Raw genomic sequence first — 144,179 nt, 5'->3', positions numbered from 1 at the left:
TCCAATCGCCACATTTCAAGAACTCAGCTTGGAATTCTCTCCAAAGGTCACTCCCACTCTGACAGTTTGAACAAGAATCCACCTCCAGGATTTCAATCTTGTCTTTAGATATTCCTTTCCCCTCGATCTCTGAGGACACACGGGCTTCACCTTCCAAGCACACTTTCAGATGTTAGGCCATGTCAAGCAGAACACCACTTCTCCAAACGAATACCTTGACCCTTATGGCCTGCAGCATGGAGTCACCAACCTTCAGCTGACCTCTTGGGTCAACTGGACTTTCCTTTGCCTGCAGATCATTTTAGGAATCCATGGAAAACCTGTGCGGCACCTCATAGTCCGCTAGCCATTGATGCATCAAGGAGGTCACAGATGGCCTGTACGGCAAGGTTCATCAATATTTGAGGTTTACTCCATATGAAGGTAACTGGGCTGCTAGGTTCAATGAGTTTGTTGCTATCTCAGGCTTCCCTTAAGTACAGGGTGTGGTTGACTGCACCAAGTTGCTTTGAGGACTTCATGGCAGTCATCCGAAATCTTAATCAATCGGAAGGAGTTTTATTCCAGCAATGTTCAACATGCTGTACATTCATCAGAGGTACAGTGGTGTGTTAAGTGAGTTTGTTCAACGTTGACTGCAACTGGATGCAGAGAAACTAGAAACAGGCTTGCAACACAGGAGATGGACCAACATTGTTTTATTGAACTTGCTGATTGCTGTACATAATCTGCTGTGGGTTGACACTCTATTAACCTAACTGATAGCTGATAATCCCCTACTAGCTCTCGATCATATGGAGATGATGCTCACTGGCTTGTGCACTCTGTCTCAGTAGCTGTGTCCTGTGAGAAAGAGAGAGTCTTAATGCCCTGTGGGCTTCATAGTGGTTGTGTCCTGTCTGGTGATTGGTTGTTCTGTGTCGTGTGTGTTCATTGGTTATCCTGTGTGTCAATCACTGCCTGTCTGCATCTCATTATATCCATGAGTGGATATTATGACACCTCCCCTTTTTAAAATACGTTTTGGAACGTGGCTGTATATGCATGCATAACTATGTACAAGTCGTGAATGAATGAACATATGTATATGGGAAGGTGTCTTATCATGCATATACAGAGCAAACTGAACAAAATTTACAAGATTTAAGTCTATAGATTCAGTCTTTATGGCGGGCGACAAATTCTTGTCGATCGCCTCAGAGGTGGAGGGGGGACGCCGGCACCTGGACAGGCGGGATGGCTGCCATTTCGGTGGCTTCATGGACAGGCTGGATCACTACCAGATCGGTGGCCTCGTGGTGCAAGATGTCCGGAGGAGCCATGATGACATGCGGAGAAGTGCGGTCAGGTGGTGAGCAGGGAACTTTGCGCAGCACCCTCCTGTTGCGCCATTGAATGGAGCCATCAGCCATTTGAACAACGAAAGGTCTGGGGGCAGCCTGTCTGACGACAACAGCTGGGGCTGACCAACCTCCCTCAGGCAGCTGGACGCGAACAACATTGTCTGGAGCCAGCGCAGGCAGATCCTTGGCATGAGCATCATACGTGATCTTCTGCTGGTCCCTGGATCGCTGCACTTTCTGCAGCACCGTGAGGTGGTCAAGGTTTGGAACATGGATGGCTGGAACAGTCATCCTCAGGTTGCGGTTCATGAGCAGCTACACCAGAGGCAAACCAGTCGACAGAGGGGTTGCCCTGTATGCCAATAGCGCCAGTTTGAAATCCGAGGCTGAGTCTGCAGCCTTGCACAACAACCGCTTGACAATGTGGACCCCTTTCTCGGCCTTCCCATTTGATTACGGGTAATGGGGACTGGATGTGATATGACTGAAGTTGTAGGACCGTGCAAAGTTGGACCACTCTTGGCTGTTAAACATGGACCGTTGTCACTCATTACTGTGCCTGGCAACCGTGCCTGGCAAACGTCTCTTTGCAGGCTTTGATGACAGACTTGGACGTGAAGTCCGACAGTTTCACCACTTCCGGGTAGCTGAAGAAATAGTCGACCAAGAGCACGTAATCACGCCCATTTGCATGAAAGAGGTCTATCCCCACCTTGGACCACGGAGAGGTCACGATCTCGTGCTGTTGCAGCGTTTCCTTGGGCTGAGCTGGTTGGAACCTCTAGCATGTTGTGCAGTTGAGGACTGTGTTGGCAATGTCCTGGCTGATGCCAGGCCAGTAAACTGCCTGCCGAGCTCTGCGTCGACATTTCTCGACCCCTAGGTGACCCTCATGGATTTGTCTGAGCACCATGGTTTGCATGCTTTGGGGAATGACGATTCTATCTAGTTTAAGAAGAATCCGCTCAACAACCGTTAGCTCATCCTTAACGTTGAAGAACTGGGGGCACTGCCAGCCTTTTGCCAGCCATGGTCGAGGTGTTTCATCACGCGCTGCAGTAGAGGATCTTTGGTAGTTTCTTCGCGTATTTGGGCAACTCGTTCATCAGTGGCTGGCAGGTTGCTGGCACACAGCTGCACCTGTGCTTCAATGTGGCAAATGAAGTCACCCTGTTCACATGGCGTGGTGACAGATCGGGATAGGGCATCCGCGACGATCAGCTCCTTACCCGGTGTGTAGACAAGTTTGAAGTCATGTCGGCGGAGACGAAGAAGAATTCGCTGCAGCCGAGGTGTCATGTCATTTAAATCCTTCTGGATTATGTGGACTAAAGGCCTGTGGCCTGTTTCCCACCATGAACTTTTGCAGACAGTATACGTAGTCATGAAACTTGACTATTCCTGTCAGGAGACCCAAGCACTCCTTCTCGATCTGGGCATAACGTTGTTCGGTCGGAGTCATGGCCCTGGAGGCATATGCCACTGGAGCCCAGGACGAGGAGTTGTCTCGCTGGAGGAGCAATGCCCCAATGCCGTCCTGGTTTGCATTTTTGGATATCTTGATATCCTTGGTTAGGTCAAAGAATGCCAGTACTGGGGCTGTGGTGAGCTTCGCCTTCAGCTCACGCCACTCCGCTTGATGTGTGGAAAGCCACTGGAACACTGTCGACTTTTTAATGAGATGCCGGAGGGCCGTGGTGTGGGATGCCATATTGGGAACAAATTTTCCGAGAAAATTTACCATACCGAGGAAACGGAGGACCGCCTTTTTGTCCTCTGGGGTCTTCATGGCATTGTTTGCCAGCACCTTGTCAGCGTCAGGTTGCACACCCTGCTGTGAAATGTGGTCACCCAGAAACTTGATAGCGGACCGACCAAATGAGCATTTGGAGGCCATCTTCATGAATCCTCTGGAAAACCTGTTTGAGGCGAGCGATGTGATCCACGGGCCGTCCACATAGACTCACACCCCCTCGATGCCTTCCATCATTTGCTCCATTATGCGGAAGCTGATATGATACCGAAGGGCATGCGGTTGTAGCAATACCTGCCGAATGGAGTATGAAACGTGCACAGCTTCCGACTGGACTCGTCCAGCTGTATCTGCCAGAACCCACGGGAGGCGTCCAGCTTGGTAAAGAATTTGGCATGAGCTATTTCACAGGTTAACTCTTCTCGCTTCGGGATCGGGCAGTCCTCTCGCATTATGTTGTGATTCAGGTCTTTGGGATCAATGCAAATGCGGAGTTCACCAGAGGGTTTCTTGACGCAGACTTGGAGCTGACCCAGTCTGTTGGTTCCGTGACCTTTGAGATGATGCTCTGGTCTTGGAGCTCTCGTAACTGCGTTTTCAGACGATCCTTGAGAGGAGCCGGCACCCGGCGTGGTGCATGGATGACTGGGATGGCATTTGGTTTGAGCAATATCTTGTAGCGATATGGGAGCATCCCATCAAACACATTGTGGTATTGCGTGAGAATGTCATCTATCTCAGCCTGGAGATTTACATTGGGCGAGGCAGTCGCCGGTGTCGAGGACATGGCATGGACGCACTGGACCAGATTTAGGAGTTTGCATGCGCGAGCACCGAGCAGGGATGCCTTGACAGGCCGCATGATCTTGAATCTTAACGTCGCCTTGTTTGCCTTGTGAGATACACCTAGCTGACATGGTCCACTGGCAGCTATGGCATTGCCATTGTAGTCAAGGAGCTGGCAGACTGGTGGAAGAATGCTAGATTGGTCTCGGATGCTGTCGAGGTCCGACTGTGATATGAGGTTTGCAGACGCGCCAGTGTCCAATTTAAATCGGATGCGAGACTGGTTAACCTTGATGACAGCACACCACTCGTCATCAGGATCCACACTCAGGATTGAAAGGCGTTTGCAGGCGTGATGGAGACCAGCTCGCGTGTGGTGATGATGTCCACCCGATATGGAGACTCGAGGCAGTCAGCATTGGGGTCCGTTGGGCTGTCGGGATCCGAACCCTGCATGCCTTGTTGTACTGAGCGGACACATCTGTGCCACAGCTGGGATCATTGGCTGTTGATCGGTGGAGCGGACCTGCAGAAGGCTGCGTAATGGCCAGGCTTTCCACACTGTAGACATCGCCTGCCTTTGGCTGGACATTGCCGCTTTAAATGGGCGGAGCCACAATTTGGACACGTCATGACGTTGATGTCAGCGCGTTCTGTGAGCCATTGCGCATGCGCAGTGCGGTCGGCTGACATTCGCACATGGGCATTAGGGTCTTCGGCCTCATCGTCCACCCGGTCATGGCGCGCATGCATAGGGACCCGGGAAGAGCGCACGAAATGGCCACTCTCCTCGATGCTCAGGCCTTGCATTTATGCGATGGCCTACACCCTCTCTGCCTCGTGGGAGGCCAGTTTTGCAGTTTCTGCCGCCCTAATGCGGGAGTGACGATTTCTGGCATGCTCATGGACAACACATGGTTCAATGGCGATGGAGAGGGTCACCTGTTTGATTTTGAGGAGCTGCTCCCACAGGCAGCCGGACTGGACCCCGAAAACGATCTGATCCCGGATCATGGAATCAGCCATCGAGTCATAATTGCATGACTGTGCTAGGATGCAGAGATGGGTCAAGAAGGACTGAAAAGGTTCATCCTTATCCTGAAGCCTCTGTTGGAAGATATACCGTTCAAAGCTCTCATTCACCTCAATGTCGCAGTGGCTGTCGAATTTCAGCAGAACTGTCTTGAACTTCGTCTTGTCTTTGCCATCGGCAAACGTGAGCGAGTTATAGATGTGGATGGCGTGATCCCCCGCAGTCGACAGGAACAGTGCGATCTTTCTGGCATCCGATGCTACATCGAGGTCGGGGGCCTCGATATACAGGAAGAACTTCTGTTTGAAGACTTTCCAGTTGGCGCCAAAGTTGCCGGAGATCCGGAGTTGCGGAGGAGGCTGGATCTTTTCCATGCCGCTGGATGGCTGCTTGCTGGTCGTTGCAGATTCACTCGAGGTAGGTTCATTTGAATTAATATCTCCCTGGTACCATGATGTGTTCAGTGAGTTAGTTCAACGTTGACTGCAACTGGATGCAGTGAAACTAGAAACAGGCTTCCGACACAGGAGATGGTCCAACACTGTTTTATTCAACTTGCTGATTGCTGTACATAATCTGCTGTGGGTTGACACTCTATTAACCTAACTGATAACCTCCGACTGGCTTGACCAGACTAGCTCTCTACCATATGCACTCTAGCTGTCTCAGTAGCTGTGTCCTGTGAGAGAGGGAGAGTCTTAATGCCCTGTGGGCTTTATAGTGGTGGTGTCCTGCCTGGTGATTGGTTGTTCTGTGTCGTGTGTGTTCATTGGTTATCCTGTGTGTCAATCACTGCCTGTCTGCATCTCATTATATACATGAGTGGATATTATGACATTCAGTACATGTGTGCCAGATATCCCGGGAGTTCCCATGACTCATACATCCTGGATCACTCCCAAGTGCCTCATCAAATTAAAGGACTTAAGCGTCTACAGGGATGGCTGCTTGGGGGCGAGGAGTACCCACTCAAATGGTGGCTCATGACACCCATCATCGGCCTCAGAGTACCTGGGAGGAGAGGTACAACACAGCTCATGGTTCCATATGGTCCATAATCGAGCAGGACACTGGTTTCATCAAGATGCTCTTCTGATGTTTCGACCCCTTAGGTGAGGCTCTGAAGTAAATTGCAGGTAGGTCCTCCTGTATCATTGATGTGCAATGCATCCTTCACAAACTGGCACTGCAAAGGGGTGATCCCTTGCCAGATGGAGAAATGAAAGAGGATAAAGAGCAAGATAGCATGCAAACTGAAGAGCCAGATGAGAGTCAGCTTCCAGTGGATGATGCCATCAAGGAAGCATGACGGGGAAGATAGCCAGTGTCACTTTAATTGCCACCAGATACCAGGAGGAGTAAAGTGAGGAAACTGGAGATGGTCACATAACTCCTTTTCCCTAAAGCCATTCCTTTGCATTGAAAGGGATGTCCAGTCAGTCATATTGAAAGCAAGTTCAGCATTCAGACTTACAACTTCATGCCTCATGATTCACAAAGCCATGATGTCTAAGTAAGTCCGCACTGCCTCATCTATCTGCCTCCTGTATGCACTCGTTCTGGGAAGTGAAAGTTGACTCGACAACGAGAACATTGTGTCAACAAACTTAATGCAATTGTCGTCACCTAATTGAGAAACTACAGCTACCAGTGAGATGAGATTGGGTAAATTATACTTCCATCCAGATCTTGTCCTTTGGCACCCCTGAGGAGACACATTCGCCTCTAATCCTTCGAGGTTATTGTTCTGCCCTCACACAATGGTGTGTCACGAGCAAGAAAGGTTATAAATGCTGTTAGCACACACTTTCAATAAAGATTTTAACACATCTCCCGGAATCATGAAAGGGTCTAAAAGCCATCTTCACGAATGTTTACATCATATGAATGTGAATCTCACAAAGGGAAACTATCACTGAGTGGTAAGCTGGCTAAACTTCTCAATAAGAGGATACATATATACAAGAGTTACAATGACTTCAGTTGATCAAGCTTTTCACATTGAAATCAAATGAAGTGCAAACAGAAGTCAATATTTATATTGTGATGACCCAAAGATGTGTTCAATATTTCTTATTTTTCCTAACCCTACAACAATACCTGGGTGCAGCCCCGTCATCAGCAGTAGAGGTGGAGGCAGCCTGCTGACTGCTATGTCCTGATGTCTGAGATGTCTGAGAGGCAGACGTCCTCTGGTGGCCCGACGCCTGGATGGCCCAGCCTGATATAGGTTTCCTACTCAAGGGCAGATGCGCCCGTCTCAGCCTAAGAAGCTGGACAGAATGGGGTTATAGGCAGAGGGGCTCCGAATGGCTTGACACCCTTGGCATGTCTTGTATGGAGGCCCCGGGGTGTCTAGCCGATGCTTATCCTCCAGTGGGTGCCCGAGGACGAGTGCCAGACTCCCTGAGGCAAAGTGGTACCTGGAGAGAGGTCAAGGTGTCCAGCCCCCTTCGCCTAGCCATTGATGGTTCCCACCAGTGTGTGTGGCCGTAGAGTCCGGGACGAGAGTAAATGCAACAAAACCTGCTGAACTGAGGTCTCCATGGCGATTGCCAGCCATCCCATGGTGACCTCAAAACACTGGCATGCCGGAGGCCAGACATCAGGCGGACCATGTGTCATGTGAAAGTACGTTTAAGAATTGGGTGTTTGAGAAATGTACTTTTAAGAAATGGGTGTTTAAGAAAGGCACCTTTAAGAAACGGGTGTTTACTCCTGCAGTGATGTCAGAGAGTGGGTGGAGCTGGGCTGTCTACCAGCTTTTTACTTTCGTTTTAGGCTGTTTGCTGCAGGGTGTGTTTTAGTTTCATTTTGAGTGTGGGAGCTGAAGCCAGACAGAGCAGCTGTACTGTTGATCTCTCTGCCATGAAAAGACTATCTCTTGATCATTTGCTGAATTCAGAATTATAAATGTTTTCAGTAGTGACTTTTACCTGATGTGCTTCTGATAAAAGGTGTTTCTTTTGTAAGTCTTCTGGATGTTGAAAGGACAGCGTAAGCATGACTTAGTGTTGTATTCTTTGGGGGTTGTATTTGAATTAATAGTTGTTAAGATGTTCACTGTATGTTTCAGAAAGGTTAACTTGAGTTCATAGAATAAACATTGTTTTGCTATGAAAACACTTTTCCATTTCTGCTGTACCACACCTGTAGAGTGGGCCGTCTGCTCCCCATACCACAATCTATTAAAAGTTGTGGGTCAGGTGAACTCCATGATATACTTTGGGGTTCTCTAAACCCTGGCCCATAACACATGGACAGACTTATCCATCCTCTTAGTGACTCGTGCATGTCTGCCTGATATTCCACTGCATGACATTGCATCTCCAGCATTTAGTCAGCAGTCGCTCACAGAGACTCATCATCTGACTCAGTCTCAATGGATGTCTTGTCTCCAGCACTACTCTGAGTTCCACGGACCTGGGTTGTCCCTGTCTCTGACTGCGGTGGAGACATGTCAGTGGGATGTGCTCCACAGAGTGACCCGGAACTTAATCTAGTTTTAGTGCACGCACGAGCAGGCATTACGTAAGATTGCATGTCACTCACTGTGAATGCCAGGATGGGATTAATTTACCTGTACTGGGTTGCTGGGATAAGCCTTCCCTTCCCCTGAACAATCTAAGCATTGGATATTGCTTGGGAAAAGGGGGTCTTAGTGAGTTCAGGGAATCTGGGTATATTTTGGGAACAAGGGGTAATTTCAGATAACACGGTGTGTTTAATTATTGATATACTTAAATGTCATCATGTGTATTAGTCTTTTGTTTTTTCTTTCCTTCTAATTTAATAAATATTCTTTATTCATTGTTTACGCAATGACTGGATTGGTTCCTCCCTGGGTTGTACATGGTTCCTCACATTATTCCAAACAAAAATACACCACTGAGAACCAGTGTTTCAAGATTTCCTTTGAGGTTTTGAAACACTTTTGCATGTAACAACAGTGGGGTTCCTGAAACTGTCCTTCCTCCGCTCTGGGATGTTTCCCTTCTGTTGTGGGCCAGCTTGGACTGAATGATGACAAAAGAAAGGAATGTAATGAGAAGAGAGGATGGCTTGGAAGTGCAGAGGTTTGGAAACATGCATGTCCCTGTGTGTGAAAAGCCCTCCCCAGAAGGGACTGAGGATGGAGTGTCCACCGCCTAATAAACAAGATGGTGGTGATGTGAATGAATCCATGAGACAATCGGAGGTCATATGTATCCCCTGTTAATGTTGTTTGAGATCTCTGAGCGAATAGCTCTTTGAGCACATAATATCAGTTTGATACTGAATGAAGTTGAAGATTGACTTATCCTGGGGGTGGAGCCAGGAGGTGAGAGCATTCTTCCTCTTCCGGCACGGGATGGTGTTCAGAATGCAGGTGCCAGCCACCCTGACCCCCTTTGCAGTAGCCTACCAGGCCAGAAAGGTGAGACTGGTGTGCCTGAAAAAAGGACATCCCTATGCTACTATACTCCTCTCATCAAAGTTTGGAGGTCATTGTTGCAGAAGTGATACGGCCTTTATCTTCTGCGTGGCAGCCATTTCTGTGGGTCTCCTGGAGACAGCAGGACTGGAAAGACTAAAATGTGTGTGGTCAGGTAGCATTTAAATTTGGCACCTGGACCTTCAACCTGTTAAGTCATAGTGAGGCAAATTAATCAGTTCCCGACCTGCCATGTAATTTGGGGTCACCCAGGTCCCTTTGCACAACATGTTTTAGTATTTTATCATTTAAATAATAATCCCTTTTTCTGTTATTCCTACCAAAATGGATAACTTCACATTTGTCAACATTGTATTCCATCTGCCAGACCCTAGCCCATTCACTTAACCTATCCAAATCTCTCTGCAGACTTCCAGTAACCTCTGCACTTTTTGCTTTACCACTCACCTCAGTGTCGTCCGCAAACTTTTTTTAAAAATGTTTTTTATTGAGTTTTCATATTTTATATTGAACAAATAACAAATTATTAGAGAGAGAAAAAAAAACACGCAAAAATTTACATGTATATTTACAGGTAAGCATCTTCGTAATAGCAACTGTGATAACAACGCCCCCTTTAGCCAGCATACATATTTTACATTCCCCAATATGGCCGAGGCACATGTTTATAGGCATTTATTTACAGTTTGGTTTTGGGCCTTAGCTAGCCATCAAACCCCCATAACGAACCCGTACGGCGGCGGGCGATCAGGGAGGCAAAGGCAAGGGCGTCCGCCCTCCTCCCCAGGAATAGATCTGGCTGGTCTGAAACCCCGAAGACCGCCACTATCGGGCATGGCTCCACCCTCACCCCCACCACTTTGGACATAGTCTCGAAGAAGGCTGTCCAGTACTCCACAAGTCTGGGGCAAGACCAGAACATGTGGGCGTGGTTAGCCGGGCCTCTTTGGCACCGTTCACATCTGTCCTCCACCTCCTGGAAGAACCTACTCATACGGTTTCTTGTTAAGTGGGCTCTATGTACCACTTTTAGTTGCGTCAGGCTGAGCCTTGCGCACGTGGAGGTGGAGTTGACCCTATGCAGTGCTTCACTCCAGAGTCCCCACCCTATCTCAATCCCCAGGTCGTCCTCCCATTTCATTCTTGTTGCGTCCAGTACGGTGTCGTCCCTATCTACCAGTCGGTCATACATGTCGCTACAGTTCCCTTTCTCTAGGATACTTGCGTCCAGTAGGTCTTCCAGTAGTGTCTGTCGTGGCGGTTGTGGGTCCGTCCTTGTCTCCTTTCGTAGGAAGGTTTTGAGTTGCAGGTACCGTAGCTCCAGCCAGCTAGCTGAAATTTCTCTGTCAGTTCGTCCAGTGTTGCGATCCTGTCGTCCGTCTATAGGTCCCTGACTGTCAGTGTCCCCCCGTCCTGCCTCCACCTTTTGAAGGTGGCGTCAGTCAGTGCTGGTGTGAACCTATGGTTGTTGCAGATGGGAGCCTTGTCCGACATTTTGGTCAGGCCAAATTGCTGCCGCAGTTGGTTCCAGGATTGGAGGGTGGCTGTCACCACTGGGCTGCTGGAGTGTTTTTTGGGTGGGGATGGGAGTGCTGCCATGGCGAGGGCCCGGAGGGAGGTCCCCATGCAGGAGGCCTCCTCCACACGCACCCACTCGGCTTCTGGCTCCTGGATCCATCCCGTTACTCGCTCGGCTGTTGCTGCCCAGTGGTAGAATTGTAGATTCGGGAGGGCTAGACCCCCCTGGATTTTGTTTTTTGTAGGACCTTCTTTGGGATCCTAGCATTTTTACCCCCCCCATACGAACGCCATGATAAGTTTGTCCAGCACTTTGAAAAAGGCCTTGGGGATGTAGATCGGAATGGATCTAAACAGGAAGAGGAACCTGGGCAGTACGTTCATTTTGATCGTCTGGACTCTCCCCGCGAGGGAGAGTGGCAGTGTATTCCATCTTTGCAGGTCCTTTTTTACTTCCTCCGTCAGGCTGGTGGGTTTCCATTTGTGGATCCCTTTCCAGTCATGGGCTATTTGGATCCCCAGGTAGCGGAATTTGTGTCGGGCTTGTTTGAACGGCAGCCCCTTTAGTGCTGCCCCCCCCCCCCCCCCCCCCCTTGCGGGTGTACTGGGAAGATCTCACTTTTGCTCATGTTGAGTTTGTAACCCGAGAAGGCTCCAAACTCTTTCAGGAGCGCGATGATTCCGTCCATGCTGCTTTGTGGGTCCGAGATGTAGAGGAGCAGATCATCTGCATAGAGTGAGACTCTGTGCTCTCTGCCTCCCCTTCGGATCCCCCTCCAATTTTTTGCTGCCCTGAGCGCAATTGCTAGCGGTTCGATTGCTAGTGCGAATAGCAGCGGGGACAGTGGGCATCCTTGTCTGGTGCCCCTGTGCAGCTGGAAGTATTGGGAGTTGGTATTGTTGGTCCGTACACTCGCCATGGGAGCGTTGTATAGGAGCTTTACCCAAGCGGTGAACCCTGTTCCAAGCCCGAACCGCTCCAGTACCTCTATGAGGTATTTCCATTCGACTCTGTAGAAGGCCTTTTCTGCGTCCAGGGAGAGGGTCATTACCCCCGGAGGGGGTCATTATCACGTTCAGCAGGCGCCTGATGTTCGAGGTAAGCTGTCTACCTTTGACGAAGCCCGTCTGGTCCTCTGTGACCACCTCAGGTACACAGTCTTCTAGCATTTTGGCTGGGATTTTGGCCAGTATTTTGGCGTCTGCGTTCAGCAGAGATATGGGTCTGTATAACCCACATTCCGTTGGGTATTTGTCTTTCTTAGGTATAAGCGAGATTGAGGCCTGTGCTAACGTGGGTGGCAGTGTGCCCCTAGCTAGCGAGTCTGTGACCGTCTTCCGCAGGTGCGGGGCCAGCGCTGTCGCGAATTTTTTGTAGAAGTCGCCGGGAATCCATCTGGTCCCGGCGCCTTCCCCGACGCCCGCAAACTTAGACACATTGCACTTGGTCCCCAATCCAAATCATCTATGTAAATTGTGAACAATTGTGGGCCCAACACTGATCCCTGAGGGACACCACAAGCTACTGATTGCCAACCGAGAAACACCCATTAATCCCCACTCTTTGCCTTCTATTAATTAACCAATCCTCTATCCATGCTACTACTTTACTCTTAATGCATTGCATCGTTATCTTATGCAGCAACCTTTTATGTGGCACCTTGTCAAAAGCTGATTGGAGGGCCCCTCCAGAGCAGTCCAGGCATCTGAACCGCATCTTCAGGAGGCCGAAGCACTGCTCGATCACAACCTTGGTCGCTGTCTGGACGTTGTTGTAGCGGGTGTCCACTTCGGTGTGTTGTCATCACCCAGGAGCCAACCCCTCAGTCGGGGGAGGGGGGGGGGTTGCCCCTCGAACATGTCAGGATGAAGGAATCATGCACAGCGCCCGGGTATTGGGTGCAGAGGTGTACGATGCACAGCAGATGGTCAGACCACCTGGATGTTCATTGAATGGCGTATTGTATTGTTCATTGTATTCAGCGGCCTGTTATCTGCCGATGCCCGAAGGATGACATGCACACAAATGATTTAACTCTCAATTTCCAGACTGTTTTAAAATGGCATCAGACATTTCATCTACCTCTGATGTCTGCTGCCCCACTTTAAATTTGGCAATTGCAATGATCTCTTTCACCCAGTACACTTTATTTACTTTTCCTTGTATTCTTCTGAACAATACCTTTGTCTCTGTTCTCTTAACCTCAGGTGTCTTAAACATTATTTTTGTCTCAATTCCCTGGTTATCTGAATTGTATCTTATTCCTTAGGAAGCTTGCATCTTTGCAACTCCCTTGTCCTGTCCAGCTTTTCCTGGCAAAGTTGAGAGCTGTTCACACCCCGGTGTTCTGACTCTAACTGCCCACAAATTAGCTAAACTAAAACTCAAAAACTTCTCCACCTTAAAAGGATCCAGTAGCTAAGCAATGACTTATTCTTCTCCAGACTTTTATTTACTGCAATACTCTACAATAGAATCACAGTTGGAACTTCACCAACCCCCACACGTACAAACACCTTTTTTCAGCATGAATCTAACAAGAGGTTTTTACCCTTCCAGGCACAGAAACATTAAATTAAACCCACTTAAAACTATACCTTATTTCTAATGTTTACCAATACAAATATTAATCCCTTAATGCTATAGTTGTTTTTTTAACAAACAAAATAAATTATTAGATTAAAATTTTGAAAGATACAGAGGCAAATCAATCAATGATGGTGGTCAATGATACTATTTGTATTCCAGGAAGGGTATGAAGGAAAACGTATTAGTAAGAGGTATTAATGGAAGGAATGAAACAAGAGAAATGAAGAGAGGTTTCCAAGAAGTCTGAGGTTAAAGATACTGGAACAGAACCCTGTATAGTACAGATAATAGAGCTAAGAAGAAGGCTGCGATGCCAAAATGAAATCTGAATAGATTTTAAGGTTTGTGAGATTTTACTACAGCTTGTGGAACGTGAATTTAAATAACTATGACAATCAGTGGCTGGATCTTGGAGTTTGTGTAGAACAGTGCCAGGTACCTGGGTTCGATTCCCAGCTTGGGTCACTGTCTGTTCAGAGTCTGCACATTCTTCTGTGTCTGCGTGGGTTTCCTCCGGGTGCTCCGGTTTCCTCCCACAGTCCAAGATGTGCAGGTTAGGTGGATTGGCCATGCTAATTTGCCCTTAGTGTCCAAAAAGGGTAGGTGCAGTTATTGGGTTATGGGGATAGGGTGGAGGTGTGGGCTTAAGTAGGGCGCTCTTTCCAAGGGCTGGCGTCGACTCAATGGGCTGAATGGCCTCCTTCTACACCGTACATCCTATGATTCTATGAATTCTGAGGAAACATCAACAAATATTCACTTGGGGTTCAGAGTGGAGAGTATATTTGACCACAGTCATCTTGTGTGCTAAAAGGAGCTTTGGGTTAATGAGATTAAGATGTACTTTGTAATCTGCATTAATCCAAAAACCTATGCCCAATGGTTAAGCTAAGGGGGGAGTAAAAGTGTATTGTGTCATTATTAAATATTTAATAAATGCTTTTTGTTTGTTATTGAAATTCATGAGCAGTTATGTCACTCTGTTCCTCCACATTTATATAACAAATAATGTTAGTCCTTTGAGCCTGGTTCCATTCTGGGATCTGTTATGGGAGAGGTGTATTCAGAACCCCAAAATGTATCATGGAGTTCAACCAACCCCCACCTTTAATGGATTGTTGCTTTTGAAGCACACGGCTTGTTCACCAGGTGTAGTATTACAATTATGGACACGTGGTTTTTAAAACAAAACAATTTTTATTCCATGAACTCAAATTAACCTTTTAAATAATACAACACCACCCAATCCTGCAAACTGTTCCTTTAGACATCCAAAAGACTTCACCTTCACAAAAACAGTAACACACCAGGCTAAAATTAATATATATATTTTCTGTTGGATGGCAAAGATATATCAGCTTGGTTGATTTCAGCTCCAGCACCTTGCTTTCTCTTCATGCAGCTCACAGCCACAAAAACACAGTCACACCCAAGCTGCTGTCTCAAACTGAAACGAAAACCCAGAACTAACCTCAAAATGGCTGAACTGAGCTCGGGTCCACCCACTCTCTGACATCACTATTTTCTTAAATGTACATTGCTTAAACATCCATTTCTTAAAGGTACTCTCACATGACAGATCTTTCCATCCAGTTATAACATCAACTGGGATTGGAACAGTTTTAAATTTTCTTGTTTTTAAAAATATTTTTATTAAGGTATTTGAAAGGTTTTATAATAACAATAACAATGACATAAACATGGTATAATAAACATTTCCACCCCCATCCCAATCTTCACACACCCAAACCATAAAACAACAATCCGGCCTTCTCCCCCCGCCACCCCTCTTGGAATTCGGCTCTGCTGACACTTTAACTTTCTCCGAGAAAGTCGACGAATGGCTGCCACCTCCGGGTGAACCCAACCATCGACCCTCGTAAGATTAACTTTATCTTCGAGACTGAGAAACCCAGCCATGTCATTAACCCAAGTCTCTACACTCGGGGGCTTCGAGCCCCTCCACGTCAGCAAGATCTGTATCCGGGCAACCAGGGAGGCTAAGGCCAAGACATTGGCCTCTTTCGCCCCCTGAACACCCGGCTCTTCCAATACTCCAAAGATCGCCACCTCCGGACTCGGCACCACCCGTATTTATAGTACCGTCGACATTGCCTTAGCAAAACACTGCCAAAACCCTCATAGATTCGGGCATGCCCAAAACTTGTGGACATGATTTGCTGGGCTTCCCACGCACCTCGCACACCTGTCCTCTACCTCAAAAAACTTAAACAGTTTAAAATTTTCAACAGCGACTCCCTGAATCAAACTTTTCTTTGTGTCTTCCCCGCAGTTTCTAAGAACTTTCGGGCCATGAAACTGCGATTCCCGGCTTTCGCTGTTGATTCAACTGTCGAATATTTTTTCCTAGCGTAGAGTGCTCATCCTGAATTGGCATGTTCAGGCACTGACTCAGGACTCAGGTTGTTCACAGTGCATTTTAAAAAGCCAATTTTGAAACTTGTTTAAATTCGTTCTGAACAAGAGTTTAAGTTTTGAGCTCACTTCTGCTTGGTCTTCTGCGTTCTTTGGGTATTGAAGCTGACCTTCTACAGCGTTCTATGGAGTCTTCTGCTGCAGTGTGGAGTTTTATTTCTGCTTCCAATCCTGCTTTAGAGATTTTCTCTTCTGCTCTTGCATTTCTGGTGCTTTCTTTCAGGTCAGAATCCTGCTCCTTTATTCTTCCTCGTTTGTAAATTTCTTCTCCAGCTCCTGTGAGGTTCTGGGTTTTCTGATAGTTACCATCATGCTTTGCAATATAGTAGTTCAGTAGATCTCACAAAAAGACTCTGAATCTCGTATAGTTCAACACTAAGTGTTCAGGAACTATTTGTAACTATATACATATATACATTATAAGGTCCAAGCTGGAAGCTGTCTTCTTGCTTGCCTCTACGCAGGTCCAGTACAAGACTACAGCCCCCACCCCACCCACCACCATAGCACCTCCCCACCCACCCACCACATGCCCGCAGCCCACTCAGGGCAATGCCCACAGGCAGGGGGAACATGAGGTGGCTGAGTCCGCAGTGCCAACCAGGACCATCGTGTAGCCTGGTGGACCTGTTTGGGAACGGGGGTACGCACCATTCTAACATGTCGGCCTTTCACTCCCTGCAGACAATGGATATTGGAATTCAACCAGCAATGGTGGCCTTCCTGCTAGTCGTCGCAGCCCTGGGGGATGCCCTGCAGCTGTATGAGCTGGAGCAGCAGAGGGGCAATGTGCTGGAGGAGGCGGAGGAGCACCAGGCCTCGCCCGACGAGGCGAATGCAGGGGAGGATGGGCAAGACATGAGGCCCAGGCAGGCAAGGGAGGCCGCATGACGTGTGCGCCAGTGCCAACGCGCATGGGACGCAGTGATCGACTCCAGGTGGGAGAAGGGGGAACTGGCCAGGGACATGGACACCACATCACACCTCCACAGCCCCTCTCTCTCTCCAGCCAAATCCCCCTCCAACACTTGTGGTGATATGCATCACTGTAAATACACAAGGGGTTAATGTAAATACACGTAGACTAGATAGACACTAGAGGGAGCACCTGAGACATGACACATAGACATTCAACCAATAGGTCAGTAAGATAGGACATGACCAATGGGCATTCACGACACACACAGAGGTGACACGACCACAGGAGGGCATTACACCAACCCATATAAAAGGACACAGCACACATGATCTTCCTCTTTCCAGTGGAGACTCTCAGTGACTACACAGGGTTGATTTGAAACACATCACACCCACAACCTGGATTGTAGCAGACCGGCTCATCAGTCTGAGTAGCTATAGCAGGATTAACAGGAGAGTCGAATCCAAGTAGAATTATTAACAGTTTGATAAACGTGTTAAAGCTATCTCCAAGTCGGAACCTTCCTTTGTCAGAGTGCACATCAAGGAAGCAGCTTTTGCTACGTCAAGAGCATAACAAAACAACGCCTGCAACATCCTTTGTGACACATATCTGTCGCACTTGGAGGTGGGGTACCTGGGTTGATAGTGACAGCAGGTTTGGTCCATGGGGTAGAAGAAGATGATAACCCGCTCTGCGATGAGCTCTGGTGCTTCGCATCATGTTATGACATCTGACTCTTGCCCATGGTTGCACTTTCTACCGTCCACCTGGGTATCCCTTCATGCGAACTGGCCATTCCATCATGCCATCCCATCAGATATCTGGGGTGATGGTGGTAGGAACAGATGGGGGGGGGGGGGGGGGGGGTGGGGGGGGGGGGAGCATGAGCCACTCACAATGTTCACCATTCCCTCCCCTCACACCCACTCTGGCAGCCCATATCAGCCCACCCCTCTCACCTATCCGACACAGCACCGAGGCAGGTTGTAACAGTTGTAACAGGTGTTTAATGTGCTCAAATATATACATATACACCAGCCCCTATAACTAAACTGTGCCCTGTATCCGTGCCAATGTAACTGGGGTGGGATCCTCCGACCCCCCCGCCGGGTCGGAGAATCGCACGGGGCCGGCGTCAAGACCGCCCCCGCCGTGTCCTGAATTCTCCGCACCCCGAGAATCGGCGGGGGCGGGAATCGTGCCGTGCCGGTCCACGTGCTCCACGCGGCGATTCTCTGGCCCGCGATGGGCCGAAGTCCCGCCGCTGACTAGTCTCTCCCACCGGCGTGGATTAAACCACCTCTCTTACCGGTGGGATTGGTGGCGCGGGCGGGCGCCGGGGTCCTGGGGGGGGGGATCTGACCCCGGGGGGTGCCCGCACGGTGGCCTGGCCCACGATCGGGGCCCACTGATCGGCGGGCTGGCCTGTGCCGTGGGGGCACTCTCTTTCTTCTGCCTTCGCCATGGTCTTCATCATGGCGGAGGCGGAAGAGACCCCCTCCCATACGGATGCGCCGGTATGACGTCAGCAGCCGCTGACGCTCCGGCGCATGCGCAGACTTACGCCGGCCGGCGAAGTCCTTTCGGCCCCGGCTGGCGTGGCGCCAAAGGCCGTTCACGCCAGCCGGCGGAGTGGGAACCACTCGGGCGCGGGCTTCGCCCCTCAATGTGAGGGCTTGGCCCCTAAAAGTGCGGAGACTTCCGTACCTTCGGGGCGGCCCGAGGCCGGAGTGATTCACACCACTCCAACACGCCGGGACCCCCCGCCCCGCCGGGTAAGGGAGAATCCCGGTTCTGGTGTCCTACTTTCTGGCCTTATGAGCCGTTACGCTACATCTAGATGGCTCCCCAGACGGTACAGCAGGAGTGGTAGTGGCCTGCCGTGATTGCTGCCCGGCGACCTGGGTCCTCGTTGGCAGGCGTCTTCTGGGGTGACCGGGTCTGGATGGGCCCAGCTGATGCTCGGGTATCGCAGATGGCGTGGTGCCGCCCTGTTCTGGACTCTGTCCACCGGATGGATCAGGGACAGGATAGATGGGGGTGCGTCTGAGGCGTTGCCGTGTTCTGGCACCTTCCCTGCAGAAGTCACCGGCATGGGCTCCGTCACCTCCTCCTCCCTCAGAGCACCCGATGGTCCCTGGGCTACTCCATGAGATGGGGGTGCGAGCAGAGTTATACCCTGGAGCACCCCCGCTACCTGACGCTTCCAGCCTTGGAGGCCCACCCTGGTCTCCGCACAGGGAGTAGACCATCTCCATCGAGGACTGTGCCACATCACGCTGTGACTGCGCTACCACCTTCTACGTTTGTGTCACATCAGCCAGTGACTGAGCCATCGCCCTCTGGGACTGGCCACCTCCCTCTGTGTCTGCGATACGTTGGCCAGCACCCGGGCAACGCTGCCAACATTCCCAGCCATGGCCTGCTGTGGCTGGGTCATGCTCAGGAGCACTACTGCAATGTCCAGGTGGCCCTGGCACATGCTTGCCTGTGAGGCAGCAACCCGGTCCTGGGCCTCGGCCAGTGCCTGCACAGAATGCCACAGGCTCTCATGCTGATCCAGAGCTAAAACTGTCGCTCCCAATGCCTCAACTGCGGATGCCACCCATGCGGGTGTTGGCCTGGATGGCACACATGGTCAGCACCACCTCCTGCTCCTGCACATGGGTGGACTCTTCCAACAGCACCTGCAGGTGCTGGATGCTCGCCAACAACATCTCATTTGGTGCCTGGCTCTGTGACTGCATCTCCACGAGAGACGGGAGTGTCCGTTCCAGAAGCCTGAAACCCGTCTGGATGGCAGCTAGCCTCTGGGGTCGGTCTGCCCTCCGACTGTCCACCTCCTTGGGTGCTCCTACCTCCACCTGCTGTATCGGTGCCCCTACCTCCACCTGCTGTATCGGTGCCCCTACCTCCACCTGCTGTATCAGGTCAACTGAGCTGCACATTAACACAGTGGTTAGCACTGTTGCTTCACAGCACCAAGGTCCCAGGTTCGATTCCTGTTTGGGTCACCGTCTGTGTGGAGTCTGCACGTTCTCCCTGTGTCTGCGTGGGTTTTCTCCGGGTGCTCTGGTTTCCTCCCACAAGTCCTGAAAGACGTGCTGTTAGGTGAATTGGACATTCTGAATATTCCCTCAGTGTACCCGAACAGGTACCGGAATGTGGCGACTGCAGGCTTTTCACAGTAACTTCATTGCAAGCCTATTTGTGATAATAGAGATTATTATTACTGTGTGGTGCGCACCAGATAGTGTCCTAGGAGATTCTTCACAAAAGTGCCCAATCGGGGTGTGTGTCTCTGGGATGGGGGAGGGTATTGGGGACAGCTGTGATGGGAAATCTGGTTCATCCTCCGACTCTAGCTCCGGGATCTCCTGAGTCTCGGCGGAGGGGTGCCATCCCAGCTTCTCTCATTGCTGCTCAGCTCACTGGGAGTGCAGGATGCCAGATGAACCCGCCCCATCTCCAACAGACCCTGAAGGACAGAAACAAGACAAGACGCATGATTAGACTGCAAGCCGGGGGAGTGGTGGGGTCAGCGCGTGGGTGGAGGCGGGATGGTGTGGGGGTGAGGGTAGTGCTGGGGGGGTGGATTGACACACGTGTCACGGGGAACCGCAACTAAGCGGGGTCTCACTTCCTCACCCGCGGCCATATCCAGGGCTCTCCGCTCTGGCATGGTGAGTTATGCAGATCCAAGACGTCCTGTGGTGGCCATGGAGTTGGAGGTCGTGTATTTGGTGGCTCCCACTCGTGACGGACCTTTTGGACCTTTTCTCCCTACGTTTTTGGAACTTTCTTGGAAAAATTGGTGGCGGGTGAGACAGTGAGGAGGAATCCCCCACCAGTATATGGAGACGTGGGCCAGAGGTGGTCTCATGAGAAGAAATAACCGAGCAAGGAAAGTGGTGGAGGTGCAGGATCCTGGCTTGGCAGCCCAGTGTTCAACGGTACAGTTGGTGAAATTCATTCAGGAGAGCTTCGCCAAGCAAAAGAAGGAAGGTTTAGATCCGATCAAGGCATCGATCGATCGGGTAGAACAGGGTCTAGATGCCCACGGACTGGCGATCCAGAAGGTGGAGGAGAAGGTGGCCGAGGACCAGCTAACCCCGCTGGAGGTGGAGGTGGAGCTGATGAGGGACCACCAGAAAAGGCTGCAGGAGAAGGTGGAGGATCTGGAGAATAGGTCCCGGAGACAGAACTTGAGGATCGTTGGCCTCCCGGAGGGCAGCGAGAGATCGGACACTGAGGCATATGTGGCAAGTATGCTTGAAATGTTTGCTCGACCCTTGGAAGTGGACAGAGCGCATAGAGCGCTTGCGAGGAAGCCGAGTGTGAAAGAGCCGCCGAGGGCGATGATGGTGCGAATGCAGACACGGAGCTGCAAGTGGGAAAACAGCGTACTGCTGTGCGGAAGTAGCCAAAAGGAGAGCGGGTTTAATCGAGTAAAATTGGTCCCCTTAAAGAAGGGGGTGAAGTTTGGAATGCTGCATCCAGCTCGTTTGTGGGTCACCTATGAGAGTCAGGAACGTTATTTTGGATCGCCGGGTGAGGCGATGGACTTTGTTAAAGATAAAAGGCTGGCAGGCAACTGAAACACTGAACTCTGGGGGTGTGTAATGCTGTATCGATTCTGTAAAAGTTATTTTTGTTTTGAACTGTACATGGAGTGCTTTCTGTATCAACTGTTAGGCCGTTGCTCAGTTCTGTAAGTCAACTTTTGTTCTTGTGGGGGGATGGGGGTGGGTAGTTTCTTCTGTGAGATTGTTGGGGTTGGTTTGTTTTGAATATGTATGTTCGAGCGGGGGGGGGGAGAACAATAGTGCGTTGGATGTTTGCCGCCATGGGCGGGGGCTAGCAGGCCAGCTGGGCAGGCTAGCTCAGAGAAGCGCAGCGGGGGGCGAGCAGGCGATACATTTGTTGAGGGGCGTTAGGATTGTTGTGCTGTTAATAGGGGGGGGGGGGTGGGCAGGGGGGAAATTGCTCTGCTGACAGGGGAGGGCTTGTTGTTGGGAGACAAACGGGAGGTTGAGGACGGTGGGGTCTCGAGGGCGGGCCGCGGAGGCGTGGGACGTGAGCTGAAATATGGCCCAAGAAGGGTGATGGTTGATTGGTGCGGGTGGGGGCCTCCCGACCAGGCTGATCACATGGAACATTAGAGGGATGTATGGGCCGGTTAAAAGGGCTCCTCTGTTTGCGCGTTTGAGGGGATGGAAGGCGGACGTGGCAATGCTACAGGAGACATACCTGAGGGTAATAGATCAGACCAGATTGAGGAAGGGGTGGGTCGGGCAAGTATTTCACTTGGGGTTGGATTCTAAGCCTAGGGGGGGGGTCGCGATCCTGATCAAAAAGCGTGTGTCATTTGAGACAGGGAATATAGTTGCAGATGTGGGGGGTAGGTATATTATGGTGAGCGGGAAGTTGGAGGGGACGCCAGTGGTGTTTGTGAATATTTATGCACCAGACTGGGATGTTGCGGAGTTTATGAAACCGGTGTTAGGGAAGATCCCAGACCTGGACTCACATAAGCTGATCATGGGGAGGCACTTTAATACAGTCATTGATCCAAGGTTGGACCGGTCGAGGTCAAAGGCAGGGAGAGTGCCAGCAGTGGCGAAGGAACTAAAGGGGTTCATGGAGCAGATGGGTGGGGGGTAGACCCGTTGAGGTTCAGACGGCCAAGAGCGAAGGGGTTTTCTTTCTGTTCCCATGTTCACAAGGTATACTCCCGGATCGATTTTTTAATCTTGAACATGTCTTTGCTGGCGGGTTGGTTGATACCGAGTATTCGCCGATTGCTCTGTCAGACCATGCCCCACATTGGGTGGATTTATGGGTGAGCGAGGAGGGCGGTCAGCGCCCTCAATGAAGACTGGACGTAAGACTGTTAGCGGACGAGGGGGTGTGCGGACATGTGAGGGAGTCCATCCAGAACTATCTGGAAATAAATGGCACGGGGGAAGTCTCAGCAGCAACGGTTTGGGAAGCGCTGAAAGCAGTGGTTAGGGGGGTAGCTAATATCGATATGGGCCCAGAGGGAGAAGGTGGAGCGAGCAGAGATAGATAGGTTGGTTGGGGAAATACTCCAGGTAGACAGGAGATATTCGGAGGTCCCGGAGGCAGGGTTATTGAAGGAGCGGCAGAAGCTACAGATGGAGTTTGGTCTGTTGTCTACAGGGAAGGCTGTGCAGCAGTTGGGGAAGGCGAGGGATGATATACCAGTATGGAGAGAAGGTCAGTAGGATGCTTGCACACTCGCTAAGGAAGAGGGAGGCAGCCAGGGAGATAGGAAGAGTGAAGGACAGAGGAGGGAATACGGTCTTGGACCCAGCGGGGGTGAATGGGGTGTTTAAGGAGTTTTATAGTCGGCTATATGAGTCGGAAACCCCAGCTGGGGTGATGGGGATGAGGTAGTTTTGGGGAGAGTTGAAGTTTTCGAGGGTGGAGGATGGGTTGGTGGAGGGGTTGGGAGCCCCGAAAGGGATTGAAGAAATAGTAGAGGAGCTGGAGGCCATGCAGTCAGGTGAGGCCCCTGGACTGGACAAATACCCAGTGGAATTTTACAAAACGTTCTCTGAGATGCTGGGCCCGCTGCTGGTGAGAGCATTTATTGAGGCAAGGGAGCGGGAGGGGGTTGTTCTTCCCCCAACAATGTCACAGGCCTCAATCTCACTGATCCTGAAGCGGGAGGAGGACCAGAGCTATGCAGATTAATACCGGCCAATCTCCCTATTGAATGTTGATGCCAAACTGTTGGCTAAAATCTTGGTCTCAAGGATAGAAGATTGTGTCCCAGAGGTGATCGGGGAAGACCAGGCGGGGTTTGCTAAGAGCAGGCAGCTTACGGCCAACGTTAAAAGGCTCTTAAATGTGATCATGATGCCCTCAGATGGAAGGGAGGTGGAGGTAGTGGTCGCGATGGATGCAGAAAAGGCCTTTGACCGGGTGTAGTGGAACTTGCTGTGGGAGGTGTTAGGGCAGTTCGGGTTTGGGCGGGGCTTCATTGATTGGGTTTGGTTGTTGTACCAGGCACCGGTGGCAAGTATACGAACAAATCGGCTGAAGGCGGGCTATTTCAAACTGCACCGAGGGACAAGGCAAGGCTGTCCCCTCTCCCCGCTGCTGTTTGCTTTAACCATACAGCTACTGCCGATGGCGCTGAGAGCATCAAGGGACTTGAAAGGGTTGGTCCAGGAGGGGGTCGAACACAGGGTCTCGCTACACGCTGATGACCTTCTCCTGTATATCTCCAACCCGTTAGGGGGGATGGGGGAGGTTATGCGGATCGGGGTACAAATTGAATATGGGGAAAAGTGAGATGTTTGCGATACAGGCAAGGGGGCAGGAGAGGAGACTGGGAGAGCTGCCGTTCAGAGTGGTGGGAGGGAGCTTCCGTTATTTGGGAATCCAGGTGGCACGGGAATGGGAGCTGTTATGCAAACTAAATTTGACCCAGCTGGTGAAACAAATGAAGGAGGACTTTCGAAGGTGGGACATGCTCCCGCTGTCACTGGCAGGGAGGGGTACAGACCGTGAAAATTACGGTCCTCCCGAGATTTCTGTTTGTTTTGCAGTGCCTTCCATCTTTATCCTAAAGGCCTTTTTTAAACGGGTAAATAAGGTGATTTCTGGTTTTGTGTGGGCAGGTAAAATCCCGCGAGTGGCAAAATTGCTGCTGGAGCCCAGTCAGGGGGAGGGTGTGTTGGCGCTGCCGAACTTCAGCAACTATTACTGGGCGGCAAACATAGCCATGATCAGGAAGTGGGTAGTGGGGGGTCGGTGTGGGAGTGAGTATAGAGGGCATTGTGTAACGACACAAGTCTGGGGGCATTGATAACAGCACCTCTGCCGTTCTAGCTGGCCCGATACTCCACAAGCCCGGTAGTAACGGCAGCCTTGAAAGTCTGGGTGGAGGAAGCACATGAGAGTGGAGGGAGCATCGGTCTAGGCTCCAATTTGTAACAATCGTCGGTATACACTATATAGAACATATAGTGCAGAAGGAGGCCATTCGGCCCATCAAGTCTACGCCGACCCACTTAAGCCCTCACTTCCACTCTATCCCTTCCAATAACCCCTCCTAGCCTTTTTGGACACTGAGGGCAATTTAGCATGGCCAATCTACCTAACCTGCCCGCCTTTGGATTATGGGAGGAAACTGGAGCACCCGGAAGAAACCCACGCAGACACGGGGAGAACGTACAGACTCCGCACAGACAGTGACCCAGCGCTCTGAAGCCACTGTGTGTGGTGAACCACTGTGTGCACCTGTATTAGGGGATGTAAGGTAAGACCTGCACTACAGGTTCGCCGGTAGCCCCTGCCGGCTAGCTCTGCCCATAAGGAGCCGTATAAATATGTGTGTCCTCCTTCTGACCAGCCATTTTGCCAGCTGCAGTAGGAGGCCATGCATCTGACTGTAATAAAGCCACAGTTGTACAAATCTGAGTCTTTCGTGCAATTGATCGTACATCACAGTGCGAATCACTTGTGCTACTGTGCTGCCCAGGTTTGTTCCCGGGAGGCTAGATGGGGGCTTTCGGAGATGGCAGGGAGCAGGGATCAAGGGGATGGGAGATTTATTCACAGATGGGCGCTTTCCCTGTTTGGAGGATTTAGAGGAAAAATTTGAATTGCCGAGAGGGAATGGGTTTAGATATCTGCAGACACAGGGGGCGCGATTCTCCCAGACAGGGAGAAATCGTAAGGCTGGCGTCAAATCCGGGCGGGTTTGACGCCAGCCTCCCCCTCCCCGACCGGGAACCGATTCTGGTCCCCGGTCGGGGCTAGCAGCCCGTGGCCGTGAACTCCGGCATCGCGGGCTTAACGAGATGACGTCATCGCGCATTTGCGCGAAATCCGCGCATGCGCGGGCCGGGATGCCCCTCAGCCGCCCCGCGAAGTGATACAGCGGGGCGGCGGAAGGACAAAGAGTGCGCGGGTATCGGACCCGCTGCCCGCGATCGGTGCCCACCGATCGCGGGCCCATGGCACCCTTGGCACGGCCGTGGTACTGCCGTGCCAATCGGTGCCATGGTTTTAAAAATCGGGACTTTACGGCCGTTTTTACGAACGGCCAGACCAGGTGTGTTTGCCGTTCGTAAAAACAGCCGTAAAGGAACTCGGCCCATCGGCCAGCTGAGAATCGCTGCTGGCCGTAAAAAAACGGCGGCAGCGATTCGTGTCGGGAGTTGGGCGTGGGGGGGGGGGAGAATAGCGGGAGGGCGTCAGACTAGCGTGGCCGTAAAATTTTACGAACCCCGCTATTCTCCACACCGTCGTGAGTGCGGAGAATTGAGCCCAGGATTTTTTGTGAAGGCAGGTTTCAACAGGAAACAGGACAGGGTAGTTTCTAGAACAGGGGTGGGAGAGGGGAAGGTTTTGGATGTCTATAAAGAACTGATGGAGTCGGAGGTAACTCAGATAGAGGAGCTAAAGTGCAAATGGGAAGATGAGCTCGGGGGGAGATAGAGGCGGGTCTGTGGGCGGATGCTCTGTGCAGAGTCAACACGTCCTCATCATGTGCCAGGCTCAGCCTGATATAATTTAAGGTCGTCCACCGGGCACACATAATGGTGGCCCCGGATATACAAGTTTTTAGGATAGAGGACAGGTATGTGAGGTGTGCGGGAGGGCCAGCAAACCATTTCCATATGTTTTGGGATGTCCGATGTTTAGGGGATTCTGGTAGGGATTTACAGAGGTCATGTCCACTGTGCTAAAAACAAGGGTGGCGCCGAGACCAGAGGTGTTGATATTTGGAGTGTCGGAAGGTCAGGGAATCCAGGGGGCGAGAGAGACTGATGTCTTGGCCGTTGCCTCCTTGGTAGCCCGGAGATGAATATTGCTAGCGTGGAGGGACTCGAAGCCCCCGAATTCAGAGATCTGGGTTAGCGAAATGGCCGGGTTTCTCAGACTTGAGAAAATTAAGTTCGCCTTAAGAGGGTCAATCATAGATTCGTCCAGAGGTGGCAGCCGTTTGTTGAGTTCTTCGGGGAAAACTGTCAGCAGAGGCAATAAGAAAAAGGGGGACGTCAGCTATTTTCTGTTTACTATTCTTTTTATAAAATTATAAATACATTAATAAAATGTTTTACAAAAAAAAGATATGCAGGTCCAGCGGCCCCCTTCCTGTCTTCTCCCACTCCCAGCAGTTGTGGGCGGCCTTGTCCTGGGTGGGGGGGGGGGTTGAGTAGATGGTAGCCTCAGTGGCCAGGGCACCCGGCCATGGCAGCTGGTATGGGTGATGGCATGTGGTGCAGGTTGAGGGTTCTGCCGCCCTCCAAGTGTCGGGCTACAGGTGTGTGGGACGGGGTTAGTGCCAGGATCACAGTGCTGCCTACTCACCCTGGCCACCCCCAGGACGGGCAGTTTTTTTTGGCACTGCTGACCGGTTCGGACAGTATTGCCCACGGTGCTGACTGTGTTCCACGTGACGCTGGTGCTGGCCCCTTAAGAGTAGCAGAATCGGTCCAGGTGTGGCGGCAGTTTTGCTGTCGTGGAACGCCACGAATTCTGCGTCGGCGTCAACACTTTGGGCTGGCTTCTCCTGCCCCGTCCACCGCAAGAACGCCATGGGGCGGGCTGCATAGAACTCCAATGACCCCAGGCGGGTTCTCCGGTCGCCGGGCAGATGCGGCCGGAGAATCCCGCCCTTGGACTCAGAAACGGAGAATCCCGCCCTTTGTGCTTCATTTCACTGCCAAATAAGTCGAGGCTGCTGGGCAGGTTTCAAAACAGTTCTTGCTGTTTGGGTGTTGAACAAACCCATGGGTTTTACCTGCAAGGTGAGGCAGGGCTGTCTCCTTAGCAACACGTCACATGGAATAAGCAAGGTGATAATTAGTGACTGGATATTAGTGCCTTATTCAAAGACGGGCAGTTTGTAAATTAAACCTGTTTCCAGTTACCAAGCGTTAAAATTGAGAGATCATCATGAGGTAAGTTTTATCTTTTGAAGTTATTGATAAAATGCCTACAGGTAAAATTTGAGATTTTGATCAAAGCAATTCCTCCTCCTGACACTGTGGGGATTCATCAACTCTCAGCAGTAAGGGCGTCGTTGTTAATTTTTCCAAGCAAGGCGCAGTGAGCAGGTTATAAAACTGAACTAAAGCGCAGAAGCTGGAAACTCAGCGGGCCAGACAGCGTCTGGGGTGAGAAACATCTGTTTCTCTCCCTGCAGCTTGTTGCCTGGCCTGCTGAGTATTTCCAGCATTTTCTGTTTGATATTTTTCGAAGCTTGAGCTGCTCCACAACAGCCATTGGCTCCAGATCTTCAGGCAGGCTCGCAATGTTTTCGGGAGAGAGCAGTGGGTTGGGATTTTCAAAGAGCCAGCAAGGAAACAGTGAGCCAAATGACCACCTTCTGTGCTGTGAGACTTTTTGATCGTCGTGTCATATTCTGAAGACTTTGCAAAAGTAACAGCAAAGAACTTATAATAATTTTGAATTTCAGGTGCAGCCAACATTACAACAAAATTTGGAACTTTGAATTTTTAATTGATCTGCAAAACATGAGCTTGTTTTCAGACTGTAATTCCTCCCTCTTGGCTGGACCACGTGAAGTTCTGAGTCAGAATTTATTCCTTTTTAAAAAATAAATTTAGAGTCCCCAACTATTTTTTTTCCAATTAAAGGGCAATTTAGCATGGCCAATCCACCTTACCTGCACACCTTTGGGTTGTGGGGGTGAAACCCATGCAGACACGGGGAGAATGTGCAAACTCCACACGGGTCAGAATTTATTCCTACTGGTAGTTTGTTTCCTGTTGATTCCTCTAAAATGCGGTAAGTTACATATAACACATCTAAATCAGTAATCTACGGATAAAACTAAGAAATCCCACAACTAAATCTCGATAGTTCCATCACATCACATTATGGGAACACGGTAGCACAAGTGGATATCACTGTGGCTTCACAGCGCCAGGGTCCCAGGTTCGATTCCCTGCTGGGTCACTGTCTGTGCAGAGTCTGCACGTTCTCCCTGTGTCTGCGTGGGTTTCCTCTGAGTGCTCCGGTTTCCTCCCACAGTCCAAAGACGTGCAGGTGAGGTGGATTGGCATAAATTGCCCTTAGTAACCAAAAAGGGTTAGGAGGGGTTATTGGGTTATGGGGATAGGGTGGAGTGAGGGCTTAAGTGGGTCAGTGCAGACTCGATGGGCCGGATGGCCTCCTTCTGCACTGTGTGTTCTATGTGTGTATCCAGCTGAGAACAATGGTGCAAAGCCAGGCAAACGAGAGGAGGAATCTACTTACAGCCATATTGAAGCTCATTCACAGCCATTTTGAAGCTCACTATGAGAATGCAAAAGTAATGTTTATGCCTGCAGGTTGACTAAACCCAATGGGCTTTCTCCCAAGGTCCCACTTGTAACAGATTTCCACCCAACCCTGTTGACTTCACTTGACAGTAAAAAGTATCTGAGTGTTACGGTAAAGGCTTTGGAAGTTAACAACATTCTGGCTGTCGCATTGAAGTTCTGTGCTCCAGAGCTAGCCCTGCATGTAGCCAAGCTGTTCCAGTATAGTTTTTGTCTGAAACAGGCATTTTTGTACATTATTAAATGAATGGAATAAGGCGTTTCTAAATCTGTTTGTGACATGTCAGCGTCGCTTACAAGGCATATTTTGGCACTGATCCCAAATTACCCCGAGAAAGAAAATATATCAATTTCGACAGTGTCTTTCACAACCGTGGGACCTCCCAAATCCCTTTGCAGCCACTGAATTATTTGGAAGTGTAGTCACTGCTTGTAATGTGGGAAAATGTGGCAGCTACTCTTCACATAGTAATCAGATATTCACCAGAGCATCTGTTTTTACTGATGTAGGTTGAGGAATAAATATCAGCCAGAACAAAACAACAACTTATGAAAATGAAATGAAATGAAAATCGCTTATTGTCACGAGTAGGCTTCAATGAAGTTACTGTGAAAAGCCCCTAGTCGCCACATTCCGGCGCCTGTCCGGGGAGGCTGGTACGGGAATCGAACCGTGCTGCTGGCCTGCTTGGTCTGCTTTAAAAGCCAGCGATTTAGCCCAGTGACATTTCATGGAATAAAACATCCCATGGGCACTTTATAAATGTTATAAAACAAAGTACGACACTGTTTCAAGTAGAAAGGCAGCAGAGCTTAGTCAGCATTTTGTCTTAGTGAGAATCTTTATCGAACTCATCAGAAACGGTAACCTGCAATGCATTTAGCCTCATGTCAGAGTCCCATGACTATGGCAAGCCAGGTAGTCATGTTCTACACCCAGTAAGATTGCATTTCCAAAACTAAACTCATCAGTCAGGGTGCAGTCAGTGAGGGAGGTGACTTTAGCCTGAGTGAGACAGGGACCAAGTGAGTATAATTGGAAATGTGCTGCAAAGTGGAAATGTTGTGCGTGGGGAATAAAAGAGGTGCTCTTTCGCTTTTTCTTTCTAACTTTCTCAGCCTTCAGGATAACACGGTAGCACAGTGGTTCGCACTACTGCCTCACAGCTCCCGGCCGGGATTCTCCGAGCCCGCGCTGGGTCGGAGAATCGCCGGTCACACCAGAAATTCTAAGCACGCCGCTCCGATCCTGGGATGCGATTCGCGGTCGACTTGGGGCCGGTCGGGGGCTGTCGGCCCCCCACGGTGATTCTCCGCGGACGACCGGCCAAGCTCCCGCCGAGTTCCACTGGCGTGGTTCCAACCTGGAGCCACCCAGTGGGAGCTTGGACTCGCTGCCATGGTGGCCATCCTGTTGGGGGTTGGGGGGATCAGACTCCGGGGGTCCTGCACGACAGCCAGGTCCGTGATCGGGGGCTACTGATCGGCGGGCGTGCGCTATCTGGGGGGGCCTATCTCCTTCCCTGTGGGCCTGCTGTGTGACTCCGGTGTGGAAACTGCCACCACGCGAATGTGCTGCTGCGGAAACAACCATCATGCGCGTGCGTTGACCAGTGCCAGCAGTGCAGTGCTGCGTATAGGCGCCTGAGCAGTGCGCAGCACTCTGGCGCCATGCTGAACGCCTGTGGCAACTGAGTGCTAGGCCAGGAGGCCTGTTGACACCGGTGTGCAACACTCCGGTGTTTACGCCGACGTCAACACTTGGCCAAGATTTTGGAGAATCCCGGCCCCAGAGTCCCGAGGTCAATTCCAGCCTCGGTGACTGTGTGGAGTTTGCAATTTCTCCCCGTGTCTCCGTGGGTTTCCTCCGGGTGCTCCGGTTTCCTCCCACAGTCCAAAGATGTGCAGGTTAGGTGGATTGGCCATGTTAAATTGCCCCTTAATGTCCAAAAGATGAGGTGGGGGTTGATATGTTATGTACTCTGGGATAACACAGGCTGCAACTGGATGTACCTTTAACCAAAAGATACTCCAGACCTTGAAGTTAGTTCATTCTGATTTATTGAACCAGTAGCACAGTTAGCACAGTTCTCTATGAGTTAGACTCTCTGCTAACCTAAGTGTGGTTACTCTGTCTGACTGAACCAGACTAGCTCTTAGCCACGTGCTGGAGGTGTGATACTGTAAATACACCCTGACTCACTCTGTAGATGTTCATCAGTGGAAAGAGGAGGAGTGTGTGCCTTTTATCGTGAGATACCACCCCCTGCATGTCCTGCCTGCCGATTGGTCATGTCCTGTTCTCTGTGTTCATTAGCTGCCTGTCCGTGCCTGTCTGTATATCATTATCTGTATGTCTGCATATCATGGGTTACGGGATGGAGTAAAGTTGTGGGCTTATTTAGGGTGCTCTTTCCAAGGACTGATGCAGACTTGATGGACTGAATGGACGCCTCCTGCACTGTAAATTCTATGAAGTGGCCTTACCCTGCTACTGCAGAAGAAGCTAATCATTTGGTGAATATCTGATATGCGGCGAAGGTTTATACTATTCCTAAGGTTTAAAATAGTCCAGCAACTGATGATAAATTTAATGAAATATATAAAAATTAAAGTAAAATATATAATTGAATAAAATAATTAAATAGATATTAGAACATATTAAAGATGGCAGGAGAGGTGACATGTTCAAGTTGCAGCTTGTGGGAGCCCTCAATGCCAGATTGATCAAGGCAAACACGTCTGCAGTATGTTTGAAATATGAGTAGATTCAGCTCAGGTGTTTATCAGCTGAAGGCTGAACTTCAGTCACTGTGATGTATCAGGTGGGGAGAAAGTTGCCTGGATTCTTTGTACCGGGGGCAATCACATATCTTAGGACAGGGTCTTCTAATTTGGTCAGCGTCAGAGTGTGACTATGAGTGAGGCAAATGAGGAGACTCAGAGGGCAGGAGTACAGGAGCCTCAGCCTTTATAATTGTGCAACAGCTTTCAGATTTTTTTTCAGATTGTTTGGTTGCAAGTGGGGGCAGCAAGGTGAATCTTCTAACAGGCCATGGCATCATGTTATGGGAAGCCATTTAAGTGAGGGCATTGGGGTGCAATAAAGAATGTAGTGGTATTAGGGGATAGTATAGTCAGAGGGATGGACACAATTCTCTGCAGCAAAGAGCATGAGTCCAGACTGCTGTGTTGCCTTCTCTGTGCCGTGTTCAGGTGTTGCTCTGTTTACTTGCTATAAATATAGCAGTCAATATGGTCGCCTTCCTTAATCCTAATTATGTTTACTTTCAGAGTCGCCAGGTATCTCTCGATACCGCCACAAGGTTCAAACCCAAATACCGATCAAAGGGCCAATACACCAGTTAGTTAGTTCAAAGTCAATACTATTTATTTACACACACAGTAAGATCTACTCATGCACAACAGTACTACAAACTAAACTATCTTTAACACTAACGCCTATACTTAACTTCGGGTGCCCACTTAGTCAGAGGAACAGTGGCCGTTCTTCGGATCTGAGGCTGTTGGGTTCGAAGAGGTAACAGGAGAACAGCTAAGGTCGTCCATCTGGTAGCGAGCGTTGACCTTGAACTTACTGCATCTGGTGATGCTGGTGGATGGGTCTTTCCACCTGAGAGGCAAATCCAAGAGAGTGAATCTCTCGTGGGGGGGTTCCTTCTTGTACTTGGAGGGGCTTCGCGCGCTTTTAGGCAGGCCTTAAACTTGGCCCCAATTAATTGGGCAGCTTCTCGATCATTGTCATCGATCTAAACCAATAAAGGGGTGGGTGCCCTGATGGCTGGGTGTGTCTTAGGTGGCCATTAGCCTTGCTTTGTTTGTGTCTTTCTGGCACCAGGATGTCTGTAACAGTATCACCTATCTGAGTTTTAGTCCTTTGTTCCTTGGAGATGGGCCATCAAGATGCTAATCGACCCAGAGTTTCAATTTCATCTGGTAACTGCTTTCCAAACATACATTCAGGCACTGTGCCTGCTTGCTGTCTAGCATTGCCCACATTTCCCTACATTCTCTGTGAGCGTCCATTTTGTATTCTGGAAGTGGCCATCCCAGATAGCTACACTCCCTCCTTCTGATCCTCAACGCGAAGCGTGAAGGATCATATTACTGCATCTTCTTTGTTCTCTGCCTAAATCGAGCACCCGCAATCAAGGACAGGCTCTACTCTACTCTGTCCTATGGATGGGAACTTTACCGAAATTGTTTAAATACACACATTATAATAAAATTCTAAGGGGCGCTATGACATTCAGGCATGCATTACACTTAAAACATGGGAACCTCTAACTATTTTCATCTAGACTATCCCTAGTAAATTACAAGAATTTACAACAGTATAAACCATACAACAGCAGCAATACATGTCTCTGTAGCTTGGCAGTCAAGCACAGAGTTTTACATCTTTTTATTAGAACACACAAACAAAAAAAGTAGATGCACTTTAATTCACTTAAAGAGAGTGGGGGGTTTGTTGAAGTCCGAAAATAGGGGGTCTGAAGGTATATATCGGAGTGCGGGAAGCTTTCCTCCGCCATTTCCTAAGTCTCAGTGTCTGAATGACACTGCAGAGTATTGCAATGACTAACAGTGCTTCTACAATGTAGGACAGAGAATACCTGGTGTAAACCTTGTCACACCAGGTTGGTGTATCAGTTTCTGTCTCTGGGTGTGGTGTGTGACAGGGATGAAAACATTCACGGCCTGTGGGGTAGGAGTCAGGGGGGTCACGTCCATGCGCAACTGTAGGGATCCCGCGAAGATCCAAATGTAGACCATGATGTCTGTCTTCATGTTCTCTTCTTCTTCCGTGGTCTTCCTGTGCTTTCTGTTGTTTTGAATTTCCTGTGGACACAAGCATAATATCTGTCATTATCTTGTTTAAGATCTCGTATGTCTGTCTGTCTGTCCTTTTATTACCAATTACCCATCATAATTGGTCACCATCTGTGACTCCCTCATTTAAAAAAAAAAATAAAAATATTTTGGGGACAAGACATCTGAGAAGAAAATACTGTCACAGCGTGAGCAGTCTCGCAGCCTGTGTGATCGATGCAGTGAGTGTACCATCCCAGTGTTCGAGGATGTAAATAGCATATGGAGAGAAACCTAAGGGTCACCGTAATAACAAACCAAAGAGTTTTGAACCAAATGTTCCGAATGGGGTGCGTATGGGCCGCGGCGGGTAAGAATGGGTGGAATCCCCGGGTAGGACGGTGACCAGTGCCGTATGTGCACTACCCGAGCGTAGCTGACCAGATGGGGGTCCTCAGGCAGGGCGGGGACCAGTGCCATGACTCCACTGCCTGAGCAACCGGACAAGAACGGGAAGAATTTGTGTTGATCGTGGATACTGCTCTTATGATTACCTTCGAATCAGAAGAGTAGTTATGATCGGTTGTCTGCCGACAAAACTTGTTCCTTTAGCTGCCAGTGGGTGTCAAAAGAGTGGTGGCGTGGGGCCATGAAAACTTTAATTGAACAAACAACATTCAACATTGACAGTAACAAACATATAAAGCAACAAACTAAATTAACAAAATCGTGCAGGTTCCATCAGAAAGGACACCGTAAATCTCCGTCAGTTCCTTTTTACCATCATCTGGACACCTCATTACTCTATAGTGAACAGAGTCGCAAAGGGGCTCGTCTGGTGGGAGTCAGAGTCTAAGTCATCATCTTCTCCAGGTTGCCATACTTGTGACTGGAGTAGCCGTGCCAAAGCTGCTTGGGGCGAATTGGGGTCCATCTCATCATACCGGAGGAATCTGTATGAATTGTCTCGGTGCCAATGTTTCATGTCGAAGTTGGAGGTGGTAGGGGGCAATCCATAATCGTCGGGCGGTGGGTCTGGGTCAGGGGCTTTCTTGTATGTGGTCTCAAAGGGGTCGCTGGAATCTTGTTCGGAGTCGCTGGGGGTGGGGCCTGATGCAGGGGTGTAATCGTGTCGCGGTGCTCTGGGGCTGTCGCTGTCGCTGTCGCAGCTGGTCGGAGGAAGGGAGAGGAGGCGTCGTGCCTCTGGGGGTGGAGTAGCAGTAGTGTCTGAGGATGGGCTGGACTGCGGGTCCTGGACTGTTAATAGTTGTTTGTGGCAGTCTAGTGGTCTATCAAAGTTCCTCTTTGTCTATTGAGAGTGAAATTAGACTCTGTGGGATAATAACAGTTATTAAAATTAGTTTTGGATGAAGCATTTGGAGTAGGAGGCAGTTAGAGCATATTGAATGAGTTGGACAAGCTGCAACAAGTGAGTGAAATTAAACTAACTGTCGAAAGATTTGTGATTCATTCTTTTTCTGAAATACTTAATGCATTAGAAATATAGAAGCAGGATTAACTCATTCAGCCTGAAGCTTGTTCCAATTTTCAGTTGCATAACTCATTGCTTTTATTCCATTTCCGAGAATACCCTCTCAACACGATCCAACACTTTCAATTTAAAATATTTAAAAATAAATCCCAGACTCAGCAACCTTTGAGGGGGGGAGGGAACGTTCCAGGTTTCCACTACCCTTTGCGTGAAGAATTGCATCCTGAGGACTAGCTGTAATTTTATGATACCCCCTTATCTGCTCCCTAGAAAGGAAATAGACTTTTCTGATCTACCCTATTAAATCATTTTAAAATGATAAATGATTTGATTAGAATCATAGAATCACAGAATTCACAGGGCAGAAGGAGGCCATTCAGCCCATTGAGTCTGCACTGGCCCTTGGAAAGAGCACTCTTCTTTTAGAAAATATTTTATTGAAGCATTTGTAATTTTCACATTTTAACACTCCAAACAACCGAGCGGTCCGACACACGCAGGAAGCTCACAGTAACATACCAAAAAGAGCACTCTACTTAAGCCACAAAAGCAAAATTTAACATGGCCAATCCAGCTAACCTTCACATCTTTGGACTGTGGGAGGGAACCAGAGCAACCAGAGGAAACCCACAGAGACACAGGGAGGAAGTGCAAACTCCACACAGACAGTCACCCAAGGCCATAATCGAACCCTGGTCCCTTGAGCTGTGAGGCAGCAGTGCTAACCACTGTGCCACCGTGCTGCCCAAATTAGATTAGATCACCCCTCAATCATCTCAGTTCAAGGGAGTACATGTCTAGTCAGGATGGCATGGTGAAAAGTCAATGGCCAAAATTTTCCAACCCACCCCGCCTGTGGGATCTTCTGGCCCCACTGATGGTAACCCACCGCGGCGGTGGAGAGTCCGGGAGACACAAACGCTGTTGACATCAGCGGGACCAAAATATCCTGCTGCCAGCCATTGGTGGGCCGCCTCCAATGCTGGAAAATATGCCGTGATGAGGGGAGCAGCAAATCCCGCCCAATATATCCTTCCTGAGGTGAAAAGCCCAAAACTGAAGACAGTACTCCAAATGGGATCTGACAGCTTCATATATCCAAAGTGTAACTCCCGACATTTGTATTAATAGAACATAGAACAGTACAGCACAGAACAGGCCCTTCGGCCCTCGATGTTGTGCCGAGCAATGATCACCCTACCCAAACCCACGTATCCACCCTATACCCGTAACCCAACAACTCCCCCCCCCTTAACCTTACTTTTTAAGACACTACGGGCAATTTAGCATGGCCAATCCACCTAACCCGCACATCTTTGGACTGTGGGAGGAAACCGGAGCACCCGGAGGAAACCCACGCACACACAGGGAGGACGTGCAGACTCCGCACAGACAGTGACCGAGCCGGGCCTCCCGAACACCTCCCACACCTGTCCTCTACCCCAAGGAACCGGCTCATCCTGGCCCCAGTCATGTGTGTCCTATGCAGCACCTTCAGCTGAATTAAGCTGAGCCGTGCGTAAGAAGAAGACGAGTTCACCCTCCCCAGGGCGTCCGCCCACGTCCAATTGTCGATCTCTTCCCCTAGCTCCTCCTCCCATTTCGCTTTCAGCTCGTCCACCAAGGCCTCCTCTTCCTCCTGCATCGCCTGATAAATTGCCGTGATCCTACCCTCACCGGCCCACGTCCCCGAGAGCACCCTACCCTGCACCCCCCTAGGCAGTAGTAGTGGGAACTCCGCCACCTGCCGCTTAACAAACGCCCTAATCTGCATAAATCTAAAATTGTTCCCGGGGGAGACCCCACGTCCCCTCCAACTCCTCTAAAGTCGCAAACTTCCCATCGAGGAAGAGGTCCCCCATCCGCCTGATGCCTGCCCTATGCCAACTCAAAAACCCACCATCTATTCTCCCTGCTGCAAACCAGTGATTGCCCCGTATCGGGGCCCGCACTGAGGCCTTCACTTCCCCCCTATGCCGCCTCCACTGCCCCCAAATTTTGAGGGACGCCACCACTACCGGACACCTTAAACTTTCTTAATAATCTGCTGTGTGCCTGTCATCTGGGAGTGTATAGACAACAGCAATAAGAACTTGGCTATCTACCGTGTTAGTGACCTTGGCAAAATATTCAGCTAGATTACTGTAGAATATTAAACCCCCATTCATGCCCATTTTGTATCCAAGTCTCAGAATTGACTACAACATCATATAATCATAGAATAACACAGCACAGAAAGGAGAACATTCGGCCCATTGCACCTGTGTGAGTTCTTTGAAAGAAACATCCCATTAGTTCCAATCACCTGCTCTTTTCCCGTAGGCCGACAACATTTTCCCTTGAAGCATTTATTTCCTTTGAAATTCCCTATTTATATCTGATTTTGCATTCTAATCGTGCCTCTCTTCTCCTCATCTTTAACTGGTCAGTTCAACTATTGCGAATAGTGGTATAATTGGGTTACAATACAGCACAGTAACAGGCCATTCAGCACAACAGGTCCCTGCTTTTGTTTATGCTTTGCTTCATCTCATGAGGACAGCACGGTAGCATGGTGGTTAGCATAAATGCTTCACAGCTCCAGGGTCCCAGGTTCGATTCCCGGCTGGGTCACTGTCTGTGTGGAGTCTGCACGTCCTCCCCGTGTGTGCGTGGGTTTCCTCCGGGTGCTCCGGTTTCCTCCCACAGTCTAAAGATGTGCGGGTTAGGTAGATTGGCCATGCTAAATTGCCCGTAGTGTCCTTCAAAGTAAGGTTAAGGGGGGGGGGGGTTGTTGGGTTACGGGTATAGGGTGGATACGTGGGTTTGAGTAGGGTGATCATTGCTCGGCACAACATCGAGGGCCGAAGGGTCTGTTCTGTGCTGTACTGTTCTATGTTCTATGTGTTCATCTAGTTTCCCCTTAAATAATCCACTTATTTAAGTGTAACGTACACCTGGTAATTTCTCAGCAGTGGTTAAGACACTGACCAGAACCGCAACATTTTTTAAGTTTTAATGCAGCGTGGAAAGATTGGTTATTCCACTTACACAGGTAGGATTCTTCCTCTCTCACTCTGAGTTCTGCCCAGCCCCTCAAATAAAAGTTCTTCTCCTGGGGTGTCCAAACTTGAACCCATTATCGTTATCTTGGCTGTCTGATTTTCCACTCCCATTTATGAAAAAGAACAGAGCCATGCTAATGATATGCAACTAACCTCCCATTTCCAGACAAAAAAAGGCCATATAACTCTGTAACGAGCTAATGGCTGGTCAAGCAAGAGTGCCCCGAAGGATAATGGATCTCGAGTAGACCACCTTTGCTGAACAGGGGCAGTCTGTGTATTCCCACTATCCGGGTTGAAATCTGAATGGAACAATGTAAGGCCAGCTGGGGGCGTATCCCTCTGACTCCGGGCTGGCAGCTTTTCCCTCAGTCTGTTAACCCGAAAATTGCCCACTCCATCTTCTTTTTTTTTTTTTTTAAATAATTTTTATTGAAAGAGTTTTTCCATACAAACATTTACCCCTACTAATTTTTAAATTATTTACAACACAATCCCTCTAGGCAAATGTCCCTCCCTCGCCCGCCCTCTCGCGCGCACCAGTCCTCCCCCCCCCCCCCCCCCCCCCCCCAGGCAACCTTAACCAACAAGGCAGCCTACAGTTTCAGACATGAGCAGCGAGCAGACTTGCCCGCGTTACAGTCGTGCATGTCCCCCCACGACCCTTGCTGCCCCCCCCTCCCCTCCCCCCCCTCCCCTCCCCCCCCTCCCTCCCCCCCCTCCCTCCCCCCCCCCTCCCCCCCCCCCCCCCGGGTTGCTGCTGCCACGACCCCAAACGTCTATCTCTGATCTAAAAAGTCAAGGAAAGGTTGCCACCGCCTGGCGAATCCCTGTACCGACCCTCTCAGGGCAAATTTGATCCTTTCTAGCTGAATATAGCTAGCCATATCGTTAATCCAAGTTTCAACGCTTGGAGGCCTCGCGTCCTTCCATTGAATTAATATCCTTCGTCGAGCCACTAGGGACGCAAAGGCCAGTATTCCGGCCTCCCTAGCCTCCTGTACCCCCGGTTCTACCCCGACCCCAAAGATCGCAAGCCCCCATCCTGGTTTGACCCTGGACCCCACCACCTTCGACACCGTCCTTGCCACCCCCTTCCAGACCCCTTCCAGCACCGGACATGCCCAGAACATATGCACATGGTTCGCTGGGCTTCCCAGACATCTGACACACCTGTCCTCACCCCCAAAGAACCGGCTCATCCTTGTCCCCGTCATGTGAGCTCTATGCAGCACCTTAAATTGAATGAGGCTCAGTCTCGCACACGAGGAGGAAGAGTTGACCTTCTCCAGTGCATCCGCCCACGTCCCGTCTTCTATCTGCTCTCCCAGCTCCCCTTCCCACTTGGCTTTCAGCTCCTCCCCTGATGCTGCTTCCGCCTCCTGCATTATCTTGTAGATGTCTGATATCTTCCCCCCTCCGACCCAGACCCCCGAGAGCACCCTATCACTCGCCCCCTTACTGGGGAGCAGGGGAAACCCCTCCACCTGCCGCCTAGCAAATGCCTTCACTTGTAAATATCTGAACATGTTTCCCGGGGGGAGCTCAAACTTCTCCTCCAGCCCTCCCAGGCTCGCAAACCTCCCCTCTATAAACAGGTCCTTCAGCTGCCGTATGCCCACCCTGTACCAGCTCTGAAATCCCCCGTCGATGTTCCCCGGGATGAATCTATGGTTCCCTCTTATTGGCGCCGCCAACAGACCTCCCATTTCCCCCCTATGTCGCCTCCACTGCCCCCATATCTTGAGGGTGGCCGCCACCACCGGGCTCGTGGTGTACCTCGTGGGGGGGAGCGGCCATGGTGCCGTTACTAGGGCCCCCAGGCTTGTGTTGCCACAGGACGCCCTCTCCATTCGTTTCCAAGCTGCCCCCTCCCCTTCCATCATCCACTTGCGCACCATTGACACATTTGCCGCCCAGTAGTACCCCGAGAGATTGGGCAGTGCCAGCCCTCCACTGTCCCTACTCCGCTCCAAAAAGACCCTCCTCACCCTTGGGGTGCCATGCGCCCACACGTAGCTCATGATGCTACTCGTCACCTTTTTGAAGAAGGCCCTAGGGAGGAAGATGGGCAAGCACTGAAATAAAAACAAGAACCTTGGGAGGACCGTCATTTTGATTGACTGCACCCTCCCCGCCAGCGACAACGGTACCATGTCCCACCTCTTAAATTCCTCCTCCATCTGTTCCACCAGCCTGGAAAAGTTCAACTTGTGGAGGGTCCCCCAGTTCCTTGCCACCTGCACCCCTAAGTACCTAAAGCTCTTTCCTGCTCGCTTGAAGGGGAGTCTCCCAATACACTCTCCCTGGTCCCCCGGGTGTATCACAAAAACCTCGCTTTTGCCCAAATTTAGTTTGTACCCCGAAAAGTCCCCAAACTCTGCTAATAGTTCCATTATCTCCGGCATTCCCCCTTCTGGGTCTGCCACGTACAGCAGTAGATCATCCGCATACAGCGATACTCGATGTTCCTCCCCTCCCCTAGTCAGTCCTCTCCACCCCCCTGAACCCCTCAGTGCCATCGCCAACGGTTCAATCGCCAGTGCGAAAAGTAGGGGGGATAGGGGACATCCCTGCCTGGTCCCTCGGTGGAGCCCGAAATACTCCGACCTCCTCCCGTTTGTCACTACACTCGCCGTCGGGGCCGAGTAGAGCAACTTCACCCACTTAATAAACCCTTCCCCAAACCCAAACCGTTCCAACGTCTCCCACAGGTACTCCCACTCCACCCTATCGAATGCCTTCTCCGCGTCCAGCGCTACCACTATCTCAGCCTCCCCCTCCACTGCCGGCATCATAATTACATTCAGCAGTCTCCGCACGTTCGTGTTGAGCTGCCGCCCCTTCACGAACCCCGTCTGGTCCTCATGGATTACCCCTGGCACACAATCCTCTATTCTAGCTGCCAGGATCTTTGCCAGCAACTTGGCATCCACGTTCAGAAGCGAGATAGGCCTGTAGGACCCGCACTGCACGGGGTCTTTATCCCGCTTCAATATCAGGGAGATCAGAGCCTGCGACATTGTCGGGGGCAGAACCCCCCCCTCTCGCGCCTCATTAAAGGCTCGTACCAGTACCGGTCCCACCAAGTCCACATTTTTCTTATAGAATTCCACCGGGAACCCATCTGGCCCCGGCGCCTTCCCCGCTTGCATCTGACCTATTCCCTTGACTAGCTCCTCTAGCCCTATTGGCGCCCCCAGCCCTTCTACCAGCCCCTCCTGGACCCTTGGGAACCTCAATTTGTTTAGGAAGTCCTCCATTCCCCCTCTCCTCGTCGGCGGCTCAGACCGATACAACTCCTTGTAAAAATCCCTGAATACCCCGTTCACTTCTTGCCCCTTCTGCACTACCTTCCCGCCCCTCTCCTTCACTCCCCCAATCTCCCTAGCCGCATCTCGTTTGCGAAGCTGGTGTGCCAGCATCCTGCTCGCCTTTTCCCCATACTCATAGACCGCGCCCTGTGCCCTTCTCCACTGCGTCTCTGCCTTCCTGGTGGTCAGCAGGTCGAACTTGACCTGCAGGCTGCGCCGTTCTCCCAGCAGCCCCTCCTCTGGTGCCTCCGCATATCTCCTATCCACTTCCAATAGCTCCCCCACCAGCCTCTCCCTCTCCTGCCTCTCCTTTCTTTCTCTGTGCGCCCTTATGGAGATCAGCTCTCCCCTGATCACTGCCTTCAGGGCCTCCCAGACCCTCCCCACCTGCACCTCACCCGTGTCATTCAAGTCCAGATAGCTCTCAATGCTCTTCCGGACCCTTTTACACACCTCGTCGTCCGCTAACAGCCCCACATCCAGCCGCCGCAGCGGGCGCTGGTCCCGCGCCTCCCCCATTTCCACATCCACCCAATGCGGTGCATGATCAGAGATCGCAATGGCCGAGTACTCAGCTTCCCGTACCCTCGGGATCAGCCCCCTGCTCAACACGAAGAAATCGATTCTGGAGTACACTCTATGGACGTGGGAGAAAAAGGAATACTCCCTCGCCCTCGGCCTACCAAACCTCCATGGGTCTACTCCTCCCATCTGCTCCATGTACCCCCTCAGCACTTCTGCCGCTGCCGGCCTCCTATTGGTCCTTGAGCTCGATCTGTCTAGCCCGGGGTCCAGCACTGTGTTAAAGTCCCCCCCCATGATCAAGCCCCCTGCCTCCAGTCCCGGAATGAGGCCCAATAGGCGCCTCATAAAACCCGCGTCATCCCAGTTCGGGGCATATACGTTGACCATCACCACTTTCTCCCCCTGCAGCTTACCCTTCACCATCACATACCTACCCTCCTTATCCGCCACCACCTCCTCCGCCACGAACGACACCCTCTTTCCCACCAGAATCGCCACCCCCCGGTTCTTTGCGTCCAATCCAGAGTGGAACACCTGTCCCACCCACCCCCTTCTCAGGCGAACCTGGTCCACTACCTTCAAATGGGTCTCCTGTAACATTGCTACATCAGCCTTCAGTCCCTTCAGGTGTGAGAATACCCTTGATCTCTTGACCGGCCCATTCAACCCCCTCACGTTCCAAGTGATCAGCCGGGTCGCGGGACGACCCGCCCCCTTCCCCTGCCGATTAGCCATGTCCTGTTCCCTGCTCGCCCCGGGTCGACCCTCCCCTTCTGACCCGCTCCCCATGACGATGTCCCCCTCCCCCCACCTCTCCAGTCCTCCACTTCCCGTTTCTGGTCTTTTCAGCAGCAACCCGGTGTCCCTCCCTAACCCCCCCCCCCCCCCCCCCCCCAGGCTAGGACCCCTCCTAGCCGCGATGTACCCTCCATTGTACTCCCGTAAGTCAGCTGGTTCACGCTGACCCGGCTGCTCCTGCCACACTCCGACTCCCCCCGGCTCGGGGGGGGGGGCCTCCCCCCCCCTTGCCACTCCTCCCTGGCCCCGCTCCAGCGCGGGAAAGGTCGCCATTGCTAGCCACGCCCCGCACTCCTCCCCTCCCCCCTCCTCTGCCCCGCGCGCGGGAAAACAGAGGAAAGCCCGCGCTTTCGCCCTGCCACACCCCACCCCACCATCTTCAGTTCCACCCCCGTCCCCGTCCATGCCTGTAAAAGAACCCCCCCTAGGAGCCCATATCCCCGATCTGCTCTCCCCCCCGTCCCACCTCCCCAACTTAACATTATAAATAACAGATAAATAACAAATAACAATGTACTTAACAGTCGCCCTCTACCAAACAGCATAAATAACCATAAATAACCATGAATAACCACAATAACAATAACTAAGGGAAGTTGGCAAAGGGGGAAAAAACATCAGAAGAAAAACCACAGCAAGAGTTCAAAATCCAAACAAAGAATTCAGCTGAAAGTACCCGAGCGGCTACGGCCGCCAAGTATCCCCTGGGTCTAATTCGAGTCCAGTTTCTCTTCCTGTACAAAGGCCCACGCCTCCTCTGGGGACTCAAAATAGTGGTGTTGGTTCCTGTAGGTGACCCACAAGCGCGCTGGCTGCAGCATTCCGAACCTGATCCGTTTTGCATGTAGCACCGCCTTCGTCCGGTTGTACCGGGCCCGCCGCTTTGCCACCTCCGCACTCCAGTCCTGGTAGACCCTCACCGTCGAATTCTCCCACTTGCTGCTCCTTTCCCTCTTGGCCCACTCCAGCACTCTCTCACGATCGCTGAGTCGCTGGAACCGCACCAGCACCGCCCTCGGGGGCTCATTTGCTCTTGGCCTCCTAGCCATGACCCTGTAGGCCTCTTCCAGCTCCAGGGGCGAAGGGACGGCCCCTGCCCCCATCAGGGAGCTCAGCATTTCTGCTACATATCCCGGGAGGTCTGACCCCTCCAGGCCTTCTGCCAGGCCCAAGATCCTCAGGTTCTTCCGCCTCATTCGGGTATCCAGCTCCTCAAAACGGCTCTGCCATTTCAGGTGGAGTGCCTCGTGCACCTCTACCTTTCCCACGAGGACCGTGGCCTCCTCCTCCCTTACAGTCATCTCCTGTTGCAGCTCCCGAATCGACGCCTCTTGGGTCGCCTGGGCTCCCATCAGCCTGGTGGTCGTCGCATTCATTGACTCCAAGAGCTCCATTTTCAGCTCCGTAAAGAAGCGCAGGAGAGCGGCCTGCTGCTCCTCCGCCCATTTCCTCCATTCCTCGGGTGCGCCACCGGCCGCCATTTTGGTCTTCTTCCCCCGCTTTGTTTTGGGAGCTGCTGTTGCTTTCTTTACCACCCCACTCCGGGTACCGACCATAAAGTTGGTCTGGTTCTCTTCAGGGAGCCTTCCCCCACCGGGATTTGTCCTTACAGCGCCGTTGGGGCCCTCCAATCGGCCCGAAAACACCTTTGTAGCAGGAGCAGCCAAACGTGCGACTCAGCTGGTCATAGCCGCAACCGGAAGTCCCCGCCCACTCCATCTTCGATCCCATATCTGGACCCAATTCCTGATATCTCTCTCTCGTAACATAAGCTATCAATGTCCCTTTGCCACTTGTTGCTCACAACCTCAGCTTACCTCAATTACATCTTGAGCTAGTTCCACTCACCATCCCTGTGTTAACAGGTTCCACCTGAATTTCATATTGAATTTAGTAGTGACTATCTTATATTTATGGAGATCATCTGGCGCAGTGAATAGAGTCCCTACCTCTGAGCCAGAATCGCAGGTTCCGAGTCTCACCCCAGGACTTAATGGCTAAGTAAGGCGCGTCCCGTAACAGCCTCCCCGAACAGGCACCGGAATGTGGCGACTAAGGGCTTTTCACAGTAACTTCATTTGAAGCCTACTTGTGACAATAAGCGATTTTCATTTCATATCATTTCATTTCATAACATGATCAACAGGTTATCAACTTGCAAATCTTTGCAACACATGTCAATGGCTTTGGAAGGTGCAGCCTAAGGAGCCTTGGTGAATTCCTGCAGTGCAGCTTGTAGATTGTACACACTGCTGCTACTGTGCTTCAGTGGTGGAGAGAGTCAATGTTTGTGGAAGGGGTGCCAATCAAGAGAGTTGCTTTGTCCTGGATAGTGTTGAGCTTTTTGAGTATTGTTGGAGCTGCAGTCAACGAGGAAAGTGGGGGGCATTCCATCACACTTCTGCGTGTCCCTTGTAGGTGGTGGACGAGCTTTGGAGGGGATCAGGAGATGAGTTACTCACCGCAGGATTCCTAGCCTCTGACCTGCTCTTGTAGCCACAGTATTTATTTGACTAGTCCAGATCAATTTCTGATCAATGGCAGCCTCCATACTGGGAGTATTCAGTGATGGTAATGTTATTGAATGTCAAGGGGAGGATTGGATTCTTTCTTAATGGAGTACATCATTGCCTAGCACTTCTGTGGCACAAATGTTGCTTGGCACTTGTCAGGCTAACCCTGGATATTGCCCAGGTCTTTCTTCTTTTGCATGTGGTCTGCTTCAGTGTTTGAGGAGTCGCAAATGGTGCTGAACATTTGCAATCATCATCGAACATCCCCACATCTGACCTTATGTTAACATAAGAACATAAGAACTAGGAGCAGGAGTAGGACATCTGGCCCTTCGAGCCTGCTCCGCCATTCAATAAGATCATGGCTGATATTTTGTGGATTCAGCTCCACTTACCTGCCCGGTCACCATAACGTTTTATTCCTTACTGTTCAAAAATCTATTTGTCTTTGCCTTAAAAACATTTAATTAGGTAGCTTCAACTGCTTCACTGGACAGGGAAATCCACAGATTCATGACCCTTTGGGTGAAGAGGTTCCTCCTCAACTCAGTCCTAACATAGGTCGATAGAGTGGTCAAGAAGGCATACAGCATGCTTGCCTTCATTGGACAGGGTATTGAGTACAAGAGTCAGCAGGTCATGTTACAGTTGTATTGGACTTTGGTTAGGCCACATTTGGAATACTGCGTGCAGTTCTGGTCACCACATTCCCAGAAGGATGTGGATGCTTTAGAGAGGGCGTGGAGGAGGTTCACCAGGATGTTGCCTGGTATGGAGGGTGCTAGCTATGAAGAAAGGTTGAGTAGATTAGGATTGTTTTCATTGGAAAGACAGAGGTTGAGGGGGGACCTGATTGAGGTCTACAAAATTATGAGAGGTATGGACAGGATAGATAGCAACACGCTTTTTCCAAGAGTGGGGGTGTCAATTACAAGGGGGTCACGATTTCAAGGTGAGAGGGGGAAAGTTTAAGGGAGATGTGCGTGGAAACTTCTTTATGCAGAGGGTGGTGGGTGCCTGGAACGCTTTGCCAGCAGAGGTGGTAGAGGCGGGCACGATAACATCATTTAAGATGCATCTAGACAGATATATGAACGGGCGGGGAATAGAGGGAAGTAGATCCTTGGAAAATAGGCGACAGGTTTAGATAAAGGATCTGAGCCGGGATTCTCCCCTACCCGGCGGGACAGGGAATCCCAGCGGGACGGAGTGGCGTGAACCACTCCGGCGTCGGGCCTCCCCAAAAGGTGCGAATTCTCCACACCTTTAGGGGCCAAGCCCTCACATTGAGGGGCTAAGCCCGCACAGGAGTGGCTCCCGCTCCGCCGGCCGGCGCGAATAGCCTTTGCCGCCCCACCAGCCGGGACCGAATGGCCTTCGCCGGCCGGCGGAAGTCCGCACATGCGCCAGTGCATAGGCGGCTGCTGACGTCATACCGGTGCATGCGCAGGAGAGGGGATCTCTCACGCCCCCGCCATGGTGAAGGACATGGCGGGGCAGAAGAAAAAGAGTGCCCCCACGGCACAGGCCTGCCCGCCGATCAGTGGGCCCCGATCACGGGCCAGGCCACCGTGGGGGCACCCACTTGGGTCAGATAGCCCCGCGCCCCCCCCCCCCCCCCCCCCCCAGGACCCTGGAGCCCGCCTGTGCCGCCAATCCCGCCGGCACCAGAGGTGGTTTAAACCACGCCGGCGGGAAAGGCCTGTCAGCGGCAGGACTTCAGCCCATCGCGGGCTGGAGAATCGCCGCGGGGGGCCGCCGACCGGCGCAATTCCCACCCCCGCTAAATCTCGGGGGGGTGCAGAATTTGGAACACAGCGGCAGCGGGATTGACGCCGGTCCCGAGCGATTCTCCGACCCCCTGGGGGGTCGGATAATTCCGCCCCTGGATCGGCGCAGGCTGGGAGGGCCGAAGGACCTGTTCCTGTGCTGTAATTTTCTTTGTTCTTTGTTCTTGTTTAAATCTGCTCCATCTAATTTGAGGCTTTGACCCCTAGTTCACCTGCCAGTGGAAACAACCTCCCTGCTTCTATCCTATCTATTCCCTTCATAATTTTATATGTTTCTCTAAGATTCCCATCATTCTTCTAAATTCCAATGAGTATAGTCCCAGTCTACTTAGTCTCTCCTCATAAGCCAATCTTCTCAACTCTGGAATCAACCTAGTGAATCTCCACTGCACCCTCTCCAGTACCAGTCCATCCTTTCTCAAGTAAGGAGACCAAAACTGTATACAGTACTCCAGGTGTGGCCTCACCAGCACCCTTTACAGCTGCAACATAACCTCCCTGCTTTTAAACTCCATCCCTCGAATTCCATTTGCCTTCTTAATTACTTGCTGCACCTGCAAACCAACTTTTTGTGATTCATGCTCAAGGACACCCAGGTCCCTCTGCTCAGCAGCATGCTGCAATTTTTTACCATTTAAATAATAGTCCATTTTGCTGTTATTCCTACCAAAATGGGTGACGTCATATTTACCAACATTGTACTCCATCTGCCAGACCCTTGCCCACTCACTTAAACTATCTATATCCCTCTGCAGGCTTTCAGTGTTCTCTGCACACTTTGCTCCACCACTCACCTTAGTGTCATTACACTTGGTCCCCAATTCCAGATCATTTATGTAAATTATAATCAATTGCCGACCCAACACTGATCCCTGTGGAACATCACTTGCCAATGATCGCCAACCAGAAAAATACCCATTTATCCCCATTCTTTGCTTTCTGTCAGTTAACCAATCCTCTATCCATGCTAATACATTACCCGTAACGCCATGCACCTTTATCTTATTGTTATGGGCCAGGGTTTAGAGAATCCCAAAGTGTATCATGGAGTTCACCTGGCCCACAACTTGTAATAGATTGTGGTATGGGGAGCACGCAGCCCACTCTACAGGTGTGGTACAGCAGAAATGGAAACATTTTTAAAAACCAAAACAATGTTTATTCTATGAACGCAAGTTAACCTTTTTAAAACATACAGTGAACATCTTCGCAACCATTAATTCAAATACAATCCCCAAAGAATACAACACTAAGTAACGCAGGATCGGGGAGAGCATGCAGACTCCATATGCCAGGCCGGGAGTCGAATCTGGGACCCTGCTAACAGTGCTGACCACTGTGCTACCATGCCACCCATATTTTGGGGGCAGCACGGTAGCATTGTGGATAGCACAATCGCTTCACAGCTCCAGGGTCCCAGGTTCGATTCCGGCTTGGGTCACTGTCTGTGCGGAGTCTGCACATCCTCCCCGTGTGTGCGTGGGTTTCCTCCGGGTGCTCCGGTTTCCTCCCACAGTCCAAAGATGTGCAGGTTAGGTGGATTGGCCATGATAAATTGCCCTTAGTGTCCAAAATTGCCCTTAGTGTTGGGTGGGGTTACTGGGTTATGGGGATAAGGTGGAGGTGCTGACCTCGGGTAGCGTGCTCTTTCCAAGAGCCGGTGCAGACTCAATGGGCCGAATGGCCTCCTTCTGCACTGTAAATTCTATGAAATAATCCTTCAAGCTTTCCTTTTAACATCCAGAAGACTTAATAAACCCCTTTTAACAGAAGCACATTAGGTTTACATTCACTACTGAGAACATTTATAATTCTGAATTCACCAAATGATCAAGAGATAGTCTTTTGATGGCAGTGAGATCAACAGTACAGCTGCTCTGTCTGGCTTCAGCTCCCACACTGAAAACAAAACTAAAATACACCCTGCAGCCTGCTCTGCAACAAAAGTAAAATGCTGACAGACAGCCCAGCCCCACCCACTCTCTGACATCACTGCAGTAGTAAACACCCATTTCTTAAAGGTACACTCACTATAGATATTTATATACATCCCCATTTATAAACATCAATTTCTTAAAGGTACTCTCACATGACACGTCCGCCCAAGAAAAAAAAATAAACCATCAACTTCAAGATGGTTTCATTTTTCACCTTTTCACTATCCTTTAAGAAATTCACACAGTAAATATACTTTTTTGTTTCAAAAGAAACAAAAACAACACACGCAAACAATAATATAGTCCATTTTTTTTATTTTTCCTCCAACTGAAATCCTTCTCGATTGACAGTCTCTTTGAACAAGAAGGTCTCCGCACGATCCGTCCATTTCTCTACGCCTCAGCATTTTTCTTTAAAGTCAGGTACTTCTGTTCAATCTGATTGCAGAGTCCCTTGTAATTCACCAACACAGGAACATTGGTATCACAGCTTACAGGCCGTCAAATGCCTGTTGAAAGTCCGCTGTCCACTGAAATTTTTGAAGTTTCTTCAGCAGGTCCATCAGTGGAGCCACCACGCTACGAAAATTTTGCACAAATGTTCGATCAAATCCACTCATGCCAAGAAATCGCAGTATTTCCCTTTGTCTTGAGGATATCGGAAACTTCTCAAGGAAAGTGACTTGGATTTTTCAAAATTCACTTTTGGCTAGGTTTATCACTAGACCCGCCTCCTGAAGTCGATCGAATAACTCCATCAGGTGTTTCAAATGTTCTGTCCATGTTTGGCTGAAAATTACCAGATCGTCGATGTATACCGCACAATTGGGTAATCCTGAAACGACTTTGTTAGTTAACACCTGAAATATGGCTGGAGCGTTTTTCATGCCAAATGACATAACTTTGAATTGGTATATACCCTTTGGAGTCACAAAAGCTGAAATCTCCTTCACCCTTTCGGATAAAGGTACCTGGCAATAATCTTTAATTAAATCCAGTTTGGAAATAAAAGCTGATTGTCCCACTTTCTCAATGAAATCCTCCAAACGTGGGATAGGATAAGAGTTCGTTCTTGTAACTGCATTAGCCTTTCTTTTTATTTAAAATAATTTTTATTGGAATTTTTTGAAATATATTGGATTGGATTGGATTTGTTTATTGTCACGTGTACCGAGGTACAGTGAAAAGTATTTTTCTGCAAGCAGCTCAACAGATCATTCAGTACATGGGAAGAAAAGGGAATTAAACAGAATTCAAGAAAATACATGAGAATACATAATAGGGCAACACAATATATACAATGTACTACATAAGCATTGGCATCGGATGAAGCAGACATGGGTGTAGTGTTAATGAGGTCAGTCCATAAGAGGGTCATTTAGGAGTCTGGTGACAATGGGGAAGAAGCTGTTTTTGAGTCTGTTCGTGCGTGTTCTCAGACTTCTGAATCTCGATGGAAGAAGTTGGAAAAGTGAGTAAGCCGGGTGGGAGGGATCCTTGGTTATGCTGCCTGCTTTCCCCCGGCAGCGGGAGGTGTAGATGGAATCAATGGATGGGAGGCAGGTTCATGTGATGGACTGGGCGGTATTCACGACTCTCTGAAGTTCCTTGCGGTCCTGGGCCGAGCAGTTGCCATACCAGGCTGTGATGCAGCCCGATAGGATGCTCTCTATAGTGCATCTGTAAAAGTTGGTAAGGGTTAATATGGACATGCCGAATATATATATCAACAGAACAATAATAACAATAACAATAATAAACACCCCCCAGCACCTGTAACAACGCACGTAACAAACCCCCCCACCCCCCCAAACCCAATAAACAACAAAATAAATTAACAATAAGCAAATTAACTTAAACACTATCCCGCTAAACCCCCCCCCCAGTTCCTTATCGTTGAGCCAGAAAGTCGAGGAAAGGCTGCCACCTCCTAAAGAACCCTTGTACCAACCCCCTCAGGGCGATTTGACCCTCTCCAGCTGAATGAATCCCGCCATGTCATTAATGCACGTCTCCACGCTCGGAGGTCTCGCATCTTTCCACTGCAGCAAGATCCTCCGCCGGGCTACTAGGGACGCAAAGGCCAAAACATCGGCCTCTTTCGCCTCCTGCACTCCCGGCTCCACCCCAACCCCAAATATTGCGAGTCCCCAGCCTGGCTTGACCCTGGATCCCACCACCCTCGACACCATCCTCACCACCCCCTTCCAGAACTCCTCCAGTGCTGGGCATGCCCAGAACATATGGGCATGGTTCGCTGGACTCCCCGAACACCTGGCGCACCTATCTTCGCCCCCAAAGAACCTATTCACCCTAGACCCGGACATGTGGGCCCGGTGCAGCACCTTGAACTGGATGAGACTAAGCCTCGCACATGAAGAGGAGGAGTTCACCCTCTCCAGGGCGTCCGCCCATGTCCCCTCCTCAATCTGCTCCCCCAGCTCCACCTCCCACTTAGCCTTCAGCTCCTCTACCGACGCCTCCCCCACCTCCTGCATCACCTGGTAGATGTCAGACACATTCCCATCCCCGACCCACACCTCTGAAATCACCCTATCCCTTACCCCCCGCGGGGGCAGCAAAGGGAACCCCTCCACCTGCCACCTAGCAAACGCCTTGACCTGAAGGCACCTGAACATATTCCCCAGGGGGAAGCTCAAACTTCTCCTCCAGTTCACCAAGGCTCGCAAACCTCCCGTCAATGAACAGGTCTCCCAACTTCCTAATGCCCGCCCTGTGCCACCCCAGGAACCCGCCATCCATGTTCCCTGGGACAAACCGGTGGTTCCCCCGCAGCGGGGCCTCCACCGAGCCCCCCACTTCCCCCCTGTGTCGCCTCCACTGCCCCCAAATTTTGAGGGTAGCCGCCACCACCGGGCTCGTAGTGTACCTCGTTGGAGGGAGCGGCAGCGGCGCCATTACCAGTGCCTTCAGGCTCGTGCCTCCACAGGACGCCATCTCCATCCGTTTCCATGCTGCCCCCTCCCCATCCATTACCCACTTACGTACCATCGAGACGTTAGCCGCCCAATAGTACCCAGAGAGGTTGGGCAGCGCCAGCCCCCCTCTATCCCTGCCCCGCTCCAAAAAGACCCTCCTTACCCTCGGAGTCCCGTGCACCCAAACAAATCCCAGAATGCTGCTGTTCACCCTCCTAAAAAAGGCCCTCGGAACGAAAATGGGGAGGCACTGAAACAAAAACAGAAACCTTGGGAGCACCGTCATTTTAACGGACTGTACTCTACCTGCCAATGACAACGGCAGCATGTCCCAAATTTTAAATTCCTCCTCCATCTGCTCCACCAACCTAGTAAAATTGAGCTTGTGCAGAGTCCCCCAGCTCCTAGCCACCTGAACCCCCAGGTTCACTGCCCTCTTTAGCGGGAGCCTAACAATCCTCTCCTCCTGATCTCCCGGGTGTACGACAAACAGCTCACTCTTGCCTAGGTTCAATTTATAGCCCGAGAAACTCCCAAACTCAGCAAGAATCTCCATCACCTCCGGCATTCCCCCCACCAGGTCTGCTACATACAGCAGCAAGTCGTCTGCATACAGCGACACTCGGTGCTCCTCCCCACCCCGCACCAGACCCCACCACCTCCTCGACTCCCTGAGAGCCATGGCAAGAGGCTCGATTGCCAGCGCAAAAAGCAAGGGGGACAGGGGGCACCCCTGCCTCGTCCCACGGTGGAGCCTGAAGTACTCGGACCTCCTCCCATTTGTCGCTACACTCGCCATCGGGACCTCGTACAGCAACCTCACCCATTTAATAAACCCACCCCAAACCCGAACCTCTCCAACACCTCCCACAAGTACCCCCACTCAACCCTGTCAAAGGCCTTCTCCGCATCCAATGCCACCACAATCTCCGCCTCTCCTTCTGCTGCCGGCATTATTATCACATTTAGCAGCCTTCACACGTTAGTGTTCAGCTGCCTCACCTTCACAAAACCCGTTGGATCCTCATGTACCACCCCCGGCACCCAGTCCTCTATTCTAGTGGCCACGATCTTCGCCAGCAACTTGGCGTCCACATTCAGCAGTGAAATTGGCCTGTATGATCCGCACTGCAAGGGGTCCTTATCACGCTTCAGGGTCAGGGAAATCAGTGCCCGAGACATCGTCGGGGGCAAAACACCCCCCTCCCATGCCTCGTTAAAGGTCCGAACCAACAGGGGGCCCAACAGGTCCGCGTATTTCTTACAAAATTCAACCGGGAACCTATCCGGTCCCGGCGCCTTCCCCGACTGCATGTGGCCAATCCCTCTGACCAGCTCCTCGAACTCGATTGGCGCCCCCAGTCCCTCCACCTGCTCCTCTTGTACCCTTGGAAATCGCAACCTGTCCAAAAAGCTCTCCATTCCCCCTCCCACCACCGGCGGCTCTGACCGATACAGTTCCCTGTAGAAGTACCTAAAGACCTCATTGACCTCTGCCCCCTGCCGCACCACATTCCCACCCCTATCCTTCACTGCACCAATCTCCCTAGCCGTGTCCCGCTTACGAAGCTGATGCGCCAGCATCCTGCTCGTCTTCTCTCCATACTCGTAGACTGCTCCCTGCGCCTTCCTCCACTGTGTCTCCACCTTTCTGGTGGTTAATAAATCAAACTTGGCCTGCAAGCTACGCCGTTCCCCCAGCAATCCCTCCTCCGGGGCCTCCGTGTACCTCCTATCCACACTCAACAGCACCTCCACCAGTCTCTCCCTCTCCCTCCTCTCCCCTGGTCCCTATGGGCTTGGATGGAGAGCAGCTCCCCCCTAATCACTGCCTTCAGAGCCTCCCACACCATCCCCACCTGGACCTCCCCAGTATCATTGACCTCGAGGTACCTCTCGATACATCCCCGAACCCTCCTACACACCTCCTCATCAGCCAACAACCCCACGTCCAGACGCCAAAGCGGGCGCTGGTCCCGCGCCTCCCCCATCTCCAGATCCACCCAATGCGGAGCATGGTCCGAAATCGCAATAGCCGAATACTCGGCTTCCTCCACCCTCGGGACCAGTCCCCTGCTCAGAACAAAGAAATCAATGCGGGAATAAACCCTGTGCACATGGGAGAAAAAAGAGTACTCCCGAGCCCTCGGCCTCCCGAACCTCCAGGGATCCACTCCTCCCATCTAGTCCATAAACCCCCTCAACACCTTGGCCGCCGCCGGCCTCCTGTCTGTCCTTGAACTAGAACGATCCAGTAGGGGATCCAGCACCGTATTGAAGTCCCCTCCATGATCAAGCCCCCCACCTCCAGGCCAGGAATGCGGCCCAACATACGCCTCATGGAACCAGCATGATCCCAATTTGGGGCGTACACATTTACCAACACCACCCTCTCCCCCTGCAGCTTACCGCTCACCATCAAATATCTGCCGCCACTATCAGCCACAACCTCAGACGCCTCAAACGCCACCTTCTTCCCCACCAGGATCGCCACCCCCCGGTTCTTCGAGTTGAGCCCTGAATGGAAAACCTTCCCCACCCACCCCTTCCTCAGATGGACCTGGTCCGCCACCTTCAGGTGGGTCATCTGGAGCATGGCCACATCCGCCTTCAGCCCCTTCAGATGCAAAAACACCCGGGCCCGCTTAACCGACCCATTCAACCCCCTCACGTTCCACGTAATCAGCCGGATCGGGGGCACCCCACCCCCTTCCCCCATCGACTAGCCATAGCCCATCGACTGCTCGCCCCTGGCCAGCACCCATTCGGCCCGTTTCCCACGGCGATAGAACCTCACCCCGACCCCCCCGACCCACACCAACTCCTCCCTGGCCAATGGAGCAGCAACCCGTTATCCCCCCCCACCAAGGCTAGGACCCCTCCTAGCCGCGACGCTCCCCCCATAGTACTCCCGTGCGCCGGCTGACTTCTGCTGACCCCGGCAGCTCCCGCCCTAACTCCGACCCCTCCCGATATTTTTTTTTTTCTTTTTTTTTTTTAAATTTAGAGTACCCAATTATTTTTTCCAATTAAGGGGCAATTTAGCGTGACCAATCCACCTACCCTGCACATCTTTTGGGCTGTGAGGGTGAAACCCACGCAAACACGGGGAGAATGTGCAAACTCCTCACGGACAGTGATCCTGGGTCGAGATTCGAACCCGGATCCTCAGCGCCGTAGGCAGCAATGCTAACCACTGTGCCACCGTGCTGCCCTACCCCTCCCGATATGAGGTCACCCCTCCTCCCCTGCATCAGCTCCTTGGCACCGCTTCAGCGCGGGGAACCCGGTCTAATAGCCACGCCCCTCGCCACCAACCTCACCCCCTCGTCCCGCAGCGTGGGAAACCAGAGAAAAGCCCGCGCTTTCACACTGCCCCACCCCACCCCCCCCACCGCAGCTCCCAAACAGCAGTCCCAACCCATCCACCAACTCCATACAAACAAAAACACAGATCAACCACAAACCCCAATACCCCACTTAAAACACAAAACCATAACCAACACCATCCGAAAGCGAGAGAAAAAACAGAAACAGACAGAATAACCAGCAACAGCATAAACAGTGATACAGAAATTTTAAAAAACTCCCACAGCCCCCAATCTCTAGTTCGAGTCCAGCTTTTCAGCCTGCACAAAGGCCCACGCTTCCTCCGGGACTCAAAGTAGTGATGCCGGTCCTTGTAGGTGACCCACAGGCGCGCAGGTGGCAACATGCCGAACTTCACCTGCTTTTTGTGGAGCACCGCCTTCGTCCGTCTGAACCCGGCCCTCCGCTTAGTCACCTCCGCACTCCAGTCCTGGTAGATACGCACTACCGAATTCTCCCACTTGCTACTCCTCACCTTCTTGGCCCATCGGAGAACACACTCCCGGTCACTGAACCGATGGAACCGCACCAGCACCGCCCGCGGGGGTTCATTCGCCTTAGGCTGCCTGGCCAGTACTCTGTGGGCCCCCTCCAGCTCCAGGGGCAGATGGAAGGATCCTGCCCCCATCAGCGAGTTCAACATCACGGCCACATAGGTCGGCAGGTCCAACCCCTCCAGCCCCTCCTCGAGGCCCAGGATCCGCAAGTTCTTCCTCCGTGACCGATACTCCATCTCCTCAAACCGATCTTGCCACTTTTTATGAAGCGCCTCGTGTATCTCCACCTTCCCCACAAGGGCCGAAACCTCATCCTCGCGCTCAGAGGCCTGCTGCTGCAACTCAAGTATCGCTGCACCCTGGGTTGTCTGGGTCTCCAGCAGCTTACTTGTCGTTACCTTCAGGGATTCCAACAACTCCCCTTTCAGCTCCGTAAAATAGCGCAGAAGGGCCGACTGCTGCTCCTCAGCCCACTGCCTCCACTCCTCAGGGGCTCCACCGGCCACAATTTTGTCCACCTTCCCCTGCTTTTCCAGGGGAGCTGCTGCCGCTTTTCTCCTCGCCCCACTCCGAGTCCACACCATAAATCCCGGGGGGTTTTGCTCCGGACCTCTTTATCCACCGGGAATCGTCAAATCAGTGCCGTTTGGGGCCCTTAAAAGAGCCCACAAGTCCTATTAAAGCAGGAACTGCCGAACGTGCGGCTTAGCTCCGCATAGCCACAACCGGAAGTCTGCAATAGCCTTTCTATAGTCCACACACAACCATCGGGTACTGTCTGGTTTAGGTACCATCACTATGAGTGAGCTCCATTGGCTGCAACCCACTTCAATTATGCCATTTGTAAGCATACTCTCAATCTCTTTGTTAACCTGTACCAATTTTAAAGGGTTATGTCTGTATAGATGTTGTTTGATTGGAACAGCATTTCCCACATCTATATCATGTATCGCCATTTTAGTACTTCCCAATTTATCTCCACAAACTTGCCCATGTGATATCAATAACTCTTTCAGGTCAGTTCGCTTTTCCTCTGGAAGGTAACTCAACAATTTATCCCAATATTTAAGAACATCCTCATTTTCCAATTTAATTTGAGATATGTCAAATTCACAGGCATTTGGATTTGGTTCATCACTTTGAGTTAGAATCATTAAAACTCCTTTTTCTCTCCCTCCGTTTCAAAGTACCTTTTAAGCATATTCACATGATACACTCGGTGAGTCTTCCTTCCATCTGGTGTTTTTACCACATAATTCGCCTCACTTAATTTCCTTTCAATCTGATACGGTCCACAAAACCTAACTTTTAAAGGCTCACCGAACACTGGGAACAATACTAAAATTTTATCTCCACTGGCAAAACTACAAACTTTGGATTTCTTGTCCGCGACCCGTTTCCTCACATTTTGGGCGCCTTTCAAATGTTGTCCAGTCAATTCACCCGCTCTATTTAATCGTTCCCTAAAATTTGACACGTAATCCAATAATGTAATTTCTGATTTCTCACTCACCAATTTTTCATTAAGCAATTTAAGTGGTCCTCTTACCTCATGACCAAAAATTAGTTCAAAAGGACTGAATTCGGTTGACTCATTAAGTGCATCCCTAATTGCAAACAGTACAAATGGAATTCCTTTCTCCCAATCCTCTGGATAATCTTGACATTTAGCCCTCAACATTGTCTTTAATGTCTAATGCCACCTTTCTAACGCTCCCTGCGATTCTGGATGGTACACAGTTTATTTAAATTGTTTTATTTCTAAGCTATCCATAATTTCTTTGAATAACCTCAAGGTAAAATTAGATCCTTGATCCGATTGTATTTCTGTGGGTAGTCCATATCTAGTAAAGAATTCAAGAAACTCCTCCACAATCTTTTTAGCCGTAATATTACGTACTGCAATGGCCTCTGGAAACCTAGTAGACACATCCATTATAGTCAAAAGATATTGATTCCCACTTGTTGTTTTAGGAAGCGGTCCTCCGCAATCAATTAGGACCCTTGTAAAAGGTTCCTCAAATTCTGGAATGGGTATTAAGGGCGCTGGTTTTATCACTGCCTGAGGTTTCCCTATCATTTGACATGTGTGACATGATTGACAAAATTTAACAACATCTTTATGTAGTCCATGCCAATAAAAATGTTCTTTGATTTTAGCTTGAGTTTTCCTTATTCCCAAATGACCTCCCACTGGTACCTCATGTGCAACTCGCAACACCTCCTTTCTATACCCTACCGGCAATACTACTTGATGAACTTCAAACCACTTTTCATCTGCCTGCATATGTAAAGGTCTCAATTTTCTCATCAAGACGTCACTTTTACGGTAATAACACTCTGGTATACACTCAGATTCCTCTTCCGTGTATGCTTTCTGATACATCCGTTTTATTTCTACATGTTTCTGTTGTAACTCCACCAATTTTCCTGAACTAAAAATATCCACCTCATCCTCCACCTGTTCTTTTTCTTTTTCAACCATCTGATCAAAAATCGGTTCTGATATTTGCACTTCAACTTCATCTTCACTCTTTAACTTCTCCTCTTGTCTTAACCTGTGACTTTGCGACCTTGTTACTACACAATCCGGAAAAATCCCAGGATATTCGTCCTTCAACACTTCAGTTGTCTGATTTTCCACTGGCTTATCAACCACAGTAGGTATCACTCCCACCTGAAATCCAGCTATATCATTATCCAAGATAAACTGTATTCCTGGACAAGATAGTTTCTCTATTACTTCTACTACCACTTCACCACTCTTCACTGGACTTTCCAACCTTACCTGATATAATTGAACACTACTCCTCTCACCCTGAATTCCACATATTACCACCTTTTCTGGCAACATTCTTCCCAAACTACATAACTCCTCATATTTTACCATTAAGGATCGACTAGCTCCCGTATCTCTTAAAATTGTGACTTCTTTACCTGCTCCTCCTGATACACATGAGTAAACTTTACCCACACAAGTAAATTCTTTGAAGAGATCTGACACCTTCTGATCAATAACCTCTTGATCAGGCTGTACAATCTTTTGCACCTCTTTCGCTTCACTTGGGCTTTCTTTTACCACTTTCATAAACCCCACTGTCTTATCCTGTTTTACCACATCAGCCTTCCCAGTGCTTTTCTTCAACCACCAACACTGTGACTTTACATGGCCTAGTTTGTTCCAGTGAAAGTATTTGAAACTTTTCATGTCTCTTCCACCCTCCTGGATTTCTTTTTTAATCTGAGGTACACTCTCCTTATTATCTCCCATCAGATCTCCTTTACCTTTACCGCTTGAGTATTTCTCATGCCCCAGTTTCTATCCCTCACAGGCTGAAACTGATGTCAGAAACCAAGCTTTGATTTATGAACTAATTCATAATCATCTGCCATTTCTGCTGCTAACCTCACAGTTTTAACCCTCTGCTCTTCCACATGCGTTCTCACTACATCAGGAATTGAATTTTTAATCTCCTCCAAAAGCATAATTTCTCTGAGAGCTTCATTTGTTTGGTCTATTTTCAAAGCCCTTATCCACCTGTCAAAATTACTCTCTTTGATCCTTTCAAACTCCATGTATGTTTGACCAAATTTTTTCCTTAAATTTCTGAACGTTTGTCTGTAGGCTTCAGGCACTAGTTCATATGCACCTGTGGCCATTTCATTTGTTTAGCTACCTTCTCAAATGAAATTAAAAAGACTTCCACCTCCTTCTCGTCAAACCTTGGAAAGAGGACCTGTTTAGAGATTATAAAGAGTTAGGATTCAAATTAAAAAACAGGTCCTCAAGGGTCATAATCTCCGGATTACTGCCCGAGCCACGTGCAAATTGGCATAGGGAGGCAAGAATAAGGGAAGTTAACACGTGGCTGAAAGAGTGGTGTGGGAAAGAGGGGTTCCTTTTCATGGGACACTGGCATCAGTTTTGGGACAGGGGGGACCTATACCGTTGGGATGGTCTCCACCTGAACCGAGCTGGGACCAGTGTTCTGGCGAAAAGAGTAAATAGGGTGGTCAATAGGACTTTAAACTAGAGATTGGGGGGGAAGGGAAAGTCAGGGAACCAAGAGGTGAAGGAATCAGTGGGAAGCGTAGCTGTTTAGGATTACAAAAAATCACGAAAAGACAGAGCTCAGGAGAGGTTACGATAGTCCCCATCTCACAAAATATGACACAGTGTATGGAAAGGCTCAGTAAACCAAGGTCCACCACACTAAGAAAACAAAAAGGGACAGTCAATAGGGAATTAAAGGTGCTATATTTAAATGCCCGCAGTGTACGGAACAAGGTAGATGAGCTTGTGGCCCAGATTGTGACTGGCAGGTATGATGTGGTAGGCATCACAGAGACGTGGTTGCAGGGGGTTCAGGACTGGCAGTTAAACATCCAGGGATTTACAACCTATCGAAAAGACAGAGAGGTGGGTAGAGGGGGCGGGGTTGCCTTGTTAATTAGAAATGAAATTAAATCAATAGCACTAAACGACATAGGGTCAGACGATGTGGAGTCTGTGTGGGTAGAGTTGAGGAACCACAAAGGCAAAAAAAACATAATGGGAGTTATGTACAGGCCTCCTGACAGTGGTCAGGACCAGGGGCACAAAATGCACCACGAAATAGAAAGGGCATGTCAGAAAGGCAAGGTCACAGTGATCATGGGGGACTTCAATATGCAGGTGGACTGGGTAAATAATGTTGCCAGTGGACCCAAAGAAAGGGAATTCATTGAATGTTTACAGGATGGCTTTTTGGAACAGCTTGTGATGGAGCCCACGAGGGAACAGGCTATTCTGGACTTAGTGTTATGTAATGAGCCAGAATTGATAAAAGACCTTAAAGTAAGGGAACACTTAGGAAGCAGTGATCATAATATGGTAGAATTCAGTCTGCAATTTGAAAGAAAGAAGGTAGAATCAGATGTAAAGGTTTTACAGTTAAATAAAGGTAATTACAGGCGCATGAGGGAGGAACTGACGAAAATCGACTGGAAGCAGAGCCTAGTGGGAAAGACAGTAGAACAGCAATGGCAGGAGTTTCTGGGAGTAATTGAGGACACAGTGCAGAGGTTCATCCCAAAGAAAAGAAAGGTTATCAGAGGGAGGATTAGGCAGCCATGGCTGACAAAGGAAGTTAGGGAATGCATCAAGGCAAAAGAGAGAGCCTATAATGTGGCAAAGAGTAGTGGGAAGTCAGAAGATTGGGAAGGCTACAAAAACAAACAGAGGCTAACAAAGAGAGAAATAAGGAAGGAGAGGATCAAATATGAAGGTAGGCTAGCCAGTAACATTAGGAATGATAGTAAAAGTTTCTTTAAATACATTAAAAACAAACGGGAGGCAAAAGTAGACATTGGGCCGCTCCAAAATGACGCTGGTAATCTAGTGATGGGAGACAAGGAAATAGCTGAGGAACTTAATAAGTACTTTGCGTCAGTCTTCACAGTAGAAGACATGAGTAATATCCCAACAATTCAGGAAAGTCAGGGGGCAGAGTTGAATATGGTTGCCATCACAAAGGAGAAGGTGCTAGAGAAACTAAAAGGTCTGAAAATTGATAAATCTCCGGGCCCAGATGGGCTACATCCTAGAGTTCTAAAGGAGATAGCTGAAGAAATAGTGGAGGCGTTAGTTATGATCTTTCAAAAGTCACTGGAATCAGGGAAAGTCCCAGAGGATTGGAAAATCGCTGTTGTAACCCCCCTGTTCAAGAAGGGAACAAGAAAAAAGATGGAAAATTATAGGCCAATTAGCCTAACCTCGGTTGTTGGCAAAATTCTAGAATCCATCGTTAAGGATGAGATTTCTAAATTCTTGGAAGTGCAGGGTCGGATTAGGACAAGTCAGCATGGATTTAGTAAGGGGAGGTCGTGCCTGACAAACCTGTTAGAGTTCTTTGAAGAGATAACAAATAGGTTAGACCAAGGAGAGCCAATGGATGTTATCTATCTTGACTTCCAAAAGGCCTTTGACAAGGTGCCTCACGGGAGACTGCTGAGTAAAATAAGGGCCCATGGTATTCGAGGCAAGGTACTAACATGGATTGACGATTGGCTGTCAGACAGAAGGCAGAGAGTTGGGATAAAAGGTTCTTTTTCGGAATGGCAACCGGTGACAAGTGGTGTCCCGCAGGGTTCAGTGTTGGGGCCACAGCTGTTCTCTTTATATATTAACGATCTAGATGACGGGACTGGGGGCATTCTGGCCAAGTTTGCCGATGATACAAAGATAGGTGGAGGGGCAGGTAGTATTGAGGAGGTGGGGAGGCTGCAGAAAGATTTAGACAGTTTAGGAGAATGGTCCAAGAAGTGGCTGATGAAATTCAACGTGGGCAAGTGCGAGGTCTTGCACTTTGGAAAAAAGAATAGAGGCATGGACTATTTTCTAAACGGTGACAAAATTCATAATGCTAAAGTGCAAAGGGACTTGAGAGTCCTAGTCCAGGATTCTCTAAAGGTAAACTTGCAGGTTGAGTCCGTAATTAAGAAAGCAAATGTAATGTTGTCATTTATCTCAAGAGGCTTGGAATATAAAAGCAGGGATGTACTTCTGAGGCTTTATAAAGCACTAGTTAGGCCCCATTTAGAATACTGTGAGCAATTTTGGGCCCCATACCTCAGGAAGGACATACTGGCACTGGAGCGGGTCCAGCGGAGATTCACACGGATGATCCCAGGAATGGTAGGCCTAACATACGATGAACGTCTGAGGATCGTGGGATTATATTCATTGGAGTTTAGGAGGTTGAGGGGAGATCTAATAGAAACGTACAAGATAATGAATGGCTTGGATAGGATGGACGTAGGGAAGTTGTTTCCATTAGCAGGGGAGACTAGGACGCGGGGGCACAGCCTTAGAATAAAAGGGAGTCACTTTAGAACAGAGATGAGGAGAAATTTCTTCAGCCAGAGAGTGGTAGGTCTGTGGAATTCATTTCCACAGAGGGCGGTGGAGGCCGGGACATTGAGTGTCTTTAAGACAGAAATTGATAAATTCTTGATTTCTCGTGGAATTAAGGGCTATGGGGAGAGAGCGGGTAAATGGAGTTGAAATCAACCATGATTGAATGGTGGAGTGGACTCGATGGGCCGAATGGCCTTACTTCCACTCCTATGTCTTATGGTCTTATGGTCTTATGCTTGGTCATATTTTAAATAGATCCCCACCAAACCTTCGACTATGACGCTCTTTCTCACTATCCTCATCACTATCATCTACTATCTGTACGTTTCCCTTTATGTCTGCCAATTTTAACTGAAGTTCAAACTCGCTCTCGTTATCTTTTTCCCTGATCTGTATCTCCCTTTTTCTTTCTTTTTGTTCTGCTCGGGCTATTCTTTTTTTTATCCTTTCTTCTCGCTCCTTTTCTTTTTCCTCTCTCTCTCTTTCTTTTTCCTCTCTTTCTCTTTCTTTTTCCTCTCTTTCGTATTCAAGCTGCTTTAATTCTATCTCATGTTCCATTTGTTTAATTTGTAACTGAATGTTTGCCATTTCCAATGAGTCAAACTGTATCTCAGGCAACTTTAAACGCTTAGCCACCACCATAATCACCTCAACTTTTCACATTTTGTCTGGTAAAGTTAATGGCAATGTTTTTGCCAATGTGCGGCCGTGCCAAGGGTGGCATGGACCCGTGATCGGTGGGCACCGATCGCGGGCAGCGGGTCCGAACCCCGCGCACTCTTTGTTCCTCCGCCGCCCCGCTGGATCAGTCCGCGGGGCGGCTGAGGGGCATAATGGCCCGCGCATGCGTGGGTTTCACGCTTATGCGTGATGACATCATCCGCGCATGCGCGGATTGGAGCCGTCCAATCCGTGCATGCGCGGCTGACATCATCGTTTGCATCAGCCGCTGTTAACCTTGGCGCGCGGGCTTAGCGAAGTTAGCTAAGCCTGCGATGCCGAGGTTCACGGGGCCCCACTGCTAGCCCCGACCGGGGAGCAGAACCGGGTCCCGGGAGGGGGCATGGATGCTGCCGTGAAACACGGCCAGTTTCATGGCAGCCTTCACGACTCTCCGCATTTGCGGAGAATCGCGCCCATAGTGAGCATCTGAGCAACCATTAATTCAAATACAACCCCCAAAGAATACAACACTAGGTAATCCTTAATACCTTCCCAAACATCCAGTAGACAAAAAAAACACCTTTTAGCAGAAGCACATTAGGTTTACATTCACTACTGAGAACATTTATAATTCTGAATTCACCAAATAATCAAGAGATAGTCTTTTCATGGCAGAGAGATCAACAGTACACCTGCTCTGTCTGGCTTCAGCTCCAACACTGAAAACCAACCCAAAACCTCACTCTGTAGCAGCCTGCTCAAAACGAAAATAAAAAGCTGACAGACAGCCCAGCCCCACCCACTCTCTGACATCACTGCAGTAGTAAACACTCATTTCTTAAAGGTACTCTCATGACAGACATTTACATACATACCCCTTTATGAACATCCATTTCTTAAAAGTACTCTCACATGGCAGCAGAAACTCCCGTTTCTACAGCAGCTGATCAGCCAGGTTAATCAGCACCTGCACCTACAACTGAAGAGTTTAAAAGAAAAAAAAACAATTATCTTTAAATTTATTTACTGCAGATACTCCTTCTGCACAACATTAGTTTCCAGCAATGCTTTGCAATTTTTTTTTCCCAGGCCTGCATCCCCCAGCCAAAACCAAGTGATTGCCAGCTGGACCATGTATCAACAAGTACCCCAGTCAGTAACTTACTAACTATGGAGAACCTATTCTGAACTTGGCGCAGATCGCGAGAGGCGGCCATTTTGTAAAAATGGGTCGCAGGAAAGTAAAGTTTGAAAAACACTGCCCTAATTCACTCATCACTCATTACTCAACTCTCAACAATAAGGACTGTTTGAAAACCACCTGTCCCGACCAGCAAAATAGCTTAAAAGTAATTTATATAGCATTTTTGGTATTGTAAAACATCCCAAAGTGCTTCACAGGAGCATTATCAAAAAACGTTTATCACTGGACCACGTAAGGAGATATTTGGGAAGATGGCCAAAGGTTTCACCAAAGCAGCAGGTTTTCAGGAATATGTTAAAGGACAATCCAGGATAGACAGAGAGGATTAGTGAAGGAATTACACAGTTTCCGTCCTAGGCCGCTGCGAAGGCACCAATAGTAAAATCGGGAATGCTCAAGAGGCCAGAATTAGATGAGCACAGAATTATTGGAGGATTGTAGGACTGGAGATTATAGAGATTGGGAAGGGCAAGACAATAAAGAGATTTGAGAATCTTAAAATCAAGACATTGCCTAACTCGGGGTCAGTATAGAAGAATGAACATGGCAGTGATGGGCGAACTGGACTTAAGGTTACTGAAGGCAAAACATGGGTGGCAAAACAGGAATGCATTGGACATAACACAAAAAATAGGAGACGTCAGACAGTTGGCCCCTTGAGCTGCTCTGCCACTCAATAAGATCATGGCTGATCTGAGTGTGGCTGCAACTCGACTTTTCTGCCTGCCTTCCATAATCTTTCACTATCTCATTGTTCAAACATCGATCGATCTCAGCCTTGGGTATATCAAATAACACAAGCTCAATTGCTCTGTAGGGTAGAGAATTCCAAAGATTAACGGCCCTCTGAGAGAAGTAATTCTTCCTTATCTCTATCTTAAATGGGAGGTCCCTTATTCTGAACCCATGTTCCCCATTTCCAGATTCCCACAAGGGCAAATATCCTCAGAATTTACCCCGCCTCAGAATCTTATATGTTTAAATCAGATCACCTCTCATTCTGCTGAACCCCAGTGAATGTAGGCCCAACCTGTTCAATTATTTCCTCATTGAACAACCCCTTCTTCTTTTGAATCAACTGAGTGAACCTTGTCTGAATTGTCCCGAATAGAATTGTATACCTTCTCAAATAAAGAAACCAAAACTGTACGCAGTAGTTTATTCCAAATACAGTTGGAGCAAGACTTCCCTTCTTTTATACTCCATCCCCTTTGTAATGAGGGCAATATTTCATTTACCTTCCAAATTACTTGCTCTATCTACATGCTAGCTTTTTGTGATTTATGTAGGAAACCGAAATCCCCTGCACCACAGCATTCTGTAGTCTCTCTCAATTTAAATTATATTCTGCTTTGTATTCTTTCCATCAAAGTGAACAACATCACATATTTCCACATTATAATCCATCTGTCAAATTTGTAACTATCTCAATCTGTGATAGCCGAAGGTCAGGACTTCATATGACACCAAGTAGGCAGGATAACAACTGGGTTTATTTACTCTACTCACTATACTACAGTTACACTAGTTAATTTGTCAAACATGGCCGGGATTCTTTGAGTCTCCGCTTTTTGAAAAGGTTCTGGAGTGATTCGCACCCGTTTTCCGTCGGGCGTGGGGGACATAGCCCCATTTTCGGAGAATCCCGGCCCATGATTTCCCTTTCATAAAACCATGCTGACTCTGCTTAATTGTAATGTGATTGTCTTAATGTCCTGCTGCTACTTCCTTAATGATGGATGTATTTTATATACTGTGCGCATTATATATTGTATATGGTGTGTATTGTATATTTTATATACAACAGATACAGTGTATAGCATATATTGTTTATATTGTGCATACTTTAAATATAGTGTACATTGTTTACATGTATATCTATGTATCATGTATATTGTATGTACTGTATACATTGTATATATTTTGTACATTATATATTAGGTATACAATATATATCATGTATTCTGTGTGCATATATGTAGTTTGTTATCTACATTGTGCATGTAGCCATTTTCAAATAACGCCATCTGCAAAAACAATTATCTTAGGCCCATGCATGTTCAGTGAAGTTGAAGCTGCTTCAATTTATAAACCTTGTGTTTCTTTGGGAAAGAGCTATTAAATGTTCCAACCCTTGATGTGATCAGAGAGCTGAGGAGAGATGGCCTTATTCCCACTGTTCCATCACTGCAGGTGCACCCACCGAGCCTGTTGAGTCCGTGGCTGTAATGTCCTCGATAATCTCCTTCCACCAACACATCAGCCAGTGCCATGGCATGGCATACATCATATATTGTGTATACAGTACATTGTTTCTATGCGTGAATTACATATTGTATATATTGTATACATTTTATACCATTACATACACAAAGTGGATGTTATATTTATATATATATGTTGTACATATTGTGTACATTGTTATTACCTGATCTTGAGGGTGGAGCTGTCACTGTGAACACATGGGCCGCGGATCTCCATAGCAACCGGACGCGGGACCCGGGGGTTACCGAGAGTTGAGGGGTCCCAGCGGGACATGGCCAGGTGGAGAGAGACCCTCCCACCCCCAACCCTCCGTCCCTCAGCCCCTGCTGTCCCTCAGTTACTGATCTTCAATCTGTCCCGGTCCCCAGCCACTCCGTCCCTTGTCCCTCAGTCTCTGCCTCCCGCCCCTCAGTCCCCACTCCTCGGTTCCTCCATGTGTGTGCTCTCAGTCCCTCTCCCTCAGTCCCTCTCCCTCACTCTCTGACTCTCATTGCCAGCCCTTCCTCAGGCTGAGCCCCTCAGTTTCAGCCCCTTTGTCACTCAGTTTGTCTCCCTGTCCCTCAATCCCTCAGTCTCTGCCTCTCAATCTCTCCCTCAACCCCTCTGAAACCCAGTCTTGGCTGTCCCTTTATCCCCTCGGAGGTTATCTCTCTCTCCGTTTCCTGCCCTGGTTACTTTGACCAGATTGAGTTGATGATGTGGTCAGTGTGTGATTGATGTTTTCACTTTAATATTTGAATATGCGATATGTGTTTCAGGTACTTGGTGAGTCGCTCGGAGATGCACCAGTTCATTGAGCGCTGTATGAAAGCAGTGGGAACCAAGAGTAGCCATGCCATGGCACTGGCTGATGTGTTGGTGGAAGGAGATTATCGAGGACATTACAGCCACGGACTCAACAGGCTCGGTGGGTGCACCTGCAGTGATGGAACAGTGGGAATAAGGCCATCTCTCCTCAGCTCTCTGATCGCATCAAGAGTTGGAACATTTAATAGCTCTTTCCCAAAGAAACACGAGGTTTATAAATTGAAGCAGTTTCAACTTCACTGAACACTTGGTCAGGAGGTGACCAGTGAGTCCCAAAGATATGTGTTCAAGGATGGGGCATATGAGGAATGGAAGATCGGGAGATGGGGAGTTTAGAGGAATGGGGGTTTTGGTAATGAAGGCTCTGGAGGATGGAGATGGGGGTTTGGGGAGTGAGTGATATGCAGATTGTAGGATCTGAAGGACAAGGAATCTGGAGGATGAGGAATAAAACTAATAATATAATCGTTATTATTGGCACATAAGAATATCGATAGGATTTAGGAGCACGAGTAGGCCATTTGGCCCCCTGAGTCTCTGCCATTCAATATTATCATGGATGATGTGATTGTGGTCTCAACTCCACTTTCCTGCCCACAGTGCACTTCCCCTCCCCCATCACTGCCATAATCCTAGATACTATCTAGTTCAGCCATGATAAATTCAGTGACCCAGCCTCCACTGAAATGAAATGAAATGAAAATCACTTATTGGCTTCAAATGAAGTTACTGTGAAAAGCCCCTAGTCGCCACATCTGGCGCCTGTTCGGGGAGGCTGGTACAGGAATTGAATCGTGCTGCTGGCCTGCATTGGTCTGCTTTAAAAGCCAGCGATTTCGCCCAGTGGGCTAAACCAGACCCTGTTTTCTGGGGAATGGGATTTCCACAGATTAATGATCCTCTGAGATAATTTTTTCCTCCTAATCTCTGCCTTAAAGGGGAAACCCCTTATTTTTATCTCTTGGTTAGAGTGCCTCCCACAAGAGGAACCATCTTCCCGGTATCCACCCTAGTAAGTCCCATCAGGACCTTACATGTTTCAATAAGATCACCTAAACTCCAATGGGTGCAGGCCATAAAACCATAAGATCATAAGACATAGGAGCAGAATTAGGCCACTCGGCCCATTGAGTCTGCTCCGCCATTCAATCATGGTTGATATCTTTCTCATCCCATTCTCCTGCCTTCTCCCCATAACCCCTGATCCCCTTACTAATCAAAAACCTATCTATCTCTGTTTTCAAGACACTTAGTGATTTGGCCTCCACAGCCTTCTGCAGCAAAGAGTTCCACAGATTCACCACCCTCTGGCTGAAGAAATTCCTCCTCATCTCTGCTTTAAAGGATCGTCCCTTTAGTCTGAGATTGTGCCCTCTGATTTTAGTTTTTCCTACAAGTGGAAATATTCTCTCCACGTCCACTCTATCCAGGCCACCCAGTAGCCTGTAAGTTTCAATAAGCTCCTCCCTCATCCTTCTAAACTCCAACGAGTACAGACCCAGAATCCTCATATGACAAGCTCTTCATTCCAGGGATCATTTTTGTGAACCTCCTCTGGTCCTTTTCCAAGGCCAGCACATCCTTCCTTAGATACAGGGCCCAAAACTGCTCGCAATACTCCAAATGAGGTCTGATCAGAGCCTTATACAGCCTAAGAAGTACATCCCTGGTCTTGTACTCTTGCCCTCTTGACATGAATGCTAACATTGCATTTGCGTTCCTAACTGCCAACTGAATCTGCACGTTAACCTTAAGAGAAGCGTGAACAAGGACTCCCAAGTCCCTTTGTGCTGCTGATTTCCTAAGCATTTCCCCATTTAGAAAATAGTCTATGCCTCTATTTCTCCTTCTAAAGTGCATAACCTCACACTTCTCCACATTGTATTCCATCTACCACTTCATTGCCCACTCTCCTAGCCTGTCCAAGTCCTTCTGAAGCCCGCCTGCTTCCTCAATACTACATGCTCCTCTACAGATCTTTGTATCATCTGCAAACTTAGCAACCGTACCTTCAATTCTTTCCTCCAGATCATTAATGTATATTGTGAAAAGTTTGGTCCCAGCACCGACCCCTGAAGTACACCACTAGTCAGCGGCTGCCATCCTGAAAAAGACCCCTTTATCCCCACTCTTTGCCTTCTGCCAGTCAGCCAATCCTCTATCCATGCCAGTATCTTACTGTGAACACCATGGGTTCTTAACTTATTTAAAAGTGTCCTATGCGGCACCTTGTCAAAGGGCTTCTGGAAATCTAAGTAAATCACGTCCACTGGTTCTCCTTTGTCTAACTTCCTTGTTACTTCCTTGTTACTTCCTCAAAGAACTCTAACAGATTTGTCAGACACGACCTCCCCTTGATGAAGCTGTGCTGACTCAGTCCTATTTTATCATCCACTTCCAAGAACTCGGCGATCTCATCTTTAATAATAGACTCTAAAATCAATGACCGAAGTCAGGCTAGCCGGCCTATAATTTCCCGTCTTCTGCCTCCCTCTCTTCTTAAACAGTCCCAACTTGTTCAATCTTTCTTGATAAGATAAGTCCTTCATCCAAGAAATGAGTTGAGTGAACCTTTTCTGAACTGTTGTAATGTCATTATATCCTTTTTCAAATAAGGAGACAAAACTGTACACAGTACTCCAGATGTGCACTTATCAAGATCCTTTCCAGTGGAAGTAACAATTTCCTATTTTTATATTCCAGAATTCTTGCAATAAACACCAACATTCCGTCTGCCTTCCTAATCACTTGCTGTACCTGCATACTAATTTATTATGATTCATGTACCGGAACATCCCGATCCCTCTGTACCACCGAGTACTGCAATCTCTCCACTTTATTAGTACTGCTTTTCTATTCTTCTTGCCAAAGTGGACAAGTTCACATTTTCAGACATTCTACTCCATCTGACAAATGTTGGCCCATTCACTTAATCTATCCATATCGCTTTGTAAACTCGTTAGCTCTTCTTGACAACTTATTTTCCACGGCTGGAGAAATGCTGGGTCCGTGGACGCGCGTGCACACAGCGGCAGCCTGCAGCGGCCGCGCCGTGTAACATGGCGCCGGCCACGTGCAGACCAAGCCTGCCAAATAGTGCTCCCCTTTGGCCAGGCTCGCCCACCCGGACCACTCCCCACCAGTGCTCCCAGCCCTCGCCAAAGCCCCCCTGCTCGCGGATCGGCTCCCCCCGATTGTGGCGGGGCTGGACGTAGTCCACAGTTGCCACACCGAGTTCCCAGAAAGATAAAATACCACATGCGACCAATGCCATTGAAAACTCGGCCCATCGGGGGAGGGATGGCCTCTGGTCACGTCCTGAGGCCATCCCGATGGTCTGTGGTGTACTTCTAGAGGACGCATTTTGGAGGGGACAGACCATCGCAAAAGCGGCGCTGCCCTCGATTTCGGTGCCAACGTGGAGTCTGCGACCAATCGCTGAACCCGATTCTGGCATCGGAGACTGGAGAATCCAGCCTCTATCTTTCCGAAATGATAAATACCTTCAATATTCAAGTCCCAGGCTTGTCACCTTGCAACCATGTTCCCATGCTCAAAGCTGTCAGGAGTTGAGGTTGTCGTCATGGAACCCGTCTCCAGGATTGTTTTTTCAGAGTGTTTAAAAATTCTGTGGGTAAACCAACATCACAGCCAGCATGCTACACACTGCTTTTACCACCCAAGTTGACGCTGTCTTTTTCCAATTTTTTGCAATATCTAGCCTTCTTTACTTCGGTGCTCTTAAATTTGTACAATCTGTCCCTTCTTGCCCTATTCTGGTAATAACTGCCCATTACTATCATTAATTACCCATCTCTATTATCTTGTTGTTTCCCATTACCACATCTCGCCTCACATGATTCCTTCCGCCCAGTGTTTAAAGTCCTCCCTACCACCCTAGTTATACACTCGCCGGAACACTGGTCCCAGCAAGATTCAAGTGCAGACCATTCCAATGGTACAGCTCCCACTTTCACATGTATTGGTGTCAATCAATCAAAATCCATTTCCCCCACAGCAGTCTTGAGCCACACGTTCATCTCTCTGGTCATATTTATCCTAACTGAATTTGCTCATAGTCAAGAGATTATTACCTTTGAGTTCTGCTTTTTAATTTAGCCTCTTGTTTCTCATAATCCCTAAGCAAAACCTCCTTCCCTAATAGTTGGTACCCACATGGAGCACAATAACTCAATCCACCCCTTCTGCTACAAAACCCTGTCCAGCCCAGAGCAGATTTCTCAAACCCTGGCATTAGGCAGGCAACACAAACTTCTGAACTCTCACTTTCTCAATGGAAATGTGTTCATCCTCCTGACTATACTGCCCATTGCTCCCAAAACATTTCTATTTACTCCTTGATGCACGATCAATAACTACTGGAACGAAGGAGTAGTCCGAATTGAAGGCTTTAATCAACAAGATGTTTCCCCAGCAGCTCGAGTACAGAAAGAAGGTTGGCTGCTGGGAAACACGGGTTCTTATACCCCGCCTCATTGGGCGGAGCTACCTTACATCCCGACCAATGAAATGCAAACACTTGGGCCAATGAACATCGAGCCTTCTCCACCAATGGTAGCTCACACTGCCAGGTACTGTAGTACCTCTAGTCACACTACCACATTCACCCCTTGTTCAGAAAGGAACCGGGGGGGTGGTGCTTGGGCGGCCAGCCACGACTGGTAGTCCGCTGCGGGTGGGACAATTTACTGGTAGTATGACTAGTGATATGGGACTATACCTCATTCCAACGGTGGCTGCCCACTGGCCCGTAACTATGTACAGCGGTTGTGTTATCAACATGGCAACTATTTACAGAGACAGAGAAGAAAAAATATCCATTAAGAGTTCATATCGACTCGATCAGACGATCGGGGGCCTTGGACGTCCTCTGCGACCGACGGAGCTTCATCAGAGATGTTGATGGAGATGCGGGCGTCCATGACTCTGGGAGCAATGATCCGGTCCTTGTGGAGGTTTCAATACCCTTAGACGGCGCTGGTGAGGGCCGAGCCTGGGGGGGGCGTCAAGTCCACCAGGCGGCGCAGATGAGGGGGTTGGCAGGCCAGGGAGGGGAGCGCCTGAGGGAGCAGTTGCAGTTGGGGGGGTCCCGCAATAACCTGTGGGGGGCTGGGTGGGGCCAGTGAAGAGGGCGATGGCGGGGATTCGGCGGGCGCCAGGTCCCATAGAGCGACCGTGTCTTGTCGGCCGTCAGGGTACTCCACATAAGCATATTGCGGGTTAGCGTGGAGCAGCTGGACCCTCTCAACCAACGGGTCCGATTTGTGCACCCGCACACGTTCCCGGAGCAGGATGGGCCCGGGGGCTGCCAGCCAGGTCGGGAGCGGGGTACCTGAGGAAGACTTCCTGGGGAAGACAAGAAAGTGTTCGTGAGGAGTTTGATTTGTAGAAGTGCAGAGTAGAAACCGGATGGAGTGGAGAGCGTCTGGGAGGACCTCCTGTCAGCGGGAGACTGGGAGATTTCTGGACCGTAGGGCCAGTAGAACGGTTTTCCACACCGTACCGTTCTCCTTCTCGTCCTGTCCGTTACCCCGGGGGTTATAACTGGTCGTCCTGCTTGAGGCAATACCCTTGCCAATGAGCAGTGAGCCTTCTCCACCAATGGTAGCTCACACTCCCAGGTACCGTAGTACCTCTAGTCATACTACCACATTCACCCCTTGTTGAGAAAGGAACCAGGGCGGGGGGTGCTTGGGCGTCCAGCATGACTGGTAATCCGGTGAGGGTGGAACAATTTACCAGCCGGATGAAGTGTCCTTTAAGCAGTTCCATGGCAGAATCATAGTCGGATATGTCCTCGATGAGCGTGTAGATGGCGGGACCTACTCACGATTGCAGGATGTGTAGCTTCTGCTCCCTCGTCAGTTCGTTTTCCGCCGTGCTGAGGTAGCTATTAAAACAAGCCAGCCAATGCTTGAACGTAGCTGCTGTGTTAGCTGCTTGGGGCCTGAGTCATAGACACTCCAGCTTGATGCGGAGCTCCATCCTTTAAAAACTTGTTCATTAAATTGATGCGCGATCAATAACTACTGGAACAAAGGAGTAGTCCGAATTGAAGGCTTTAATCAACAAGATGTTTCCCCAGCAGCTCGAGTACAGAAAGAAGGTTGGCTGCTGGGAAACACGGGTTCTTATACCCCGCCTCAATGGGCGGAGCTACTTTACATCCCAACCAATGAAATGCAAACACTTGGGCCAATGAGCAGCGAGCCTTCTCCACCAATGGTAGCTCACACTCCCAGGTACCGTAGTACCTCTAGTCATACTACCACACTCCTCCCACTTAAATGGCTTCCTGTATCACAAATGCCATGGTCTGTTCGCTCATCCACCTCAAAGTCTCCGCTCTGTCATCCAAAGAAGCTGAAAGAACCTCGGGCGGGATTCTCTGTTTCTGAGACTTTGGCGCCAACCCAGAATTCGTGGACTTCCACGACAGCAAAACCATAAGACCATAAGGCATAGGAGCAGAATTAGGCCACTCGGCCCATCGAGTCTGCTCCGCCATTCAATCATGGTTGATATCTTTCTCATCACATTCTCCTGCCTTCTCCCCATAAACCCTGATCCCCTTACTAATCAAAAACCTATCTATCTCTGTTCTCAAGACACTCAGTGATTTGGCCTCCACAGCCTTTATTCAAATTTTCAACAAATTTTAACCAACAAAACGGAAGAAAAGAGCGAAAACAGTAACCCCCCCCCCCAAAATACAGAAGCAGTAAATTAACAAAAATAATTAAATAACATGGAAACAAATACACATACTCAGTAAAGAACACCCCCGCCCAATCCTCCCCTCCCCCCACCCCCGGGTTGCTGCTGAAGTTGATCACCCCCTAATGCTCCGCCAGGAAGTCTAGAAACGGCTGCCACCGCCGGAAGAACCCTTGCACCGACCCCCTTAGGGCAAACTTGACCCTCTCCAGTTTGATAAACCCAGCCATATCGTTGATCCAGAATTCCACGCTCGGGTGCCTCACATCATTCCACTGCAAAATAATCCTGCGCCGGGCTACCAGTCAGAATACCGGCCTCTTTCGCCTCCTGCACTCCCAGCTCCGCTGCCACCCCAAAAATTGCGAGCCCCCAACCCGACTCAACCCTGGAGCCAACCACCCTTGACAACTTCTCCGCAACGCTCCTCCAAAAGCCCTCCAGTGCAGGGCACACCCAAAACATGTGGGTGTGATTTCTCAGCCGGAGTCTTCGACGGTACGCCCTGTCCGGGAGGTCCTTGAATGGCACGCGCTGCCAGCACACACTGGCAAGGGCAGTGCCAACCAACGGTCCCGTACACACGAAATCTCATGCGGCGCCTCCTTTGCCTCCTGTTCCTCTGCGGCACGCTCCATTGCTGCAGCTTCCTTCTCTTCGAGCAGCTCCAACTCGTACAGCCGCATAGTATCCACCAGGGCTGCGACGAGAAACAGGAAGGCCACCATTTCTAGTTTTATTCCAATATCCATTGTTTGTCGGCAGTGAAGGACCAACATGTTAGCATGGTGCGTACTCCTGTGCCCAACCAGGTACAAGGGGCTACATGGTGGTCCTGGTTGGCACTGCGTGCTCCACCCCGCAGCTAACCGCCCCCTCATCTTGTATCCCTGGCCCTGTTGTCGCCCTTCCCCGGTGGCCCTGGGACCCATGCTTGCTGCCAAGGGGACCGTCGGCTGGCACTGCCCTTGCCAGCGGTATGCTACATGGCTCCCACCTGGCACCCCCGTAGGGCTATAGTGGGCGTTGCCCTTGGGTGGGCTGCCTGGTGCCCCTCCGGCGGGTGGCGGCCAGGGTTGAGGATGGCATATGGCAGTGGGTAGGATGCGAGGGTGGGAGGGTGGGGGCACCCATACGGCCGGTGTAACTCTGCAGAACCAGGGGCCAAGGTGGGTGGTCAATGTGGTGTAGAGCAAGATGGCTGCCTTGCAGATTGTAGCAATGGTGGTCCATGGCTGGACATCTCCCCAGTCCCATGGGGGTCACTCTGGCCATATAGCCCATTTCCCTGTTATCCCCACCCCCCCCCCCCCCCCCCCCCCCCCCCCCGGCCCTGGCGGGCACCCCTCCACCCCTGCCAGCCCGGCCAGTGACCTGCCCGGCAGCTCACGACTGCGTCTCTCTGTGTCCAACCTCCTCTCTTGCCCTCATCATCCACGACACCGGTTTCGTGATTTGTAAAAACACAAGTGAACTGCGATGTCGGGAACCTGGACCATCGGAGGCGGCGAATCATGGAGGCCCTGGAGAATACTGGTTCAGGCCTGTTAATGACATGCAAACAATGTTTACTGTATACATTCCGGACTGCATTGACGCCACTGTCGAGGTGACGGAGAATTGTGATTTGAACTCGTATCGGCACCCAATATGACGTAACCAATTCCCTGCCAAATCGCGTTTTGCGATTTCAGCGTCTGCCAACAGATATTCCTGCCCCCAAAATCTGTTGCCCAACTCAAGGGCTGAGTCCCCTCAATTTCTACCGTCTCCATCCCCAATATTCCCCCACTCACAGTCATCCCTTCTGTCCCTGAGCAATGTCCAAACAGAACACTCCATTCTTAATCATGTGACTGCCTTCTGGAAGAGAGTGTCCAGGTAACTTTCCCTCTTCCTGATGCATTACAGTGTCTGTAGCTTGGCTTCATTGATTGTTCACCAAAGCTCATTGAGCCCCAGGGACTGACTAAAGGTGTTTTTGCCGCTGAGGTGTGTTTGCCATGGATCACACTGATGTCCAGAAGCTCGCAGATATTACATCCACAACACATCACCAGCACTGTCTTTATTGTGTGTTAGTTTATTTACTTTTCTTAGTTAATTTCTAACTATCAAATCCCACTGCTGCTAATAAGTTTACTATCACTAGTAAAACTTGTTACTAATGGTAAAACCTTACTTAAATAACCCAAGTTTCAGAAGATTCATATCGACGGCATGGTCGCACAGTGGTTAGCACTGTTGCTTCACAGGTTCGCCAGGGTCGCAGGTTCGATTCCCGGCTTGGGTCACTGTCTGTGCGGAGTCTGCATGTTTTCCCTGTGTCTGCGCAGGTTTCCTCCGGGTGCTCCGGTTTCCTCCCACGAGTCCCGAAAGATGCGTTGTTAGGTAATTTGGACATTCTGAATTTTCCCTCGGTGAACCTGAACAGGCGCCGGAATGTGGTGACGAGGGGCTTTTCATAGTAACTTTATTGCAGTGTTAATGTAGACCTACTTGTGACAATAAAGATTATTATTATTATTTCAATTAATATACACCCCAATTAAAATTCCCTGGTTTAGATAAGAGAAAATGCTCATGAACCAATTAATCACTTGCCTTCTTTGCTGTTAGATCACATTTCAATATTCTTTGGAATTCTCTGATCCAATAAACTCGCCCTGTCTCCCCAACCTGACAATAAACAAAATCTAAATCCAATCCAATCCAACCCCACCAGCTCTTCAAACTCACACCGCTGTATCTAGGTTACCCTTGATTTCTGGGAAGCAACTTGTGCCTTCTACGGCTACTAAAGTTTGGAAAAGGTAGAAAAAGGATCATCTTTTTCCCCTCTGCACCAAAATCCCAACTGCACACTATCACCCTTATTCTGTGCAGTTTGAAAAGGCTCTTCGCTTATATAAAGCCTCTAATGATCCCCAACTAGCTTGGCTTCCTGCTACAGTAATTAACACTTATTGAATCAACTACTTTCAACTGAGTAAGAGAAATATGGGGGATCAGAATGGGTGTTGGGAGAGTTGCTTCTGTTTCTTGGCCAGTGTCTTTCTGAAATAGAAATAGCAGTTGGAAGGTTTGATTCTGCTTTGAGTTTCTATCCTTATCTGTCACACCTCTCCCTGCCAACAATTTTTAAAGAACATAGAACATAGAACGATACAGCGCAGTACAGGCCCTTCGGCCCTCAATGTTGCACCGACATGGAAAAAAAACTAAAGGCCATCTAACCTACACTATGCCCTTATCATCCATATGCTTATCCAATAAACTTTTAAATGCCCTCAATGTTGGCGAGTTCACTACTGTTGCAGGTAGGGCATTCCACGGCCTCACAACTCTTTGCGTAAAAAACCCATTTCTGACCTCTGTCCTATATCTATTACCCCTCAATTTAAGGCTATGTCCCCTCGTGCTAGCCACCTCCATCCGCGGGAGAAGGCTCTCGCTGTCCACCCTATCTAACCCTCTGATCATTTTGTATGCCTCTATTAAGTCACCTCTTAACCTTCTTCTCTCTAACGAAAACAACCTCAAGTCCATCAGCCTTTCCTCATAAGATTTTCCCTCCATACCAGGCAACATCCTGGTAAATCTCCTCTGCACCCGTTCCAAAGCTTCCACGTCCTTCCTATAATGAGGCGACCAGAACTGTATGCAATACTCCAAATGCGGCCATACTAGAGTTTTGTACAACTGCAACATGAACTCATGGCTCCGGAACTCAATCCCTCTACCAATAAAGGCCAACACACCATAGGCCTTCTTCACAACCCTATCAACCTGGGTGGCAACTTTCAGGGAATCTATGTACATGGACACCGAGATCCCTCTGCTCATCCACACTACCAAGAATTTTACCATTAGCCAAATATTCCGCATTCCTGTTATTCTTTCCAAAGTGAATCGCCTCACACTTCTCCACATTAAACTCCATTTGCCACCTCTCAGCCCAGCTCTGCAGCTTATCTATGTCCCTCTGCAACCTGCAACATCCTTCCGCACTGTCTACAACTCCACCGACTTTAGTGTCGTCTGCAAATTTACTCACCCATCCTTCTGCGCCCTCCTCTAGGTCATTTATAAAAATGACAAACAGCAACGGCCCCAGAACAGATCCTTGTGGTACGCCACATGTAACTGAACTCCATTCTGAACATTTCCCATCAACTACCACTCTCTTTCAACTAGCCAATTTCTGATCCACATCTCTAAATCACCCTCAATCCCCAGCCTCCGTATTTTCTGCAATAGCCGACCATGGGGAACCTTATCAAACGCTTTACTGAAATCCATATACACCACATCAACTGCTCTACCCTCGTCTACCTGTTCAGTCACCTTCTCAAAGAACTCGATAAGGTTTGTGAGGCATGACCTACCCTTCACAAAACCATGCTGACTATCCCTAATCATATTATTCCTATCTAGATGATTATAAATCGTATCTTTTATAATCCTCTCCAAGACTTTACCCACCACAGACGTTAGGCTCACCGGCCTATAGTTACCGGGGTTATCTCTACTCCCCTTCTTAAACAAAGGGACCACATTTGCTATCCTCCAGTCCTCTGGCACTATTCCTGTAGCCAATGATGACCTAAAAATCAAAGCCAAAGGCTCAGAAATCTCTTCCCTGGCTTCCCAGAGAATCCTAGGATAAATCCCATCAGGCCCCGGGGACTTATCTATTTTCACCTTGTCCAGAATTGCCAACACTTCTTCCCTACTCACCTCAATGCCATCTATTCTAATAGCCTGGGTCTCAGCATTCTCCTCCACAATATTATCTTTTTCTTGAGTGAATACTGACGAAAAGTATTCATTTAGTATCTCGCTTATCTCCTCAGCCTCCACACACAACTTCCCACCACTGTCCTTGACTGTTCCTACTCTTACCCTAGTCATTCTTTTATTCCTGACATACCTATAGAAAGCTTTTGGGTTTTCCTTGATCCTACCTGCCAAAGACTTCTCATGTCCCCTCCTTGCTCGTCTCAGCTCTCTCTTTAGATCCTTCCTCGCTTCCTTGTAACTATCAAGCGCCCCAACTGAAACTTCACGCCTCATCTTCACATAGGCCTCCTTCTTCCTCTTAACAAGAGATTCCACTTCTTTGGTAAACCACGGTTCCCTCGCTCGACCCCTTCCTCCCTGCCTGACTGGTACGTACTTATCAGGAACATGCAATAGCTGTTCCTTGAACAAGCTCCACATATCCAGTGTGCCCAACCCTTGCAGCCTACTTCTCCAACCTACACATCCTAAGTCATGTCTAATGGCATCATAATTGCCCTTCCCCCAGTTATAACTCTTGCCCTGCGGGGTATACTTATCCCTTTCCATCACTAACGTAAAGGTCACCGAATTGTGGTCACTGTTTCCAAAGTGCTCACCTACCTCCAGATCTAACACCTGGCCTGGTTCATTACCCAAAACCAAATCCAATGTGGCCTCGCCTCTTGTTGGCCTGTCAACATATTGTGTCAGGAAGCCCTCCTGCACACATTGTACAAAGAACGACCCATCTAATGTACTCGAACAGTATCTTTTCCAGTCAATATTTGGAAAGTTAAAGTCTCCCATAACAACTACCCTGTTACTTTTGCTCTTTTCCAGAATCATCTTCGCCATCCTTTCCTCTACATCCCTAGAACTATTAGGTGGCCTATAGAAAACTCCCAACAGGGTGACCTCTCCTTTCCTGTTTCTAACCTCAGCCCATACTACCTCGGAAGAAGAGTCCCCGTCTAGCATCCTTTCCGCCTCCGTAATACTGTCCTTGACTAGCAGCGCCACACCTCCCCCTCTTTTGCCCCCTTCTCTGAGCTTACTAAAACACCTAAACCCCGTAACCTGCAACAACCATTCCTGTCCCTGCTCTATCCATGTCTCTGAAATGACCACAACATCGAAGTCCCAGGTACCAACCCATGCTGCCAGTTCCCCTACCTTATTTCATATACTCCTGGCATTGAAGTAGACACACTTCAAACCACCTACCTGAACACTGGCACCCTCCTGCGAAGTCAAATCTGTGCTCCTGACCTCTATACTCTCAATCTCCCGTACCCCAAAACTACAATCCAGGTTCCCATGCCCCTGCTGAATTAGTTTAAACCCCCCCAAAGAGCACTAACAAATCTCCCCCCCAGGATATTGGTGCCCCTCAGGTTCAGATGTAGACCATCCTGTCTATAGAGGTCCCACCTTCCCCAGAAAGAGCCTCAGTTATCCAGAAATCTGAATCCCTCCCGCCTGCACCATCCCTGTAGCCACGTGTTTAATTGCTCTCTCTCCCTATTCCTCATCTCACTATCACGTGGCACGGGCAACAACCCAGAGGTAACAACTCTGTTTGTTCTCGCTCTGAGCTTCCATCCTAGCTCCCTAAAGGCCTGCCTGACATCCTTGTCCCCTTTCCTACCTATGTCGTTAGTGCCAATGTGGACTACGACTTGGGGCTGCTCCCCCTCCCCCTTAAGGACCCGGAAAACACGATCCGAGACATCACGTACCCTTGCACCTGGGAGGCAACATACCAAACGTGAGTCTCTCTCGCTCCCACAAAATCTCCTATCTGTGCCCCTGACTATTGAGTCCCCAATTACTAATGTTCTACTCCTTTCCCCCCTTCCCTTCTAAGCAACAGGGACAGACTCCGTGCCAGAGGCCCGTACCCCATGGCTTACCCCTGGTAAGTCGTCCCCCCCCCCCGTCCCCCCCCCCCCCCCCGTCCCGTCCCCCCCCCCCCCCCCCCCCCCCCCCCCCTCCGTCCCCCCCCGTCCCCTCCCACAAGTATCCAAAACGGTATACTTGTTACTCAGGGGAACGACCGCAAGGGGTCCCTGCACTGACTGCTTCGTCCCAGTCCCTCTTACAGTTACCCATCTATCTCCAGTCTTTGGTGTAACTACTTCCCTGAAGCTCCTATCTATGACCCCCTCTGCCTCCCGAATGATCCGAAGTTCATCCAGCTCAAGCTCCAGGTCCCTAACACGGTTTTTGAGGAGCTGGAGTTGGGTGCACTTCCCACAGATGAAATCAGCAGGGACACTGACGGCGTCCCTCACCTCAAACATTCTGCAGGAGACAGCCTGACGTCCCCCAGCTTATGGCATCAACCGGGGAGTCAGCCATGGGTTGTGGCCTCACTGATAGACACCGCAACGCAGTTAATCAAAATTTCCAATGTAGAAGTCATAATTTCGCAAAAGTGTCGCACAAGCACATTATTGGCAGCCTGTCGGGATCAGCATTGAGTTTAGGGTTATGGGTTGGGGTTAGAGTTACCATTGGGAGGGATCAGGGTCAAGGTTACGACCAGTGATATGATTCTCACTGGGTCGGGTCGTGAGTTAGGATCAGGATTTGGGCCGTGTGTGAGTCAGGAGTTATTGTCAGGGATATTATTTTCACAATCGCTGTGTCTATATTGCAGATATATATTTGAAAGACATGAAATCTGGAATCTGTGCCAAGGATGGAGAGCCTGTTATTGAAAAGTCAACAGTGGCTACAGCATTGGTAAATGGCAATAACCTGATGGGACCTGTGGTCGGCAATTTCTGCATGGATCTAGCTATTCAAAAGGCCAAAGAGGTGGGAATCGGATGGGTGTCAGCTTACGGTGAGTTAGAATACCAGGATCAGGAGGAGTGAGTAATGCCACCTGTTAATCCCTCTTTACTTTTGAATTGAAGATGCTGAGCCTGTCTGGTGTTGAGTCATTTTGCCCCAAGTCTCACAAAAATATTTCAGTGCTGCTTAAGACACGTTGCTAGCGAAATGGGGTAAAAAAAGGAAAGTGACTTTTCCAGAATTTATGAGACATTCATGACATGAACATTGAAAGTGGCGGACAGTGATAGATCCACCTGGCACATTGGGCGACTCCCCTTCAGCCCTGGAGAAACAGAGAAACAGGGGGCAAAATCGTGTTCGGCGACCAGGCGGAGAATGGGGTTCCGCGGATGGAGGGTTGGGTCCGCGAGCGGCTGGCACCATGTTGTACGGCGCGATCGCTGCAGGTCGTCGGCCGTGCGCATGTGCTGCCCGAGACCCACCCATTCTCCAGCCGTTTTCAGCGCAGGAGGCAGGTATATCACTTGGCGCCAGTGCTAGCCCCTCACTGGTCCCGGAATCGGTGAAGGTTTCACGCCGATGGTTTGGTCGTTAAAGTCCAAATATGCTCCACTGGCACCGGCACTTAGCCGCTGAAATGGAGAATCCAGTCCATGGTCCCCCAAACAGTGCCCACCCCCTCTCTGGAGTAACAAAAAAACACCCCCCCCCCCCCCCACAAAAAACCTCCTCCCCCAAAATTCTGAGTAATGGAGGAACACAGTCCCCAAAGAATCCCCCCCCCCCCCCCCCCCGCCCCACCTGCCACAGCCCTGAAGTTACTGGGAAACAGCTCCCCAAACATTCCTTGCATGCTGCATACTCTGGGAAGGATAATATGATTGCGGATGCTTTGTTTAATGTAGAGACTGGGAAGGGAACGTGTATCATGGAATGGTTTGGATGGATCGATGCTTGTGATATGTCTTGCATACCTCATAATGAAACATCCGGCACTGAAATTCCATTCTTTTAGGGGGTAGGAATGTAAGGCTCCTTCCTGTTTGTTCCCTATTTATTCCTTTATTTTCCCTTTTCTTTTATTTTTACCATTACACTTTTGATCCATGGATGATTAATGGACCTGTGACTTTAAAGCAAGCAGCCTGGAAACAGCCTGTACCTTTAATTCAACAGAAGAATCCCGAAAGCTGCGCTGGTTTAAACTGGTGATTGCAAACTGTCCGGCATCAGTTTGATTGATTTGCTGATGGTCAATGAGTTGACCCAAAAGACTTTGTTTTGTCCGATAACAGGTGGTGATTGGATCTGCTCCTACTCAAATGTTTTTCAGACCTTCAAGGTTGGGTTTGGTTTCAGCTCGTCTCCTGGCAGCCCCGAGAAAGGTCTGCTATCCTGTCCTGTCCGTATTTCTCCAGAAGGGCTGTGTTTCTGAACTGGCAGAGACCTGGGTGAACCTATGTACAGGCAGAGACCAGAACTGGTCAACTTTCTCTCCTGAAAGAGAGAGGCCTGAATACAAACCTCGAACTGAAAGCAAAGTTGAACAACAATAAGGTGTCTTACCTGAAGGCCTGTCGCCTGTGAGTACTGCATTTTCTAAATTACAGAGACATCCTTGAATTAATGAACCTACAAAGAAGATCATTGCAGGCTGTAAACCAGAGACTTTAATCAGCAAGCTTGCTGTGCAGAAAATGTGCGAAAGAGGCACTAGCAGAAGCAAATACTCTTACCTTTTAACTTTCAGTCTTATTATTTTACACCCCTTTGCCTACTCTGTGTTTGTCTGTCTTGTGTGCATGAGTAGATGGTGGGGAAGTTAAAGTGGGAGTCAGGGGTTAAGTGATAGTTAACCAGTTATATTTACTACATATTTCCTGATCATTCTTGTTATAAATACACAGTAGTTATGTTTACATTTACAAACCTGGCAACTGTAATTATCGGGCAGCTAAGGACCAAAGACTTTGGGTATTTATATAAGAATTATTGGTTAATTCATTTGGGTTGTTATTCTGGGTCACGTGGGGCTGGAATTGACTGTGCGTGAGGAGTAAGGTTGAGAAGGTGGGGCTTGATGGATAACCTCAGCTGTTACAGGAATTGAACCCATGCTGTTGAAGATGCATCGCATCATGAACCAGCCTCCAGGCAACTGAGGTTATTGACCTCCCCCACTATCCCAGGTCATTGTAATAACTAGAAGTGAGACACTTCACTGCAGATCCACCTAGCACTGGAACCCAGTGTGATCAGCCTCCTCTGGAACACACTCACCTTCCTAACCTGGATGATATTTACATCTGTACTTCTTTTGGATGAAAATGTCATACTAAACCAACAGACGTCCAGTACAATAATGTAATAAATCAGAAATTGGCAAAACAGGAAATATCTCGCGGTCAAGGTATGATCATTAATTTTAAAACTTTTAGTTTCTTTCGCTGTACCTAACTCTTCATTGTCCTGTGAGTTTTCATATGATTGGAGAGATGTTTACCTTCGCTGTTTGGAAGAAAAGTCAAGGAGCTGCTCTAGAACCGTAATCCATCGATTCACTTTAACATCCAGCTGAACATTTAGCATAGAATGCAACAACAAGCATAGTCTTTGGGTATGGTTGAGGGTTCGATGACACTGGATTAAGTTGATCAATGTAACTCAGTCTCTATGTTAGGATTATGGGGGAACTTTAACTTCCAGGAACAGGTGCACGCGAGTGAATGGGATATTGGGAGTGAATGGGATATTGGGAGTGAATGGGATATTGGAAGTGAATGGGATATTGGGAGTGAATGGGATATTGGGAGTGAATGCTATATTGGAAGTGAATGGGATATTGGGAGTGAATGGGATATTGGGAGTGAATGGGATATTGGAAGTGAATGGGCATTGGGAGTGGACAGGGCTGATAGAAATGTAGATCTTACGAGCAGGAGCAGATCCTGATCCCAACAAGCCCACTACCGGGGTTAATCAAGCTGTGGTTGGATATCAGTTAGAAACCTAGTCACCTATTTCAGGGATTTAATTATTTCAGGCGGAAGTGTATTTCATTGCACAATTGACATTCTCAGGAAACATTAATGAGGTCTTGGAAAATTGCATTTAACTTGGCTCCATATTTAACAGGAGCAACATAGGTTTCATTGGGCCCAGGAAACTGCCAGGGGAATGGAGGCAAAGTTAAGCAGCAGTCCAGGTGGGTATTTAAATTTCTCATTGTCCCATTCCCACAACAATATATTAGACAGAGATTGCTTGAGTGGATGCAGCTATTTCCTAGCTTGCGGTTTCCAAAGTGATCAGGTTGGGAAGCAATGGGTTTGATAGAACATCAGAAGAGGAGACTGTCACCATCCACGGTAGCGATGACATGCTGCAGGGTTCTCAGCCGAAGTGCATGAGGGAGAGGTGCACAAGAGATAGACGCACATGCACGAGAGGGCCCGAGATTTCATGAAGCTCTTTCAATGTCACAGGGTTTACAGGGGCTCAGCTTCCTTGAACTCGCAGAAGAACAGTGCCTCCACAGGCTGAGCTTGTCACGTCAGGTGGTGACAGACATCTGCAGCCGCCTAGGGGAAGACCAAGCTAGATCGAGAGGCCAGGCCAGGCCATACTAGTGGAGGTTAAAGTGACCGTTCCTCTCAACAGCTTCACCTCCAGATCCTTTCAGGGTCCTACTGGTGATAGACCCAGGATCTCCCTGTTGACGGTCCACAAAAGCATGATACCGGTGGCTGATGGATTGTTTGCCAGGGGTGAAAGTTATGTTAACTTCTTTGGTGATGACAATGGATAGAATGAGCAAGCATTCAAATTCACCTCTCTGCCTGGATTACCGCAGGTAAAGGATATCACCAACTATATACATGTGGGGTTCTGGTGGCGACTTGATTGAAACAAGCGAAAGTCGGCATAGTGCCCGAGGATCCTAGGCTGCTCTCCCCTTTTGAGAGAGAGCTGACTGGTAGTGGCTTAACCTGAGGGGCAAGATTGAGAAGGTGGGGCTTCATGGATAACCTCAGCTGTTACAGGAATTAAACCCACGCTGTTGAAGATGCACTGCATCATGAACCAGCCGTCCACGCAACTGAGGTTATTGACCTCCCCCATGTATAATTTCCTGAGGGGACTTGACAGGGTAGATGCGGAGAGGATGTTTCCTCATGTGGGAGACTCTAGAACCAGTGGAAAATAATGTTGGGGTTCATCACTCTCTTTCAGATGAGGGCACATAGAGGAGTAGGAAAGGGATGGGGCACCCATCACTAAACACTGACATTGCTGCCCAGGATTCCGAAATATTGCCAAGGTTCACCTGTGTGAAACATAATAAATGAAATCCAATGGTCCCCTCCCACCACCAACACCAACCCCTCCCATCACATTAAATAGTACTTCAATGTTATCCATTGCTTACTGCCCAATGCCCTTTAATGAATTGCCATTCATTATGAAACATGTGAAAGGCCAGTTAGCCCACGTGTGGAATACTGAACAAGATGGGAAAATAATATTGATAAATACATTTTATTTGGTATTAGAAATAAAGAAAATGTAACAGAACATTCCGTCAGTCATATGTACATTTTTGGTGAATTACAGCTTCTTCAACTTGTGCTTCAAATGTATTTATGAAGATGCATGATAAATACAGTGGTTGAACACCCGGAACCCAAAAGTGACATCTAGGTTTCGTAATCTTTCTAACCCTACACCTTGTTGGATCCACGACATCCGCAGCAGAGTTGGAGACAGCTTGTTCACTACTCCGCTCTTCAATGACTTTGGCGGGCATCCTCTGGAGAGTTGAGACCCAGAGGGCACTGGTTTGCTTTGTGTCTCCTGCTGTGAGGCAGGTGCATCCTCCTTGGTCGGTATAGCTGCAGAGGCCACAGGCAGAGGAGATTAGGATCGTCAGAATACTCACAGAGTTAACTGAGTGGACGGTCCCTGGGTATCCAGCTCTGGTCCTCCTCCATGTGGGTGCCCAAGGGTCCCTACCTGACTTCTTGAGGAGGAGGGGCACCTGAAGGGAGGTTGACATGCTCAGCCCCCTTTCGCACCAATGCCTATAGAGATGAAGTGAGGGTCCAAGCACAAATCTGGCAGAACCTGCTGGACCAAGGTATCCAAGACCATCCTTCTCCTGTAGATCTTGAGGCGTTTGCATGTTGGGGCCACAACATCAGACAGAATTTGGATGAATTCCTCCATTTGTTGACTGCCTCTTGCAACTCTAGGTGATGTTTCACCTAGAACTTCCCAGGTTCGATTCCCAGCTTGGGTCACTGTCTGAGTGGAGTCTGAACGTTCTCCCCGTGTCTGCGGGGATTTCCTCCGGATGCTCCAGTTTCCTCCCACAAGTTCCGAAAGACGTGCTGTTATGTGAATTGGACATTCTGAATTCTCCCTCTGTGTATCTGAACAGATGCCGGAAGGTTGCGACTTGGGGCTTTTTGCAGTAACTTCATTGAAGTGTTAATGTAAGCCTATGAGTGACAATAAAGATTATTATTACGGCAGTGACCCAGAGCCGGGATCGAACCTGGGACCTCGGTGCCGTGAGGCAGCAGTGCTAACCACTGCAGCATCATGCTGCCCTCTAAACATCCAATATTACACAACTCTATGAGCTAAATCCAGCAGATAGTTACCACCCACAAATTATTTGTTCATGTGTGGGAAAGCCATCTTCAGTTTCAGTGAAGGAATAATAACTTGTTTTTGGGAGAGCCTGCTTTCTACAGCTGGATGTGACTATGATGGTAGCTGCTTCTACTATGTCCCTTTCTCCAATTATGATGGTACAGATCTATAATTCTTTCCCTTTGATGTTCCCCACCATGTGGTCCCAGAATTTAGCATATAAATGCCAATTCCCTTAACCATGCACTTTAAAGTCACGTTTTCTACACCATTATTTTATCTTCATTGGTAAACACTTTTTACACTGGTATGCCAATTTGCATATTAAAATATCCCTTAAGACAGCTGTACTTATCGGTGTCCTTTTATCCCCTTTTCTTTTATTTTATCCCAATTTCATATGCTGTACTTTCAAAAGATCAGCAGCGGGATTCTCTGCTGTGCAGCACATGGTATCGTAATCGGTGATTGGGCGGAGAATCCGACTGAATCGGGAGCGGCGCCCTCTCCACAACGGTGTCATCGGGGAGTACACCACACACCGTTGGGACGGCCACAACGGTGTCATCGGGGAGTACACCACACACCGTTGGGACGGCCCCAGGATGTCACCTGAAGGCCCTCCCCCGATGCTCTGCCCCCAGTGGGCCGAGTTCACGCCTGCGGGGATACCTTGTGCTCTCAGTTCTCGTCAACCTCGCTTGGCAGCTGCGGACTATGTCCAGTGCCGCCACAGTGGGGGGGGGGGGGGGAGCTATGCTGCTGGCTGGTGGGGAGGGGCGGGGCTTCAGCGAGGGTTGGGGGGTCTGGTAGGGGGTGGTCCGGAGGCACTATCTGGCAGGTCAGGTCCACATGTTGCCGGCACCATGTTGTATGGCGCGATCGCTGCAGGTCGTCGTTGTGCGTGGCCATGGACCCGGCCATTTTCCAGCCGCTTTTGGCACGGGAGCCGAATGTTTTACCCGACACCACTCCTAGCCTCTCACCGGTCCCAGAATAGATGAGGGTTCGGCGCCAATTCTGATGTCGTAAAACGTCACAGTTTCCACTCCGCCATCCGCACTTTGCCGCAAAATCGGAGAATCCAGCCCTAAGTGTTGACGCCAGCACAGGGTTCGTGAAGTTCCACAACAGCAATACTGGCACCGCACCTTTACCAATTCAGCTACTGTTGAGGGGCTAGCACTGGCACCATGTGGAACACAATTGATTCCAATGGGAATCAGTGCGGGATTCACCGGCTCCGAGATTGACACTTAGAAGGCTGACAGGCTGCCGTTGTTTATACACACTGCACTCCCCACACACACCATCGCAGACAACAAGATGGCAGCGAGGAGAGCAACCCCGAGATTCACAGACGCCGAGCTGAAGACTATCCTGGATGGGGTGAAGGATTGGGGGTGAACGCCATCAGCAACACTGCCCAGACCGGCCAGGTGTGCTGGAAAAAACTGCACACCCTCCTGGGTCGTGGTGAGTGAGACAGCACTGTGCCCCTAGCACTAACCCGCGTCCCACACACCCGTAACCCGACCCCCTCCCACCCCACAACCCAGAGGGTGCCCGAACCCCCACCTTGCACTACGTGCCGGCACCCATACCGGCTGCCATGGCAGCTGCCCTGGCCATTGAGGCCACCAGCTAACCACCCCCTGGGGTCTATGCATCGGGCTGTCTAACACTGTCATTTCTGTTTCCCCCTCCCAGGAGAAGGCGCTCATAACCGCTGGAAGCGGGAGAAAACTGGAGTGGGACCACCAGACCTGCGGCCCCTGACCGTCGCAGAGCAGAGGGCCCTGGACATGGTCAGCGGCCTGGAGGAAAGCTCTGTCAGATGGGTGTGAGGGGTGGGCTAGTCTGGGCTGGCCAGAGAGGGGCTGCAGAGGGTGGGAAATGGGCGGGCGATGTGGGTGGCCCGGGCTCCCTACCATCTTCTTCCCTGCCCCGACCGTCCCCACCAGTTAAGCCATTGTCTACTGGCAGTGAAATCCCGATATGTTAGCATGATACATACCCCCGTTATCACCGAGGTCCACCGGGCTGCATGGTGGCCCTGGTTGGCACTGCGGGTTCTGCCCCTGCATGCCAGCGGCACGCTGCGGCACCCATCCAGTGCTCCTGTAGGGGCTACTGTGAGCACTGCCCTGGGTGGGCCGCCTGATGCCCGGGTGGTGGCCGGGTGGGTGGGGGTATACCAGAGGGTGGGGTGCGAGGGTGGAGAGGTGTGGGCATCCATATCGCCAATGTCACTCTGCAGAGCCAGAGGCCAAGGCGGGTGATCACGGGAATGCGGCAAGATGGCTGCCTTGCTGCCCACGACAATGGCGGTCCTCATCTGGATACTGCCCAGTCCTATGTGTGTGTGTGTGTGTGTGTGTGGGGGGGGGAGTGGTCACCCCGACCACTGAACCCATTTTCCCCTCACCCCCCCAGTCCTCCTCCGGCCCTGGAAGGCCCCCCACCCACCTCAGCCAGTGTCCGGCCCAGCAGCCCACAGTCCTTCCTCCCCTCTCTCCCTCATCAGCCACGATGCCTGTTTCATGATTTTCAAAGCACAAGTGAACCGCACCATCGGATATTCGGCCCATCGAAGGCAGTGAATCACAGAGGCCCCAGAGAATACCGGGTCGGGCCTACTAATGATATGCAAATGGTGTTTACTGTATGTGTGTTCCATACTGCATTGACGCCGCTGTCGAGGTAACGGAGAATTGTGATTTGGTGTCAAATCGGCGCCATGCTTTGGGTGTCGGAACATATTCTCCACCCAATCGCCTTTCACGATTCCGGCATCAGCCAACGGAGAATCCTGCCCCAGTACTCAGGGAGTGCTGCACTATCGGAGGACCAGTACCGAGGGTACTCTACAGTGTTATCGCATCAGTACTGTAGGGAGCGTTGAATCATTGGAGGGGTAGTACTGACGGAGCACTGCAATGTAAGAAATCCAATACTGAGAGATTGCTGCACTATTGCATGTTCATTATTGAGGGAGCAATGCATTATTGGGTGGGCATTACTGAAAGAGCATTGTATTGTCAGAGGTCAATACTGGGAATGTTGCATTGTTAGATGTTCAGGAATGAGGGAGAACTGCATTGTTGAAGTGTCAGTACTGAGGGAGTGCTGCAATGCTGGTGGGGTTAATAACTGGGAGTGCAGCACTGTCAGAAATGCCATATTTTGAATGAATGTTTAAACTAAAGCCCCTACTGCCTTCTTACCTGAACATGCAAGATCCTTGACCTGATAGAAGGAGAGTTCTTCCAGTGTCCTGTGACAAATATTTATCCTTCAACCAACATCACTGAAATAAATATCTAATTACTTTCTCATAACTGTGGAATCTTGTGTGCAAATTGCCTGATAACTTCCTTTATTGGGATGACAGAAAGAGTTGGGAATATCCCTCACACTGTGCTGTTCTTTATTATGTCTCATTGCAATTGCAGGGTCTAATCACTACGGTATTGCAGGATTTTATTCCATGCAAGCTCTAAAAAGTGGTTTAATTGTAAGTAGAATAATCTTTACATGACAAAATGATTTGGAAATTTCACTCGTTGGACCAGCAGTTTATTACAATCTTTGCATTTACTTTCAACAGGGAATGTCTTGCACAAACACCTCCCCACTCGTAGTGGCAACCAGAGCAAAGGAGGTAGAGTATCTGCTGACGGAGGCTCGAGTTACAGAGAATTGGTTATAATGGGACGCTCTAGTTACAAAGAATTGGTTCAGCTTTATATAGTAGTAAAGTCAGTTTGCTGTCTCAATGTGTGAAAGCATCAGCCTGTCTTTTTATTGTCTGGGTGTAGGGGTCAGTCACTGGGTAGGCTGCTCTTATTGACCAAGAAAGGCTGATTTGGACATTTCAGAGGGCATTGTGGGCCAACCATTCAGCATGGGGCTGGAATCAAATGCCTAGCATGGGTAGATGTAGCAGCATCTCTCCCTGAAAGGTTCATGTAATAATAATAATAATCTTTATTAGTCTAACAAGGAGGCTTACATTAACACTGCAATGAAGTTACTGTGAAAATTCCCTAGTCGCCACACTCGGCGCCTGTTCGGGTACACTGAGGGAGAATTTAGAATGTCCAATACACAAAACAAGCATGTCTTTCGGGAGGAAACCTGAACACCCACAGGAAACCCACGCAGACAGGAGGAGAACATGCAGACTCTGCACAGACAGTGACCCAAGCCGGGAATCGAACGCGGGTTCCTGATGCTGTGAAGCAATTGTGGTGAATGTGATTCACACTATATATAGGTGCCAATATCACTCCATGTTTCTATGTTCGTTATCTACCCATTGTAAGTGCAGTTGCACTATCCGACCACCAGGGGGAGTTGCTCTGGGAGTACGTGAAAGTTTGTACTGTGCTCCTCCCTTGGCTCCGCCCAGGACTCCTCCCCCTGGGACCGATGTATAAAGATCAGTGCCTTAGAGCCAGCCTGCCAATTCACCTGAAGTTCAACGATGAATAGGCTGGCTCTATTGTAAGTGTATTAAAGCCTCTGTTCAGATCCAACTACATGTGTTCGCTGAATTGGTGGTTCCATCAGCAATTGTGCTAACCACTGTCTACCATGCAACATTCAGCCACATAAGCACTGAATCTCAGAGACCAAGGATGTCCCAAGTATGAATCTCACTGAGGATTTGGTCTGCCTCAATTGTAGTCACTAGAATTAGTTACACTCTGGCTAGTTAACCCACAAACCAGCCAAAGCCTCACATGCAATGGAATATCCAGTGATTCCAGCAGCAGAAGGTCCCATTGGCAGGGGTATTTCCATGATTTTAAATATATTTTTATTGAGGCATTTTATATATAAATTAAACACAACCAAAACCAAAAAGGGAACAAACAGGAAATCTTATAACAAAGAAAGAACACCCCACCACCCACCCTCCCTGCTGTTCTCCTCCACCCACCCTACTTGCCCCATTTTTAAATCATATGTGTGTCCGCTGCCCTTCCCCCCCACTGCTGGCATCTTAACTGTCCTTGAAGAAGTCGATAAACGATTTCCATCTCCGGGCAAACCCCTCCACTGACCCGCTCAAGGCCAACTTGATTTTTTCCACCCGAAGGAATTCCGCAAGGTCGCTCACCCACGCCCCTGGCTTCGGCGGCCGCGAGTCCCTCCACTCCAACAGAATCCATCTCCAGGCTACCAGGGAGGCAAAGGCCACAATGTCGGCCTCTCTCACCCCCTGGACTCCTGGGTCTTCCGACACTCCGAATAGAGCTACTTCTGGACTCGGGGCAACTTTTACCTTCAGCACCTCGGACATTACGTCTGTGAAACCCTACCGGAATACCCTTCAACTTCGGACGTGCCCGAAACATGTGGACATGGTTCACAGGCCCCTTCCCACACCCAGCCCATTCCTGCCCTCCACCCCCCTCAAAGAACCTGCTCATCCTGGCCACCGTCATATGCACCCTATGGACTACTTTGAATTGAATAAGGCTAAGCATAACATACAAAGAGGATTCACTCTCCTCATAGCCTCCTCCCACAGCCCAGCCTCCATTTCCCTGCCTAGCTCCTCCTCCCACTTCCGCTTGACGTCTTCAATTGGGGCTCCCTCCCAGTCCATTAACTCCTAATAAATCTCTGACACCCTATCCTTGCCAACTGCTGCTTGCGACACCTGAAATAAGTCCACGGAGCCAGAAGTCCCTTCACCAGAATCCCTTTTATTAACAAAATCAACAGCAGTACGACCAGGTGCATTCAGCTTGCTGTCTACACTGGGAGTGCAGAGGATCTGACACTCCCTGTTATGTAAAAGAAAAGGTTCCCTGATTGGCCCACTAATCAGGGAACCTGTACACCAATTGGCCAACAGGCCTGGTCTAAGTCATTACAACACCACCGTGGTCTGCAAGTCCCGGAGCCCATTCCCGTTGGACAGCTCATACTCCTCCACCAATTCCTCTGGACTTGGGAAACTGACTCCCACAAATCATTCGATCCCTGCCCGCCAGCACCCCCAAAACCCTGTGTCCAATCCCCCGATGCAAATCTCTGATTCCCACAGATCAGTGCCCAAACCGAGGCACCCTCCAACCTCAGATGCTGACGCCACTATCCCCACAATCTCAGGGCCGTCATCACCACAGGGCTCATGGAGTACTTGGCCTGCAGGAACAGCAGAGGCGCCGTCAACAGTGCCCTTGAGCTTGTGCCATTACAAGAGGCTGCCTCCAGCCAACCCCTCCCACACCAACCCCTCCCACTTCCTAACCATGGCTATATTTGCTACCCAGTAGTAGTTCATTATATTTGGCAAGACCAGCACCCCCTCCCCACCCCCTGTGGTAGGTCAGGAAAGACACATGTTTCCTAACATAAACCCGCACTTGTAAGTACTGGAGCCCATTCCCATTGGACAGCTCATACCCCGTTCTAGCAGCACCTTCTTTACCTGTGGGGATTTCCCCGTCCACTCAAACATGGAAAACAAAACATTAATTTTCCTGCCTAAAAAAAGTCTTTGGAATAAAGATCGGAAGGTTCTGGAAAACAAATAAAAACCTTGGGAATACTATCATTTTCATGGTCTGCACCTGCCCTGTCAGCGATAACGGGAGCACATCCCACCTCTTAAAATCTCCCTTCATCTGCTCCACCAACTGTGCCAAATTCAATTTGTGTAGTTGCTCCGATCTCCGCGCCACCTGGATGCCCAAATACCTAATGCTCGCCCCCACTGCCTTTAAATGGAAACTCATCTAGCCTCCTCTCTGTCCCCTTGTCTGGATCGGAAAGACCTCCCACTTACCCATGTTTAACTTGTATCCGGAAAACTGGTCGAAATCTTATAAAATGTTCATGATCCCCCCAATTACTTCCGAGTGGATCCGATATATAAAGTAATAGATCGTCCACATGTAGCGAGACAGTGAACTCCACCCCCCCCCCCCCCCCCCCCCCCCCCGCACTATACCTTTCCAGCTCCTTGACGCTCGAAGCGCCATAGCCAGTGGCTCTATCGCCACGGCAAAAAGCAACGGGGAGAGTGGTCAGCCTTGCCTTGTCCCACGATGTAGTCCGAAATACCGCAAATTCACCCAATGCGTCCTTACACTTGCTACTGCCGCCCCAATACAGCAACCGATCCCAATCCACAATCCCCTGCCCGAACCCGAGTCGTGCCAATACTTCCCACAGATATTCCCATTCTACCCGATCAAAGGCCTTCTCCGTGTCCATAGCGACCGGTACCTCCACATTGTGTCCCTCCGAGGATATCATTATCACATTCAATAGACGCCGAACATTAGCCAACAGATGCCTCCCTTTTACAAACCCCGTCTGGTCCTCCCGTATTATCCCCGGGACTCAGTCCTCAATCCACGAGGCCAAGATCTTTGCCAACGGTTTGGCATCATATGACTCTAAACATCTGGAGCTTTTGCTGACACTGTGTATTTAACTGTGTCCTGGTCACTTCAGCACTGGGCATGTCCTGGTCAGTTCATAGAATCTTACAGCTTAAAAGGCAGCCATTCAGCCCATCCTGCCTGTGCTAGCTCTTTTCCAATAAGTCCCACTCCCCACTCTTTGCCCATAGCCCTGCATATTTTGCCTTTTCAAGTACTGTATTTATCCAATTCTCTTGAAAGTTATTGTTGAATTTGTTTCCACTCCCTTAGCACAAGAACATTTCAAATCATATCCACCAGTTGTGTAAATACATTCTCTTCACCTCCCATTCTATTTATTTTGCAAACTATCTTAAATCTGTGCCATCTGGTTACCAACCTTCCCCCGAATGAAAGCGGTTTCTCCTTATTTACTTTATCGAAGCTCTTTATTCTTTTACATACCTCAATAAAATCTTCACGTAACTTCCTCTGCTTTATCGTTTGCATAATTGAAGCTCCTCATCCCTGGTGCCATTCTAATGAATCTCTTGTGCACTTTCTTCAAAACCTCCGTTACGTTCTTTGTTTTAGTTATTTCAGGATGGTGAAGGTTGTAGTGCTAACAAAAAACAGCAAGCTGTGTTTGATAAACAAAACTAATTTATTGCACTACACTGAATTAGATTTGAAAATATTGCTAAGGAATTAGTGAAGTAAAGATTACACAGACGCATCTACACTATCAACACTACACCAATTTTTTCCCTATTAAGTATACTATTAGTTCACCTATCTCACAACTACTCTATCTTGCTTGCTTCCACACTTTCCATCTATCTCCCAGAAGTCAAGGAGGCATGTGATATTTATATGGTTGCTCTAGTAACTGGGGTGGTAACATTACATTAACCCTGTATGTGCTGTACAATATCCACCTATTGTGACAACCTTGACATTCTTCGTCAAGTGTGGTGCTCAGAAAGGAACACAGTATTCCAGCCGAGGCTAAAGTGATTTATAAAGATTCACCACAACCTTCCTGCTTTGTTACTCTATTGGGTGTATTCAGCACAGGATCATGTTCCCTTTTATAGCTTCTTCTGCCACCTTCAAAGATATGTGTGTAATTATCCCAGCTCTCTCTGTTCCTATGTCCACTTTAAAATTGTACATTTTATCTGTTACTTACTTGTTTTCCAGTGCACTCTGGGGACCAATCCTATCAGTGTTGCTGCTCCAGCCCTGGATGGTGATAGCTTTGTGCTGGACATGGCCACATCAGCGGTGGCTCTGGGAAAGGTACAGCAGCTTTTCATTCTTTACGTTCAGGTGATAGAGATTAAACTACTCATTCAGGCTAGTTTGTTGCTGAAACCCTGATCCATTCCTGTGCTGACAGCAGCATCGACTATTCCAGCGCACATTTGGATGTCCTTCCACCTTCCAGAAACATCAGACTATTTTCAACTTGGCTGCCCGTAGCCTAACTCGCACCAATCCCTGTTCGTTCATCAACCTTTGTGCTAGCTGACATACATTAACTCCTGGTCTGGCAAACCTAAATTTTTTAATTCTCATTGTTGTTTTCAAATCCTCCCATGGCCTCGCCCTTCCCTGTCGCTGTGATATCTAACAGCTTCACAACCTTCTGAAATCCCTGCACTCCTTTCATTGCAGACCTCTCGCACATCCACAATTTTAATCACTCCATCAATAGTGGCCATGCTTTTAGCTGTGTAAGTTTCCCTGCCTCTCTCTCCTCCTTCAAGATGTTCCTTAAAACCTTTCCCTTTAACTAAGCTTCTTGTTATCTGCCTTAATATCCTTTATGTGGCTTGATGTAAAATGTTGTTTGATTCTGCTACTCTAAAGCATCAATTGTTATATGAATGCAAATTATTGATGTTGTTGCATGCCTTTGGTCAGCAGTAACTTGCTTGTTGAGCCATGTGTCATCTCCGTCTTTTAGATAGAAGTACAGCAAAGACGTAACGAGAAAGTTCCAGAAGGATGGGGGTGTGATTCCAATGGCAAAGTAACCACTGATCCAACACAGATTCTAACGGGTGGAGGACAATTGCCTCTGGGAGGAAGTGAGGCTACAAGTAAGTGATCCCTATATCAATCTGTCTTTTGCATAAGTTCACTATTGATAGGGGAGGTGTGGTGATATGCTTATGAGCCATATCATAGTTGGATAGTGTGAGACCGCCAAACAGCAGGTGGCAGTACAGACGCACCATGCGGGCTCAAGACCAAGGTCATGTGACCTGTAACCGGTATATAAAGAGGGGATTCACCAGCCATCTGCAGAACATGAGAGAGAGGGTAAGAAGACATATGTATAACAGGTTGGCAGAAGTTGTAAGTTCCAGAGTAGCAAGACACCATGATAACGCGCTCTGTATCAGATTGCATCCCACCGCACGAGACACAATAAAAGAATCTTGGTTTGGACAGATCAAAGTGTTTGGTGAGTTCATCATAAAGTACAAGGGGCCAAACCCAACAGGAGGTTGTGCAATCCACCCTGAATCCATGAACCCAGACAGAGCTCCATTTGTCATAGTTCACCCTCTGATGTTAGTTTCTCTGCTGTTTGGCATCTCACACCTTTTGTTCTCTCTGGGGACTGCCATTAGCACTCTTTCCCCATGGTTTCTGTGGCTATTAGCACCCGGTTTCCTTGGGTTTCTGTGGCTATGACTCATCTTTCATTCTCACTCCACTGTATAAATGTTCCCCACATTCTCTGACTGTTTGACAAAGTCATTGGACTCGAAACGTTAGCTCTTTTCTGTCCCTACAGATGCTGCCATACCTGCTGAGAGCTTCCAGCATTTTCTCTTTCAACCCAGAGAGATTCTAACCACCTTAACCCGAGCTTCAGCTGTGCTCCTTGATCCATTCCATGTCTCAGTCACTGTGTCTGAAAAAGGATTTCTTACTTTTGGTTCTGGAATTTGCTTGTCCACTTGTCCTACTATACAGGAATATATAAGATGTAACTTCTATACCCCATCACTGAGGTATTCTAAAATACCAGTTTTCCCCCATCATCACTAAGGTATTGGGCACAATTCTCTGTCTAGCGATGCCTGAATCGCGAAATTCGATAGGGCGGAGAGTCGCACGTGAGGTCAAAATCTTGGCCATCGAATGCCATGCTCCCACGCCTCGACAGCGGCATCAATGCAATCTACCCCGGACGTATAGTAAATGCCATGGGCACATCATTAACAGGCCTGATCCAGTATTCTTCGGGTCCTTCTCGATGCTCCGCCAGGAGGAATTATTGATGGCGAGTATCACTTGGTGGGCGTGGGGATGGGGAAGGATCGAGGGGATGGGGACATGTGGTGGGGAGGAGCTGCAGTGCTGGCTGGGGCCACCGTGCAACTCACTGGACCTGGTTGGGCACGGGCACGCACCATGCCAACATGTCTGCCTTTCAGCCCCTGCAGGCAATAGCTGCGAGAATCCAAACAGGAATAGTGGCCTTCATCCTGGCTGCCGCAGCCCTGGGAGATGCACTGAGGTTGTACGAGTAGGAGCTGCTCAAGGGGGCCCTGCAGCCATGGATCCGATCCTAGAGGAACAAAAGCCCGCCAGTGAGAATGGAGAGCCGGCCACAGGTCGAGGAATTAGTGGGAAAGAGGCGCCATATGAGGCCTGCAGCGTCTGTCCTTTGAGGACCAGACATGTTGCCAAAGATTCCTGCTGCACAGGAGGACCATATGGCATATCTGACGCATATGGCACTGCAGGGGTATGGGGGAGGACACCCACTCCCAGTGTCCGTCAAGATGCCAGCTGCCCAGAACCTTTACACCACAGGGTCCCTCCAGGTGCCGAATGATGACCAGTCTGGGATCTCACAGACCTCAGTAGGCTGTCAGAACTGGACACAATGGTTAAGGTGTATCTGACCAGAACTGAAGAAAATGCTCAACGTACATCTTACCAGAACTTGACACAATGCTCAAGTTGCATCTGCCCAGAACTGGACACACATTTTCAAGGTGCATCTGACCAGAACAGGAGACAATGCTCAAGGTGCATCTGACCAGAACTGGAGACAATGCTCAAGGTGCATCTGACCAGATCTGGACACAATGTTCAAGTTGCACCTGACCAGAACTGGAGACAATGCTCAAGGTGCATCTGACCAGAACTGGACATAGTGTTGAAAGGACATCTGACCAGAACAGGACACAATGCTCAAGATGCATCTGACCAGAACTGAAGACACTGCTCAAGGTGCATCTGACCAGAACTGGACATAGTGTTGACAGGACATCTGACCAGAACAGGAGACAATGCTCAAGATGCATCTGACCAGAACTGGACATAATGCTCACAATTCATCTGACCATAACTGGGGACAATACTCAAGCTGCATCTGACCAGAACAGGAGACAATGCTCAAGTTGCATCTGACCAGAACTGGAGATAATGCTCAAGTTGCATCTGACCAGAACAGGAGACAATGCTCAAGTTGCATCTGACCAGACCTGGAGATAATGTCCAAGTTGCACCTGACAAGAACTGGAGACAATGCTCAAGTTGCATCTGACCAGAACTGGAGACAATGTTCAAGTTCCATCTGAGCAGAACTGAAGACAATGTTCAAGGTGCATCTGACCAGAACTGGACATAGTGTTGAAGGGACATCAGACCAGAACAGGAGACAATGCTCAAGATGCATCTGACCAGAACTGAAGACATTGCTCAAGATGCATCTGACCAGAACTGGACATAGTGTTGACAGGACATCTGACCAGAACAGGAGACAATGCTCAAGATGCATCTGACCAGAACTGGACATAATGCTCACAATTCATCTGACCAGAACTGGAGACAATGCTCAAGGTGCATCTGACCAGAACTGGAGACAATGCTCAAGGTGCATCTGACCAGAACTGGAGACAATGCTCAAGTTGCATCTGACCAGACCTGGAGATAATGCTTAAGTTGCATCTGACCAGACCTGGAGGCAATGTCCAAGTTGCACCTGACAAGAACTGGAGACAATGCTCAAGTTGCATCTGACCAGAACTGGAGACAATGCCCAAGTTCCATCTGACCAGAACTGGAGACAATGCTCAAGGTGTATCTGACCAAAACTGGACACAATGCTCAAAGACATAGTGCTCAAAGTGAATCTGACCAGAACTGGACGCATTGTTCAAGGTGCATCTGACCAGAATAGGACACAGTGCTCAAGGTGCATCTGACCAGAATTGGATAAAATTCAATTTTTCACCTTGGCCTGGGGTACGCCACTCATTGACAACATTGATAGGGTTGTAATTGACCTGGTTTGTGGTATCCTGTTGTCAGTTGATAGGTCATCTCTGGGTGCAAATTGCAGCTGGACTGGAAAAGTTAGCATCAGGGGGAAAATCGCTCTGGAGTAGAGGCCTCAGCAATACAGATGGGATGTTAGCAGTGTTCAGAAACTTAAATGAGGCTGGTGCACCATTCTAATATCACATGAAGTGAACTGAATAGGGTTAGCCTCAGTAATGGTGATATCTTGGATGGATCATCCACTCAGCACCTTTACCTGAAGGCACTTCACAACGTTGTCTCATAATTATTTCTCTTCAGGTTACTTGCTGGTTTCCAGTATGATTGAGAATGGAGATGTTCCTCCTCCATTGCGCTGTGTGGTTGTCCACTAACATTCTCAACTGGATGTGACAGAGCTGCAGAGTTTAGCTCTGAGTTGTTGGCTGTGGGTCACCTTAGCTCGTCTTCAGCCTGATGCTTTTGCTGTTTAGTTGCAGTTTACAACTCATTCTCAGCTATGCCGTTTAGTGTCTCTTCTTCAACACTTGCCATTCAGCTCGGATTGGTTTCCTGGCTTGCTGGTGATGTGGAAGTGAAATGCCAAGACGCAAGATTACAGATTGTGGTGGAATGCAATTCTGCTGCTGATGATGCCCCACAGCGGCTCATACATGTCCAGTTTATGCAACAGTCAAGAAAGCCCAACAAAGTCTCTACTTCCGAAGGAAACTAAAGAAATTCGGCATGTCAGCATTGACTCTCACAAACATAGAGAGCATCCTATCTGGCTGCATTACAGCTTGATATGGCAACTTCTTCCACTATTTTCTGTTTTGGTTACTTCCTTGTGTTCGTTCTTTTGTCACCTGCCACAATCTCAGTCTGGATCATTCAGGACTTGGTTTGTTGTTGTTATCACTGAGCCATTTCCAAGCAGGATAGATTTATTTAACCCTTAACCCTTCCTCCAAGTTCTGTTCATCATAGCGGAGAGCCAGCTTTTCACATAAGAGGGCTCAGCCTCGGAGCAGAACTCACCCAGAGATGGACGACACTCAGATACTAGAGCCACGATTATGTCAACCTGTAACCAATCACTCGAAGATTATACCTATGGTAGTGAATGTTGGTTGTCATTCAGCACATACAAACTAATATTTACCACTGATCTAAAACAAATACTTGCAGCAGGATAAATTGAGATGCCTGGTTGATTTATTCTTCCATATTCCATGATACTGAGGTCTGTTTAGAATGACCTATTGTAGATTGGGCATTTTCCCTCTTACGGGCAATTCATCAATCCCCATTCACAAGGGTTTGGCTGTGAAAAATGACAGGTTGAGTGAGCTTCTGCTGTTAACCCTAGTGAGGGAGTGACCGACTTCAGTGATAATAATAATAATTTTTATTGTCACAAGCAGGCTTACATTAGCACTGCAATGAAGTAGAATTCAGAATGTCCAAATTACATAACAGCACGACTTTCCGGACTTGTGGGAGGAAACCGGAGCACCCGGAGGAAACCCACGTAGACACGGGTAGAACGTGTAGACTCTGCACAGACAGTGACCCAAGCCGAGAATCGAACCTGGGATCCTGGCGCTGTGAAGCAACAGTGCTAACCACTGTGCCGCCCAAAGAGGGAGTGGATGGAAGGAATGGGATAGTTGGAGATGAAAAAAAGAGGAAAGAAGATGAGGAAGGAAGAGAATCCATTGGAGAGGAGACAAGGAGCTGAAAGCAGGAGGGGTGGAAAGGAAGGAGAGGTGAAGATAGAAAGGAATGGGTGGAGAAGAGAGGGAAGAGAAGGACAGAGGGTGGGAGGGACAGAGGAAAAGAAAGGGAGTTGTCTAAACTGAATATTGTGATTAGCTGAGCGCTTTGACAAGCCGAGTGATGTTTGAGCTGAATGTTCTGTTGTATTTTCAGGTGGTTATAAGGGCTATGGACTGAGTATGCTGGTGGAGGTATTTTGCGGCATACTCTCAGGATCTCATTACAGTAATAACGTCCGTCGTTGGAAGGAATCCGACAAGGTGGCCAATCTGGTGAGGACTCAATATTGCTGTGTTGACTGACTGCACAACAAATATGCTTTCATCCTGCTCAAAACTCGACTCATTGCTCCATCTCCCATTCCAGCTCACTCAGGACAGAGATGAGGTTTGGGCTTCACGAGCACTGTGTATTGCTCACTTCTGCTAAAGCCATTATAGATGGATGGTTGTCCCACCACCTGCCACAATCTCAGTCTGGCATATTCAGGACATGAGCCATTGATGTTATTGGTGTTGCCGGTCATCTATCCGGAATGTGGAAAATTGTCCAGGTGTGTCACGTACACAAGAAACAGGACAAATGTAACCCAGTCAATTACCGCTCTATCAGTCTACTCTCCATGATCAGCAAAGTGATAGAAAAAGTCATCATCATTGTGATCAAGTGGCACTTACTCAGCAATAACCTGCTCACGGACACTCAGTTTGGGTTCTCCAGGGTCACTCAGCTCCTGATCTCATTACAGCTTTGGTACAAACATGGACCAAAGAGCTGAATGGCAGAGGTGAAGTGAGACTGACTGCCCTTGACATCAAGGCAGCACTTGACCGAGTATGGCATCAAGGAGCCCTAGCAAAAATGGTGTCATGCCGGACACAAAAGAAGATGGTTGTGTTGGTTGGAGGTCACAAATCTCAGCTCTAGGATATCACTGCAGGAGTTCCTCAGGCCCTAGGCCCAACCATCTTCAGCTACTTCATCAGTGACCTCCCTTCCATCATAAGGTCAGATTTGGGAATGTTCACAGATGACTGCACAATGTTCAGCACCATTGACGACTCCTCAGATGATGAAGCAGTCCTTGTCCAAATGAAGCAAGACCTGGACAATATTCAGGCTTGGGCATACAAGTGGCAAGTACATTAACGCAACACAAGTGCTGGGCAATGACACGCAATGGCATTATATAGATGTAAAGGGGTATGATGTAGTTGGGATTACGGAGACGTGGTCCAAGGTGACCAAGGATGGGAACTAAATATTGAGGGCTATTCAGTTTTCAGGAAGGACAGACATAAAGGAAAAGGTGGTGGAGTTGCATTGTTGATTAAAGAAAATATTGAGACAGTATTGAGGAATTATATTGGGCGGGATTCTCCGATCCTCATTCCTGCAGTTGGGCAATGGGGTTTACCATTGTAGCCCCCCCCCCCACAGCACCGGGAAACACGCGCACGTGGGTGCGCTGTCGACTAGGCGGAGGATCCCATCAACAGAGAATCCCACAGATTAGCACAGCTGATGCGGAATCTATGGGTCAAGTTAAGAAACACCATGGGGGAGACGACTTCCGGTCGGCGAGCGAAGCGGTCGCAGGGAGAGGGGCTCCCGCAAGCGGCAGAGAGCAGGGAAGGGACCCCCCTGGGCAGGCCGGTCGGCGGAGGAGCATCGGCGGCGGCGGCGGCGACGACGGGGCTCGGCGGCGGCGACAGAGGGGCTCGGCGGCAGCGGCGGCGACAGAGGAGCTCGGCGGCAGCGACCGTGGGGCTCGGCGGCGGCGACAGAGGGGCTCGGCGGCAGCGACAGGGGGGCTCGGCGGCGGCGACAGAGGGGCTTGGCGGCAGCGACGGCAGCAGAGGGGCTCGGCAGCGGCAGGTCCAACCCGGACCAACCCCCCCCCCCCACGCAGGCCAGGAGTGGTGCGGCAGCGGCAGGCCCTCCCCCCCTCCCCCCCAACGCAGGCCAGGAGGTCGCGGGGTGCGAAGTGCGGCAGCGGGACCCCCCCCCCCCCCAACCGGCAGCGGGGACCCGCCCCCCCCCCCCCAACCGGCAGCGGGGACCCCCCCCCAACCGGCAGCGACCACCGGCCCACCCACAACCCCCCCAAACGGCAGCGACCACCACGTGGCAAGAACAAAGGGACTGGGCAAAAGCCTCTCTCTCTCTCCTGGGTGAGTGAGGAGAAAGGAGGGGGAGAGAAAACAAAAAAAAATTTATATTTCTGTTTTAAAAAAAACCCCAAAAGAAAACTGGTAAAGAGAAAGGGGGGAGTATATACTATTTTCTCTCTTTTTACACTCGCTCCCAGCAAAAGTAAGCCCATCGGAGAGGAGTTGCATAAAAGCGGGGAGGAGGAGAGAAAATAATTAAGAAATAAATAAATAAAATAAAGGGGTAAAGGAAAGAAGGTGGGGGGGGGAAATAAATTTTAAAAAAATAATAATAAATAAAATAAAAATAGGGTGCGGAAAAGGGGGGAAAAGAAAAACAAGGGGAGAAGAAAAGATGAAAGAGAAGGGGGAGAAAAAAATGCCAGAATGGAGCCAAGAGAAAGGAGGCACCAGAAGTAGACGGGGCAAAGGGCAAGCCAGCTCGGGCAAACGAATCAGCACACGAAGCGGCGGGAAGGATGTATCGCCGCATCAAAAAGAGCTGGACAGACAGGTACCCTCTCCCCTGGGGTTAGAGGGGGGCGTGAATTGGAAGGCAGCCTTTGCCGAGGTGGTGAGGGAGCAGCTGCAGGCAATCAAGGCAGAGTTGAAAGCGGACGGAGAGGCCGCAGTACAGACAGCAGTGGCCAAGGCCATGTCAGGGGTGCAGCAGGCTCTGACCAGATTGGAGGAGAAAGTGGATGCCCAAGGGGAGAAACTGGAAGCCCATGAGGCAACCATTAAAGAGCTGGAGAAAGCAGCGACCGACATGAGCGACCGGGTCACGGCCCTGGAGAGGGAAGTGGCGAGACTGAGTGCAACACAGGGGAGCCTGAAGGGCAGGGTAGACGACCAGGAGAACAGCTCGAGAAGGCAAAATGTTAGGATAGTGGGCCTGCCAGAGGGGATCGAGGGCAGAAACCCCACAACATTCCATGGCTGCGATGCTGGGCTCCTTAGTGGGGGGGGACACCTTTCCCACCCCACCGGAAATGGACAGAGCTCATCGGTCACTGCGCCCGAAGCCCAAGGCAGGGGAACAACCGAGAGCAGTCATAGCCAAACTGCACCGGTACCGGGATAGGGAGACAATCCTGCGCTGGGCCAAGGAAAATAGAGCCTGCAAATGGAACGGGCACGCCATCCGAGTCTACGAGGATCTTGGAGCGGACATAACTAAGAGACGGGCTGAGTTCAACAGAGCGAAAGCAGCTCTCTACAAGAGCAAAGTGCGTTTTGGTTTGCTGTACCCAGCAAAACTCTGGGTCACATACCAAAACAAGGAATATTTCTTTACAGCCCCTGCTGAGGCGAATAGGTTCGTCGAGGAGCACGGGCTGGAAAAACGCCATGGGAGGTAGGGACGAGGGGCCCATGGCAAGGAGAAACGACATGCCGACGGGGGGGGTGGGGAGGGGCGAGGCAAAGCCAGCCCCCTCCCCCCCGGCAGGAACACCCAGAACAAAAAACAACCCACTGCCCAAGGGACCGCTCCAGGTGGGAGGCCAGGCCCCAGCACGAGGGAACGGGAGTGTTGGAGAAGGGAGAGGAGAAGCGAGACAGCAACCTCCGAGAGGGGAGCCACCGTGCTAGCAGGAAAGCTAGCGACGGGGGCACGCAACAAAGCAGGGCCGCAGCGCACCCCGAACAGGGGAGAAGGCGCCAGGCAGGGGAGGGGGAGGATCACCCATCAAAGTCGGGAGAGCAAATGGGGACAGGAATAGGGGATAGAGGGGCAAAGGAGGGGTATACAGGGGAGGGGAGAAAAAGGAGAGAGCGAGGGGGGGCACTCGGGGTGCGAGAGACCAGGGAGGGGAAATGCAGGGACAAAGGGACAAAAGAGGCCAGAAAAGGAACAGGGCCACAAAGTGCCACAAACAAGGGCTTGAAATGGGGAACCGCTGCAAGCACCCACCCAGTACGGTCTGTGAGCGAAGGGGCCCCCCGGAGTGCAGGGGACTACCCGCGTGGCGGACACACAGTGGACGGCCATGGCGGGTGCCCCCGGGACAAGGGGAAACCCCGGAGCGCAGAGACCCGACCGCATGGGGAGAGCAGTGATAGTGGCCATCCTGGACGGCCCCCTAACAAAGGGAAACCCCAGAGTGCAGGGGCGCATCCACCGGACAAATATGGTTAATCCCACAGGAGCGAGGGGGCAGAAGCCCCCCACCAGGATAGTCACCTGGAACGTAAGGGGACTTAACGGCCCAGTGAAGAGATCTAGAGTCCTCACCCACCTCAGAAACATGAGGGCCGACATAGTCTTCCTCCAAGAGATGCACCTGAGGGAGCAGGACCAACTGCGGGTAAGAAAGGGCTGGGTGGGACAAACCTATCATTCCTGTTATGGGACAAGGGCCGGGGGGTGGCGATCCTGATTGGCAAGAGGACAATGTTTAGGGCGACAAAGACGGTTACAGACCCAGGGGGGCGGTATGTCATGGTCAGCGGGGCCCTGGATGGGGCGCCGGTAGTTCTAGTCAACGTGTACGCGCCCAACTGGGACGACACGAGCTTCATCCAAAAGACCATGGCAGAAATCCCGGACATAGCGACGCACCGACTAATCATGGGGGGGGACTTCAACTGTGTACAGGATCCAAAGACGGACAGATCAAACCCCAGAACGGGGAAAACCTCAAACATGGCAAGGGAACTCAGTCACTATATGGAGCAGATGGGAGCAGTGGACCCCTGGAGATTCGCCCACCCGGGGGAGAAAGAATTCTCTTTCTTCTCCCCAGTACACAACGTGTACACCAGAATTGACTTCTTTGTGGTGGGGAAAACGGTGCTTCCAGGGATAGACAAGGTGGAATACTCCGCAATTGTGATATCAGACCACGCCCCACACTACATGGACGTGCGGCTGGAGACGGGAAGGGCCCAGCGCCCTACATGGAGGTTGGACGGTGTCTTACTAGCTGACAAGGCCTTCAGCGAAAGGATAGCGCGGGCCATAGCGGAAGACACGGAGAACAACCAAAACGGGGAGGTCTCATCCTCCACGTTCTGGGAAGCGCTTAAGGCCGTACTAAGAGGGGAAATCATTGCCTACAAAGCGCAAAGAGATAGGGAGGAAAGGGTGGCTAGGCAGAAGCTGGTCGATTCCATACTGGAGGTAGACCGTAAATACTCTGAGGCCCCGACCAGAGAGCTCCTGGCGGAGAGAAAAGAATTACAAAGGAACTTTGACCTGCTCTCCACCAGGAAAGCAGTACACCAACTCCGCCAGGCACGCGGGGCCCTGTACGAACACGGAGACAAAGCCAGCCGCCTGTTGGCACACCAGCTGAGAAAGCAGGCAGCCAGCAGAGAAATTGCGCAAATCAGAGGTACCAGAGGCACGTGGGAAACAGAACCAGAGAGGATTAACGAAACCTTCAAGGCCTTCTACCAAGAGCTGTACACCTCAGAGCCCCCAACGGGGAAGGCTGGGATGAACCGGTTTCTTGATGGACTGGACATACCAGTCGTGGGAGAGGGCAGAAAACGGGATCTGGAAGCACCACTAGCACTGGGAGAGATCATGGAGAGCATTAGCTCCATGCAGACGGGGAAGGCGCCGGGACCGGACGGATTCCCGGCGGACTTCTACAAAAAATTTGCGACAGCGCTGGCCCCGCACCTGCGGGAGATGTTCACAGACTCGCTAGCTAGGGGCACACTGCCACCCACGTTAGCACAGGCCTCAATCTCGCTGATACCTAAGAAAGACAAAGACCCAACGGAATGTGGGTCATACAGACCCATATCTCTGCTGAATGCAGATGCCAAAATACTGGCCAAAATCCTAGCCAAAAGGCTAGAAGACTGTGTACCTGAGGTGGTCACAGAGGACCAGACGGGCTTCGTCAAAGGTAGACAGCTTACCGCGAACATCAGGCGCCTGCTGAACGTGATAATGACCCCCTCCGGGGAGAGAACACAAGAGGTGATCGTCTCCCTGGACGCAGAAAAGGCCTTCGACAGAGTCGAATGGAAATACCTCATAGAGGTACTGGAGCGGTTCGGGCTTGGAACAGGGTTCACCGCTTGGGTAAAGCTCCTATACAACGCTCCCATGGCGAGTGTACGGACCAACAATACCAACTCCCAATATTTCCAGCTGCACAGGGGCACCAGACAAGGATGCCCACTGTCCCCGCTGCTGTTCGGACTAGCAATCGAACCGCTAGCAATCGCGCTCAGGGCAGCAAAAAATTGGAGGGGGATCCGAAGGGGAGGTAGAGAGCACAGAGTCTCACTCTATGCGGATGATCTGCTCCTCTATATCTCGGACCCACAAAGCAGCATGGACGGAATCATCGCGCTCCTGAAAGAGTTTGGAGCCTTCTCGGGCTACAAACTCAACATGAGCAAAAGTGAGATCTTCCCAGTACACCCGCAAGGGGGGGGGGGGTGGGGGGGGGGGGGGGCAGCACCACTAAAGGGGCTGCCATTCAAACAAGCCCGACATAAATTCCGCTACCTGGGGATCCAAATAGCCCATGACTGGAAAGGGATCCACAAATGGAACCTCACCAGCCTGACGGCGGAAGTTAAAAAGGACCTGCAAAGATGGAACACACTCCCGCTCTCCCTCGCGGGGAGAGTCCAGATGATCAAAATGAACGTACTGCCCAGGTTCCTCTTCCTGTTTAGATCCATTCCGATCTACATCCCCAAGGCCTTTTTCAAAGCGCTGGACAAACTTATCATGGCGTTCGTATGGGGGGGTAAAAATGCTAGGATCCCAAAGAAGGTCCTACAAAAAACAAAATCCAGGGGGGGCTAGCCCTCCCGAATCTACAATTCTACCACTGGGCGGCATCAGCCGAGCGAGTATGGGGATGGATCCAGGAGCCAGAAGCCGAGTGGGTGCGTGCGGAGGAGGCCTCCTGCATGGGAACCTCCCTCCGGGCCCTCGCCACGGCAGCACTCCCATCCCCACCCAAAAAACACTCCAGCAGCCCAGTGGTGACAGCCACCCTCCAATCCTGGAACCAACTGGGGCAGCAATTTGGCCTGTACAAAATGTCGGGCAAGGCTCCCATCTGCAACAACCATAGGTTCAAACCAGCACTGACTGACGCCACCTTCAAAAGGTGGAGGCAGGACGGGGGGACACTGACAGTCAGGGACCTATACACGGACGACAGGATCGCAACACTGGACGAACTGACAGAGAAATTTCAGCTAGCTGGGGGGAACGAGCTACGGTACCTGCAGCTCAAAAACCTCCTACGAAAGGAGACAAGGACGTACCCACAACCGCCACGACAGACACTACTGGAAGACCTACTGGACGCAAGTATCCTAGAGAAAGGGAACTGTAGTGACATGTATGACCGACTGGTAGATAGGGACGACACCGTACTGGACGCAACAAGAAGGAAATGGGAGGACGACCTGGGGATGGAGATAGGGTGGGGACTCTGGAGCGAAGCACTGCATAGGGTCAACTCCAACTCCACGTGCGCAAGGCTCAGCCTGACGCAACTAAAAGTGGTACATAGAGCCCACTTAACGAGAAACCGTATGAGTAGGTTCTTCCCGGAGGTGGAGGACAGATGTGAGCGGTGCCAAAGAGGCCCGGCCAACCACGCCCACATGTTCTGGTCTTGCCCCAGACTTGTGGAGTACTGGACAGCCTTCTTCGAGGCTATGTCCAAAGTGGTGGGGGTGAGGGTGGAGCCATGCCCGATAGTGGCGGTCTTCGGGGTTTCAGACCAGCCAGATCTATTCCTGGGGAGGAGGGCGGACGCCCTTGCCTTTGCCTCCCTGATCGCCCGCTGTAGAATCCTGTTTGGCTGGCGGTCAGCAGCACCACCCAGAGCTGCTGACTGGCTGTCCGACCTCTCGGAATCTCTCCAAATGGAGAAAATCAAATTCGCCATCCGAGGGTCGGACGACGGCTTCCACAGAACGTGGGAGCCATTCATGCAACTGTTCCGGGACCTATTTGTGGCCAACGTACAAGAGGAAGAATAGTCGGGTGGCCAAGAATCAGGGGAAAATGGACGGGAATAGGGGGAAGGTGGAGGGGGGGGGGGGTTACGGGCTCGTCATGGGGGTTTGATGGCAAGCCAAGGCCCAAAACCAAACTATAAATAAATGCCTATAAACATGTGCCTCGGCCATATTGGGGAATGTAAAATATGTATGCCGGCTAAAGGGGGCGGCCACAATTGTTGTTATGAAGATGCTTACCTGTAAATATTCATGTTAAATTTTTGTGTTTTCTTTTTTTTTCCTCTCTAATAATTGGTAATTTGTCATATATAAAATATGATAACTCAATAAAAAACATTTATAAAAAAAAAGAAACTCTATGTGGCAAAAAACATTCGTAGGGATGGCATACAGACCACCAAACTGCAGCGGTAATGTTGGGAACAGCATTAGACAGGAAATCAGTGATGCATGTGTTCAAGCAACATTGTGATAATTATGGGTGAATTTAATCTGCATATAGTTGGGTGAGTCAAGTTAGTCACAGTACAATAAAGGAGACATTTCTGGAGTGTAAACGGGGATGGTTTTCTGGACCAATACTTTGAGGAACCACCAAAGGACAGGCCATCTTGGACTGGATGTTGTCCAATGAGAAAGGGTTCTTTGGAAACCTCAATGTGAGAGAAGCCTTGGGGCTGAGTGACCATAATATGATAGAATTCTTTATCATGGTGGATATTGAGGTAGTTGATTCTAAGACTAGGGCCCTGAATCTTAATAAAGGTAATTATAATGGTATGAGGCATAAGTTGGCTATGACTGACTGGGAAACATTGTTGAAAGGAAGGACAGTGGACAGGCATTAAACGAGCGAATGGGTGAACTCGAAAAGTTGTTTATTCCTATTTGGCGCAAGAGTAGGAATGGAACTGTGGCCAATCCATGGCTTACAAGGGAAATTAGAGATAGTATTAGATTGAAAGAAGAGGCAGACAAGTTGGCAAGAAAAAGCAATAGACCAGAGGATTGGGAACAGTTTAAAATTCAGCAAAGGCAGACCAAGGGATTGATTAAGTAGGGGAAAATACAATATGAAAGAAAGCTATAAAACTGACTGTAAAAGTTTTTGATAGGTATGTAAAGATAAAAAGATTGGGGCAGCACAGTGGTGCAGTGGTTAGCACTGCTGCCTCACAGCGCCTTGGACCCGGGTTCGATCCCAGCTCTGGGTCACTGTCTGTGTGGAGTTTGCACATTGTCTCAGTGTCTGCGTGGGTCTCACCCCCACAACCCAGGGTAGGTGGATTGGCCACATGAAATTGCCCTTTAATTGGAAAAAAGAATTGGATACTCTAAATTTTAAAAAAAGAGAAAAAGATTTATAAAAACGAATATAGGCCCCTTACAGTCAGAAATGGGGAAATTAATAACGGGAACAAAGAAATAGCTGAGGAACTAAATTTGTACTTTGCTTCTGTCTTCACAAAAGGAACAAATGAATAATTTGTTGCACTGCCTCCAATGCAAGTATATCCATTCTTACATGTGGAAACCAAAACTGCACACAGTATTCCAGATGTGGTCCCACCAAACCCTATACAGTGTATCAGAATTTATTCCTGTATTCCAATCCCCTCACAATGAATGCCAATATGCCATGTGCCTTCATAATTGCTTCCAATACTTGCATGCTAACTTTCAGCGTTCTTTGTACATGCACATCAAAGTTTCTTTGAACATAAACACTTCTGTTTTTCTATCCTTATGACCAAAGTAAATGACTTCATGCTTTCCTTCATTGTATTCCATCTGCTATCTTGTAGTCTGCTCGCTTAATCTGTCTATATCTCCGTGCAGCCGCCCTGTGTCCTCCCCACAGCTTACCTTTCCACCTAGCTGTGTATCATCGGCAAACTTAGATACATTACTCTGTCTCTTCATCTGAGTCATTAGTACAGATTGCAAATAGCTCAGGTTCCAGGTTACAGGACTCCACCATTCACCAACTTGAAATTGCCACCTTTATGTCTACTCTCTACTTTCTGTCCATTAACCAATCCACTTTCCATTCCTCTTCCAATTGCAAAAACACCCTTGAACCAAAACATTGTTTCCTGGCACTGGGCTAATTTTGGATCCAATTTCAGACTTTCCCTTGATTCCATGAGCATTTAATTACTGAACAATCTGTCATTCATGTGGAACCTATTTGCCTAGCTTATTCCTAGCTAATGTCCAATCTCTAGAAAACAAACTAGACGAAATTAAAGCCGGGCTCACTTTTCAAAGGGAACTGAGGGACTGCTGTGTGCTTTGTTTCACGGAGACATGGCTCACTCCTGCTTCACTGGACTGTGCCCCACAACCAGAGGGCTTCTCAATCTACCGAATGGACCGTATGGCAGCCTCAGGCAAGGCTTGGAGAGGTGGGGTCTGCCTCAAAATCAACACCTCCTGGTGCCTAGATGTAGCAACACTGGCGAGTTTCTGCTCCCTGGACCTAGAATACCTGACACTAAAATGCCGCCCTTACTACCTTCCGCGGGGGTTCAGCTCCGTTATCCTGACGGCAGTTTACATCCCACCCCATGCGAACGTGAAAATTGCACTGGATGAAATATTCACCACCACAAATAGCCTTGAAACGAAACATCCCGACGGGCACCCTGGTCTTGTGCGAATCAGCTGCCGGGGGTATTCGCAGACATCTTCAACCTCTTTTTACAACAATCTGAGGTCCCTATCTGGTTCAAGAAGACGACCATCATCCCTGTACCAAAAAAAAGTCAAGCAGCGTGCCTTAATGACTATCGTCTAGTGGCTCCGACATCTATCATGAAGTCCTTCGAAAGGTTAGTCATGGCACAAATCAACTCCAGCCTCCCGGATTGCCTTGATCCACTACAGTTTGCCGACTGCTGCAACAGGTCCACAGCAGACACCATCTCCATGGCCCTGCACTCTACCCTGGAACACCTAGATAACAAAGACACCTATGTCAGACTCCTATTTATCGACTACAGCTCAGCCTTCAACACCATCATTCCTATCAAAACTTATCTCCAAACTCCGTAGCCTTGGCCTCGGCTCCTCCCTCTGCGACTGGATCCTGAACTTTCTAACCCACAGGTCACAATCAGTAAGGATAGGCAACAACACCCCCTCCACGATCATCCTCAATACCGGTGCCCCACAAGGCTGTGTCCTCAGCCCCCTACAATACTCTTTGTACACCTATGACTGTGTGACCAAATTCCCTTCCAACTCGATGTTCAAATTTGCTGATGACACCACCGGAGTGGGTCGGATTTCAAATAATGACGAGACAGTGTACAGGAATGAGATAGAGAATCTGGTGAACTGGTGCGGCGACAATAATCTCTCCCTCAATGTCAACAAAACAAAGGGGATTGTCATTGACTTCAGGAAGTATAGTGGAGAACATGCCCCTGTCTACATCAATGGGAACGAAGTAGAAAGGGTCAAGAGCTTCAGGTGTCCAGATCACCAACAACCTGTCCTGGTCCCCCCCATGCCGACACCATGGTTAAGAAAGCCCAACAACGATTCTACTTTCTCAGATAACTAAGGAAATTTGGCATGTCAGCTACAACTCTCACCAACTTCTACAGATACACCATAGAAAGCATTCTTTCTGGTTGTATCACAGCTTGGTATGGAGCCTGCTCTGCCCAAGACCACAGGAAACTACAAAAGATCGTGAATGTAGCCCAATCCATCAGCCAAACCAGCCTCCCATCCATCGACTCTGTCTACAATTCCCGCTGCCTCGGAAAGGCAGCCAACATAATTAAGGACCCCACGCACCTCGGACATACTCTCTTCCACCTTCTTCCGTCAGGAAAAAGATACCAAAGTTTGAGGTCACGTACCAACCAACTCCAGAACAGCTTCTTCCCTACTGCCATCAGACTTTTGAACAGACCCACCTCGTATTAAGTTGATCTTTTCTCTACACCTTGCTATAACTGTAACATTATATTCTGCAGTCTCTCCTTCCTTCCCGATACGGTATGCATTGTTTGTACAGCATGCAAGAAACAATACTTTTCACTGTATACTAATACATGTGACAATAATAAATCAAATCAAAACCTTGTCAAAAGCCTTGCTAAAATCCATGTTGACTAAATCAAACAGCTACCCTCATCGACGTTCCTTTTTACCTCAATAACTATCATCAGGTTACTCAGACATCGTCATGCTGACGGTCCTTGATTAATCTGTGACTCTCTAAATGATGATTTAAAGTGTCCCTCACAATTTCTTCAATAACTTGCCCACCACCAGTTTAGGCTGACTGGCCAGCAGCTGCTTGGGCTCTCCCTTCCTCTGCTTTTAAACAATGGTACAACATTGGCTGTCCTCAAGTCCTCCAGCACCACACCAGTGTCCAGAGAGGATGGAAAATGGTGGTCAAATCTCAGAGTTCCCAATGTCAGGGATCCTGCTGTAGGAATTCGGGGCAATCTTTTGTTATAAGCTGGCACCAACAAAGTGGAATAGTCTGAACATCCTATCCCTTATGGCCAATTTTGTGAGGTACCAAATGGTTCTGGTCCGGACAGATTTCTGACTCCAGAATTCATTTTGCTACCAGAGCCAAGGCTGCTCTGCATAAATATGTCTGTGTCTGTGAGTTTTTAAAAGTTAATTCATGGGATGTGGACATCGCTGGTGGGCCAGCATTTATTGCTCATCCCTGATTGCTCTTGAACTGAGTGGCTTGCTAGGCCATTTTGAGAGTCAACCACATTGCTGTGGATCTGGAGTGACATGAAGGCCAGGCCAGGTAAAGACAGAAGATTTCCTTCCCTAAAGGACATCAGTGAACCAAATAGGTTTGTACTAATCAATAATGTTTTCATGGTCATAATTAGGGATAAATTCAGATTTTTATTGAATTCAGATTCCACCATCTGCCACGGTGGGATTCGTACCTGGGTCATAGAATTTACAGTGCAGAAGGAGACCATTCGGCCCATCGAGTCTGCACCGGCTCTTGGAAAGAGCACCCTACCCAAGGTCAACACCTCCACCCTATCCCCATAACCCAGTAACCCCACCCAACACTAAGGGCAATTTTGGATACTAAGGGCAATTTATCATGGCCAATCCACCTAATCTGCACATTTTTGGACTGTGGGAGGAAACCGGAGGAAACCCACGCACACACGGGGAGGATGTGCAGACTCTGCACAGACAGTGACCCAAGCCGGAATCGAACCTGGGACCCTGGAGCTGTGAAGCCATTTTCCCTGGATCATTACCCTGGGTCTCTGGTTCACTAGTCCAGTGACAATACCACTACCCCATCACCTCCCTGCATGCGTCGGTATATCTGTGCGTGAGTGTTTGTGTCTGTCTGTGAATGTGTGTCATCGAATCATTACAGCACAAAGAGGCCATTCAGTCCAACAAGCCCAGACTCACTCTCTGTAGAACAATAGTCAGATCCTTTCTCCCACACTATCAAACACTGTAAGTTTATTTCCCTCGAGTGCCTATACAGTTTCCCTTTGAAAACATTAATCAGCTTCTTCCAGGAAGTGTGTGTGTGTGTGCCGACATGTCTGTGTATGTTTGTGTGTGTGTCTGTGTGTATGCCTGTCTGTCTGCATGTATCTGCTTGAGGCTCCTGGTGCTCTCTGTTTTAATCCCATCACCTGCCCAGTACACTTCCACTTTTGAAATATTTATGCAATTCCCTACTATGTATTTGCAAAGAAAATAGGAATGGCTATTGCTGTGTTCAATAACGGCTGTTGTCACTAATTCTCAAACTCTTGTACTCTCCTTATCCTTCAGGGACAGTGTTTCTTTGCCATTAATCCAGGTTGCTTTGCTCCAGATTTTGAGAAAAGGATGTCGGACTTGCTTAACATACACAGAACACTAGAACCAGTGAGTATAACTTTAATAACTTTTTTAAATGAGAATTTAGAGTATCCAATTCTATTTTTTTAAATTAAGGGGCAATTCAGCGTGGCCAATCCACCTAATCTGCACATCTTTGGGTTGTGGGGGTAAGACCCATGCAGACAAAAAGCAGCCAGTGCTGCTGAGAATGAGGTGGCAGCAGCCGTTAGTCCCACACAGTATGGCAAAGAGGATTGACCAGCAGTGTAGGAATAAGATCAACGACCTACATCAGGCAACACGAGTGAGTAGACACCAACGCCCCCCCCACACCCCCTCCCCAAGGGAACATTCACCCCCATCTCTCCAAGTGGCCCACAGCCCTCCCTCCCCACTACCCCCCAAAACCTGTCTTCACACCCCCTCTCCCATCACTGAACCATACGTGTGGTTAATGATGCCCTCTCTGTGTCTCCTCAGGAAAAACTCTCCCACAATCGGCGGGAGAGGGCCCAGACTGGCGGAGGGGTGCCGGACATCAGAATCTTCACCTCTTTCGAGGGCCGTGCCCTGGAGGTGAAGGGGGTGGCCAAGGATAGAGCGGTCAGCTACACAGATGCTGCTGGATGCCGCAGAGCTGGGCCTCTGGAAGTGGGTTACCTGGAGCTGATGGAGATGATAGGGAGTAGCCAGGATGTTCAGAGGGAGATGTCAGCATTACTCCAACAGATCCATAGCCGCTTGGAGGAGTCCCAGTGAGTGGCATCGAGGCCAACACTGCTAGGGTGGCGACCGCAGTGGAGAACCTGGTGCACAACATTGGCACCAAGAGTGAAGGTATCCAAGGCATGGTGGAGTCGATGACGGCCATGGTTGAGGGTCATGGCAGAATGTCCGACTCGCTGGGGGATGTCACCAGGCCAACCTTGATCAGATTCTGCGGGATATGTCCCGCTCTCAGATGGGCATGGCTTAGGCACTGCAGAGCATGGCCCAGTCACTGAGTAACATCGCTGAGGTCTTCGACACAATGGTGCGGACCATGGGGAACTGCCAGGGCTGGCAGAGCCAGATGATGCAGGGGCAGCCGGGGCTCAAACTAGCTGCCCCTCAGTCCCAAGGTGAACCCCATGGCACTCGATGACCCTGGCGGGAGTCCTGTGGGGCTCTGGGGCTGGAGGGATCCAGCGCGCTTGACGGCGGGACATGTACAGCCATGCCGTCCTGTCCTGTGTGCTGATTGCGAGACACGGCCTCATCAGAGGGATGGAACTCAGGGGAGCTGATGGCCACTGTTACCACTCCATAGGACAGGTTGCCCTCCCCCCCCCCCCCCCCCCCCCGCCCCGCCCCCGTGGTGCTCGTCCAGCTCCATCCGTGGACATGTCCCCGGAACTGTGTCCTATCTCCTGGGTGTTCGGATGTTGGTTGCTGCTGGTGTGGTGTTGCCTCCTACAGTGTTCAGGCATCAAAGTGCGAATAGAATGCTTGGCAATGACTCCCACATGATACATGGCCCGCCCAACCACGGGAATCCATTTGGCATGTGTCAAGTGCGCACTTAACCACGATTGCCAATTCCCTATAATTAATAGCCTTCAGCCGCACAGTCAGAGGCTTCAGCAGTCGGAAGAGGTTATAGGTGATCGGTGGGGCATTCGGGCAGAGTCAAGAGTGACCCCCAGAATGAGGTTGGGGTCCAGGGGTTGGCATGGTGGTACCATGAGCAATTGCCCCCGGTTGCCCCCCCTCCCAGCCCCCAGCGCTCCCCCCCCCTCCCATGGCGGCTACACCTGCGACCTGCGGAGGGTCACCCATATCCAAGCTGAGCACTGGGGTGGCAATCTCTGCACACCCGGGCTCTTTGCCAGTGAGCAAAGATGGCTACTCACCTCCTTGGCTTCCCACAGAAGCCCTTCCGCCAGGTTCATGTTTCTCAAAAGGAATATTAATGGGTGCTAGCGTGACCGCTTGCTGGGGAGGCCGCTGAATGACGAGTGGCCATTGGATATGGGGAACACTCTCATTGATTGTCCGGAAATTAGGCTTATGTGATCCCGATTTCGCCTACGGGTTGCATCACAATCTGTTTGGTGCCCGGCGTGGATCATGGGCTGGATTCTTCCACCTGTCCTCCGCAAGAATGCCACAGTGAGACGTGGACAATGGAGAAGTCCGGGCGGATTTTTGCATCCTGTTCAAGCGCCCCCCGAAATATACTTCCCCAACTCTAATTATACCAGAAGCACCTTTGACCCATTATAACATATTTTTCTCAGATTTAAGACCCGCCTGGACCGTTGCAGGAGCCAGTTAATGGTTGTATGACCCAAAGCAAAAATGAATCCAAAAAATTTGCAAATACATGTGGTGAACGTATTGTACTAACCATTCACCACTGTATTGCATTGTATCACGCTGTTGCCCATGTGGGCTCCACCTATGGACCATTGTGCTCTACTACACAGAATGTATCATGTTGGTGCCCATGTGGGCTCCGCCCCTGGCTCTTCCCGCTTGAGGGGAGGTATAAAGAGCAGCTGCCCTGTAGGCGGCTCTCACTTGCAGAGCAGTCGCAGGCAGGCACTGTTCTAGTCGATTAAAGCCACTGTTCACTTCAACTCTCTGTCTCGCGTGAATTGATGGTCGCATCAATACATTAGTTCAAAGGGGCTATTTTACATTTAATCACAAGACGCAACACATCCCCAAAATCTAGTACAGTTCAGAGTGATCATTATTCTACATATACATACAGAGAAGACCAACAAATATTCATACAATTGGTTCAGATTATCAGTCATTGTAATCGTTGTTGTTGGCCTTTCCTTTCATATAAGGAAAAAGAAAGGATAAAAGGATACCAAAAAGAGTGAAGATCTCAGGATAACAGGATAAAGCCATGAGCACATGGGACTACAGTGCATGCCCTCCTGTACAGGGCAAGAAACAGCTACACAATATATGAGATCCCTCATGGGGTAAAAGACAACCTCTTAGAACCTATCTCAGCCTCTCAAGACCTCCAAGCATTGAAAGGATACCCCAGGAAAAGGGGATAAAACAGGATACCGTGGGTTAGCACTGCTGCCTCACGGCACCGAGGTCCCAGGTTCGATCCCAGCTCTGGGTCACTGTCCATGTGGGGTTTGCACATTCTCACCGTGTTTGCGTGGGTTTCACCCCCACAACCCAAAAGATGTGCACGGTAGGTGGATTGGCTACGCTAAATTGCCCCTTAATTGGAAAAAATGAATTGGGTAGTCTAAATAGAAAAAAAACAGGATACCACCATCAGTACACTCTCATATACAAGAGCCAGTAAACCAAGGATTCTTCCACCGTGCCAAGACTCGCAACACAACATCCCTCACTCCTCTCCAGCCAAGTCAGAGGCACCATTCAGACTCTACCATCACCAGAAAACTTAAACCATTTTCCACCACGGAAACCACACAGACAAGGAGAAGAAGAATCCAAGGACTGAAGGTGAGCCCCCACCGAGGAAACTGCACTAACGACTGACAGGATTCTTTCCTCTGTTTCATCCATTCTCTTCAGGTTATCTGGCAGTTCATTAATATGAGCATTGATAATCTGGACCAACAATCCAAGACCGTCACCTCATGTCTGCATGGGTTTCCTCCGGGTGCTCCGGTTTCGTCCCACAGTCCAAAGATGTGCAGGTTAGGTGGTTTGTTTATGCTAAATTGCCCCTTAGTGACCAAAAGGTTAGGTGGGGTTACTGGGTTACGGGGATGGGATGGAGGCATGGTCTAAAGTCGGGTGCTCTGTTCAAGGGCTGGTGCAGACTCGATGGGCCGAATGGTCTCCTTCTGCACTGTAGGAATTCAATGATGCTATGATATGTTCCATGATCATTTTGTCTGCGATATAAGTAATATGGAAATCAGAAAAATGGGCAAAATCCTCCTGTCCTTTCAGCAGGCACTGCAGATCTCCTTATCCCAAGAAATCGCAGACCACGGCTTCAAGAGATACAAGGGATGGAGGTTAACATTTTGAGGCGTTGCCCCTCACATGATATCCCCACGTCCCGGATGAAGCCGCAGTGACTCCGGCCTCTGGGTGAAGAGCCGGCCGCCGTGCATGCGATGTCACCAGACTCGGCTGGCGGCAATTCTGGCCCGTGTGTGACGTGTCAACACCGGTCAAAGTGTACCAGCAGGCAACAGGAGGGGCCAGCATTCGGGCCAGCCGAGTAGGTGCCAGCCCCGGGGGTCGGGCCTTGAATCTGGATGACCCAGAAGAGACCGAGGCCGAGGATGAGGCTGAGATGTAGCTGAACTGTTTGGCAATGCCCCTTGTGTATTCGTGGCTGGATGCAAACGGACCCCGTCCTTGCCAAGGTGCAGCATCTGGTGCTATTCGGTGGCCGCCATCGACGGCTACCTAGGGAAGTTGAAGACTTCTCGACGTTTGAGGGACTGACTGTAGAAGACGGTATCCTCCTGTGGGGCACGAGGGTTGTTGTCTCGGCGAAGGAACAAGATGTCACGTTGAAAGAGCTTGTCAAAGCTCACCCAGGAGAGTCCAAAATGAAGGTGCTGGTGAAACGTTACGTCTGGTGGCCGGGTTTGGACACAGGTGTCAAGGTGTTGACTCACCAGTGCTCCATCTGATAAGAGCACCAGAAGCTCCCTGCAGTGGCATACCTACACGCTTGGAAGTAGCCGGCCGCCCTTGGGTTCGCGTGCACGCGGATTACGCCGGTTCATTCCCGGGTTCGACGTTTTCCATCCTGGTGAATGCCCACTACAAATGGCTGCAGATTCAGAAGGTGGCGACGATCACCTGTCGGGTGACCGGTGAGCCTTTGCACATTTCTATTTCCACACATGGAATCCCAGAGGTGCTCGTAATGGGTCCTCTTTCACGAGTGAAGAACTTGGCACTTCCATGAAAGGCAATGTGATTCAGCGCGTCCGCACTACCTCATACCATCCGGCATAAAATGGTTTGGGAGAAACAGACGCGCAGGCGGTAACGTGGTGATGGACACCAGGCTGGCAAGTTTTATGTTCTTGTACAGGACCATGCGGCATGTAGTAACTGGGATGGCCCCCGCTGAGATGCTCATGGGTCATAAGCTTCGTATCTGACTTTGTTTGATTCTCCCAGACATCAGCCGAAAGTGCGCCATAATCAGCATTTGCGAGGGCGTTGCCCGGTTTGACCTCGACCTCTCCTATGCTTCTCACCTGACACTGCAGTGTTTGGTCATAACTTCAGCGACGGTGTTCACTGGCTCTCTGGGATTGTCGTCCATCGAATGTGGTGGTATGGATATGAGCACTGCCATTGGTGCAGAGCACTGGATTTCCATTGGCTCTGGCTGGTCATGTGCCTCTCGTCCGATTGGTTGGGACTAGTCATGTGACTGCTCTCCAATTGGCCGAGAGGCAAGTAGGCCCGCCTCCGAGGCGGGTATAAGTACCCAGAGTTCCCGGCGGTCGGCCATTCTCTGTAGTCGACCACCGGGCTAACAACTAGCTGATTAAAGCCACAGTTCGGATCCTAAATGTGTCTTGAGTCGAATTGATGGTAACTCAATTTAATCAGCTAGAATTTTGGAATGGAGCTTCGCATCAAGCCTGACTGCCTCCGCACCAGCCCGCATGCTTCAAATGCGTCTGCAATTTTTAAACACTGGCAGTCGTGTTTTAATAGCTACCCAACGACTGCAGCCGGCAAGCCCACCAAGGAGCAGAAACTCCACATCCTCCACTCATGCATGGGCACATCGGTCTACGCAATGATCAAAGACGAAGGCGATTTTGATACGGCCATGGAGATTCTCAAAGGACACTTTCTCCGGCCGGTCAACGAAGTATACGCACGGCATCTCCTGACGACCAGACAACAGTTCCCTGGTGAGTCCCTCAACGAGTTTTACCAGGCCCTCGCAGCTCTAGGGAGAACGTGCGCATGTCTCCAAGTTTCGGCGACGGAGCACATGGAACTTCTAATCAGAGACGCTTACGTTGCTGGCATACAGTCTCCTTCTATCCGCCAACGATTGCTAGAGAAGAACACCCTCAGCCTAGCTGAGGCACGGATTCTTGCAACCTCCCTGGCGGTTGCTGACCTGAACGCCCGCGCATACACCCCCGGCCGCGCAGAAACCCACTGGACTTCATGGCACGCGCCACCCCCATCCTCCGTGGACCCAGACCCCCCCCCCCAAGCCTGCGCTGCGAGTCGCTCCGATAAACTAGCGGGGCCCTGTTGCTATTTCTGGGGCCTCTCAAAGCACCCCCGCCCACGCTGCCCGGCCCACTCCGCTCTGTGTAAGAACTGCGGGAAGAAGGGCCTCTACGCGGTGGTCTGCCAGACCAAGTCGGTCGCTGCTGTCCCGCGCAGTGACTGCGGATCGCCCCCCCCCCCCATCCCCGGGCCACCCCAGGGCCCCACGCCGCGCACCAACCTCTCCGGCCCACCTACGGGCTCCCGCAACGGCCCCACGGTCCTCCCGACCCGCGCCCCCAGCTGCCCTGACCGGCCCGCGGACGCCACTGACACTGCCCCCAGCCACGAGGCTCCCACGGGCGCCACCATCTTGGGCCCCGGACGCCATGTGCGGGTCATGGGCGCCGCCATCTTGGTGCCCCGGCTTCAAGTGCGGGTCCTGGGCGCCGCCATCTTGGGACCCAGACTCCACGTGCCGGTCCAGGGCGCCGCCATCTTGGGCCAACCCGGAAGGCCCTGCAAGCGACTACTCTGCCACTGAAGAGGATCTGGAACTCTCACCACGACTGGCTTCCATCAAGCTCGACCAGTCGCGACCTCGCTCACTCGCCAAGACTACAACGACGGTGCAGCTCAACGGACACAAAACAAGGTGCCTGCAGGACTCCGGGAGCACGGAAAGTTTCGTCCACCCCGACGCGGTAAGACGCTGCGCGCTCCCCATCCACCCAGTTAAACATAAAATTGAATTGGCCTCAGGTTCGCATTCCGTCCAAATCACCGGGTGCTGCATAGCGGACCTCACAGTCCAGGGGAGGGTTTTCAAAAATTTCAAACTCCACATTCTCCCCCGTCTATGCGCTCCGGCACTCTTGGGCCTGGACTTCCAGTGCAACCTGCAGAGCTTGACTTTTCAATTTGGCGGCCCTATTCCTCCTCTTACTGTTTGCAGCCTCGCGTCCCTCAAAGTGGACCCCCCTTCCTTGTTTGCTAATCTCACCCCAGTTTGTAAACCTGTCGCCACTCGGAGCAGACGATACAGTGCCCAGGACTGGACCTTCATCGGGTCCGAGGTCCAGAGGCTCCTTAAGGAAGGAGTTATCAAGGCCAGCAACAGTCCCTGGCGAGCCCAAGTGCTGGTAGTTCGGACTGGGGAGAAAAACCGGATGGTCATCGATTACAGTCAAACCATCAACAGGTTTACACAGCTGGACACGTATCCTCTCCCCCGTATTTCCGACCTGGTTAACAGGATCGCGAAGTACAAAGTCTTCTCCACGGTGGACCTTAAGTCCGCCTACCACCAGCTCCCCATCCGCGCGAGTGACCGCAAGTACACCGTGTTTGAGGCAGATGGGCGCCTCTACCACTTCCTCAGGGTTCAATTTGGTGTCACAAATGGAGTCTCGGTCTTCCAACGGGAGAGGGACCGAATGGTCGACAAGCACGGTTTACGGGCCACCTTCCCGTATCTCGATAACGTCACCATCTGCGGCCACGACCAGCAGGACCACGACATCAACCTCCAAAAATTCCTCCGAACCTCAAAACTGCTTAATTTAACTTACAACAAGGATAAGTGCGTGTTTAACACCGACCGTCTAGCCATCCTTGGCTACGTAGTGCGTAACGGAGTGATAGGCCCTGATCCCAAACGCATGCGCCCCCTGATGGAACTTCCCCTCCCCAACTCCCTCAAATCCCTCAAACGCTGCCTGGACTTCTTCTCATACTACGCCCAGTGGGTCCCCAACTGAAATGCCGACAAAGCCCGCCCCCTCATCCAGTCCACCTCCTTTCCCCTGTCGATGGAGGCCCGCCAGGCCTTTAGCCGCATCAAAGCGGATATCGCAAAGGCCACGATGCATGCTATCGACGAGTCCCTCCCCTTCCAGGTCGAGAGCGACGCGTCTGACGTAGCTCTGGCGGCCACCCTGAACCAAGCGGGCAGACCCGTGGCCTTCTTTTCACGAACCCTCCATGCTTCCGAAATCCGCCATTCCTCGGTGGAAAAGGAGGCACAGGCCATAGTGGAAGCTGTGCGATATTGGAGGCACTATCTGGCCGGCAGGAGGTTTGCCCTCCTCACAGACCAACGGTCAGTAGCTTTCATTTTTCGACAATGCACAGAGGGGCAGGATCAAGAACGACACGATCTTACGGTGGCGGATCGAGTTGTCCACGTACAACTACGATATCTTGTATCGTCCTGGGAAGCTCAATGAGCCTTCCGATGCCCTATCCCGCGGTACCTGCGCCAGCACACAGATTGACCACCTCCGCTCCCTCCACACGGACCTCTGCCATCCAGGGGTCACCCGTTTCTACCATTTTATTAAGACACGCAACCTGCCCTACTCCGTCAAGGAAGTCAGGACAGTCACTAGGAACTGCCACGTCTGCGCCGAGTGCAAACCCCACTTCTACCACCCCGAACGAGCGCATCTGATCAAGGCATCCCGCCCCTTTGAACGTCTCAGTATAGACTTCAAGGGTCCCCTCCCCTCCAACAACCGTAACACTTATTTCTTGAGTGTTATCGACGAATACTCTCGATTCCCTTTCGCCATTCCCTGTCCCGACGTGACCACAACAACCGTCATAAAGGCCCTCCTATCCATCTTCTCCCTGTTCGGTTACCCCGCGTACATCCACAGCGACCGGGGGTCTTCTTTTATGAGCGACGAACTGCGTCAGTTCCTGCTCAGCAGGGGCATAGCCTTTAGCAGGACGACCAGTTATAACCCCCGGGGTAACGGTCAGGTCGAGCGGGAGGATGGCACCATTTGGAAGACCATCCTGCTGGCCCTACGGTCCAGAGATCTCCCTGTTCCCCGTTGGCAAGAAGTCATTCCCGACGCCCTGCATTCAATCCGGTCTCTCCTCTGTACTACCACTAATCAAACACCTCATGAACGTCTTCTGGTTTTCCCCAGGAAGTTGTCCTCAGGATCCCCTCTCCCGACCTGGCTGGCCACCCCCGGGCCCATCTTGCTCCGGAAGCATGTGCGGGTGCACAAGTCCGACCCGTTGGTTGAGCGAGTCCAGTTACTCCACGCCAACCCGCAATATGCGTACGTGGAGTATCCCGACGGTCGGCAGGATACGGTCTCGCTCCGGGACCTAGCATCCGCCGGCGTGCGGCCTTCTTCCCCTACACCAACACCTCCCCCCCAACCCCAATTCCCCCCAGCACCCCCCCGCGCCCCCACGACCCAGCGCACATGTCCCCTCTTCCCCGATTACAGCGTCGCCACCACCGGCCCGGGGTATGGAGACACATCTACGACCAACGCTCCCGGAGGCAAGGACGACCATCGGCCCAACGTCACCGGCTCCACTGCGAAGGTCCTCCAGAACACCACGGGCGCGCGACAGGCTGATCGTCTCCATCTGATGCGGCCATGGACTCTTTTTGAACATTTTTGTGTCGTCCTGTTGTTATTAGTGGTAGTAGTATTGTTTTGCCACGGGCCAGTGGGCAGCTCACCTATCGATTTTCGCTGCTCATACCACCAGTCCTCGGACCCCCCCCCCCTCTTCCACTTACACCCCCCCCTTCTTTCTCCACAAGGGGTGAATGTGGTGGTATGGATGTGAGCACTGCCATTGGTGCAGAGCACTGGCTTCCCATTGGCTCTGGCTGGTCATGTGCCTCTCGTCTGATTGGTTGGGATTAGTCATGTGACTGCTCTCCAATTGGTCGAGAGGCAAGTAGGCCCCGCCTCCGCGGCGGGGTATAAGTACCCAGAGTTCCCGCAGTCGGCCATTCTCTATAGTCGACCACCGGGCTAACAACTAGCTTATTAAAGCCACAGTTTCGGATCCTAAATGTGTCTTGAGTCAAATTGATGGTACATCACTTACCAAGTTCAGGTCTGGGAGCAACTGATCCGACGGCATTTGTATCACATTTGCTCACGGAGGTTGGTCCCTCGTGAGGTTCCTCAGAAGAAACCTGTCCTGGATCCTCCAACTCCATTGCCGAGCCAACTTGCTGTGAAGCCTCCAGTCTGTGTCAGCGCCGACATGCCCAGTGTTGTATCTTAGAATTCAGAAATGGAGGTGGAGGCGTCTGAAGTCTCGGATGCTGAATCCACAGTTCAGCCGCCTCCTGCCGACCGTCCACCATGGTGTTCCTGCCACAGGTGATGCTACCCTGCCAGATATACACTGACTGATCCAGCGCATAATGTGCATGACGATTTACCGGAACCAAAGCGAGTCTGACGTCCTCTACCTGCTGCTCCTTCTCCTTCTCATCAGTCATCGAGGGGATCGTTGCAATTTGGTTGGGGGAGGGTGGGAGGAATATAATATCCCAGATGGGACGGGATTGATTATCTTCTCTGTGGTTCTTGCGGAGTACGAGCTCCCCCGCTGAAGGGCGGGGGAATTCCATTTCGCAACGTATAAAAAATCGGCCAGTAAGGCACCGACCAGAGACCCGGTCGGAAGTGTACATACCGTAATTCTAAGTAAATCAAAGTTCTATATTTTATTTGGTGTCAATTTCCCATGTCTTTATTAAAGTGACTTCAACAAGATGAATCAGATATAGCCAGCCGTATGTCAGTCCATGCTAACTCTATCAGCATGTGAATGTTTAAATGCTCATTCACCAGCCCTGAGGGTGGATTGCAGCCTTTTTATTCCTATTACAATTAATCAATCTGTGTAAAACTCTGTCTTAGTCGCTACTGGATTTACAATAAACTAGGAAATAACAAAGGAATGATACATTAAAAGATTACAATCATGTTGTCAGATGAAGCAAAATCTACCAGTGTAATATTCTTGTCAAAGTTTGGCTGTCTCCTGGCAGAGGGATAGCAGCTGGTGTACCCTGATCATTTCGCTGATTGATCCCAGCCTCTGTCCCAGCCAGCTGATCTGTGGTGTGTTGAGTATGAACTTTGGTGATTATGTCTCCGTTTACATTAAACGCACCAGTACAATGTGCTTCAATCCACACAGAGTGACCCTAGCCTTCCTGTGCTGATCCCTGGAGACCCAGAGGCCCTTCATAAAGCAGAATGTGACCTTCACGGTGCCATCCCCTATCACGTCAATGTCGTCGATCACATGGTGAGAGTCCAGCCACAATTCTGACGCTCTGTTGCTCAGTCAGTAAATAGCTGGAGCGCCGGATTTAGAAAGACGAGGGGTGTTTTGGGGCGGGGGGGGGGGGGGGGGGGGGGGGTTGGCAGGCTGGAGGGTGGTGGGGAGGAACATTGGCTCAGGACTGTGGAATAACAAAGACAGACTCTAAAATAAAGAGCTTGCAGAGTTGGAGCAATGAATGTAAAAATAAGTGCGAGCTGCAGGTTCCAGAATGCCATGAATAAATCAAGAGAACTAATGCTGAAGAAGGAAATTACAGGTATAATAGAGTAAGTTAGCATGTGACAGGGCCCACCAAAGTTAGCATGTGACAGGGCCTAACAAAGTTAGCATGTGATAGGGGCTACCTAAGTTAGCATGTGACAGGGCCCACCTAAGTTAGCATGTGACAGGGCCTACCTAAGTTAGCATGTGACAGGGCCTACCAAAGTTAGCATGTGACAGGGCCCACCTAAGTTAGCATGTGACAGGGCCCACCTAAGTTAGCATGTGACAGGGCCCACCTAAGTTAGCATGTGACAGGGCCTACCTAAGTTAGCATGTGACAGGGCCCACCTAAGTTAGCATGTGACAGGGCCCACCTAAGTTAGCATGTGACAGGGCCTACCTAAGTTAGCATGTGACAGGGCCCACCTAAGTTAGCATGTAACAGGGCCTTAGCATGTGACAGGGCCTACCTAAGTTAGCATGTGACAGGGCCCACCTAAGTTAGCATGTGACAGGGCCTACCTAAATTAGCATGTGACAGGGCCCACCTAAGTTAGCATGTGACAGGGCCCACCTAAGTTAGCATGTGACAGGGCCTACCTAAGTTAACATGTGACAGGGCCCACCTAAGTTAGCATGTGACAGGGCCCACCTAAGTTAGCATGTGACAGGGCCCACCTAAGTTAGCATGTGACAGGGCCCACCTGTGAGAGACCCTGCGTGTGATATGATCTGCATGTGAAAGAATGAGTTTATGACAGGGCGCTGGGTGTGACACGGTCCGTATGTGTTAGGGTCTGTGTGTGATTGGAAAGGTGTGCAATGGGGCATATGTATAATAGAGCTTGTGACAGGTTCGCATTAACTGCGACAGATCAGCGACTATCCAGTGTTGAGTTTTGGTTCAGTTGATGTTTGTCACAACCTCATCCTTCAAAGTCCAGTATTGTGGTTCCGTTGTTTTAATCCCCTTATTTTCCTGGTACTAACATTCTTTTCTTTAGAACTCTGTTGCAAAGGAGCTTGGAGTCGACCTGCTCCCAACCAATCGCACAATCGACCCCTGAGCACTCGGTTCGGGAAGCTGCATGGCGCCAATCGGCAAGAGTGGGTTCAGGACACGCACAACGCTTCAGGATTACACAGTTTGCATTTCAGCTCAAAGTTCAATGTTGCAATTTAAATTAGGTGGTGATATTATTTTAACTTGTAGGGATTAAGGTGGTTCATACATTAAAATATTCTGCTACGCAAGACACCAGGGAGAAACAAAGGAATCTTCATTGTTCTCAGTTATCCCTTGTGAGAATGTCTGCATGAGGTGAGTGAAGTTTAGGAGTGAGATGCTCTCTAGCCTGAGCCCACACTTGGGGTGGCTCGCAGGAGGTAACCTCCAGCACGTCAATAAACGGGACAGCAGATGTTTGGGGCTTAATTGGTATTTTAGAGCTGTGGCAATATTTTAATGTGAATCATCTTCATGGCTGTATTTTATTCTGGGACTGGGGATTTGTAACACTACAGTGAAATTAATAAATCTACGTTTTCAATAAAGGCTTTTGCTTGTAGCTATTAACTGTTCTTGCTTCACTGAAGGAAGATTCTTCAGCTCAGTAGGTTTCACCTTTTCCTTCACCTTTCACCTCTCAGATCAAAGATTGTGGGCTGGATTCTCCGATTTTGGGGCCAAGTCCAGAGGAAGTGTCTAGTTCTACTATGAAAAAATTGGCGAGGCTCGAGCACCGACCCTCTGACCGGTGAGGGGCTAGCAGTCGTGCCACGTAAAACACACGGACTTCACAAAATAAATGGCCGGAGAATTGCCGGGTCCATGGCTGCGTTTGCTCACGGCAACGACCTGTATCGGTCGCGCTGCACAACATGACGCAGGTCGCGTGTGGACCTGACCTGCCAGATAGAGTCCCCCTGGACCCCCCCCGGCCACCCTCCACTAGTACCCCCAGCCCTCGCCAAAGCCCCCCGGCCAGCGGCACAGCTCAACCCCTCCCCCCGACTGTGGCGCACTGGACACAGTCCGCAGCCGCCACGCGAGTTCCCAAAATCTGAGAGCACACGTGCCCCGTGCCTTCGGGAACATGGCCCATCGGGGGTGGAGCAATGGGGGAGGGCCTTCAGGTAACATCCTGAAGCCGTCCCAACAGCGTGGGGCGTACTCCCTGATCACACAGTTTTGGAGGAGCCGGAGCATCCGCTAACAGGCGCCGCCCCCGATTCGGTCGTAAAAAGGGATTCTCCACCTGATCGTCGATTACAAACTTGGTGTCGGCAAGTGGAGAATACCGCCCCATATCAGTTCAAACCCCATCCAGAGTGTTCAGCACAAAATCGATACTGTCAGTGACAGTCCCAAAAGAGTAGAAGGATGCATTGCACTGTCAGAGGGTCAGCACTGAGGGAGTACTGCACTGTCAGAGGGTCAGTACTGAGGGAGTGCTGCACTGTCAGAGGGTCAGTACTGAGGGAACGCGGCACTGTCAGAGGGTCAGCACTGAGAGAGCGCTGCACTGTCAGAGGGTCAGTACTGAGGGAGCACTGCACTGTCAGAGGGTCAGCACTGAGAGAGCGCTGCACTGTCAGAGGGTCAGCACTGAGGGAGTGCTGCGCTGTCAGAGGGTCAGCACTGAGGGAGTACTGCACTGTCAGAGGGTCAGCACTGAGAGAGCGCTGCACTGTCAGAGGGTCAGTACTGAGGGAGTACTGCACTGTCAGAGGGTCAGTACTGAGAGAGTGCTGCACTGTCAGAGGGTCAGTACTGAGGGAGTGCTGCACTGTCAGAGGGTCAGTACTGAGGGAGTGCTGCACTGTCAGAGGGTCAGCACTGAGAGAGTGCTGCACTGTCAGAGGGTCAGTACTGAGCAAGTGCTGCACTGTCAGAGGGTCAGTACTGAGGGAGTGCTGCACTGTCAGAGGGTCAGTTCTGAGGGAGTGCTGCACAGTCAGAGGGTCAGTACTGAGGGAGTGCCGCACTGTCAGAGGGTCAGTTCTGAGAGAGCGCTGCACTGTCAGAGGGTCAGTACTGAGGGAGTGCTGCACTGTCAGAGGGTCAGTACTGAGGGAGTGCTGCACTGTCAGAGGGTCAGTTCTGAGGGAGTGCTGCACTGTCAGAGGGTCAGCACTGAGAGAGCGCTGCACTGTCAGAGGGTCAGTTCTGAGGGTGCTGCACAGTCAGAGGGTCAGTACTGATGGAGTGCTGCACTGTCAGAGAGTCAGCACTGAGAAAGTGCTGCACTGTCAGAGGGTCAGCACTGAGAGAGCGCTGCACTGTCAGAGGGTCAGTACTGAGAGAGTGCTGCTGTCAGAGGGTCAGTATTAAGGGAGTGCTGCACTGTCAGAGGGTCAGTACTGAGGGAGCACTGCACTGTCAGAGGGTCAGTACTGAGAGAGTGCTGCTGTCAGAGGGTCAGTACTGAGGGAGTGCTGCACTGTCAGAGGGTCAGTACTGAGGGAGTACTGCACTGTAAGAGGGTCAGTACTGAGAGTGCTGCACTGTCAGAGGGTCAGCACTGAGAGAGCGCTGCACTGTCAGAGGGTCAGTACTGAGGAAGTGCTGCACTGTCAGAGGGTCAGTACTGATGGAGTGCTGCACTGTCAGAGGGTCAGTTCTGAGGGCGTGCTGCACTGTCAGAGGGTCAGTACTGAGGGAGTGCTGCACTGTCAGAGGTTCTGCACTGAGAGAGTGCTGCGCTGTCAGAGGGTCAGTACTGAGAGAGTGCTGCACTGTCAGGGGGCAGTACTGAGGGAGTGCTGCACTGTCAGAGGTTCTGCACTGAGAGAGTGCTGCACTGTCAGAGGGTCAGTACTGAGGGAGTGCTGCACTGTCTAAGGGTCAGTACTGAGGGAGTGCTGCACTGTCAGAGGGTCAGTACTGAGGGAGTGCTGCACTGTCAGAGGGTCAGTTCTGAGGGAGTGCTGCACTGTCAGAGGGTCAGCACTGAGAGAGCGCTGCACTGTCAGAGGGTCAGTTCTGAGGGTGCTGCACAGTCAGAGGGTCAGTACTGATGGAGTGCTGCACTGTCAGAGAGTCAGCACTGAGAAAGTGCTGCACTGTCAGAGGGTCAGCACTGAGAGAGCGCTGCACTGTCAGAGGGTCAGTACTGAGAGAGTGCTGCTGTCAGAGGGTCAGTATTAAGGGAGTGCTGCACTGTCAGAGGGTCAGTACTGAGGGAGCACTGCACTGTCAGAGGGTCAGTACTGAGAGAGTGCTGCTGTCAGAGGGTCAGTACTGAGGGAGTGCTGCACTGTCAGAGGGTCAGTACTGAGGGAGTACTGCACTGTAAGAGGGTCAGTACTGAGAGTGCTGCACTGTCAGAGGGTCAGCACTGAGAGAGCGCTGCACTGTCAGAGGGTCAGTACTGAGGAAGTGCTGCACTGTCAGAGGGTCAGTACTGATGGAGTGCTGCACTGTCAGAGGGTCAGTTCTGAGGGCGTGCTGCACTGTCAGAGGGTCAGTACTGAGGGAGTGCTGCACTGTCAGAGGTTCTGCACTGAGAGAGTGCTGCGCTGTCAGAGGGTCAGTACTGAGAGAGTGCTGCACTGTCAGGGGGCAGTACTGAGGGAGTGCTGCACTGTCAGAGGTTCTGCACTGAGAGAGTGCTGCACTGTCAGAGGGTCAGTACTGAGGGAGTGCTGCACTGTCTAAGGGTCAGTACTGAGGGAGTGCTGCACTGTCAGAGGGTCAGTACTGAGGGAGTGCTGCACTGTCAGAGGGGCAGTACTGAGGGTGTGCTTCACTGTCAGAGGGTCAGTACTGAGGGAGTGCTGCACTGTCAGGGGGGCAGTACTGAGGGAGTCCTGCACTGTCACAGGGTCAGTGCTGAGGGAGTGCTGCACTGTCGGGGGCAGTATGGACAGTGCACTGCACTCTTAGAGAGGCTGGACTGAGGGAGTGCTGCACTGTCAGGGGGGACGTACTCAGTTGCCTTGCACTGTTGGAGGATCTGTAGAGGAAGTGCTTTATTGTTGGAGGAAAATAATGAGGTAGTGCAGCACAGTGTTCTCAGATAGGTTGTCAAGAGGGAACACTGAACTAGCAGAGGTGCAGTACCGAGGGACTGTGGGTGGGGCAGTATTGAGGGAATGCTACATTGTCAGAGAGACAGAACTGAAGGATTATTACACTGTCAGAGGGGACATACTGAAACTGCATTTTTGGAGGCGCTGTACCGAGGGAACCTACCCTGTCAGAAGGGTAGTATTGAAGGAGCACAGCACTGTCCGAAGGGAGACCTTGGGAGAGCACTGCTCTTTTTATAATCTGTATTTGTGTCACAAGTAGTTTTACATTAACACTGCAACGAAGTTACTGTGAAAATCCCCTAGTTGCCACATTCCGGTACCTGTTCGGGTACACTGAGGGAGAATTCAGAATGTCCAATTCACCTAACAAGCACGTCTTTCAGGACTTGTGGGAAGAAACTGGAGCACCGGGAGGAAACCCACACAGACACAGGGCGAACGGGCAGACTCGCACAGACCCAAGCCAGGAATTGAATTTGCCACCCTGGCGCTGTGAAGCAACAGTGCTAACAACTGTGCTACTACGGGGACAGTACCGAGGGGATACTCAATGAGAACTGATAAAACACGAAAAAGTTATTTAACGCTTTGCTCTTCTGGGATCTTGCTGTGCACTAATATGCTGCCCCATTTCCGACATTACAACAATAGCTTGTAAAAATACTTCATTGTCTTTCGGACTATGAGAACTCCCTGTGAGCGTTGTCATTCCCAGTGAGGGCGGTTTATTCTTAGTGAGGAGATTTTGTTATGCGCGGGAAGGGGAGTTTAATCCCGATGATATTTATATTCCCATTCAGGTATTTACTCCCAGTTTGTAGGCGATTCACGTGAACGTTGTTTTTAAACCAATGAGGTTGATATTTTCAATTCGGGGATTATTCCCAGTGAGTGGAGTTTATTCCCAGGAAGGGGGTTTACTCCCAATGAGGTGGCTGTATCGAGTGGTGATTCGCAGTGGGTGGGTCACTCCCAGTGGTCTTGCTGCCTTTCCTGCACCCACCCAGTGGCTTCACTTGTCCTCTGGGCTGCAGCTGGATCCGGACCGCTTGGCGGGCAGTCGTGCGCTTATTGCAGGAAGATGCAGGGACTGAGCCGCCCCCTGTCCCGGGGGCTCCGCTTCCTGATCGCCGACAGCCGGCGGCAGCTCATTCCCAGGGCGGGGATCGTGTCCAAACCCGCCAAGGAGAAGCTGACAATCGCGGTTAGTGACTGCAAAACAACGCGGGAGCCCGGAGTGTGGGAGAGGCGGAGAGTGAGAGAGGGGAGGTACAGAGAGTGAGGGGGAGAGGATAGAGAGAGTGGGGGATAGAGCGAGGGGGTCAACGAGTGAAGGGAGAGTGACTGAGTGGTCAAGGTGGGGGTTAAAGAGTGAGGAGATAGTGAGTAAGGGTTCAGTGAGTCAGGGTTCAGTGAGAGGAGTTTGTGACTGAGGGAGCCAGTGAGTGAGGGGTCAATGAGTGAGGGGATAGTGAGTGAAGGGACGGTGTGGTAAGAGTGAGTGGAGATCGGTGACTAAAGGTCAATGAGTGACAGAGCAGTGAGTGTGGGTCACTTTGTGTGGGTCAGTGAGTGATGGGTCAGTGAGCGATGGGTCAGTGAGTGACAGTTCAGTGATGGGTCAGTGAGTGATGGGTCAGTGAGCAATGGGTCAGTGATGGGTCAGTGGGTGACGGGTCAGTGATGGGTCAGTGGGTAACGGGTCAGTGGGTGACGGGTCAGTGAGTGACGGGTCAGTGAGTGACGGGTCAGTGGGTGACGGGTCAGTGATGGGTCAGTGGGTAACGGGTCAGTGATGGGTCAGTGGGTAACGGGTCAGTGGGTGACGGGTCAGTGAGTGACAGGTCAGTGAGTGACGGGTCAGTGGGTGACGGGTCAGTGAGTGACGGGTCTGTGGGTGACAGGTCAGCGAGTGAGGGTCAGTGAGTGACGGGTCAGTGGGTGTGGGTCAGTGAGTGACGGGTCAGTGATGGGTCAGTGAGTGACGGGTCAGTGAGTGACGGGGTCAGTGAGTGACGGGTCAGTGGGTGACGGGTCAGTGATGGGTCAGTGAGTGACGGGTCAGTGAGTGATGGGTCAGTGAGTGACGGGTCAGTGATGGGTCAGTGAGTGACGGGTCAGTGAGTGATGGGTCAGTGAGTGACGGGTCAATGATGGGTCAGTGGGTGAGGGTCAGTGGCTGAGGGTCAGTGAGCGACGGGTCAGTGGGTGATGGGTCAGTGAGTGGCGGGTCAGTGGGTGACGAGTTAGTGGGTGAGCGGTCAGTGGGTGACGGGTCAGTGGGTGACGGGTCAGTGGGTGACAGGTCAGTGAGTGACGGGTCAGTGGGTGACGGGTCAGTGAGTGACGGGTCAGTGGGTGACGGGTCAGTGAGTGACGGGTCAGTGGGTGACGGGTCAGTGGGTGACGGGTCAGTGATGGGTCAGTGGGTAACGGGTCAGTGGGTGACGGGTCAGTGAGTGACGGGTCAGTGAGTGATGGGTCAGTGACGGGTCAGTGGGTGTGGGTCAGTGAGTGGCGGGTCAGTGGGTGAGTGGTCAGTGGGTGACGGATCAGTGGGTGACGGGTCAGTGGGTGACGGGTCAGTGGGTGACGGGTCAGTGAGTAATGGGTGAGTGAGTGACGGGTCAGTGGGTGACGGGTCAGTGATGGGTCAGTGGGTGACGGGTCAGTGGGTGACAGGTCAGTGAGTGAGGGTCAGTGAGTGACGGGTCAGTGATGGGTCAGTGAGTGACGGGTCGGTGGGTGACGGGTCAGTGATGGGTCAGTGAGTGACGGGTCAGTGGGTGACAGGTCAGTGAGTGAGGGTCAGTGAGTGACGGGTCAGTGATGGGTCAGTGAGTGACGGGTCAGTGGGTGACGGGTCAGTGAGTGACGGGTCAGTGGGTGACAGGTCAGTGAGTGAGGGTCAGTGAGTGATGGGTCAGTGATGGGTCAGTGAGTGACGGGTCAGTGAGTGATGGGTCAGTGAGTGACGGGTCAGTGATGGGTCAGTGAGTGACGGGTCAGTGATGGGTCAGTGAGTGACGGGTCAGTGATGGGTCAGTGAGTGACGGGTCAGTGATGGGTCAGTGGGTGACGGGTCAGTGGGTGATGGGTCAGTGAGTGGCGGGTCAGTGGGTGATGAGTCAGTGGGTGAGCTGTCAGTGGGTGACGGGTCAGTGGGTGATGGGTCAGTGAGTGACAGGACAGAAACTGAATGTCAGTGGATGACTGGTCAGAGGGTGCTAGGTTAGTGGGTAATGGGGTCAATGAGTGGCGGGTCAGTGAGTGACACATCAGTGAGTGACAGGACAGAATGTGAAGGTCAGTGGGTGATGGGGCATTGGGTGATGGGTCAGTGAGTGGCGGGTCAGTGGGTGACGAGTCAGTGGGTGAGCGGTCAGTGGGTGCTGGGTCAGTGAGTGATGGTCGGTGAATGGGGGGTCAGTGAGTGAGTAGTCAATGAGTGACTAACCCAATTTGAGCATCGGAGCCGGTTTGACTCCAGTCAGCCATGTTCCACCCCCACGGACGTGGCGTAATCACGTTGCGCACCGCACACCGTTGCAACGGCGTTGGTGCATTATCGGAAGGCCCTCCCGCGATGCTCCATCCCCGATAGTTCAAGTTCCCGGCCGCGCGGTTGATGTGTAGTCTCAGTGTTGGGAACCCGGCATGGCGGCTGCAGACTGTGTCCAACTCCTCCACACTCGGCCGGGATCCATGTCACTGGCCGGGAGGGGCTTCTGCGAGGGCTGGGGGGCTGGTGGTGGGTGGCCAGGGGGTTTCCAGCGGTTGGCCTTTGGGGTTGCAGATGGCGGGTCGGGTCCACGCACGAATGGTGCCATGTTGTATGGCACGACCGCTGCAGTTCATCGGCCTGCGCATGCACGGCCAGGGACCCAGCCATTCTCCTGCCGTTTTCGATGCTGGAGCCGGGGATTTCACCCGGCACCGTTACTGGCCCTTCACCGGTCCCGGAATCAGTGAGGGTTCGCCGATGATTTTGGCGTCATAAACCGCACCTGAATCCTCCGTTTGAGAGGGCACTTAGCCGCTGAAACGTAAAATCCAGCCTCCGTTGTTTCAAAGTATATCGAACATCTCTAGAGAAGTCAGGAATAGAACCCAACAGATTGTGAGTGAGAGAGATCGGAAACACTGACGCTAACCGCCCGCATCTGCTTTGTCATGGAGAGCCTCACAAACAAAAGCTATCTGGAACTTCACCAAAAGATATTTATTGGATAAATTGACACGAGTAAAGTATTAACTTAGGAAATGCCGAGTTAACTAAGTTAGCATTCCACCAATAGTTTTTTTTTCATAAATTTTGAGTACCCAATTCATTTTTTCTAATTAAGGGGCAATTTAGTGTGGCCAATCTACCTAGCCTACACATCTTTTGGGTTGTGGGGGTGAAACCCACGCAAACATGGGGAGAATGTGCAAACTCCACACGGACAGTGACCCAGAGCCAGGATCGAACCTGGGACCTCGGCGCTGTGAGGCAACAGGTGCCACCGTGCTGCCTCATTCCACCAATAGTTAATGGCAAACCTCTCTGTTCATATTCTGTATTGACTCCTTTTGATTAATGGGTAACCTAATAATGCTAGCCATGGCTCAATGAGTGTCACTCTGTCTATGAGTTTGGAGGTCTTGGATACAAACCGCACTCCAGAAATCAAAGCACAAAAATCTATACTGGTGCTCTAAGGGAGCGTTACACTGTCGGAGGGGCAGTACTGAACTGTAGAAAGGGCAGTGATTGAAGGGGCAGTGAGTGAGGCTGACTTGAAGTCCCAGGGTTTGAATGAGAGGCCAGTCGTCCCTCCAACTCTCCACCCTTGAGAGTTTGCCCGCCTGACTTGTGACAGAAAAGATAATTTGAAATATGAGCAATCATAGTGCTGCACAGAGAGAGAGGAGTGTGAGCCACTGGGGGAGAAAGGAGGAGAATTGGGCTGGGTAAGTGGTCAAGCCAACTGTGCGAATGCTGACACTGGTTCAGTAACTCGTTTCCAATTGCGAACGGTCTGTGTAATCTGCCTCCTTCCAACCCAATGCCCAGGGTGACCCTCATTCCAGCTATTGGTTTACTCTCTATAGCTGGGAGAGACCCTCAATTCCGCTGTTGTTTTCTGTTACAGGAGCAGGCAATAGGCTTCTTTGTCTTGACAGCTTCATTAATGATACCTTCCAGTTGGATGCTGTCACATCTGGAACAGTACAAGCACAGACCTGAACCTACAAAGACCTGAGAGCGATTTAGTCTGAACTCCTGTCATTGCCAAAGAATGACCATCGTGTCGACATTATAATGTTGCTGTGTGGACATCTGAATTTACTGATAAAATAGTTTTAAACTATTCCAGAGATTCCACTGTCCTATTTTGTTCTGGTCATAAAGTCAATTTCTATACTAATTTTAAAGAATTTTTAAACAGCTTTTATAACACAACTGGGGGTAAACTTGAGTTAAGGGCAATTTTCTTTTCTGTTAACTGTAGACACCGGAACTATATTCCCTCCTTTTCTTTGCTTCTGGCTCTTCTTCCACTGCCCTTTGAGCTTTAAATTATAGCTTTAATTTTACAGCAGAGAAGGCAGCTGTTCAGCCCATCTTCTTGCTCTCACTCTCTGTCCCATCCAATACCTTTTCCACGTACATTTATAATTCATTAAGTCAAAACAGCACAGAAGGAGGCCATTCAACCCACTGAGTCCATACTGGCTTTCTGTAGAGCAATCCAGTTATTCCCATTTCTCTGCTCTATCCACGTAGCTCTGCATTTTATTTCCCCCAGTGCCCATTTACAAGTTTGCTGACGATACGACTATAGTGGGCCGGATCTCAAATAACGACGAGTCAGAATACAGGAGGGAGATAGAGAACCTAGTGGTGTGGTGCTGTGACAACAATCTCTCCCTCAATGCCAGCAAAACTAAAGAGCTGTCATTGACTTCAGGAAGCAAAGTACTGTACACACCCCTGCCAGCATCAACGGGGCCGAGGCGGAGATGGTTAGCAGTTTCAAATTCCTAGGGGTGCACATCTCCAAAAATCTGTCCTGGTCCACCCACGTCGACGCTACCACCAAGAAAGCACAACAGCGCCTATACTTCCTCAGGAAACTAAGGAAATTCGGCATGTCCACATTAACCCTTACCAACTTTTACAGATGCGCCATAGAAAGCATCCTGGTATGGCAACTGCTCGGCCCAGTACCGCAAGAAACTTCAGAGTCGCGAACACCGCCCAGTCCATCACACAAACCTATCTCCCATCAATTGGCTCCATTTACACCTCCCACTGCCTGGGGAAAGCGGACAGCATAATCAAAGACCCCTCCCACCCAGCTTACTCACTCTTCCAACTTCTTCCATCGGGCAGGAGATACAGAAGTCTGAGGACATGCGTAAACAGACTCAAAAACAGCTTCTTCCCCGCTGTTACCAGACTTCTAAATGACCCTCTTACGGACAGACCTCATTAATACTACACTCTTGTATGCTTCATCCGATGCCTGTGCTTATGTAGTTACATTGTATACCTTGTGTTACCCTATTATGTATTTTCTTTTATTCCCTTTTCTTCCCATGTACTTAATGATCTATTGAGCTGCTCGCAGAAAAATACTTTTCACTGTACTTCGGTACATGTGACAATAAACAAATCCAATCCAAATCCAATTTCCTTTTGAAATAACTGATTGTCTCCCCTCCCACCACTTTTGTGGGTAGCGGTTGCCTGGTCATCGCTACCCGTTGCCTAAGACAGTTCTCTTCTCACCCCACCTGCCAACAGCTCTTGCCCAAAACCTTAAATCTGTGCCCCCTCGTCCATGTATAATCGGCTCAATTGGTTAATGGGAACAACTTTACTTTGCATGTCATATCTAACAGCCTGAGCACCTTCTTGAAAACCTTGAACACCGTTACCAAACTTCCCCTCAATCTCCTTTGTTCCAAGGAGAACAACCCAACTTCTCCAACCCAACCTTGTAGTGAAAACACACCCATCACTGGAACCATTCTGGTAAATCTGCAACCTCTCAAAGACCCTCACATCCTTCCTAAAATGTGGTGACCAGAACTAGATTCGAGTTGTGACCTATCAGATCTTTATAAAGATTCAGCATAACGTCCATACTTTCGTACTCCATACCTCTTTTGATGAAGCTCAAAATCCCATTTGCTTTAACTGCTCTCTCAGTATATCCTGCTACCTTCAAAGGTCCATGCACGTGAATCCTCAAGTCACTCCACCCCTGCACACCCTGCAACCGAGCCATTACGTCTACAGTGCCTCTCCCTAACCATCCTGTCAAAATGCATTGCTTACACATCTCTGCATTAAATCCCATCTGCCACTTATCTGCCCTTTGCAGTAGCCTATGTCTTGTTGCAGTCGATTGGTATCATCCTTACTGTTTGACACAACTCCAAGTTTGGAATCATCAGGAAATTTTAATCCAAATCCCAATATCGAAGTCATTTATATATATATATATATATTTAAAAAAGACATGGACCCAGCACTGACCCTTGGGGAAACCACCATTATCTACTATCCTCTAATCTAAAAAAAACTATCATTTATCATGACTCACTGTTTTTTCTTCTTAAGCCAATTTTGTTTTGGACCAAGATAAGGCTGCCCCTCCTATTCCATGTGCTTCAATTTTGTGAACCAGATTTTTATGTGGTACTTTGCCCATCCCCTTTCATAAAATCCATGTAGACCAGTCATTTCCAAAGTCGGGCTCGCGACCTGTGGGTGGGTCACGGGCAGGTGTTGGGAGGGTCGCCGAGCCATGCATTGCGCTGTTCCCGATCGCGGGAAGTAGCGCCCAATGGCTGCAACAGCCGGCCTTTTAAAATATCGGTGGCGTCCGGCTTTCAGAATGCCGACCGTGCCATGTACGCGTGCCCGCTCAGCAGAGTGCAGGCCCGGAGCCCAGTGAGGCAGAACGCCTCCTCCTGACGTCACGTGTTCTGAGAGAGATTCCTCCAGCTTGCAGCTGCCAGCAGTGTTGGTGTGAACTCCAGGGCCTCTGGTGAACATTCCATGGACAAGCTGAAAACAGGAACAAAGCAGCATAAAGATGACTACTTGAGGTGTGGGCTACTAATTGTGCCACTGCCATTCAGGATTCAAAATTCATATGTGTTACATTCAGGGAAGGACTGGCAAAAGAAAGTTTAAAATCCTCAAAACTTCAAAGACATTTGAAGACTAAACATGCCGAGTTTGAGGACAACCCTCTTTATTTTTTTTTCAACCGATACCGTGAGATCTTAAATCATCAACTGAAGCCATAATCAGAAATGTAATATTGAATACCCAAGCAAGTGAGATTGTGAGGGCCAAGCAGGCTCACCTGTCACATTAAAGGTAAGTGAAAATGGTGGGGTTCGAAGGTCAGCCAGCGTGGGTCATGGAGATTGGCCGGTGTGCGTCGCGAACGTGGGCCGGCGTGGGTCGCCAAGGTTGGCCGGCGGGTGTTGCGAAGTTCGGTCGACGTGGGTTGCGAAGGTCAGCCGGCGTGGGTCGCCAAGGTCGACCGGCTAGTAAAAGTGAATCCCGGACAAAAAAGTTTGAAAAACACTGATATCGACAATATCCATTGCCTTTCCATCAACCTTCTATTACTTAATCAAAAATTCAATGAGTAAAACACGATCTACCTTTTACAAATGTCTGCTGGCTCTCTTTAATTAACTCAAACTTATCCAAGTGTGTTAATTGTTTTCACTGATTATTCTTTCTAAAACCTTACACTTCACTGATGTGAAACAATCCAGCTTATAGTTACTTCGGCATGTTCGTACAGCCATTCTTGAAAAAGGGCGTTACATTTTTCACTTTCCAATCCTCTGACATCTCAACTAGATCTAGGAAAGATTGGAAGATTATAGAAGATTGGAATATTACCATCTCCATCCTCACTTCCTTTAGCAACCTGGGATGCAAGCCATCTGGACCCGGCGACATATCCATTCTAAGCAGAGCCAGCCTTTCCTGTACATACTTCCTCTCAATCTTCATGTTTTGTTTTTCATATAACAGCAGCTATTATTTCCCATGTCCTAATAATCCAGAGTGAAAAATATTCTCCAAATCTCTCCCTCGATGTTTTGTCACAAAATGTGTTTCTTTAGTTTCTGATCAAACAAACGGAAAGGTTTTTTTCTCCCTCTTACTTCATTGCTAATTTTCATAGTAGTAGACTTCAACAGATCTCTCCCCCCCCCCCCCTCCCCTCCCTTCTAATGAACATAATTCCAGTCTTCCCAGATTTTTCTCATACCTGGGATCATCTCAGTGAATCTGTCCTTCACCCCCAAGGTTTTGACATCCTTCCTCAGATATGACAACTGAAACAAGACACCATATTCTATCTGCAGCCTAACCACTGGCTTGTACAGGTTTAACCTTCCACCATAGTCTATTTATAAACCTCCAAACCATCTGTTTATTTTTAAGGAGAGCTTTATCAACTTAGCCCCTCATTGTGAAGATTTGTGCTTTAAACTCCAGTCTCAGTGTTCTTACTGATTTTCAAGTTTCACCATTTGGTGTCATTTCCTCTTTCTCTCGACCAGGTGTATCCTTTCCCTGTATCCACCCAACTTTTGGACACTAAGGGGCATTTTAGCATGGCCAGTCCACCTAACCTGCACATCTTTGGACTGTGGGAGGAAACCGGAGCACCCGGAGGAAACCCACTCAGACACGCGGAGGAAGAGCAAACTCCACCCGAGGTTGGAATCGCACCTGGGCCGCTGGCGCTGTGCGGCAGCAGTGCTAGCCACTGTGCCACCAGTGTCCTTCCAAGTTCTTTTCACAGTTAACCATAGGTAAGGTTAAGGTAAGGTTGCAGGGATAGAATGGGGTGGATGGGGTAATGGACCTGGATGAAGTGCTCTTTCAGAGAGTCTGTGCAGACCTGATGGGCTGAATGGCCTACTTCTACACTGTAGGGATTTTATTATTCTAAGCCTCCTTCCTGTCCTTCAGATACCATACCCGAAGAGGGTGTTGGCAACCATGGACTGCCATTGGTTTTGTCCGTGATTATGCTTGACTAAGTACTGCACGACAAGGCAGCATGGTAGCATAGTGATTAACACAGTTGTTTCACAGCTCCAGGGTCCAAGGTTCAATTCCCAGCTGGGTCACTGTCTGTGCGGAGTCTGCACGTTCTCCCCAAATATGCGTGGGTTTCCTCCGGGTGCTCCGGTTTCCTCCCCCAGTCCAAAGACGTGCGGGTTAAGTGGATTGGCCATGATAAATTGCCCTTAGTGTCCAGAAAATGTTAAGTGGGGGTTACTGGGTTACGGGGATAGGATAGATATGTGGGCTTCAGTAGGGTGCTCTTTGTAAGGACCGGTGCAGACTCAATGGGCTGAATGGCCTCTTTCTGCACCGTAAATTCTATGATACGTGTTTGCCGTTGCTTACTGCATGTGGCTGATCAGGAACCTCTCCTTCTCTTACTGCCATCAGGCATATTGTAAAGATTTACAGGTTGATCTACATCCAGCTCCTGCCCATAAAGTACCGTATTAAGTGTTTTCCAAAAATCTCTCCATACAATATGCAGTGGATATTTAGTTGAACCTGAATTCTTCATCCTGAAGAGTGAGAAGACATTTCTACTTGGGACAAGTCACAGAGCTTTCCATAAAGGTCATGTACTGACATTAAAATAAGTAAACAGTGAAACAAGGTCAGAGGGATGTCAGGGCAGATAAAGCACTGAGCAATAAATAGCAGTGATGTCAATGGCGCAGCAACTCATGACTGCATATACTGAAGTATTTGTTCTATTTGCCAGTCTCCTGTCTGAATGATTAACCACAGCAGGTGCTGGCATTGTAAATAGGTGGACAGAAACTGGTCAAGGCAGGGATCTGGACAAGCCAGTGCTCAATGCTTAGCTTGGAGACTGTTTCCTGAACGCAGTGAAGGTCTTGTGGTGCAGTGTGTAACAGTAGCATTCCTGCCTCGGAGCCAGAAGCTCCAGACTTGATGGCCAAGGAAGGTGCATTACTACACGGTCAGACAGGTTGGGTATCAACCTGCAAATCTTTCCAACACGCCAATGGCATGTAATAAGAGTGGGAGAGCCTCCTGGTCAACAACA

General features: G+C 50.0%; 1 protein-coding gene across 1 annotated transcript; it reads left to right on the top strand.

Moving 5' to 3' along the window:
- Positions 1–27,590: 27,590 nt before the first annotated feature.
- LOC119971830 (uncharacterized oxidoreductase YjmC-like) lies at positions 27,591–129,580 on the top strand. The gene is made up of 11 exons (XM_038808037.1): positions 27,591–27,762; positions 67,988–68,136; positions 82,222–82,410; positions 91,478–91,539; positions 91,633–91,686; positions 96,617–96,715; positions 97,386–97,521; positions 102,644–102,762; positions 116,413–116,508; positions 127,651–127,761; positions 129,009–129,580. The coding sequence occupies exons 1-11, from the start codon at positions 27,758–27,760 to the stop codon at positions 129,069–129,071; spliced, it is 1,083 nt and encodes a 360-aa protein (XP_038663965.1). The 5' UTR covers positions 27,591–27,757; the 3' UTR covers positions 129,072–129,580.
- Positions 129,581–144,179: the final 14,599 nt, after the last annotated feature.

This window comes from Scyliorhinus canicula, chromosome 9 (genome assembly GCF_902713615.1).
Source record: "Scyliorhinus canicula chromosome 9, sScyCan1.1, whole genome shotgun sequence".
In the NCBI taxonomy this organism is placed as follows: domain Eukaryota; kingdom Metazoa; phylum Chordata; class Chondrichthyes; order Carcharhiniformes; family Scyliorhinidae; genus Scyliorhinus; species Scyliorhinus canicula.
Note: the sequence above shows the minus strand (reverse complement) of the source record. Positions and strands in the feature narration are given on the sequence as shown.

Coding starts and splice junctions, on each gene's coding strand:
- LOC119971830 (XM_038808037.1), top strand. Junction 91,540..91,632: donor CTCTAAAAAGTGGTTTAATT/GTAAGTAGAATA, acceptor TACTTTCAACAG/GGAATGTCTTGCACAAACAC. Junction 116,509..127,650: donor TACACAGAACACTAGAACCA/GTGAGTATAACT, acceptor CAATCCACACAG/AGTGACCCTAGCCTTCCTGT.